The 144,179-nt window shown below is 44.9% G+C and overlaps 1 protein-coding gene across 1 annotated transcript; it reads left to right on the top strand.

The window, feature by feature from the left end:
* The first annotated feature begins 48,372 nt into the window (after nt 1-48,372).
* BACE2 (beta-secretase 2) lies at nt 48,373-142,021 on the top strand. The gene is made up of 9 exons (XM_073617224.1): nt 48,373-48,760; nt 84,485-84,573; nt 93,765-93,981; nt 100,647-100,775; nt 104,374-104,508; nt 110,237-110,338; nt 118,839-118,991; nt 126,895-127,063; nt 135,747-142,021. Exons 1-9 carry the CDS (start codon nt 48,500-48,502, stop codon nt 135,989-135,991), a joined length of 1,500 nt encoding a protein of 499 aa, XP_073473325.1. The 5' UTR covers nt 48,373-48,499; the 3' UTR covers nt 135,992-142,021.
* Nucleotides 142,022-144,179: the final 2,158 nt, after the last annotated feature.

Genomic DNA, 144,179 nt, shown 5'->3' with positions numbered 1-144,179 from the left:
TAAGCGCGCACTAAACGCCTGGCATGCACATTACTGTCCGGTTCCCAAGAGTTACTTTCTGGGCCGTAGCCTTTCCACTTGATTAAGAATTGGTTTTGCCCTTGCCTTCTTCTACAATCAAGGATAGCCTCGACCTCAAATTCCTCGCTGCCATTAACTACAACAGGTTCAGGGGGTCTTGTGCCCCTAGCAGGAAAGGGATCAGGTACAGCAGGTTTAAGCAGAGATACATGGAATACTGGGTGAATTTTAAATGAATCAGGTAACGTCAACTCATAAGAAACTTCATTGATTTTCCTTCTGACTGGAAAAGGTCCCATGAATCTAGGTGCCAACTTCTTGGAAGGACATGCTAATTTGATATTAACAGTAGAAAGCCATACCTGGTCGCCAATTTGCAAGTTCAGCTCCCCCCTTCTTTTCCGGTCGAAGATTCTCTTACCATCAGCCTGAGCCTTGGATACCGTTTCCTGTAACAACCGGCTGTTGTGACTGAGGAACTCCACCGTACTTTGTACTGCTGGAACCGAAGATTCTGAAAGGAAATCAGGTAGAAAGGTTAGGTGAAAGCCATAATTGGCGAAAAAAGGAGATTGACCGGTGGCAGAATGTTTGGCATTGTTATAGGCAAATTCTGCTAAGGGTAATAGAGATACCCAATCATCTTGTGTGAATGATGTGAAGCATCTGATGTATTGTTCCAGGGTCTGATTAGTCCTTTCTGTCTGACCGTTTGTCTGAGGATGGTATGCCGAGGACAAGGCCAATTCAATCTTTAGGGTTTCACACAGGGATCTCCAGAAATGTGAAGTGAATTGAACCCCTCTGTCAGAGACTATGTTTGCAGGTACTCCATGAAGTCTGATGATCTCCTTGATAAATATGCGAGCAGTTTCGGAGGCAGACGGGGTTCCCCTTAAAGGTAGAAAATGAGCCATTTTGGTTAGACGGTCCACAACTACAAAGATAGCTGAACATCCTTCAGAACATGGAAGTTCCACAATAAAGTCCATAGAAATCATTTTCCATGGTCTGTCGGGTACGGGCAATGGTTTCAATAGGCCCCAAGCTCGGTTCCTGGACGACTTATTCTGGATGCAGATGGGACAGGAACTAACATACTTTTCACAAAAGTCTTTCAGATTGGGCCACCAGAAAGTACGCTGTACTAGTTCCAGGGTCTTGCGGACTCCAAAGTGGCCTGCCAATGGGTGGTCGTGGAGAAGTGTTAAAACCTTGACTCGAATGTCTTCAGGAACAAAAATTTGGCTTCCTTTCCAGAACAGACCATCTCTACTTACTAAAGAAATTCCAGTAGGCCTGGCTGATTCAGAGGATGCTTCCTTAATCAGAGAAAGTAAATCTTTTTGCAGCAGTAAAAAACTGTTTGAGGGTAAGATGGTGTCCGGAGTGGATAAGTCCTTAGGGTTGTCATGCATACGTGATAATGCGTCTGGTTTGATATTTTTAGAGCCTGGACGGTACGTGATGTGGAAGGAGAAACGTGAGAAAAACAGAGCCCAGCGGGCTTGTCGAGGCTTCAGACGTTTGGCAGATCGTAAGTACTCTAGGTTTTTATGGTCAGTATAAATTAGTACTGGATGCATAGCCCCCTCCAACAGGTACCTCCATTCTTCTAGAGCAGCTTTAATAGCGAGAAGTTCTCGGTCACCAACGTCATAATTCTTCTCCGCAGGGGAGAGTTTACGGGAGAAGAACCCTACAGGATGCATTATCTCTTTGCTACCTTTGCGCTGTGAAAGAATCGCACCTACCGCAATCTCGGAGGCATCAACCTCTAAAATAAACGGTAGGGATGGTTCAGGGTGGCTGAGGATAGGTGCTGAAGTAAACAGTTTCTTGAGATTTTCGAAGGCATCTTGGGCAAGTTGGTTCCAGGAGAAACGGATATTTTGTTTGGTTAACTGCGTGATGGGTGCAATTATGGCTGAGAACCCCCTGATGAATTTTCTGTAGAAGTTTGCAAACCCCACAAACCGTTGAACTCCTTTCTTGTCCAAGGGTACCGGCCAGTCCAGCACAGCGGACACTTTTTGTGGGTCCATCTTGATGCCTGTTGCGGAGATGATTAACCCCAAAAATTGGATGCTCTGTTGTTCAAACTCACATTTCTCCGCTTTTGCGTACAGACTGTGTAAGCGGAGACGACCCAACACCCTGCGGACATGTTCCTGATGTAATTCACGGGATTCAGAAAAAATCAAGATATCGTCCAGGTATGCAATTACAAACACATCTAGAAAGTCCCTGAGGACGTCGTTAATCAGGTGTTGAAAAGTTGCAGGGGCGTTGCAGAGTCCAAAGGGCATGACCAGGTATTCATAATGCCCGAATCGGGTTCGGAATGCTGTTTTCCACTCATGTCCAGCCCGGATGCGGACTAGATTATATGCCCCTCTTAGGTCAAGCTTGGTGAAGATGACGGCAGTCCTTAATTTTTGAAAAAGTTCAGGTATCAAGGGTAGGGGATACCGATTTTTGACCGTGATCTTGTTTAGCTCACGATAATCGATACACGGCCGGAGCGACTTGTCCTTTTTGGTCACAAAAAATATTCCGGCACCAGCTGGAGAGGTAGAGTGACGTATAAAACCTTTGGCCAGATTCTCATCTATATATGTTTTTAGTACTTCCTGTTCCTTCTCGGATAAAGGAAAAATGCGTCCGAATGGTATCTCGGATCCAGGCAGCAAATCAATGGGGCAATCGTAAGGCCGATGAGGTGGAAGAGAGTCTGCCCCCTTTTTACTAAAAACATCGATGAATTCATGATATTGTTTAGGTATGACCTGGCAGAGTTTCTGGTCGGTGTCTAGACAAAGTAGAGTAGATGAGGAATCCGAATCTTCCTTTAAACAGTGTTTAAGACAGTAAGAAGATGAGAATTTCACTTCTCCAGATGTCCAATGAATGTAAGGGTTGTGGGCCTGCAGCCAAGGAATGCCCAGGATGATGGGAAACATAGGGGAGGAGATGACATCAAGAACCAGCAGTTCCTTGTGTTGGGAGGAAGTAGAAGCAGGCAGAGGCAGGGTTTCTTGGGTTACTTGTCCTGATCTGATGCGGGAACCATCAGCTAGAAACACAGCGAGTCCATGGGTCTTGGTTTGTAATGGAATGTTATGCTGGCTGGCAAAGTTTGAGTCAATAAAGCAACTGCATGCTCTGGAATCAATGATGGCGTTGATCGTTATTGTCCCTTCTTGCAGCTGTAAAGACAGAGGAATGGCAATGTGGGTAGAGTTCGCAGACAGAGCAGAAAGACTGGTATACACAGAGGATGGGCACTTACTTAATTTGACTGGACAGTTCAGGACATAGTGCCCAGTCCCACCGCAGTAGAGGCACAGATTGAGTTGCCGGCGCCGGGCCCGTTCTTCAGGCGATAATGCAGGTCGCATCAGTCCCAATTGCATAGGCTCCGCAGAGTCAGGCATAGCATTAGCTGGATTTGAACTGGATGGGGGTAAGTAGCGTGCTGCCGGGAGTGGTGCTCTGGCTGTCATCCACATCGGGCGGGATTGTAAAGTGGATCGTTCAGAACGACGTTCCCGGATTCGCCGGTCAATTTGGATAGTCAGATTAATTAATGCTTCAAGAGTGTCTGGTACACCCACTCGGGCAAGTTCGTCCTTTAAACCTTCAGACAGACCTAAGCGGAACTGATGACGCAGGGCCACGTCATTCCACTGAGTGTCCGCACTCCAACGTCTAAAGTTCATGACATAATCTTCCGCAGGTCTGCGACCTTGCTGGAGCGTGAGCAGTGCTGATTCAGCTGTTGCAGTCTGTTGAGGGTCCTCATAAATTTGTGCCATGGCTTCAAAGAAAGAGGATAAAGACTGGGTTAGAACTGAGTCCTCCTCAAGTAGCCGATGAGCCCAGATCTGAGGTTCCCCTTGTAGGAGGGAGATCACAAACCCCACTTTGGTGGCCTCCAGTGAAAAGGTTCGGGGCTGTAACGCAAAGAAAAGCTTGCAGGCGTTGCGAAAGGCCCGGAACTTGGACCGGTCTCCAGAGAATCTATCAGGAGTGGGAACCTTTGGTTCAGGTGGAAGCATTACAACAGAAGGTCCAGGAGCCGTCTGTGCTGAGGTTGTGGCTGAAGAGGAGGCCAAGGGGTTAGGCCCTGCTAGGTTCTGGACTTGTCCCTCCAATCTGTTGTAGTTATCCTGAAGGGATTGTACGGCTTGAGTGAGGGCCGCAAGGTGGGTGCATATTTCTCTCAAAGGGGAGGTATCTCCTGCAGGCTCAGTCATGGCTGCTTCGTACTGTAAGGTACCTGGTAGGAGAGCCTGACTGTAGGAGAAGACCTCTCATACAACGCTGGTTCAGGAGCCACTGGAGTGGGGACAGTGGTCTCCTGAGCGCAGTGGGGTAGGAGTGCCTGTATAGTCTCTGATGTGGAGGCAGAGATCCCTCCTGGGATGGCAGAGCTGCAGGTGAGTGGAGACTGGAACAGCAGTAACTTGACTCACTGGGTTGCAGGTGAGAGGAGACTGGAACGGCAGCAGGCTTGACACACTGGATGGCTGAGTTGCAGGTGAGAGCAGACTGGAACGGCAGCAGGCTTGACACGCTGGAGGGAGAGATCACTGAAGCTGAAGCTGAAGGTGCAACAGCAAGTGAACAGTAGGCACAAACAGAGTCAAACAGTCCGGGTCGGCAGGTAGCTGGCACAGGTAATAACGGCAGGCGAGACAGAGTCGGTGAACAGGCAGGGTTCGGCAACGGTAGCAAATACAGACAGAAGAGTAGTCAGACAAGCCGGATCGGGATTGGAGCAGGTCGGATGGTCAAACAAGCCGGGTCAAGATCAGGTAGCAGACAATCAGGATACGGGTCAACAGATTCACAGAGCTGAGACGAAGCAGCGATGTTCTCATGGAACAGGGGAACTTTTATGTGCTAAAATGGCGCCAAACCGGCGCTAACGCGAACGCGCGCGCGCCCGTGCGCGCGCGCACCCGCGCGCGCCCGAGCGCCGCGCTGATGCACAGTAGTTTGATGCCGCGTCCGAATGGAAGCGCGCCGGCGCATAGGCGAATGCAAGTGCCCTGGACTGGTGCTGGTAGATCCCTGACAGTAGTTGCCTGCCTGTGTTATTAATAGGATCAGAAGAACACCACTAATTTTCTTCAGGTAGCTTTAGGTGCACACTGTGCAGAGGACACAGTGCATTAACTGTAAATACTGTAGCTGCCTGCCTGTGGTATTAATAAGAGAAGAACAACAGCAACTGTCTCCAGGTAGCTTTAGGTTCACACTGTGCAGAGGAGGCACTACACTAACTGTGAATACTGTAGCTGTCTGCCTGTGGAATTAAAAGGATCAGAAAAACACCACCAATTTGATTCCAGTAGCTTCAGGTGCACACTGTGCAGAGGACACAGTACACTAACTGTAAATACTGTTGCTGCCTGCCTATGGTATTAATAGGAGCAGAACAACAGCAATTGTCTTCAGGTTAGCTTAAGGTGCACACTGTGCAGAGGACGCACTACACTAACTGTAAATACTGTAGCTGCCTGCCTGTGGTATTAATAGGATCAGAAGAACACCACTAATTTTCTTCAGGTATCTCTAGGTGCACACTGTGCAGAGGACACAGTACACTAACTGTAAATACTGTAGCTGCCTGCCTGTGATATTAATAGGATCAGAAAAACACCACCAATTTTATTCCAGTAGCTTCAGGTGCACACTGTGCAGAGGACACAGTACACTAACTGTAAATATTGTAGCTGCCTGCCTATGGTATTATTAGGAGCAGAACAACAGCAATTGTCTCCAGGTAGCTTTAGGTGCACACTGTGCAGAGGACGCACTACACTAACTGTAAATACTGTAGCTGCCTGCCTGTGGTATTAATAGGATCAGAAGAACACCACTAATTTTCTTCAGGTAGCTTTAGGTGCACACTGTGCAGAGGACACAGTACACTAACTGTAAATACTGTAGCTGCCTGCCTATGGTATTAATAGGAGCAGAACAACAGCAATTGTCTCCAGGTAGCTTTAGGTGCACACTGTGCAGAGGACGCACTACACTAACTGTAAATACTGTAGCTGCCTGCCTTTGGTATTAATAGGATCAGAAGAACACCACTAATTTTCTTCAGGTAGCTTTAGGTGCACACTGTGCAGAGGACACAGTGCATTAACTGTAAATACTGTAGCTGCCTGCCTGTGGTATTAATAGGAGAAGAGCAACAGCAACTGTCTCCAGGTAGCTTTAGGTTCACACTGTGCAGAGGAGGCACTACGCTAACTGTAAATACTGTAGCTGTCTGACTGTGGAATTAAAAGGATCAGAAAAACACCACCAATTTGATTCCAGTAGCTTCAGGTGCACAATGTGCAGAGGACACAGTACACTAACTGTAAATACTGTTGCTGCCTGCCTATGGTATTAATAGGAGCAGAACAACAGCAATTGTCTTCAGGTTAGCTTAAGGTGCACACTGTGCAGAGGACGCACTACACTAACTGTAAATACTGTAGCTGCCTGCCTGTGGTATTGATAGGATCAGAAGGACACCACTAATTTTCTTCAGGTAGCTTTAGGTGCACACTGTGCCGAGGATGCACTACACTAACTTTTAAATACTGCAGCTGCCTGCGTTTTTGTACTAATAGGATCAGAAGAACACTACTAATTTTCTTCAGGTAGCTTTAGGTGCACACTGTGCAGAGGACGCACTACACTAACTTGTAAATACTACAGCTGCCTGTGGTACTGTACAAATAGGATCAGAAGAACACCACTAATTTTCTTCAGGTAGCTTTAGGTGCCCTCTGTGCAGAGGACGCACTATACTAACTGTAAATACTGTAGCTGCTTGTCGGTGGTATTAATAGGAGCAGAAGAACACCACCAATTTTATTCAGGTAGCTTTCGGTGCACACTGTGCAGAGGACACAGTACACTAACTGTAAATACTGTAGCTGCCTGCCTGTGGTATTAAGAGGATCAGAAGAACACCACCAATTTTATTCAGGTAGCTTTAGGTGCACACTGTGCAGAGGACACAGTACACTAACTGTAAATACTGTAGCTGCCTGCCTGTGGTATTAATATAGGATCAGAAGAACACCACCGATTTTATTCAGGTAGCTATAGGTGCACACTGTGCAGAGGACACAGTACACTAACTGTAAATACTGTAGCTGCCTGCCTGTGGTATTAATAGGAGCAGAACAACAGCAATTGTCTCCAGGTAGCTTTAGGTGCACACTGTGCAGAGGACACAGTACACTAACTGTAAATATTGTAGCTGCCTGCCTATGGTATTATTAGGAGCAGAACAACAGCAATTGTCTCCAGGTAGCTTTAAGTGCACACTGTGCAGAGGACGCACTACACTAACTGTAAATACTGTAGCTGCCTGCCTGTGGTATTAATAGGATCAGAAGAACACCACTAATTTTCTTCAGGTAGCTTTAGGTGCACACTGTGCAGAGGACACAGTACACTAACTGTAAATACTGTAGCTGCCTGCCTATGGTATTAATAGGAGCAGAACAACAGCAATTGTCTCCAGGTAGCTTTGGGTGCACACTGTGCAGAGGACGCACTACACTAACTGTAAATACTGTAGCTGCCTGCCTTTGGTATTAATAGGATCAGAAGAACACCACTAATTTTCTTCAGGTAGCTTTAGGTGCACACTGTGCAGAGGACACAGTGCATTAACTGTAAATACTGTAGCTGCCTGCCTGTGGTATTAATAGGAGAAGAGCAACAGCAACTGTCTCCAGGTAGCTTTAGGTTCACACTGTGCAGAGGAGGCACTACGCTAACTGTAAATACTGTAGCTGTCTGACTGTGGAATTAAAAGGATCAGAAAAACACCACCAATTTGATTCCAGTAGCTTCAGGTGCACAATGTGCAGAGGACACAGTACACTAACTGTAAATACTGTTGCTGCCTGCCTATGGTATTAATAGGAGCAGAACAACAGCAATTGTCTTCAGGTTAGCTTAAGGTGCACACTGTGCAGAGGACGCACTACACTAACTGTAAATACTGTAGCTGCCTGCCTGTGGTATTGATAGGATCAGAAGGACACCACTAATTTTCTTCAGGTAGCTTTAGGTGCACACTGTGCCGAGGATGCACTACACTAACTTTTAAATACTGCAGCTGCCTGCGTTTTTGTACTAATAGGATCAGAAGAACACTACTAATTTTCTTCAGGTAGCTTTAGGTGCACACTGTGCAGAGGACGCACTACACTAACTTGTAAATACTACAGCTGCCTGTGGTACTGTACAAATAGGATCAGAAGAACACCACTAATTTTCTTCAGGTAGCTTTAGGTGCCCTCTGTGCAGAGGACGCACTATACTAACTGTAAATACTGTAGCTGCTTGTCGGTGGTATTAATAGGAGCAGAAGAACACCACCAATTTTATTCAGGTAGCTTTCGGTGCACACTGTGCAGAGGACACAGTACACTAACTGTAAATACTGTAGCTGCCTGCCTGTGGTATTAAGAGGATCAGAAGAACACCACCAATTTTATTCAGGTAGCTTTAGGTGCACACTGTGCAGAGGACACAGTACACTAACTGTAAATACTGTAGCTGCCTGCCTGTGGTATTAATATAGGATCAGAAGAACACCACCGATTTTATTCAGGTAGCTATAGGTGCACACTGTGCAGAGGACACAGTACACTAACTGTAAATACTGTAGCTGCCTGCCTGTGGTATTAATAGGAGCAGAACAACAGCAATTGTCTCCAGGTAGCTTTAGGTGCACACTGTGCAGAGGACACAGTACACTAACTGTAAATACTGTAGCTGCCTGCCTGTGGTATTAATAGGATCAGAAGAACACCATTAATTTTATTCAGGTAGCTTTAGGTGCACACTGTGCAGAGAACACAGTACACTATCTGTAAATACTGTAGCTGCCTACCTGTGGTATTAATATAGGATCAGAAGAACACCACCGTTTTTTATTCAGGTAGCTATAGGTGCACACTGTGCAGAGGACACAGTACACTAACTGTAAATACTGTAGCTGCCTGCCTGTGGTATTAATAGGAGCAGAACAACAGCAATTGTCTCCAGGTAGCTTTAGGTGCACACTGTGCAGAGGACGCACTACACTAACTGTAAATACTGTAGCTGCCTGCCTGTGGTATTAATAGGATCAGAAGAACACCACTAATTTTCTTCAGGTAGCTTTAGGTGCACACTGTGCAGAGGACACAGTACACTAACTGTAAATACTGTAGCTGCCTGCCTATGGTATTAATAGGAGCAGAACAACAGCAATTGTCTCCAGGTAGCTTTAGGTGCACACTGTGCAGAGGACGCACTACACTAACTGTAAATACTGTAGCTGCCTGCCTGTGGTATTAATAGGATCAGAAGAACACCACTAATTTTCTTCAGGTAGCTTTAGGTGCACACTGTGCAGAGGACACAGTACTCTAACTGTAAATACTGTAGCTGCCTGCCTGTGATATTAATAGGATCAGAAAAACACCACCAATTTTATTCCAGTAGCTTCAGGTGCACACTGTGCAGAGGACACAGTACACTAACTGTAAATACTGTAGCTGCCTGCCTATGGTATTAATAGGAGCAGAACAACAGCAATTGTCTCCAGGTAGCTTTAGGTGCACACTGTGCAGAGGACGCACTACACTAACTGTAAATACTGTAGCTGCCTGCCTGTGGTATTAATAGGATCAGAAGAACACCACTAATTTTCTTCAGGTAGCTTTAGGTGCACACTGTGCAGAGGACACAGTACACTAACTGTAAATACTGTAGCTGCCTGCCTATGGTATTAATAGGAGCAATTGTCTCCAGGTAGCTTTAGGTGCACACTGTGCAGAGGACGCACTACACTAACTGTAAATACTGTAGCTGCCTGCCTGTGGTATTAATAGGATCAGAAGAACACCACTAATTTTCTTCAGGTAGATTTAGGTGCACACTGTGCAGAGGACACAGTGCATTAACTGTAAATACTGTAGCTGCCTGCCTGTGGTATTAATAGGAGAAGAACAACAGCAACTGTCTCCAGGTAGCTTTAGGTTCACACTGTGCAGAGGAGGCACTACACTAACTGTGAATACTGTAGCTTTCTGCCTGTGGAATTAAAAGGATCAGAAAAACACCACCAATTTGATTCCAGTAGCTTCAGGTGCACACTGTGCAGAGGACACAGTACACTAACTGTAAATACTGTTGCTGCCTGCCTATGGTATTAATAGGAGCAGAACAACAGCAATTGTCTTCAGGTTAGCTTAAGGTGCACACTGTGCAGAGGACGCACTACACTAACTGTAAATACTGTAGCTGCCTGCCTGTGGTATTAATAGGATCAGAAGAACACCACTAATTTTCTTCAGGTAGCTCTAGGTGCACACTGTGCAGAGGACACAGTACACTAACTGTAAATACTGTAGCTGCCTGCCTGTGATATTAATAGGATCAGAAAAACACCACCAATTTTATTCCAGTAGCTTCAGGTGCACACTGTGCAGAGGACACAGTACACTAACTGTAAATATTGTAGCTGCCTGCCTATGGTATTATTAGGAGCAGAACAACAGCAATTGTCTCCAGGTAGCTTTAGGTGCACACTGTGCAGAGGACGCACTACACTAACTGTAAATACTGTAGCTGCCTGCCTGTGGTATTAATAGGATCAGAAGAACACCACTAATTTTCTTCAGGTAGCTTTAGGTGCACACTGTGCAGAGAACACAGTACACTAACTGTAAATACTGTAGCTGCCTGCCTATGGTATTAACAGGAGCAGAACAACAGCAATTGTCTCCAGGTAGCTTTAGGTGCACACTGTGCAGAGGACGCACTACACTAACTGTAAATACTGTAGCTGCCTGCCTGTGGTATTAATAGGATCAGAAGAACACCACTAATTTTCTTCAGGTAGCTTTAGGTGCACACTGTGCAGAGGACACGGTGCATTAACTGTAAATACTGTAGCTGCCTGCCTGTGGTATTAATAGGAGAAGAGCAACAGCAACTGTCTCCAGGTAGCTTTAGGTTCACACTGTGCAGAGGAGGCACTACGCTAACTGTAAATACTGTAGCTGTCTGACTGTGGAATTAAAAGGATCAGAAAAACAACACCAATTTGATTCCAGTAGCTTCAGGTGCACAATGTGCAGAGGACACAGTACACTAACTGTAAATACTGTTGCTGGCTGCCTATGGTATTAATAGGAGCAGAACAACAGCAATTGTCTTCAGGTTAGCTTAAGGTGCACACTGTGCAGAGGACGCACTACACTAACTGTAAATACTGTAGCTGCCTGCCTGTGGTATTGATAGGATCAGAAGGACACCACTAATTTTCTTCAGGTAGCTTTAGGTGCACACTGTGCAGAGGATGCACTACACTAACTTTTAAATACTGCAGCTGCCTGCGTTTTTGTACTAATAGGATCAGAAGAACACTACTAATTTTCTTCAGGTAGCTTTAGGTGCACACTGTGCAGAGGACGCACTACACTAACTTGTAAATACTACAGCTGCCTGTGGTACTGTACAAATAGGATCAGAAGAACACCACTAATTTTCTTCAGGTAGCTTTAGGTGCCCCCTGTGCAGAGGACGCACTATACTAACTGTAAATACTGTAGCTGCTTGTCGGTGGTATTAATAGGAGCAGAAGAACACCACCAATTTTATTCAGGTAGCTTTCGGTGCACACTGTGCAGAGGACACAGTACACTAACTGTAAATACTGTAGCTGCCTGCCTGTGGTATTAAGAGGATCAGAAGAACACCACCAATTTTATTCAGGTAGCTTTAGGTGCACACTGTGCAGAGGACACAGTACACTAACTGTAAATACTGTAGCTGCCTGCCTGTGGTATTAATATAGGATCAGAAGAACACCACCGATTTTATTCAGGTAGCTATAGGTGCACACTGTGCAGAGGACACAGTACACTAACTGTAAATACTGTAGCTGCCTGCCTGTGGTATTAATAGGAGCAGAACAACAGCAATTGTCTCCAGGTAGCTTTAGGTGCACACTGTGCAGAGGACGCACTACACTAACTGTAAATACTGTAGCTGCCTGCCTGTGATATTAATAGGATCAGAAAAACACCACCAATTTTATTTCAGTAGCTTCAGGTGCACACTGTGCAGAGGACACAGTACACTAACTGTAAATACTGTAGATGTCTGCCTATGGTATTAATAGGAGCAGAACAACAGCAATTGTCTCCAGGTAGCTTTAGGTGCTCACTGTGCAGAGGACGCACTACACTAACTGTACATACTGTAGCTGCCTGTCTGTGGTATTAATAGGATCAGAAGAACACCACTAATTTTCTTCAGGTAGCTTTAGGTGCACACTGTGCAGAGAACACAGTACACTAATGCCCCGTACACACTATCGGACATTGATCGGACATTCCGACAACAAAATCCATGGATTTTTTCCGACGGATGTTGGCACAAACTTGTCTTGCATACAAACGATCACACAAAGTTTTCAGAAAATCCGATCGTTCTGAACGCGGTGACGTAAAACACGTACGTCGGGACTATAAACGGGGCAATACCCAAAAGCTTTTGTCTCTCAATTTATTCTGAGCATGCGTGGCACTTTGTCCTTCGGATTTGTCTACACACGATCGGAATTTAAAGGATCGGATTTTGTTGTCGGAAAATTTGATAGCATGCTCTCAAACTTTGTGTGTCGGAAATTCCAATGGAAAAAGTCAGATGGAGCCCACACACGGTCGGAATTTCCGACAACAAGCTCCGATCGCACATATTCTGTCGGAAAGTCCGACCGTGTGTACAGGGCATTACTGTAAATACTGTAGCTGCCTGCCTGTGGTATTAATAGGAGCAGAACAACAGCAATTGTCTCCAGGTAGCTTTAGGTGCACACTGTGCAGAGGATGCACTACACTAACTGTAAATACTGTAGCTGCCTGCCTGTGGTATTAATAGGATCAGAAGAACACCACTAGTTTTCTTCAGGTAGCTTTAGGTGCACACTGTGCAGAGGACATAGTACACTAACTGTAAATACTGTAGCTGCCTGCCTATGGTATTAATAGGAGCAGAACAACAGCAATTGTCTCCAGGTAGCTTTAGGTGCAGACTGTGCAGAGGACGCACTACACTAACTGTAAATACTGTACCTGCCTGCCTGTGGTATTAATAGGATCATAAGAACACCACTAATTTTCTTCAGGTAGCTTTAGGTGCACACTGTGCAGAGGACACAGTGCATTAACTGTAAATACTGTAGCTGCCTGCCTGTGGTATTAATAGGAGAAGAACAACAGCAACTGTCTCCAGGTAGCTTTAGGTGCACACTGTGCAGAGGACACACTACACTAACTGTAAATTCTGTAGCTGCCTGCCTGTGGTATTAATAGGAGCAGAACAACAGCAATTGTCTCCAGGTAGCTTTAGGTGCACACTGTGCAGAGGACGCAGTACACTAACTGTAAATACTGTAGCTGCCTGCCTGTGGTATTAACCACTTGACGACCGCCTCACGCCGATTTACGTCGGCAAGGTGGCACGGACAGGCAAAATCACGTACATATACGTGATTTGCCTTCCGCGGGTGGGGGGTCCGATCGGTCCCCCCCCCCCCCGTGCCCGAGGCGGTCGCCATTTCTTCCCGGGTGATGAGAGGTGAGGGGGAGGCCATCCATTGTTGGCCACCCCCTCCCGATCGCTCCCGGCGAATGAGAATGCTTCCTTTCCCTCTGTAATGTAAACAGAGGGAAAGGAAGTGATGTCATCCCTCCTCGAGTTGGTCTTTTTGATCCGGCGCCGAGGAGAGAAGACATCAAGTAAGTCTGCACAACACTACACTAACAGTAGAACACGCCAGGCACACTTGTCACCCCCCATCACCCCCCGATCACCCCCCGATTACCCCCCTGTACCCCCTGTCACTCTGACACCAATAGCATTTTTTTTTTTTTTTGCTTTGGTGTCAGTTTGTGTCAGTTACAAGTGTTAGGGCAGTTAGGTTAGCCCCCTTTAGGTCTAGGGTACCCCCCTTAGGTCCAGGGTACCCCCCTAACCCCCCCTAATAAAAGTTAACCCCTTGATTACCCCCCGTCACCAGTGTCGCTTTCTGATCGCTGTATTAGTGACACAGGTGACGCTAGTTAGGGAGGTAAGTATATAGGTTCGCTGTCAGTGTTTTATAGCGACAGGGACCCCCATATACTACCTGCTAAAGGTTTTAACCCCCTGATTGCCCCCTAGTTAACCCTTTCACCAGCGATCACCGTATAAGTGTTACGGGTGACGCTGGTTATCTAGTTTGTTTTTTGTAGTTTATTACAGTTTATTACAGTTTATTATAGTTTTAGGGCACCCGCCGTTTATTACCCTATAAAGGTTTAACCCCCTAATTGCCCGCCGGTGATATAAATTACATTTTTAGGGTCAGATAAGGTCTGCGTCGCCCCAGGCAGCGTCAGGTTAGCGCCAGTACCGCTAAAACCCACGCACGCAGCATACACCTCCCTTAGTGCTATAGTATCTGAGCGGATCGATATCTGATCCGATCAGATCTATACTCCCCAGCAGTTTAGGGTTCCCTGAAATGCAGTGTTAGCGGGATCAGCCCAGATACCTGCTAGCACCTGCGTTTTGCTCCTCGGCCCAGCCCTGCCCAGCCCACCCAAGTGCAGTATCGATCGATAACTGACACTTACAAAACACTAAGCACACATAACTGCAGCGTTCGCAGAGTCAGGCCTGATCCCTGCGATCGCTAACAGTTTTTTGGTAGCGTTTTGATACAGTCGCTGACAGTCAGGAGCTTTTTTGCCTGTGTGTCTCACTAGTGTACCCCTAAATTTAGAGCCCAAAATGGCAAATCGAAGGTACACTAGTGAAGAGGCCTACACGTTTCTGAGTATGACAGATAGTGAAGAGGAAGTCACTCATCTGTCAAGTTCAGGCTCAGAATACGAACCTGTAGAGGACAGCGGCTCCATGACAGATAGCTCTGACGACAGAGTTGTGGTCCCTGCTAAGGTCAGACCCCAATCTTCTTCTGTCCTTGAAGTGCAAGAACCGCAGGGCTCTCGTATGGAGCAGAGAAGTACTAGCGCCGCTATTCCTTCTGGTGAACTGGCAAGCACCAGCAGCCTAGTACACCCTGGTCGTACATCCAGCACTGCAGTATCACGTGGTGACGTGGCGAGTCCCATAAGTGCAGTTCAAGCTGGCGAGGTGGCAAGCACTAGTAGTGTCCCGCTGCCACCAAGAAGACAAAGACAGGCCCGTCGTGCCCATAGTGCCCTTCCTGCTGCATTGGCCAATCCGAATTGGGAACCCTCCACTTCTGCAGCACCCGTACTTCCCCCTTTCACTGGCCAACCCGGAATTCAGATGGAAACAGTTGACTTTGCGCCACTGGATTTTTATTCACTGTTTTTCACCGAAGATCTCTATAGATCTATTGTGGACCAAAGCAATTTATACGCTGGTCAACACATCGCCGCTAATCCCCAGTCCTCCCTTGCCAGAGATTGGAGACCAATTACGGTCTCCGAATTTAAGACCTTTCTGGGCCTTTCCCTCCTCATGGAGTTGAATAAAAAGAGTAAGTTGCGGTCATATTGGTCCACTGACCCAATTTACCATTCACCCTTGTTCTCTGCTTCCATGGCCAGGGCATGATACAAGCAGATTTTGCGGTTCATGCACTTCAACGACAATGAACTCTGTCGTCCTCGTGGAGACCCTGCATACGATCGGCTCTACAGAATTCGGCCCCTCGTAAACCACTTCAACCAACGTTTTGCAGACTTGTTTACCCCCCATCAAGTTGTCTGCATTGATGAGTCCCTGATTAAATTTTCTGGCCGCTTGTCATTCAAACAGTACCTTCCCAGCAAGCGTGCCAGATACGGGGTCAAGATGTATAAGCTCTGTGACAGGGCCACAGGCTATACATATAGTTTTATGGTTTACGAGGGCAAAGATAGTCACGTAGAGCCGACAAACTGCCCTGACTACATAGGAAGCGCTGGCAAGATAGTGTGGGACTTGGTGTCACCCTTATTCGGAAAGGGGTACCACTTGTACGTGGACAATTATTATACGAGTGTGCCACTTTTTAGTCACTTGTTTGATCAGCAGATTGGAGCATGTGGCACCGTGCGACCTAATCACCGGGGCTTTCCCCAGCGGCTTGTAGATTCCCGTCTTAGGCTGGGGGAGAGAGCCTGCTTAACCACTTCCCGCCCGCCCTATAGCGGATTGACGTCCGGGAAGTGGTTGTGTTATCCTGACTGGACGTCATATGACGTCCAGCAGGATAACATGCCGCAGTGCGCCCCCGGGGGCGCGCATCGCGGCGATCGGTGGAGCGGTGTGTCAGTCTGACACACCGCTACACTGATCTTGGTAAAAAGCCTCCGGCGGAGGCTCTTTACCACGTGATCAGCCGTGTCCAATCACGGCTGATCACGCTGTCAATAGGAAGAGCCGTTGATCGGCTCTTCCTCACTCGCGTCTGACAGACGCGATTAGAGGAGAGCCGATCGGCGGCTCTCCTGGCAGGGGGGGTCTGTGCTGATTGTTTATCAGCGCAGCCCCCCCTCAGATCACCACACTGGACCACCAGGGATCGCCACTAGGACCACCAGGGAAGGGGCAACATGTGGATGGCCAGGTATGTACCCCATGGCCATCCACATGTGCCTAGTCAGTGCCAATCAGTGCCCACAAATGGGCACTGATTGGCACAATTATGTTGCAGTGATGCCCAACAATGCCACCCTTAGGGGCATCACTGCAAACAACCAGTGCCGTCAGTGCCACCCATCAGTGTCCATTCATGCCACCTGTCAGTGCCCATCCGTGCCCATCAGTGCCCATCTATCAGTGCCCATCCATGCCCATCTGTGCCAACTATCAGTGCCACCTATGAGTGCCCATCAATGCCACCTATGAGTGCCCATCAATGCCACCTATGAGTGCCCATCAGTGCCACCTATAAGTGCCCATCTGTGCCACCTATGAGTGCCCATCAGTGCCGCTTACCAGTGCCACCTATCAGTGCCCATCAGTGCCGCCTATCAGTGCCCATCAGTGCCGCCTATCAGTGCCCATCATCAGTGCCCGTCAGTGCCACCTCATCAGTGCCACCTCATTGGTGCCACCTCATCGGTGCCCATCAGTGCCGCCGTATCAGTGCCAGTCAGTGCCCGTCAGTGCAGCCATATCAGTGCCCGTCATTGAAGAAGAAAACGTACTTATTTACAAAAAAAATTTAACAGAAACAAAGAAAAACTTGTTTTTTTTCAAAATTTTCGGTCTTTTTTTATTTGTTGCGCAAAAAATAAATCCGCAGAGGTGATCAAATACCACCAAAAGAAAGCTCTATTTGTGGGAACAAAATGATAAAAAATTTGTTTGGGTACAGTGTAGCATGACCGCGCAATTGTCATTCAAATTGCGACAGCGCTGAAAGCTGAAAATTGGTCTGGGCGGGAAGGTGTCTAAGTGCCTGGTATTGAAGTGGTTAAAGTATAATAATTTGCTCGCTATGAAGTGGAGGGATAAGAAGAATGTTTTCGTTCTCACCTCCCTTCATGCAGACACGACGACCCAAATTCCTACGGCGACTGGTGTTGTGGAGAAACCCTTCTGTGTCCACGAATACAACCTTAATATGGGAGGGGTGGACCTCAACGACCAGTTGTTGGCGCCGTACCTAGTTGCCGTAAGGCCAGACGCTGGTACAAAAAAGTGTCTGTTTATTTATTTCAATTGGCTTTGCTGAACGCTCATGTGCTATACAGAGCTTCATGACAGACTGGATCCTTCCTTAAATTCCAGGAAGAGATCGTCAGAGCCCTTCTGTTTCCAGACGGTGCTCTACCTCACCTTCCCCAACCAAATGCAGTAAGCCGGCTGCATGATCAGCATTTTCTTTATGCCATCCCGAGTACCCCTACCCAACGAGCTCCCCAAAAAAGATGTCGTGTCTGCAGCAAGCGCGGATTTAGGCGTGACACCCGGTCTTATTGTCCCTCCTGTCCTGGCAATCCTGGTCTTTGCATGGGTGAATGCTTTGAACGCTACCATACATTAGTTGAGTATTAGCGTAGGGTTCAGCACTGCACAAACTAGGCACACTAACACAGGGTCTCCCAAGATGCCATTGCATTTTGAGAGACCCAAACCTGGAACGAGTTACAAAAGTTAAAAGTTACTAAAAAAAAGTGTAAAAAAAAAAAATAAAAAAAAATAAAAACACAAAAAAAATATAAAATAAAAAAACCAAAAATAGTTGTTGTTTTATTGTTCTCTCTCTCTCTATTCTCTCTCTATTGTTCTGCTCTTTTTTACTCTATTCTATTCTGCAATGTTTTATTGTTATTATGTTTTACCATGTTTGCTTTTCAGATTTTTTTATACTTTACCGTTTACTGTGTTTTGTTGGTAACCATTTTATTGTTTTCAGGTACGCCATTCAGTTGCAGCGCGGATTTATTTATCTTGACAGCAACAGCGTTTGCTCCCACGATATATAAAGCCGTGACTCCAGCGCTGTCGGAGGTGATTTCACCACCACAGTTACATACTTCAGCATATATGCCGAAGCGTGGGGGCAGCAGTGGGTGGAGGAGCAATTTGCTCCTGCCTTTTGCGGGAGGATGCCCCCATGCTTCGGCATATATATATTTTAGGCACAGGTTGCGTTAAATGTTTTATTTTTTACTATGTTTTTTTTTTTGTATTTGCTTTGCAGGTATGGTAAGTCTTACTGTTATACTGTAATGTTACTTTTTTTATTGTTAACCATCATTTGCTTAGCAGGTACGCCATTCAGTTGCAGCGCGGATTTATTTATCTTGACAGCAACAGCGTTTGCTCCCACGATATATAAAGCCGTGACTCCAGCGCTGTCGGAGGTGATTTCACCACCACAGTTACATACTTCAGCATATATGCCGAAGCGTGGGGGCAGCAGTGGGTGGAGGAGCAATTTGCTCCTGCCTTTTGCGGGAGGATGCCCCCATGCTTCGGCATATATATATTTTAGGCACAGGTTGCGTTAAATGTTTTATTTTTTACTATGTTTTTTTTTTTGTATTTGCTTTGCAGATATGGTAAGTCTTACTGTTATACTGTAATGTTACTTTGGTTTATTGTTAACCATCATTTGCTTAGCAGGTACGCCATTCAGTTGCAGCGCGGATTTATTTATCTTGACAGCAACAGCGTTTGCTCCCACGATATATAAAGCCGTGACTCCAGCGCTGTCGGAGGTGATTTCACCACCACAGTTACATACTTCAGCATATATGCCGAAGCGTGGGGGCAGCAGTGGGTGGAGGAGCAATTTTCTCCTGCCTTTTGCGGGAGGATGCCCCCATGCTTCGGCATATATAAATGGTGCATGTTTCATCATTAGAAGTGGGTGGATGAAGGGATGTATTCTAATGGTGGGCATACCCACCGATCAATATCTTTTTTTCGTTCAGCCCACAGGCTGCATGAAAAAAAAGTTTACAATATATGCCTAACAAGGACCAGCAACGTACTGGTATGTTGCTGGACTTTGAGTGGTTATACCAGAATGATGCCTGCAGGTTTAGGTATCATCTTGGTATCATTCTTTTCAGCCAGCGGTCGGCTTTCATGTAAAAGCAATCCTAGCGGCTAATTAGCCTCTAGACTGCTTTTGCAAGCAGTGGGAGGGAATGCCCCCCCCCCACCGTCTTCCATGTTTTTCTCTGGCTTTCCTGTCCCAACAGGGAACCTGAAAATGCAGCCGGTGATTCAGCCAGCTGACCATAGAGCTGATCAGAGACCAGAATGGCTCCAAACATCTCTATGGCCTAAGAAACCGGAAGCTACGAGCATTTCATGACTTAGATTTCGCCGAATGTAAACAGCGCCATTGGGAAATTGGGAAAGCATTTTATCACACCAATCTTGGTGTGGTCAGATGCTTTGAGGGCAGAGGAGAGATCTAGGGTCTAATAGAGCCCAATTTTAAAAAAAAAGAGTACCTGTCACTACCTATTGCTATCATAGGGGATATTTACATTCCCTGAGATAACAATAAAATTAATTAAAAAAAAATAAAAATGAAAGGAACAGTTTAAAAATAAGATAAAAAAGCAAAAAAATAATAAAGAAAAAAAAAAAAAAAAAGCACCCCTGTCCCCCCCTGCTCTCGCGCAAAGGCGAACGCAAGCGTCGGTCTGGCGTCAAATGTAAACAGCAATTGCACCATGCATGTGAGGTATCACCGCGAAGGACAGAACGAGGGCAGTAATTTTAGCAGTAGACCTCCTCTGTAAATCTAAAGTGGTAACCTGTAAAGGCTTTTAAAGGCTTTTAAAAATGTATTTATTTTGTCGCCGCTGCGCGTTTGTGTGCAATTTTAAAGCATGTCATGTTTGGTATCCATGTACTCGGCCTAAGATCATCTTTTTTATTTCATCAAACATTTGGGCAATATAGTGTGTTTTAGTGCATTAAAATTAAAAAAAGTGTGTTTTTTCCCCAAAAAATGCGTTTGAAAAATCGCTGCGCAAATACTGTGTGAAAAAAAAATATGAAACACCCACCATTTCAATCTGTAGGGCATTTGCTTTAAAAAAATATATAATGTTTGGGGGTTCAAAGTAATTTTCTTGCAAAAAAAAATTTTTTTTTCATGTAATCAAAAAGTGTCAGAAAGGGCTTTGTCTTCAAGTGGTTAGAAGAGTGGGTGATGTGTGACATAAGCTTCTAAATGTTGTGCATAAAATGCCAGGACAGTTCAACCCCCCCCCCAAATGACCCCATTTTGGAAAGTAGACACCCCAAGCTATTTGCTGAGAGGCATGTCGAGTCCATGGAATATTTTATATTGTGACACAAGTTGCGGGAAAGAGACAAATCTTTTTTTTTTTTTTTTGCACAAAGTTGTCACTAAATGATATATTGCTCAAACATGCCATGGGAATATGTGAAATTACACCCCAAAATACATTCTGTTGCTTCTCCTAAGTATGGGGATACCACATGTGTGGGACTTTTTGGGAGCCTAGCCGCACACGGGACCCCGAAAACCAAGCACCGCCTTCAGGCTTTCTAAGGGCGTAAATTTTTGATTTCACTCTTCACTGCCTAGCACAGTTTCGGAGGCCATGGAATGCCCAGATGGCACAACCCCCCCCCCCCCAAATGACCCCATTTTGGAAAATAGACACCCCAAGCTATTTGCTGAGAGGTATAGTGAGTATTTTGCAGACCTCACTTTTTGTCACAAACTTTCGAAAATTGAAAAAGAAAAAAAAAATACATTTTTCTTGTCTTTCTTCATTTTCAAAAACAAATGAGAGCTGCAAAATACTCACCATGCCTCTCAGCATATAGCTTGGGGTGTCTACTTTCCAAAATGGGGTCATTTGGGGGGGGTTTGTGCCATCTTGGCATTTTATGGCCTTCAAAACTGTGATAGGTAGTGAGGAGTGGAATCACAACTTAACGCCCTTAGAAATCCTGAAGCCGGTGCTTGGTTTTTGGGGCCCCGTATGCGGCTAGGCTCCCAAAAAGTCCCACACATGTGGTATCCCCGTACTCAGGAGAAGCAGCAGAATATATTTTGGGGTGTAATTCCACATATGCCCATGGCATGTTTGAGCAATATATCATTTAGTGACTACTTTGTGCAAAAAAAAAAAAAAAAAAAATTGTCACTTTCCCGCAACTTGTGTCAAAATATAAAATATTCCATGGACTCAACATGCCTCTCAGCAGATAGCTTGGGGTGTCTACTTTCCAAAATGGGGTCATTTGGGGGGGTTTTGTGCCATCTGGGCTTTTTATGGCCTTCAAAACTGTGATAGGCAGTGAGGAGTGAAATCACAACTTTACGCCCTTAGAAATCCTGAAGGCGGTGCTTGGTTTTCGGGGCCCCGTATGCGGCTAGGCTCCCAAAAAGTCCCACACATGTGGTATCCCCATACTCAGGAGAAGCAGCTAAATGTATTTTGGGGTGCAATTCCACATATGCCCATGGCCTGTGTGAGAAATATATCATAAAAAAAAAAAAAAAAAATTGTCACTTTCCCGCAACTTGTGTCAAAAAATAAAATATTCCATGGACTCAACATGCCTCTCAGCAGATAGCTTGGGGTGTCTACTTTCCAAAATGGGGTCATTTGGGGGGGTTTTGTGCCATCTGGGCTTTTTATGGCCTTCAAAACTGTGATAGGCAGTGAGGAGTGAAATCACAACTTTACGCCCTTAGAAATCCTGAAGGCGGTGCTTGGTTTTCGGGGCCCCGTATGCGGCTAGGCTCCCAAAAAGTCCCACACATGTGGTATCCCCATACTCAGGAGAAGCAGCTAAATGTATTTTGGGGTGCAATTCCACATATGCCCATGGCCTGTGTGAGAAATATATCATAAAAAAAAAAAAAAAAAATTGTCACTTTCCCGCAACTTGTGTCAAAAAATAAAATATTCCATGGACTCAACATGCCTCTCAGCAAATAGCTTGGGGTGTCTACTTTCCAAAATGGGGTCATTTGGGGGGGTTTTGTGCCATCTGGGCATTTTATGGGCTTCAAAACTGTGATAGGTAGTGAGGAGTGAAATCAAAAATTTATGCCCTTAGAAATCCTGAAGGCGGTGATTGGTTTTCGGGGCCCCGTACGCGGCTAGGCTCTCAAAAAGTCCCACACATGTGGTATCCCCATACTCAGGAGAAGCAGCTGAATGTATTTTGGGGTGCAATTCCACATAGGCCCATGGCCTGTGTGAGCAATATATCATTTAGTGACAACTTTTTGTAAATATTTTTTTTTTTTTTTTTGTCATTATTCAATCACTTGGGACAAAAAAAATAAATATTCAATGGGTTCAACATGCCTCTCAGCAATTTCCTTGGGGTGTCTACTTTCCAAAATGGGGTAATTTGGGGGGGTTTGTACTGCCCTGCCATTTTAGCACCTCAAGAAATGACATAGGCAGTCATAAACTAAAAGCTATGTAAATTCCAGAAAATGTACCCTAGTTTGTAGACGCAAACCAATAAATATACGCTTATTGACATTTTTTTTACCAAAGACATGTGGCCGAATAAATTTTGGCCTAAATGTATGACTAAAATTGAGTTTATTGGATTTTTTTTATAACAAAAAGTAGAAAATATCATTTTTTTTTCAAAATTTCGGTCTTTTTCCGTTCATAGCGCAAAAAATAAAAACCGCAGAGGTGATCAAATACCATCAAAAGAAAGCTCTATTTGTGGGAAGAAAAGGACGCAAATTTCATTTGGGTACAGCATTGCATGACCGCGCAATTAAAAGCTAAAGCGACGCAGTGCCAAATTGGAAAAAGACCTCTGGTCCTTAGGCAGCATAATGGTCCGGGGCTCAAGTGGTTAATAGGATCAGAAGAACACCACTAATTTTCTTCAGGTAGCTTTAGGTGCACACTGTGCAGAGGACACAGTGCATTAACTGTAAAAACTGTAGCTGCCTGCCTGTGGTATTAATAGGAGAAGAACAACAGCAACTGTCTCCAGGTAGCTTTAGGTTCACACTGTGCAGAGGACGCACTACACCAACTGTAAATACTGTAGCTGCCTCCCTGTGGTATTAATAAGATCAGAAAAACACCACCAATTTTATTCCAGTAGCTTCAAGTGAACACTGTGCAGAGGACACAGTACACTAACTGTAAATACTGTAGCTGCCTGCCTATGGTATTAATAGGAGCAGAACAACAGCAATTGTCTCCAGGTAGCTTTAGGTGCACACTGTGCAGAGGAGGCACTACACTAACTGTAAATACTACAGCTGCCTGTGGTACTGTACAAATAGGATCAGAAGAACACCACTAATTTTCTTCAGGTAGCTTTAGGTGCACACTGTGCAGAGGACGCACTACACTAACTTGTAAATACTACAGCTGCCTGTGGTACTGTACAAATAGGATCAGAAGAACACCACTAATTTTCTTCAGGTAGCTTTAGGTGCACCCTGTGCAGAGGACGCACTATACTACCTGTAAATACTGTAGCTGTCTGCCTGTGGTATTAATAGGATCAAAAGAACACCACCAATTTTATTCAGGTAGCTTTAGGTGCACACTGTGCAGAGGACACTGTACACTAACTGTAAATACTGTAGCTGCCTGCCTGTGGTATTAATATAGGATCAGAAGAACACCACCGATTTTTTTCAGGTAGCTTTAGGTGCACACTGTGCAGAGGACACAGTACACTAACTGTAAATACTGTAGCTGCCTGCCTGTGGTATTAATAGGAGCAGAACAACAGCAATTGTCTCCATATAGCTTTAGGTGCACACTGTGCAGAGGACGCACTACACTAACTGTAAATACTGTAGCTGCCTGCCTGTGGTATTAATAGGATCAGAAGAACACCACTAATTTTCTTCAGGTAGCTTTAGGTGCACACTGTGCAGAGGACACAGTGCACTAACTGTAAATACTGTAGCTGCCTGCCTGTGGTATTAATAGGAGCAGAACAGCAGCAATTGTCTCCAGGTAGCTTTAGGTGCACACTGTGCAGAGGACGCACTGCACTAACTGTAAATACTGTAGCTGCCTGCCTGTGGTATTGATAGGATCAGAAGAACACCACTAATTTTCTTTAGGTAGCTTTAGGTGCACACTGTGCAGAGGACGCACTACACTAACTTGTAAATACTGCAGCTGCCTGCGGTTTTGTACTAATAGGATCAGAAGAACACCACTAATTTTCTTCAGGTAGCTTTAGGTGCACACTGTGCAGAGGACGCACTACAGTAACTTGTAAATACTACAGCTGCCTGTAGTACTGTACAAATAGGATCAGAAGAACACCACTAATTTTCTTCAGGTAGCTTTAGGTGCACCATGTGCAGAGGACGCACTATACTAACTGTGAATGCTGTAGCTGCCTGCCTGTGGGATTAATAGGATCAGAGGAACACCACTAATTTTCTTCAGGTAGCCTTAGGTGCACACTGTGCAGAGGACACAGTACACTAACTGTAAATACTTGTAGCTGCCTGCCTGTGGTATTAATAGGAGCAGAACAACAGCAATTGTCTCCAGGTAGCTTTAGGTGCACACTGTGCAGAGGACACACTACACTAACTTGTAAATACTGCAGCTGCCTGCGGTACTGTACTAATATTATCAGAAGAACACCACTAATTTTCTTCAGGTAGCTTTAGGTGCACACTGTGCAGAGGACGCACTACACTAACTTGTAATTACTACAGCTGCCTGTGGTACTGTACTAATAGGATCAGAAGAACACCATTAATTTTCTTCAGGTAGCTTTAGGTGCACACTGTGCAGAGGATGCACTACACTAACTTGTAAATACTGCAGCTGCGTGTGGTACTGTACTAATAGGATCAGAAGAACACTAATTTTCTTCAGGTAGCTTTAGGTGCACACTGTGCAGAGGACACACTACACTAACTGTAAATACTGTAGCTAATAGGACTAATAGGATCAGAAGAACACCAGCAATTTTCTTCAGGTAGCTGTAAATACTGTAAAAACACCTGCCTGCCTGTCAGTAGTAGAAAGAGAATAACAGGAACGGATCTAGCTAAACTAAATACAGTATATATATATATATATATATATATATATATATATATATATATATATATATATATATATATAACACGTAGGATGTATATATATACACAATACACTGTAAGTGCAGCTAACTGACTCGCCTGCCTACTCTATCTAAGTTAAATAAAATGACACTGTCTCTCTGTCTATCTATCTCTCTCTCAATGCCGGAACACACTACACAGGGCCGCCGTGCAGGTGGCCTTATATAGTGTGGGGCGTGTACTAAACCCCCTGAGCCATAATTGGCCAAAGCCACGCTGGCTCTTTTGGCCAAAGCCACGCTGGCTCAATTACGGCTCTCTGTACAGACGGCGCTGTGATTGGCCAAGCATGCGGGTCATAGTGCATGCTTGGCCAATCATCAGCCAGCAATGCACTGAGATGCCGCAGTGAATTATGGGCCGTGACGCGCCCCCCCCCCCCCCGAATTTGGCGCGAACGGCCCATATCGTTCGGAATTTGGCGAACGACCGAACAGGCAATGTTTGAGTCGAACATGCGTTCGATTCGAACACGAAGCTCATCCCTATTCCTAATGGAACCCCCGTGCATGGTACCGCAGTACCATACGTTTTGGCAATTTTAAAAGTCGTGCTGGCACCTATTTTGGTTTGTTTTACACGCATAGGGCAGTCCATTGAAATTAATGGGCTTCCCCTAAACGTGACACTCGGAAACGCTAAAAAAGCGCACACACTTGAATGCGCCTCCTGGTGTGAATGAGCCCTTAAATTAGCCTTTGTAGAGCAGACAAGGCCACCCATGGATCGGATTTCGAGCCCTATAGGGCTTGCTTAAGTGGCCGTGTCAACCCCATTGATCACAAATAGGACGCAACTTTTTTTTCCCAGCTATACAAATATCGTGTTACATTCAAGTTGTAACAAAGTATAGAATAGACTCTTATCAGCTGGCAGGCCGCCGTCCTGATTGATGACTTTGTTACACATGAAGTTGCATTAGCTGAGTCTAGATTTCCTCCAGGGAGATGTTGTATTCAGGATAAAATCCAGTTTAAGTGCCGGTTCACACTACTGCGCTCTGCAAGATCGCATGTGATTCGCACCGCACATCACATGCGATGTCTGCGCAATGCGATTTCAGTTATACAGATAGTATGGCTGATATCGCATTGCATTCGGACCAAATTCACACAGGACCCTTTTTTTGGTCTGCACCAGAATCGGATCGCATTGGTGTTCCCAATTCATGTCCGAACTGACAGTTTGCAGTGCGATATGCGAGCTGAAATGGGGGTGTCATTAACATTGTATTGACACTCCCACAGGGGCGGATCCAGAGCCTAGTCTCGGGAGGGGCACTGCCAGAAATATACATTTTTTTTGCGGACAATTTATCGGGGAAATGGCTGTTGTTGGTGCTTTAATCATCCCAGCACCATGGTTGTTATGGTGTCAGGATGATTGAAGCGCATTATTTCTATTATTACATTGTAATATAAAATGAAATCAATCAACTCACCATAATGCAGAATCAGTGGGAACCCCCAGCGTGTCACCTGCCACCGTCGCCTGCCACATTTTGTGGATTGTCACTTGCCTGCCACCAGATGCAGATTGACACTTGCCACATGTTGCGGATTGTCACTTGCTACATCAGCTGCCACTAGATGCGGATTGTCACTTGCCACACCTTGTGAATTGTGACTTGCCACGTCACCTGCCACTGGATGCAGATTGTCACTTGCCACGTCATATGCCACACATTGCGGATTTTCACTTGCCACGTCAATTGCCACTAGATGCTGATTGTCACTTGCCACGTCATATGCCACACATTGCGGATTGTCACTTGCCACGTCATCTGCCACTAGATGCCGATTGTCACTTGCCACGTCATATGCCACACATTGCGGATTGTCACTTGCCACTTCAATTGCCACTAGATGCTGATTGTCACTTGCCACGTCATATGCCACACATTGTGGATTGTCACTTGCCACATCATATGCCACACATTGCGGATAGTCACTTGCCACATCATATGCCACTAGATGCGGATTGTCACTTGCCACGCCATATGCCACTAGATGGGGATTGTCACTTGCCACGTCATCTGTCACTAGATGCGGATTGTCACTTGCCACGTCATCTGCCACTAGATGCGGATTGTCACTTGCCACGTCATCTGTCACTAGATGTGGAGTGTCACGTGCCAGGTAAGGTGGTGTCTTGCTTGTTTCTTGTTTCCTTGTTCCAGAGACAGGCAGCAGAGAGATAATGTAATCTCCCTGCTGCCCAGGCTACCTGCACAGTGAGGGCAGAAGTTAATGCAGAGATGTGGGGGCGGTGAGAAATTATGTCATCTCTCTGCTCCCCTGCCCGTCGGCTCGCTGATTGGCCAGCCACCCCCACACACACCTAGCCTGCTCACCCGCCCATCCACACACGGAGCCGCCCGGCCAATCCGCTCTCTCTCCCGCCTGCTGCCTGCCCGCCCTCGGCTCGCTGATTGGCCAGCCACCCCCACACACACACCTAGCCTGCTCACCCGCCCATCCACACACGGAGCCGCCCGGCCAATCCGCTCTCTCTCCCGCCTGCTGCCTGCCCGCCCTCACACGGAGCTGCCCGACACTCCCGCGGCGGAGCCGGCCGCTCTCTTATCCGCCCATGGTGGAGGAGCCGCCCGATCTCGCTCTCGGAGCCACTCGCGGCGGAGCCGCCCGCGGAGCTCACCTGCCCGGCCAGGCTGCAACAGATTTCTCGGGGGTGGCAATTGCCCCGTTGCCCCCCCCTGGATCCGCCCCTGCACTCCCAGCAGTTCGCATATGGCAGTGTGAACTGCCGTGTGAATCGGGAACCCACAGTTCCCGCATCGCACAAGTGGGAACCCAGCCTAAGGCATGTACAGTGTGACGATCAGTGGTCCCTGGGACACAGTACATCACGATCTCTGTAAAGAGCCAATGAAAAGGTTCTATACCCATGTGATCAGCTGTGTCCAATCACAGCAGATAAACAAGGAAATACCGGTTATTGACATTCCTTTCCTCACATTGAAAGCGCATGAGCAGAGGAAAGCTGATCATCACTGCAACCCCAACAGTGCCCAGTAGTGCTGCTTTTCAGTGCCACCAATCAGTGCCCATCAGTGCTACATGTCAGTGCCCATGGGTGCCCTTCCTCCTCTACCCCCCTCTCACTCTCTCTCCTTCTCTCCCCAGAGGAAACCCAGGCAGGCACAGGGAGAACATGCAAACTCCAGGCAGATGGTGTTGTGGTTGGGATTCGAACTAGCGAACCTTTTTACTGCTAGGTGAAAGTGCTACCCACTACACCACTGTGCTGCCCTTTTTCTCCCCCCTCACTTTCTCCCTCCCCTCTCTCTCCCACTCTCTCTCCCTCCCCCCCTCTCTCTCTCTTGCTCTCTCTCTCCCCCCTCTCTCTCCTTGTCTCTCTCTCCTCCCCCTCTCTCTACCCCCCCCCTCTCTCTCCCCCCCTCTCTCTTTCTCCCCCCATATCTCTCTCATCCCTTTCTTTCACACCCTTTTTTTCCACTTTCTCTCTCTATCCCATATCTCTCTTCTTGTTATATACAGACCAGTGTATATAATGTACAGTATGGTGTCAAGGTACAGACTGGTCTGTATATAATGTACCGTATGATGTACATATAATGTACAATCTGTACCCTGGCACCATACTGTACATCATATACAGACCAGTGTATAAGATACAGCATGGTGTCAGGGGGGGTGACACCATGTTTTGCCGCACCAGATGACACCAAGCCTAGTGACGCCACTGGATGCCACATCTCAATGCTGCTTTTCAGTGCTCATCAGTGCTGCATATTAGTGCTTCCTCATCAGTGCCCACTGCCCATCAGTGCCGCCTCATCAGCGCACATCAGTAAAGGAGGAAAATTACTTATTTACAACATTTTATAACCAAAACTACAAACAAAAATCATGATGAGCACCCCTAAAGGAGCGCCCATTGAAACGAGCGAGCCGCACATAGAACCCTACAGACACGATGGGGCTCATCTAAGCCTCTTAGTAAACCTATACTGATGGGGAAACTTCTGCCAGCAACCAATGCCCCACCCACTCACAGTTTGATCCCAGTAGGGGTGTTTGGGTCCTGAGGTGGCATGTTTTGGTTTATCTGTAGTCACCATACAGAGCCCCCCAAGTACAGCACCCCAATTTCCAACAGTATAGACCCCTGTGAAACCATCTGTCTACACTCTATACTGAACGGTTTACTGCTTATTTTATCTATATATCATTGCAATGTTATATGTCTTAATACCATTCATGCAATGTTTATGGTTCCATGTAACCGATTCACTGGTCGTGTTTCTTTTTATCTTCTCTGTAAACTTGAAAACTTTAATAAAAACTTTTGGAAAAAAAATAAAATTTTTTAACATTTTTGTTTTTTTATCAAGCAATAAAAAACCCAGTGGTGATTAAATACCACCAAAAGAAAGCTCTATCTGTCTCAAAAAAATGATAAAAAACTTGTCTGGGTACAACGTTGCATGACTGCGCAATTGTCATTCAAAATGTGACAGCGATGAAAGATAAAAATTGGCCCGCGCAGGAAGGGGGTAAAAGTGCCCAGTAGGCAAGTAGTTAAACAGAATTTGCAATAAGTCCGGAGCAAGCTTGGCAGATGATTATTCCCACAAAGAGCAATTGGCCAGCAGTCATAGACGGGGCCCACAGATGTGAGATCATCTCAATTTGTCATCTCATATATCGTAACACCGTGAGGTTTCATGTTAGCAGTTGCTGATCAGGGAGGCTGAGTGACTGCAGTGAAACACAAATAACCACTAGAGGGAGCGTTCTCCACATATACAGTATCTCACAAAAGTGAGTACACCCCTCACATTTTTGTAAATATTTTATTATATCTTTTTATGTGACAACACTGAAGAAATGACACTTTGCTACAATGTAAAGTAGTGAGTGTACAGCTTGTATAACAGTGTACATTTGCTGTCCCCTCAAAATAACTCAACACACAGCCATTAATGTCTAAACGGCTGGCAACAAAAGTGAGTACACCCCTAAGTGAGAATGTCCAAATTGGGCCCAATTAGCCATTTTCCCTCCCCGGTGTCGTGTGACTCGTTAGTGTTACAAGGTCTCAGGTGTGAATGGGGAGCAGGTGTGTTAAATTTGGTGTTATCGCTCTCACTCTCTCATACTGGTCAGTGGAAGTTCAACATGGCACCTCATGGCAAAGAACTCTTTGAGGATCTGAAAAAAATAATTTTTGCTCTACATAAAGATGGCCTAGGCTAGAAGAAGATTGCCAAGACCCTGAAACTGAGCTGCAGCACGGTGGCCAAGACCATACAGTGGTTTAACAGGACAGGTTCCACTCAGAACAGGCCTCGCCATGGTCGACCAAAGAAGTTTGAGTGCACATGCTCAGTATTATACCCAGAGGTTGTCTTTGGGAAATAGACATATGAGTGCTGCCAGCATTGCTGCAAAGGTTGAAGGGGTGGGGGGTCAGCCTGTCAGTGCTCAGGCCATACGCCGCACACTGCATCAAATTGGTCTGCATGGCTGTCATCCCAGAAGGAATCCTCTTCTAAAGATGATACACAAGAAAGCCCACAAACAGTTTGCTGAAGACAAGCAGACTAAGGACATGGATTACTGGAACCATGTCCTGTGGTCTGATGAGACCAAGATAAACTTATTTGGTTCAGATGATGTCAAACATGTGTGGTGGTAACCAGGTGAGGAGTACAAAGACAAGTGTGTCTTGCCTACAGGCGAACATGGTGGTGGGAGTGTCATGGTCTGGGGCTGCATGAGTGCTGCCGGCACTGGGGAGCTACAGTTCATTGAGGGAACCATGAATGCCAACATGTACTGTGACATACCGAAGGAGAGCATGATCCTCTTCCTTTGGAGACTGGGCTGCAGGGCAGTATTCCAACATGATAACGACCCCAAACACACCTCCAAACACACCACCTGCCTTGCTAAAGAAGCTGAGGGTAAAGATGATGGACTGGCCAAGCATGTCTCCAGACCTAAACCCTATTGAGCATCTGTGGGGCATCCTCAAACAGAAGGTGGAGGAGCGCAAGGTCTCTAACATCCACCATCTCCGTGACGTCGTCATGGAGGAGTGGAAGAGGACTCCAGTGGCAGCCTGTGAAGCTCTGGTGAACTCCATGCCCAAGAGGATTAAGGCAGTGCTGGAAAATAATGGTGGCCACACAAAATATTGACACTTTGGGCCCAATTTGGACATTTTCACTTAGGGGTGTACTCGCTTTTGTTGCCAGCGGTTTAGACATTAATGGCTTTTTGTTGCATTATTTTGAGGGGACAGCAAATTTACAGTTATACAAGCTGTACACTCACTACTTTACATTGTAGCAAAGTGTAATTTCTTCAGTGTTGTCACATGAAAAGATATAATAAAATATTTACAAAAAATGTGAGGGGTGTACTCACTTTTGTGAGATACTGTATATTGGTCCCTGGAGCCCAACCTGCTGCCCTTTGACACTGTTTGTGTGGCCCTTGGGATCCCTGCAGACGTTAATCTGTGTTTGTTTCCCTATTGCCCTGCTATAGCAATGGTTACTAGCAGTCTCATGCCTCCAGTCTATGACTGTCTCCAGAAGCATGTCCCTTGTCTCCAACAACTCCTATAGCACGTCTGCAGTCTCTGTGCCAGAAAAGGCGAAATGTGCCCAGGTACATAGTTATGCGCAGCCGGAGAATACCTCTTGGCTGGACTCATCCCCGCTGTGTATGCGTGTGCTGGCGTGCACGCTCGCCATTCAGTGTTCCCAACCTACCAGATTGAAATTTATTGACACGACACCCAAAATTTACTGGCACAGCCAAGTTTTTACTGGCTTTTCCAAAGGTTACAAAATTGTTTTAAGTGCAAATTTCAGTATTTAGGCTACAAACAAGTTGCAATTTGCAATGTGATTTAAAGTACATATTAAGGCAAAAAAACATATTTCTTATTTTATTTTACTCAGGATGGCAAGAAATTAGAATAGGCAGGCACACACACATGAAATTGACTCTGACAGTGACACTAAACGCAGTGTGCAGCAACACAGATGATGATGACACCTCACCAACACGTTACATCCCCTCCTGAGTCAGTGACAGTCTCTCTCCCCGCCAGGTGGTGCCTTCAGTCCACTGCAGTCTAAACAGCACTAACAGTCCCGCTCCCAGCTTTCCTTGCTCCTGTCCCGTAGACCCACACACAAGGCTCCAGCCACTCCACTAAGCTCCCTTCCACCATGACTTCACACAATATGGCACCACCTCCGCCAGACCCACCCCCCACCGGCACCGCCCGAACACACTGTAGCAGGCACTCGGATGGTCTCGGCCAAACATCATAGCCATATTTTTTACTGGCAACCTTTTCCTATTACTGGCATTTACTGGCAGGAGAAAAGTGCCCATTTTTTACTGGCTGCCAGTAAAAATACTGACGGTGGGCAACACTGCCGCCATTAGACTGCTGCCAAGCAGGCTATTTAAACATCATTGATGCACTAGGACTTTGCCCTATGGTCTGCAGGGTTCCTGTATATCAGCTATCGGTTTCTGTGTTTGATTCTCTGTTCCTGGCCTGATCCATCTGACCACGCTTGAACTCTGCATGTACTGACCCCTGGCTTGCCCTTTGACCACGTCTCTGACTGTCTGCTTCACTGTTACCAACTCTGGCCTGAACCTGACTATTCTCCTGCCTGCCGTTTTGTTCCTGCTGTGTCTGCTAGTTACCGACCCAACTTGCCTGTCCCTGCTCTATGTCTTGCCAGTGGCTTCCATCCTTACTTCTGCAGCCTACCAAGTGCCTGCTGACTGTCTCCATTGACATATCAGCCTGCTGTCTCTGCTGCTCTGTATTACAGTCCAAGTGCACACGGACTACTCATCTGCAGCCGTCATCGCAAGAACTGCCAGGCACTCGTGCCTTCTGTTACTTTACCAGGGGTACCAAGCCAGAGGTGTAAAAGAACGCCTTCCCCTCCACATCAGGCTCCATCACTCTAATCACCTCCTATACCAGGTCTGCAGTCTCTGACCATCTCTTGTATCATGTGCTCAGTCTCTGACCATTTCTTGTAGCATGTCCTCAGTCTCTGGCCATCTCTTGTATCCTGTCTGCAGTCTCTGACCATATCTTGTAACATGTCCTCAGTCTCTGACCATTTCTTGTAGCATGTCCTTAGTCTCTGGCCATCTCTTGTATCGTGTCTGCAGTCTATGACCATCTCTTGTATCACGTCTGCAGTCTCTGACCATCTCTTATATTATCTCCGCAGTCTCTGACCATCTCTTATTTCATGTCTGCAGTCTCTGACCATCTCTTGTATCATGTCCTCAGTCTCTGACTATCTCTTATATCATGTCCTCAGTTTCTGGCCATCTCTTATATCATGTCTGCAGTCTCTGACCATCTCTTGTATCATGTCTGTAGTCTCTGACCATCTCTTGTATCATGTCTGTAGTCTCTGATCATCTCTTGTGTCATGCCCAATATCTCTGACCACCTCTTGTATCATGTCCTCAGTCTCTGGCCATCTCTTGTATCATGTCCACAGTCTCTGACCATCTCTTGTATCGTGTCATCAGTCTCTGGCTATCTCTTGTATCATGTCCCCAGTCTCTGACCATCTCTTGTATCATTTCCTCAGTCTCTGACCATCTCTTGTATCATGTCCTCAATGTCCTCAGTCTCTGACCATCTCTTGTATCATGTCTGCAGTCTCTTATATTCTCTTATATATTGTCTATAGTCTTTGACTATATCCTGTAGTGTGTCTTTGGTCTCTGATAATGAATATTCACTGAATTTTAAGTGTGACACTTTGGTAATGTTGAGGGCCACACTTGAGGCCCCCCGTGTCAAGAAAGTTGATCACCACTTAAATACAATGAGGGCAATACAATAATCCAAACAAGGAATCAGCACACATGTACATACATCATAATTTATGTAGCGCTCTTCCCAACCTCCAGAGGCCTGGTGGTGACTAGGGATGAGCCGGACCCCCCCCTCCCGGTTCTGTTTGCAGCAGAACATGTGAACAGGCAAAAAATGTGTGCGCACATCGTTAAAGTCTATGGGACACGATTACTAGTTAGCCCTGTTTGGCTACTGTTTATGGACTGTACTTTACTAATGAGTTGTACGCGTTTATGTGTGCCTGTAAAACAACTTTTTAAAGAAAATCAATAAACAAATATTTAAAAAAAAAAAGTCTATGGGACACGAATATGAAAAACCAAAAGTGCTCATTTTAAAGGCTTATATGCAAGTTATTGCCATAAAAAGTGTTTGGGGACCCGGGTCCTGCACCAGGGGACAGGTATTAATGCAAAAAAAAGTCTTAAAAGATGTCCATTTTTTTCAGCAGTGATTTTAATAATGCTTAAAGTGAAACAATAAAAATGAAATATTCCTTTAACCACTTAAGGACCGCCTCACGTCGATATACGTCGGCAAGGCGGCACGGGCAGGCAAAATCACGTAGATATACGTGATCTGCCTCCCGCGGGTGGGGGGTCCAATAGGACTCCCCCCCCCCGGTGCCCGAGGCGGTCCTCTTTTGTCCCCCGGCGATCGGAGGTGAGGGGGAGGCCATCCGTTTGTGGCCCCCCCCCTCGCGATCGCCGCCGGCCAATGGGAACATTCCTTTTCTGCTGTATGCTAAACAGCAGCAAAGGAAATGATGTCATCTCTCCTCGGCTCGGTATTTTCCGTTCCGGCGCCGAGGAGAGAAGACATCTATGTGAGTGCACAAACACTACACACACAGTAGAACATGCCAGGCACACAAGACACCCCGATTCCCCCCCCCCGATCGCCCCCCCGGTCACCCCCCAATCACCCCCCCCCCCCCCCCTGTCACAAACTGACACCAAGCGTTTTTTTTTTTTTTTTTTCCTGATTACTGCATGGTGTCAGTTTGTGACAGTTACAGTGTTAGGGCAGTTAGGGTTAGCCCCCTTTAGGTCTAGGGTACCCCCCTAACCCCCCCTAATAAAGTTTTAACCCCTTGATCACCTCCCGTCACCAGTGTCACTAAGCGATCATTTTTCTGATCGCTGTATTAGTGTCGCTGGTGACGCTAGTTAGGGAGGTAAATATTTAGGTTCGCCGGCAGCGTTTTATAGCGTCAGGGACCCCCATATACTATCTAATAAAGGTTTTAACCCCCTGATTGCCCCCTAGTTAACCCTTTCACCACTGATCACTGTATAAGTGTTACGGGTGACGCTGGTTAGTTCGTTTATTTTTTATAGTGTCAGGCGCCGTTTATTACCGAATAAAGGTTTAGCCCCCTGATCGCCCGGCGGTGATATGCGTCGCCCCAGGCAGCGTCAGATTAGCGCCAGTACCGCTAACACCCACGCACGCAGCATACGCCTCCCTTAGTGGTATAGTATCTGAACGGATCAATATCTGATCCGATCAGATCTATACTAGCGTCCCCAGCAGTTTAGGGTTCCCAAAAACGCAGTGTTAGCGGGATCAGCCCAGATACCTGCTAGCACCGGCGTTTTGCCCCTCCGCCCGGCCCAGCCCAGCCCACCCAAGTGCAGTATCGATCGATCACTGTCACTTACAAAACACTAAACGCATAACTGCAGCGTTCGCAGAGTCAGGCCTGATCCCTGCGATTGCTAACAGTTTTTTTGGTAGCTTTTTATTGAACTGGCAAGCACCAGTGGCCTAGTACACCCCGGTCGTAGTCAAACCCGCACTGCAGTTACACTTGGTGACGTGGCGAGTCCCATAAGTGCAGTTCAAGCTGGTGAGGTGGCAAGCACAAGTAGTGTCCCGCTGCCACCAAGAAGACAAACACAGGCCCGTCGTGCCCATAATGCCCTTCCTGCTGCATTCGCCAATCCTAATTGGGAACCCACCACTTCTGCAGCGCCCGTACTTCCCCCATTCACATCCCCAACCAAATGCAGTCGGCTGCATGAGAGGCATTTTCTTTATGTCCTCCCGAGTACCCCTACCCAACGAACCCCCCCAAAAAAGATGTTGTGTCTGCAGCAAGCGCGGATATAGGCGTGACACCCTCTATTATTGTCCCTCCTGTCCTGACAATCCTGGTCTTTGCATTGGTGAATGTTTTGAACGCTACCATTCACTAGTTGAGTATTAGCGTAGGGTACAGCATTGCACAGACTAGGCACACTTTCACAGGGTCTCCCAAGATGCCATCGCATTTTGAGAGACCCGAACCTGGAACCGGTTACAGTTATAAAAGTTAGTTACAAAAAAGTGTAAAAAAAAAATATATAAAAAATAAAAAAAAATAGTTGTCGTTTTATTGTTCTCTCTCTCTCTATTCTCTCTCTCTATTGTTCTGCTCTTTTTTACTGTATTCTATTCTGCAATGTTTTATTGTTATTATGTTTTATCATGTTTGCTTTTCAGGTATGCAATTTTTTATACTTTACTGTTTACTGTGTTTTATTGTTAACCATTTTTTTGTCTTCAGGTACGCCATTCACGACTTTGAGTGGTTATACCACAATGATGCCTGCAGGTTTAGGTATCATCTTGGTATCATTCTTTTCAGCCAGCGGTCGGCTTTCATGTAAAAGCAATCCTAGAGGCTAATTAGCCTCTAGACTGCTTTTACAAGCCGTGGGAGGGAATGCCCCCCCCCACCATCTTCCGTGTTTTTCTCTGGCTCTCCTGTCTCAACAGGGAACGAGAATGCAGCCGGTGATTCAGCCAGCTGACCATAGAGCTGATCAGAGACCAGAGTGGCTCCAAACATCTCTATGGCCTAAGAAACCGGAAGCTACGAGCATTTTATGACTTAGATTTCGCCTGATGTAAATAGCGCCATTGGGAAATTGGGGAAGCATTTTATCACACCGATCTTGGTGTGGTCCGATGCTTTGAGGGCAGAGGAGAGATCTAGGGTCTAATCGACCCCATTTTTTTCAAAAAAGAGTACCTGTCACTACCTATTGCTATCATAGGGGATATTTACATTCCCCGAGATAACAATAAAAATGATTAAAAAAAAAACCGAAAGGAACAGTTTAAAAATAAGATAAAAAAGCAAAAAAATAATAAAGAAAAAAAAAAAAAAGCACCCCTGTCGCCCCCTGCTCTCGCGCTAAGGCGAACGCAAGCGGCGGTCCATCGTCAAACGTAAACAGCAATTGCACCATGCATGTGAGGTATCACCGTGAAGGTCAGATCGGGGGCAGTAATTTTTGCAGTAGACCTCCTCTGTAAATCTAAAGTGGTAACCTGTAAAGGCTTTTAAAGGCTTTTAAAAATGTATTTATTTTGTTGCCACTGCACGTTTGTGCGCAATTGTAAAGCATGTCATGTTTGGTATCCATGTACTCAGCCTAAGATCATCTTTTTTATTTCGTCAAACATTTGGGCAATATAGTGTGTTTTAGTGCATTAAAATTTAAAAAAGTGTGTTTTTTCCCCAAAAAAATGCGTTTGAAAAATCGCTGCGCAAATACTGTGTGAAAAAAAAAATGAAACACACACCATTTTAATCTGCAGGGCACTTGCTTTAAAAAAATATATAATGTTTGGGGGTTCAAAGTAATTTTCTTGCAAAAAAAAATAACTTTTTCATGTAAACAAAAAGTGTCAGAAAGGGCTTTGTCTTCAAGTGGTTAGAAGAGTGGGTGATGTGTGACATAAGCTTCTAAATGTTGTGCATAAAATGCCAGGACAGTTCAAAACCCCCCAAATGACCCCATTTTGGAAAGTAGACACCCCAAGCTATTTGCTGAGAGTCATGTCGAGTCCATGGAATATTTTATATTGTGACACAAGTTGCGGGAAAGAGACAAATTTTTTTTTTTTTTTTGCACAAAGTTGTCACTAAATGATATATTGCTCAAACATGCCATGGGAATATGTGAAATTACACCCCAAAATACATTCTGTTGCTTCTCCTGAGTACGGAGATATAACATGTGTGAGACTTTTTGGGAGCCTAGCCACGTACGGGACCCCTAAAACCAATCACCGCCTTCAGGCTTTCTAAGGGTGTAAATTTTTGATTTCACTCTTCACTGTCTATCACAGTTTCGGAGGCCATGGAATGCCCAGTATTTTGCAGACCTCACTTTTTGTCACAAAGTTTTGAAAATTGAAAAAAGAAAAAAAAAATGTTTTTTCTTGTCTTTCTTCATTTTCAAAAACAAATGAGAGCTGCAAAATACTCACCATGCCTCTCAGCAAATATCTTGGGGTGTCTACTTTCCAAAATGGGGTCTTTTGGGGGGTTTTGTGCCACCTGGGCATTCCATGGCCTCCGAAACTGTGATAGGCAGTGAAGAGTGAAATCAAAAATTTACACCCTTAGAAATCCTGAAGGCAGTGATTGGTTTTCGGGGCCCCGTACGCGGCTAGGCTCCCAAAAAGTCCCACACATGTGGTATCCCCGTACTCAGGAGAAGCAGCTAAATGTATTTTGGGGTGCAATTCCACATATGCCCATGGCCTGTGTGAGCAATATATCATTTAGTGACAACTTTGTGTAAAAAAAAAAAAAAAAATGTGTCACTTTCCCGCAACTTGTGTCAAAATATAAAATATTCCATAGACTCAACATGCCTCTCAGAAAATAGCTTGGAGTGTCTACTTTCCAAAATGGGGTCATTTGGGGGGGTTTTGTGCCATCTGGGCATTCCATGGCCTCCGAAACTGTGACAGGCAGTGAGGAGTGAAATCAAAAATTTACACCCTTAGAAATCCTGAAGGCGGTGATTGGTTTTCGGGGCCCCGTACGTGGCTAGGCTCCCAAAAAGTCCCACACATGTGGTATCCCCATACTCAGGAGAGGCAGCTGAATGTATTTTGGGGTGCAATTCCACATAGGCCCATGGCCTGTGTGAGCAATATATCATTTAGTGACAACTTTTTGTAAATATTTTTTTTTTTTTGTCATTATTCAATCACTTGGGACAAAAAAAATAAATATTCAATGGGTTCAACATGCCTCTCAGCAATTTCCTTGGGGTGTCTACTTTCCAAAATGGGGTCATTTGGGGGGGGTTTGTACTGCCCTGCCATTTTAGCACCTCAAGAAATGACATAGGCAGTCATAAACTAAAAGCTGTGTAAATTCCAGAAAATGTACCCTAGTTTGTAGACGCTATAACTTTTGCGCAAACCAATAAATATACGCTTATTGACATTTTTTTTACCAAAGACATGTGGCCGAATACATTTTGGCCTAAATGTATGACTAAAATTGAGTTTATTGGATTTTTTTATAACAAAAATAGAAAATATCATTTTTTTTCAAAATTTTCGGTCTTTTTCCGTTTATAGCGCAAAAAAAAAAAACGCAGAGGTGATCAAATACCATCAAAAGAAAGCTCTATTTGTGGGAAGAAAAGGACACAAATTTCGTTTGGGTACAGCATTGCATGACCGCGCAATTAGCAGTTAAAGCGACGCAGTGCCAAATTGGAAAAAGACCTCTGGTCCTTAGGCAGCATAATGGTCTGGGGCTCAAGTGGTTAAATATCATGCCGGGGGGGGGGGTCTTCTTAGTCTGCCGGTAAAGTAGCGCATCTTTCCCATGTTTATAACAGTACCGCAGCAAAATTACATTTCTTAATGTCATTTAAAACTGCTCGCGGCTGTAATGCATTGTCGGATCCCGGAAATATAGATAAAAATCATTGATAAAAACAGCATGGATGAATATTAAGGGGAACCCCTTAAAAAAAAGTGTCCCGCGATGTAAATACATCTTCAATCACAGCGCAGAAGGACCGGAAAAACCCCCCCTGAAAAAACAGAAAAACCCTACCTCGATGGGAGTCGTCCCCCCGACTGCAGCCTTTTCGTGATGACAGTTATTATATAACCAGGGGGGGGGGCACCCAGTGATGTAACCGGGTGACCCCGCCCCTTCTGACATCATGTGAGGTCACGTAACGTCAGAGGGGGTGTGGTCACCTATATACATCACTGGGTGGCCCCGCCCTTGCCTATATAACGGCTGTCAAACAAAAACACGGCTGTCGCGGGGAGGCCTCCCATCGAGGTGGAGTTTTTTCGTTTTTTTTTTTCTCTCATTTTTTTTCTCATTTTCAATCATTTTTATGTATATTGCCAGGATCCGACAACACAATACAGCAGCAAGCAGTTTGAAATTACATTTTTTCCTTTAGAAATTTCATTTTTCTGCTCTCATTCATTACACTATGTAAGGCCACAATATAAGCAGCCTTACATAGCCCCCTGAGCCATGATTGGTCGAAGGCACCCTGCCTTTGGCCAATTATGGCTCTCACAGCAGAGCACGCTGTGATTGTCTAAAGCATGCAGGCCAGGTGCATGCTTTGGCCAAGCATAGGACGCCAATGCACTGCGATCTCGAATTAGCCACGAACACTCCATAATGCTCTAAATTTGGCGAACAGGCGAACACCCGATGTTCAAGTCGAACTCACGTTCGACTCGAACATCGGGCTCATCCCTAGTGGTGACCCCTAGAGACAGGGAGAGCTGACATTCCTCCTCAGGGTGCAGGTTCCTAGGCATGGTGGGTGTTGTGCAAGGTGAAAAGATGGACGCCAGTCACTTTTAAAAATGAAAAAAAGAGATTTTATTTCTCTTAACAGGAACAGTGGGAGAGAGGAGTAGGGCACAGGACACCCTTAGGCAAATGCAATAGCAAATTGGCAGACTCCTTAGACAAAAATGGAACCAGGCAGACAGCTATACAGAAAAAGGGACTTTAAGCTGAATTCAGCAATCTGTATTTCATAGCATCTGTTGTCTCCTATAGCAATAAACTCAGCTCACAGCTACCTGCTGGATTCCTCAAGCTTTATTCACAGCTACCTGCTGGATTCCTTGGATGAGTTCTCTCTTGAAGCTTTCCCAGCCACTTCACAGTCTCCTCTGGTACTCCTTTAAAACTCCATCCCTCTACACATTCCTCAGGCAACAAGAGTGGTTGAACCTCTGGCAACTTCCTCTCCAAAGCCTCCCGGAAATGACCAGGCTCTCTCTGACAGAGCCCCTGACACATGCTGCCAGGCCCCAGGCCTACACCTCTGCTGCTGCTGCTCCACACACGCCCATCCAGGCTGCAGCCGGGTGGAAAGAACCCCGATCACCTGACCTTCTCTGATAAATACCTTCTTCGAGCATCCTCGGCGGCCAAAGAAACTCCTGCTGATTGGTTGTGGCTGACAAAAGGGAGAAATCACAGTTAACACCAGGCTTATTTGATCAAAAGACTACAAATTAGCCAGGCTAGCTACCACCTAGCACAGCTAAATTTACTAGCAGCCCTGTTTAGGACAAGGGGCTACATTTACATTCAGCTTCTCCAATCTAAGTCAAAATGGATCCTTTAGTTAATAAAACCCCGTGTATCTTCTAGATTACTGAAAAGTATACCCTCCTTATGTGTGCCCCCCCCCCATAGAAGATACCCTCCAGTGGGGAACCTTTGCTTACCTTGCCTATACATGTCTGCTGCCATAATCCAGGTTGGTGAAAATGGAAGTACTTCTGGGTATGGGGCACATGAGTGCATGCTCTTTACCTTCCCACAAGGCAATGGGTTGATTAATGTGACATGGCTGGTGAATCTAGTAGAGGGCAAGTTATAATCCTATGGCATGGCATAGGATCTATGAGGGGTGGAGTTTGGGGATTTAGCTGTTAATTCAGGTTCACTTTATAGTAGGGTGACCACATTTCCAAACTGCCATTCAGGGACAATTTTGCCAAGGACCGGGGGGAGGAGGGGGTGTTTTGAACATAGTCTCGGAGTTGACGGGGATTTCAGGGGTGAGTGATTCGTCGGGTGAATGGCTGGTTTTAGCACTTATATCATCCCAACACCATGCTTGATATGGTATCAGGATGATCAAATCATATTATTTCTATTACTACATTACTACATTGTAATATATAATGAAATAGTTCAACTTACCATAATGCAGAATCATTGGGAACCCTGAGCTTGTCACTTGTCACGAGATGCAGCATGCCACCGTCGCCTGCTACCAGATGCAGTGTGTCACTTGCCACCGTCACCTGCCACTAGATGCAGCGTGTCACTTGCCACCCTGGCAGTGTGGTCTGGGGACCTGTTTTAGAGCATGCTGGAGTGGTCCCAGAGAAGATAAAGGAGGTGGGTGGCAGTGGCTTCGCTAGCGTTGGTGTCACTCCACCAGTGCGGTAAAACATGGTGTCACCCCCTGCCCAGTAAAGTCCCCCCTCAGTACAGACTCCCCTTCATTAAGTATAGACTCCCCCCCTCAGTACAGACCCCTCTCCCTCAGTATAGACCCCCTCCCTCAGTATAGATCCCCCCCCCTAAGTACAGACCCCCCTACCTCAGCATAGATCCCCCTCCCTCAGTACAGACCCCCCTCCCCAATAAGTACAGACCCCCCTCCCTCAGTATAGATCCCCCTCCCTCAGTACAGACCCCCCTCCCCAAAAAGTACAGAACCCTCCCCACTAAGTACAGACCCCCCTCCCTCAGTACAGACCCCCCTCCCCAATGAGTACAGACCCCCCCAACACTAAGTACAGACCCCCTCCCTCAGTATAGATCCCCCTCCCTCAGTACAGACTCACCCAATATGTATAGACCCCCCTCCCTCAGTATAGATCCCCCTCAATCAGTACAGACTCCCCCCCCCCCCGGCAGATTCGGCTGTGCTCGGGGGGCGGTCTCAGCTCCCCTCGGCTCGGGCTGGTTCGGCTGTGCTCGGGCGGGGGGGGGGGCTTGGGTGGTCTCAGCTCCCCTCGGCTCGGGTGGGCTCGGCTGTGCTCGGGCGGGGGGCTGGTCTCAGCTCCCCTCGGCTGGAAGCAGATGGAGCTGGAGGCAGAGCGAGCTCCAGCGCTATAGCGGGGTTTGCTTGCTCTGTCAATTTCATTCCGGGACACTGTATTGGCCCGGAATGAAGGTGCCCGGGACCCGGACAGACCTGCTAATTGCGGGAATGTCCCGGGCAATCCGGGACACGTGGGCACCCTACTTTATAGGTGACACAATAAGCCTTCTGTATATAAAGAGGTCCTGTCTGACCCCACATGACAGGACCTGCTGATTGGCTGCTCATGCACCAAGCACTATATTGTGGGAGGTGGGCGGTGACAAGCTTTTAAGTAAAAAAACGTACATTTACAGAGCTCCAGAGGTGCCGCAACCCACATCTATTCCCCTCTCTCCCCTGCGACTAATGGACCCCGACGTGATATGTATTATGTCCCTTCCAGGTTCCAGGAGCTGTCAGTCTACTACTGTTAGCTGGGGAAGTAGCTAATCAAGCATGATCTGTGCTTGATTGGTTGCAGTCAGGGCCATCTTTAATATTGATAGGACCCTGGGCAAAAAAATTTTTTGGGCCCCCCTCCTCCAGGAAATTTCGCTCTCCACCTGCTTTGAGACATACAATAAAAAGCAGCTAGACTCAAAATCAGTTTACTGAATCAGATCAGACAGCGATTGCGATTGGTTGCCAGAGGTTACAGTGTATCATTACCACTCACTGACTGGTTGCTAGAGGTTACAGCACATCATTTATGCTTGTTGATTGATTGCTAGAGATTACTGTACATCAATACTGCTCACTGATTGGTTGCTATAAGTTACTGCACATCATTACTGCTTACTGATTGGTTGCTAGAGGTTACAGCACATCATCTCCTCACTGCCTGCACACCATAGACTGGGGAGGTGAGGGGGCCCATTGATAGACAGAAAACTCCTAGGGATACTAAGACTCCTGGGCTCAGTGGCAGTGCTGGGGGCAGGGGAGGGGTGTGAACAATGGCAATGCTGATTTTTTTATACTGACTACCAATATAAAGAGGAGTTTCAACACTGACCACCAATGTAGGGGGACATTCACACTGGCCACTAGTGTGAATGAAAGGATTCTACATCAAGCACCAATGTAATGAGAAGATTCACACTGACAACCAATGTAACTAAGACATTTAGCCTGTGTTCACATTTGTGTGTGTTGGGAAAGCATGCAAAATCGCTTTCCTGAAACCACAGAAATGTGCTACCCTTTAGCAGATACACAGCAGTGCCATTAATTGAAATTAAATGACACCCTCACGCATCTGCTGATGTTCCTTGGCACCGTGTGATTTTGGAAAAGTGTTTGGGAGTTTCTTCTGCATTTGTAGCTCATAGAGCAGCCCATTGAAATGAATGGGCTGCCCTACACATGATCTACATCTTTATCCACCCTGTCAGTACACCTTTGCATCCTTAAACCCATGCCAACCTCTGCACCCCAGACCTCCCCCATCCTCTCCACTCCCCCTCCCCTTTCACTCTACCTGCCTCCTCTGCTCATCTTTGCACCCACCTTACTTAGCTCTTGCTCACCTGTGCACCCCAAACTATAATTCCTTCTCTGCCTATCTCTGCACATCCCACACTACCGACCCCCCCCCCCCCCCCCCCCACCACCACCACCACCACCACCAATTTGCTTACCTTTGCAGAACAGGCTGATGTTAGGATTAATGACCACAGTTGTAGGCAGGACTTTCAAGCATGCCCCTTTACCTCCCCAGTGGGCAGCATTCAGTATAGGTGATGGTGGATATGACCTCAGGGGAGCATGATATACATATGAATACCGCCTCTATTTACATGTGAATGCTGCTGGTCTGTCGCTATTTACATATGAATGCCGTTGCTATTTACATATCAATGTTGGTATTTACATATAAACACAGGGTCTGCAGTTGAGTCATCTGTACAAAACAATAGGGCAGAGCTGGGCAGCATTAGTAACAGAACTTTACACTGAGATATCAGGACACAGCACAGGAATAAAACCTCAAGGGACAAGGGAATTTAAACTGGGATAGTTGCCAAGTATGAGGCAGCTGCTTTGGGCCCCACAACAATGACAGGGCCCAGGGCAGCTGCCCCTTTTGCCCTGCCTTAAAGACGGCCCTGGTTGCAGTAGAGGGCAGGGGAGACATTGTGAGGCTTATAGACCCCTGGTGCCTCATTTAAGAGGACCTGTCACCTGCCCTTTTTAAGGGTAAGCCCTATTGCTTGTTAGCCTCCTTGGGATACCAATAAAGTTAAATGAAAAAAAAAAAAATTCAAATAAATTATAATAAATGAAGGGATAAAAAAAAATAATTAAACGTCCCACTGTACAAAAATGCAAATTCATGCGTAGGGCGCACATGAGTATGTAAATATAAATTGTGGCTCACATGTAGGGTATCAATGCAAATATTGGAATAAGAGCAATTAAACTAGGTCTGTTGGTTAACTTTATATTGATAATCTGTAAAATCAAAGCGCCACCTTTGAACTATTTACTATTGGGTAGTGAGTACAATAGTTTTTTTGCAATATCATGAGCAAATGCAATTTTAAGGTTTGACATGTTTGGTATCTACTTACTCGACACAACCCAATCTTTTATATCCACTTGCCAACTGTGCACTGTAGCTTTACTGTATATATATATATATATATATATATAGACGTGTTTCTGCTCTCCCAGGTAAGGCACGTGCCTCCTCTGCAGGGAATAAAATCCAGCACATCACTTAGTAAAAGCAGCACACACTGGCTGGGCACTAATTTAACCTTAGATCGTGCTAGATGTTTAACCCCTTCTCAGCCAGTGTTATATTTTTAGCACTGATCACTGTATTAGTGTCACTGGTTCCCACAAAGTGTCAAAAGTGTCAGTTAGTGTCCAAATGTTCGCTGCAATATTGCGGTCCCGCTATAAGTCGCTGATTACCGCCACTACTAGTAAAAAAAAAATTTAAAATATACCATAATTTGTAGACGCTATAACTTTTGCGCTTTTTTTTTTACCAAAAAAAGTTGCAGAATACATATTGGCCTAAAGTGATGAAGAAATTAGATTTTTGAAAAAAGATTATTTGATATGTTTTATAGCAGAAAGTAAAAAAATATTGTTTTTTTTTTTTTTCAAAATTGTCGGTCTATTTTTTTTTATAGTGCAAAAAATAACAACTCAGAGGTGATCAAATACCACCAAAAGAAAGCTTTATTTGTGGGAAGAAAATGACATAAATTTAATTTATGAACAGCGTTGCACGACCGTGCAATTGTCGGTTACAGTAACGCAGTGCTGTGTTCCTGGTCAGGAATGGGGGTAAATCTTCCGGAGCTCAAGTTGATATTTTACTAAAACAAATTAAAAAAAAAAAAGAGTATTATATTGTGTTTATTTGCACTCATTGTTTTTATTGCTTTTTTCCTGAAAATATGTGTTTGATAAACAGTTGCTCAAATATTGTACGACATAAAAAATTGTAACTCCCACCATTTTATTCTCCAGGGCTTCTGCTTTCAGTGAATATAGAATTGTTTCTGGGGATTAACTGTTTCCCGATCGCCCTATAGCAGATTTACTGCTCTGCGCAGAATCATGTATATAAAAGTGATTCTGCAGTTTTGAGTTTTGGGCGCACCGACGGCTCACCCCCGCTGTGATTTTACACAGCAGGTCCCGCGGACCCGAAGTCCGTTCAGTACTCTGGCAGAATGACAGTGTTCCTATGTAAACAAGGCAGATTGTCATTCTGTGAGTACAGAAGACATGGATCCTGTGTTCCTGTGAAGCAAGAACATCGATCCATGTCTTCAGTCAGTAAAAGCTCCCCCCCCCCACCACAGTTAGTAAACACTCCCTATGTACACATTTAACACTTTAATCGCCCCTGATGGTAACCCCTACCCTGCCAGTGTCATTAGTACAGTGACAGTGCATATTTTTAGCACTGATATTAGTGTCACTGGTTCCTGCAAAGTGTCAAAAATGTCAGTTAGTGTCCGATTTGTCCGCCACGATATTGCAGTCCTGCTATAAGTCGCTGATCACTGCCATCACTAGTAAAAAAAATTTTTTTTTTAATATACCATAATTTGTAGATGCTATAACTTATGCGCAAACCAATCAATATAGTCTTATTGGGGTTTTTTTTAACAAAAATATGTAGCAGAATACATATTGTCCTAAATGTATGAAGAAATTTAATTTTTGATTATTTTTTTTTTATTGGATACGTTTCATAGCAGAAAGTAAAAAATATATATTTTTTTTTCAAAATTGTTGGCCTTTTTGTTTATAGTGCAAAAAATAAAAAAAAACCCAGAGGTGATCAAACACCACCAAAAGAAAGCTCTATTTGTGGGAAGAAAATGGCGTAAATTTCATTTATGTGCAGCGTTGCACGACTGTGCAATTGTCAATTAAATGAATGCAGTGCTGTGTGGCAAAAAATGGCCTGGTGAGGAATGAGGGTAAATCTTCCAGAGCTTAAGTGGATATTTTACTAAAAACAAAACTTAAAAAAAAAATTAAAAAACAGTATTATATTGTGTCAACTTTATTGCATTTCTCATGAAAATATGCGTTTTATAAACAGTTGTTCAAATACTATACTGTACATCTTAAAAAAATGCAGCTACCACTATTTTATTCTCCAGGGCCTCCAGTTTCAATAAATAAAGAATTAAATAAATAAAGAATTGTTTTTTGGGTTTAAAGTCATTTTCAAATGCTGACTTTACGTGTAAAAAAATAAATAAAAGATTTCCCCGATAAACAAGACTTGTCCTACTCCGCCTGCTGTGCAGTACACATAATCCCCCATGAGGGGGCGCCCACGCACCTCTCTGAGTTGATCCCAGGATTTGGTAACTTTGTGACAAGTTGTAGAAGTTTGTTGCAGACTCCTCCCCGCCATATCCGTTGTTGTATCCCGGGGGGAGCAGAGAGAGGCGATCTCTGGGAGCTGTGTACCGGGCAGTCATGCAGAGTATATAGAGGACGGAGGACAATGAGGGGGGCTCTGCTGCTTCTATTACTGGCAGTGCTGGGAGGGGCCCGGACCAAGTTCTCCTTCCCTCTCCGGATCTCCCCTGCCCTGGTCAGCCAGCCCCAGCCTGTCTCCACCACCACTGCCAAGGACATCATGGGGCTGGCCCTGGCCTCCGACCCCAGCGGCAACATCAACTTCATGACCATGGTCAACAACCTGGAGGGAGACTCTGGCAGGGGGTACTACCTGGAGATGATGATCGGGACCCCCCCACAGACAGTAAGTCACCCAACAGGGCATGGGGGGGGGGGGGGGACATCTAGGGCTGCTCAATGTGCCTGGACAACTAAATCTACCCCCACTGGGGCAGTTGTGGGAGTTGTGCAATACCCTCCACACACACACACACTATGGGGCAGTGCAATCTCTCCTTGAGCTGGGGTAGTTGTAGGAGTTGTGCAATCCCCCCCCCCCCCATTGGGTTAGATATGGGGCAATTCAATCTCCTCTTCCACGGGGCAGTTGTAGTATTAGTGCAATTCCCCCACAACCACTGCGTTAGATATGGGGCAGTGCAATCTCTGCTTCTATTGGGAGAGTAGTGCAATACCCCCACCACCACTGCGTTAGATATGGGGCAGTGCAATGTCTGCTTCTATTGGGGGAGTTGTGCAGTTACCCCCACCACTACTGCGTTAGATATGGGGCTGTGCAATCTCTGCTTCCTCTGGGGTATTTGTAGGAGTAGTGCAATCTGCCCCCCAGCCCATTGATTTAGTTAGATTGCAGGGCCATATCCCCTTCTACTGGGGTAATTGTAAGAGTAGTGCAATCTGCCCCCACCCATCACCCCAGTCCTTTCATTTAGTTATGGGGAAATGCAATCTCCGCTTGCACTGGGGTATGTTTAGGGTCCCCCTTATCCCACTGGGGTAGTTGTGGGGGCAGTAAACACCCCCCCCCCCAAACTGAGGCAGTTGTATAATCTGCCTGCTCTCCCCACCTACTGGGATAGGTATGGGGCGGTGTGATTTCTATTTCCTCTGGGGTAGTTGTAGTAATGCAGTTTCTCTCTCTCTCTCTCTCTCCTGACCCATTGGGTTATTAATGGGGCAGTGCAATCTCTGCTTCCACTGGGGTAGTTGTGGGGGCAGTAAGTTCGACACCCCCACCCCACTGGGATAGTTGTAGTGGCTGTGGACTCCCCCCTGACCCCCACCCCGAGCTGGGATTCTTTTAGGGGCAGTAAAATCATCCCCCCCCCCCCCCCGAGGTTGTTGGAGAGGCAGGGCTTACCAGTGTGATTTAAAGCGGAGTTCCACCCAAAAATAGAACTTCCACTTTTCCGGTTCCTCCCCCCCTCCGGTGTCACATTTGGCACCTTTCAGGGGGGAGCAGATATCTGTCTAATACAGGTATTTTGCTCCCACTTCCAGGCATAGATACCCGAGCCACCCGCGGGTATCTACGCCACATTCCCCCCCCCCCCCCCCCGCTGTATTCTGGGAGACACACGGGTCCCAGAAAACAGCAGGGACCAGTGGGATAATGCAGCGCGAGTCGCGCATGCGCAGTAGGGAACCAGGAAGTGAGTGATTCCCCTACCGAGGATGGCGGCGGCAGCATCCGACAGCCGAGCGACAGATTGGCTTCGGGTGCCGACATCGCGGGCGCCCTGGACAGGTAAGTGTCCATATTTTAAAAGTCAGCGGCTGCAGTATTTGTAGCTGCTGACTTAAAAAAAAAAAAAAAAAAAAAAGGAAAAGAAAAAGCCGAACTCCACTTTAACATCCTCCCCTCCAGTTTACGTGTAAGGCAGGGGTCTCCAAAATTTTTTTTAAAAGGGCCGGTTTATTGTCCTTCAGACTTTAGGAGGGCCGGATTGTGACCAGCAGGAGTGTAAATTTTGTTGGCATCAGTGGGAATAAACATCGCCACATTTGTTTTTTTGGGTGGGGTGCCCCATCATTGGAATCATAGGGAGGAATAGTGCCCCATTATTGGTGCCAGTGGGAGAAATGGTGCTCCATTTTTTGGTGTCAGATGGTAGAATAGTGACTTGTATCAGTGGGAGGAATAGGGTTCCAAGGGCCAGATAAAGGCAAGCAAAGGGCCACATCCAGCCCCTGGGCCGCAGTTTGGAGACCACTGGTGTAGGGACAGTGACCCCCCCCCCCCCTTTCTATTGGAGTAGATGTAGGGGAAGTGTGATCTTTCCATGTACCCATGATGTGGATGTATTTGTTGTTGGTGATTCCTGATTTTCTGGCAATGTTTATAAACTGAACTTTGTTTTTACCTAAAAATGTAAAAATGAACAATAATAATAATAATAATAATAATAATACATTGTTTGTTTATACTCCCATTACTATAACAAGCAGAAGAGTGCCTGGAACCATCTGAGCTCCTCCCTGGGACCTCTAGTTGAGATCTGAGGGTGGGGGGGAGGTCACATGCCAGTCTTTATTTCCCTGGGGGGGGGGTCACTGTACTGGGGGAGATTGCCTCTTCCCCTCCATACTGGTATATACACTGTATTCATGGGGTCTGGGAGTACAATAGTACAATATAAGGAGGGTCTGAGCATCATTTTTGGGGTGTGTAGGGTCCATGCAGGGTCTGTGCATCCCTTAGATGAGATTTTTGGGGTGCTCTCTATAAAGTGTCAGGTGCTGTGTTGGTTTAATCATAACCATCAGATGGACATTTGGTTATTTTTATTTATTTTTTTATAATTGCATAAAACAATTCTGCTTTCTTCTTGCCTAAACCAGATATGTGGGTGCCCCTTGTACCCCCCTTGTACCCACAGAGTCTCTCCAGAGTTCATGTATGCTCCTGTTCAGAACTACAGTCTTATGTCACTTGGACAGAGTAGGAAATGGTTAAAAACCTTAAAGCGGAGTTCCACCCAAAAAATGGAACTTCCCCTTTAAGGGAAGGTGACCCTCTAACATGTCACATTTGGCATGTCATATTTTTTTTGGGGGGGGGGGGGGGTGGAAACCCTCTTTTTAGAGGGTTCCAGCTCCACTTCCTCCCAAGCCACCGCGGCACCAGAAGGAAGATCACCTCTCCCTCTCCCTTTCGGCAATCATTTGGGACACGTCACAGGTCCCAGATGATTGCCCGGCCAGTCACAGCGCGGCTCGTGCATGCGCAGTGCGTGCCCGGTTGTGAAGCCACAGCCGGGCGCCCACAGTGACAATGCCCGGCGCCGCAGAGAGGAGGGGGAGACAATCGGGGCTTCATTTCCCCACATCTCTGGACCCTGGACAGGTAAGTGTCCGATTATTAAAAGTCAGCAGCTGCAGTATTTGTAGCTGCTGACTTTTTCATTTAAATTTTTTTGTAATTGGAACTCCTCTTTAAATACATAGATGGATAGATTGCTGTATGTTTACTATTGAGGGGATCTCCCTTCAATTCTTCTACAGGCTTAAAGTGGTATTGGCCCCCCGTTCAAATTGGAGCGACGTGTCATGCAATTTGACAGGTCACATCCCATGACAAGTCGCAGTCTATTGCCGGCAGTTGCACTGTTCAAATCAGGGCAATGCCGACTTTGCGGGGCAGTACTGAATTGAAAAAGTAGCTCCTGCGATTTCAGATCAAGATGGACGATTTCAAAGCCGCAGTCAATGTGAACTGGGGGGATTAAACCCCAAGCCAAATGTAATATATTGCAGCTTACCAATCATTAATTGTGGTGGCTGTGTTTGTCTTTTTTTTTCTTTAACCTGGTGATCTGACCAGTATCGCAACTCCCATATTAGAGTGCCCCCCACTCTGGAGGAAAGAGCACAGGGGTCACCTTTGGACAGCAGCAGTGTCAGTCTGGGGGGGAGGGGAGTGTTAGATATACTAGCTGATTTAGATATACTAACAGATTGAAGCCAAGCTCCAGCTCACACTTCATAAGCAGTTACAGCAGTTCCCCTTTGGGATAAAGGTTTTACATAAATAATATTGTCATCACAATGATCATCAAAGCTGATCGTTGTGAGCACCACTGTTAGTGGTAAATGGTTTGTTTCATCCCTGTAACTGATGAATTCCTACTGAACAGATTGTTCTTTTGGGGAAAACAAAAAAACAAAAAAAGACTTACTGGCAGGATTGCTAGGTGAAAATGAAAGAAAAAGAATAAATTAATAGTTAAAAAAAAAGTAAAGTCCCCCCTCCCCCCACCGTGCTAGCGTGTGCATCGGTCCCACATGCACGTAAACGGTGATCATCCCACACATGAGGTATCGCCACGAACATTGGATCATGGGCTATCATTTTAGCACCAGACGTCCTCTGTAAATCTAAAATGGTAACCTGTAAAGGCTTTTAAAGCGTTGCCTATGGATAGTAAAATTGGCATAGTTTGTCCCTGTTGCATGGGTGTGCGCAATTTTGAAGCGTGACATGTTTGGTATCTATTTACCCGGCATGACATCATCTTCTTTTATATTTTGCAAAAAATTGGGTTATGTATTGTGGTTTTTATTTATTTTAGTTTTTTTGCATTGAAATTTTAGAAAGTGTTCTTTTTTCCCCGAAATATTGCATTTGAGAAGCCGCTGCACAAATACCGCCCACCAATTTATTCTCTAGGGTCTCTGCCTTAAAGTGTGTGTGTGTGTGTGTGTATGTATGTATGTATGTGTGTATATATATATATATATATATATATATATATATATATATATATATATATATATATATATACATACACACATACACACACACACACTGGGGATAGAAAGTATTCAGACCCCCTTACATTTTTCACTCTTTGTTATATTGCAGCCATTTGCTAAAATCACAGAATTGTTGACATTTTTGCAGATTTATTTAAAAATAAAAACTGAAATATCACATGGTCCTAAGTATTCAGACCCTTTGCTCAGTATTTAGTAGAAGCCCCTTTTGATCTAATACACAGCCATGAGTCTTTTTGGGAAAGATGCAACAAGTTTTTCACACCTGGATTTGGGGATCCTCTGCCATTCCTCCTTGCAGATCCCCTCCAGTTCTGTCAGGTTGGATGGTAAACGTTGGTGGACAGCCATTTTTAGGTCTCTCCAGAGATGCTCAATTGGGTTTAAGTCAGGGCTCTGGCTGGGCCATTCAAGAACAGTCACAGAGTTGTTGTGAAGCCACTCCTTCGTTATTTTAGCTGTGTGCTTAGGGTCATTATCTTGTTGGAAGGTAAACCTTCGGCCCAATCTGAGGTCCTGAGCACTCTGGAGAAGGTTTTCGTCCGGGATATCCCTGTACTTGGCCGCAGTCATCTTTCCCTCAATTGCAACCAGTCGTCCTGTCCCTGCAGTTGAAAAACACCCCCACAGCATGATGCTGCCACCACCATGCTTCACTGTTGGGACTGTATTGGACAGGTGATGAGCAGTGCCTGGTTTTCTCCACACATACCGCTTAGAATTAAGGCCAAAAAGTTCTATCTTGGTCTCATCAGTACTTTCAGTCCCCACTGTGTGTGTGTGTGTGTGTGTGTATATATGTATATATATATATATATATATATATATATATATATATATATATATATATATATATATATATATATATATATATATATATATATATATATATTATGTATGTGTTTGGGGATTCTAAGTAATTTTCTAACAACAAAAAAACAAAACTGGTCACGTATACACAAAAAGTGCCAGAAAATGCCTGGTCTTCAAGTGTATAATGATGGGGATGCCTCCACACTGTCAGAATACAATAACCCAGTGGGAGTGATTTCCCCGTCCACATCGAGTGTGTGGATGGGGAAATTGGGTCTTCTCTTTTTCCTTTTTTTTTTTTTTTATTCTTTTTTTCTTTCCAATAAGTGAGAAAAACAAAGATTTATGTATGGGCTGCTTTAGGCTGACCATATATGGTGTTTTTTTTTTTTTAAGCTGGCAGGATGCTCAAATAAAAAAAAAAAATATATATATATATATATATATATATATATATATATATATATATATATATATATATATATATATATATATATATATATATATATATATATATATATATATATATATATATATATATTATATCCCCTCATCTCCACACAAGTGAGGTGGATGGATTTGATTTTGACAGCTGGACTCTACTGTCAGAATACACGGATTAGCAGCACTGTAGCCGCTAATAAAATTTAAAGTTTTGCATTCAAGAGAAGTTGATCATTAGGATGACTTCTCCTAGAAGGAATGGCCATAGAGGGATCAAAATTTGGTCCATCCCTGCTGAACCAGCCAAATTTCCATCCTATGCCCAGCTTAAATCTTCATTTTGTCTGCCATGATGGTTCCTGGCACAAGTATTGGCACAGTAGGGGGATTTATGATCTTAGGAGAGGTGATAAGCCCGGTCACGCTGTGTTAAGGTGTCGCCGGCCTTTTGTGGCTTTTGTTTGATCTAAAAATAATGAGCCAGATTTAAAGGATTTTCACAGCTCTAATCAGATCTGGACTGACCTGCAGCCTATAGCCTGGGGCCTCCAAAAAGTCTGATTAAAGAACAAAGGTGACCCACTAGGGAGGGGACGGGGGAGGATTTATAATGAGTTTGCCATACACCAGTAGAATTTCAGTTGTAAATTTCCAATTTTGGAATGTTCGCTCTATTTTCTAATGGTTGGAGGGGTCACATTGATTATTTTTGTCCGCAGTGGCAAGAAAATTTAAAAGGAGCAGGATGGACATTTTTTTTTTCTCAAACAAATTACTAGCAGTGTATGTAGTTGTTTTTTTTTTTTTTTTTGTTTTTGTTTTTTTGTTTTTGTTTTTTTTTTGTGCCAAAGACCAAGGAATACTTTAAGGTTAAAAAAAAAGTTTAGGCTTTAGAACCATTTTAAGACCGTAATGCAGATCACCTTTTTGGACTGTTTCCTGAAAGGAGTCCTAGAGGAACTTCAAGGTTCCCAACGGGGACACTAGTTCTGGTGACAACCAGAGATTTCCTCACTTTGGAGGGATTTCCTCTCACTTCCTGTTCTGGTTATGGTACAGGAAGTTACGGGAAGTCTCCCCAATGGGACAAAGATGGTTATAACCCTCTCGGACTCTATCCAAAATGAAGAAAGGTTTTGGCCCAAGCAAACTATTTAAAAGGACATCCACCAATTCAGGACCATCTTATACTGTGGCAGAGCGGCCCTGCTGTGCCAGATCACGTACATGTATGTGATTTGGTATTTTTGGGTAGGGGGACATGCAAGTGTGTGCCTGCTGCCCCGGCTGTGCGGCCATTTGTTACATCACAAGCAGATCAGCAGGTCCCGGCCAATGATTTATGGCCTAAATCCACCGATCAGCTGAGCAAATGACAGAAGAGGGCCCTGTGTAGGTAAACCACACAGAGCTCCCTACAGACAGCAGTGATGTGCCATTTTCCATGCATAGCGGGGAGTAAAAAAAAACAGCACACACGGTAAACATTGTTAGGCACACATTTAACCCTTTGCCCGCCCCTGATGTTAACCCCTTCCCAGCCAGGGTTCATTAATACAGTGACAGTGCATATTATTAGCTCTGAGCACTGTATTAGTGTCACTGGTGATATCAGTGGCAGTTTGTCAGTCCCCCCTAGTGTCAGTTAGTGTCAGACTATAAGTTGCTGCTCACTGACATTACTAGTATTAAATAAAATCCTATATATATATATATATATATATACCATTATTTGTAGACGCTATAACTTTCAAGCAAACCAATCAATATACACTTATTGGGATTTTATTTTACCAAAGACATGTAGCAGAATACATTTTGGCTAAAATTTATGAAGAAATTAGATTTAAAAAAAAATTTAAAAATTTTTCTGAATGTTTTATAGCAGAAAGCTGGCTGGATTTGATTTAAATCACTAGTAAAAAGGCTTGATTTAAATCATAATTTTAAAAAGAGCAACTGTCATCTCTGTCCCGCAGCGGCTCCTCCTCTGACCCGCTGTTGACTCCCCGACAGTCCCATTCACTTTAATAGGACGGCTGGTGAGGGATGTGGCAGCAGCAGGTGAGTGGATGTCCCTCTAACAAGCGCTGCCATGATGGATCTGAAATAAGTTCTCTTTAAATGGAAGGACTTATTCTTGCTGGTAGAATCTTTAATTTTTACAAACAAAATGAAGGTCTCCTATTTAGAATAATAAGCCGTCAGGTTAGTAAAACCAGCGATATCAGAACCGATTCAATCATACAGTTTGTAGTGTACATAGATTTGCAAAACAATGGGATAAAGGGAGTATTCCTGAACTTTGGTTTATCTCATGACTGCTGTCAAATTATGTGAATGCATCAATGCAGTGCATGTTATCTCAGCTTGCAGAGCTTTGATTCATTGAATGGGTTTCCCCAAAATGTAAATATTGCAGAATATACAGCCCCCTGCTACATAACTAAGCTCCATTTCATGCTGAATAAACTAAATTATTAATGTATATTAAATAGAAAACTATCTTTAAATTCTTACTCCAAAAGCATTTTTAATAAAATAAATTTTATAAAAATCCAATAAATCTAATTTAAATAAAAAAAACGATTATTTTTATTATTATTTATTATTTATTTATTTTTAAATAATTGCTTTTTATCCACCCTGACAGAAAGTAAAAAAATATTGTTCAAAATTTTCAGTCTTTTTTTTTTTTTTTTTTTTTTTTTTTTCATTTTTATATCGCAAAAAAAACCCCAAAAAACTTAGAGATTTGTTTTGGTGGTATTTGATCATTATGTGTGTGAAAAAAAAAATGTATATATAAATTTTGAACAATATGCATTGCACGACCGTGCAACGTCAAAGTAGCGCAGTGCTAAATAGCAAAAAATTGCCTGGTCTATTATTATTATTATTATTATTATTATTATTATGGTACTTGTATAGCGCCGTCAATTTACACAGCGCTTTATATATACATTGTATGGTCATGAAGGAGGTTAAACTTTCCGAAGCTGACGTCATTAGATGTAGAGTTGGGCTTTACCATGTTGTTATTTACCTCTAAAAACCTTCCCTGTATAGACATCCAAAAGCCCAGAGACTGCTGCTGGGTGCCGTCCTCTTAGATGTGATGTCATTAGACTTAAAGTGCTTGTAAACCCAGGAAAAAAAAAAAAAAAAAAACCTGCAAGACAAAGGCATAATGAGCTAGTATGCATAGCATACTGTAGGCACTGTGGGCGGGGACATGTCTCCCGTTATTTACGGGTATCACAGGCTCTGGCGCTATGATTGGCCAGAGCCGCGATGACGTCACCGGTAACAGCTCAGCAGCTGAAGAAACGGCATGAGCGTGCCGTTGTTTCAGTGCGTCAGCACATGCTGATACAGTGAATATCTCCTAAACAGTGCAAGTTTAGGAGATATTCACGGTACCTACAGGTAAGCCTTATTATAGGCTTACCTGTAGGTAAAAATGGTGTAAAAATGGTGTATAAGGGGTTTACAGCCACTTTATAGCAGCCTTTCTCAACCTTTTTTCCCCAGAGGAACCCTTGAAATAATTTTCATGTCTCAGGGAACCCTCGCTAAGATTAGTCCATTGGGGGGGGGGGATTATTAGGAACTTGCTTCTTACATTTCCCCATTACAGTGGTGGCTAGAATGATAACTTTACAGACAGCTAGTGACACTGGTCACTAGTGTGAATGAAAGGATTCTACACCAAGCCCCAATGTAATGAGAAGATTTACACTGACCACCAATGTAAGGAGGGATTTACACTGACCACTAATGTAAGGTGAACATTCACATTGGACACTAGTGTGAATGAAAGGATTCTACACCAAGCCCCAATGTAATGAAAAGATTTACACTGACCACCAATGTAAGGAGGGATTTACACTGACCACTAATGTAAGGTGAACATTCACATTGGACACTAGTGTGAATGAAAGGATTCTACACCAAGCCCCAATGTAATGAGAAGATTTACACTGACCACCAATGTAACTGAGACCTTTAGCCTGCGTTCACATTTGTGTGTGTCGGGACCTCCTCATGCAAAATCGCTTTCCAGACACCACAGAAACGTACTGCCCTTTAGCGGATACACATCAGTGCCATTCATTGTTAATGACACCCTCACGCATCCTTTAGCTTATAAGTTGACAACCACTGCTCTAGAAGAACCCTAGTTGAGAATGGTGGCTCTGTAGTATTCCCCTTCACTTATTTCCCAGCTGCAACTTAAAGGGGTTGTAAACCCTTGAGGTTTTTCACCTTATGCATTAAGGTGAAAAACCTCCTGTGATGCAGGAGAACTTGCCTAAACCCAGTCTTTCCAGTGACGGGGATGAGCACACCAGCTCCATCCGGTGTCTCGGGTCCTGATTGGATAGATTGATAGCAGCGCAGCTATTGGCTCCCGCTGCTGTCAATCAAATCCAATGACGGGGGGGCGGGGCAGAGTCCTGCTGTCTGTGTCAACAGACGCAGCAGCAGGACACGGGAGCACGCCCGCAAGAATGCCCCGAGGGAGAGCGGCCCTCCAATGGGGCACTCGAGAAGAGGAGGAGCCAGGAGTGCCGCTGAGGGACCCCAGAAGAGGAGGATCGGGGGCCACTGCACAGAGGAGGTAAGAATGATATTTATTTTTTTTTTTTTTGAAACCTTTACATCCTTATATCCTTTAAAAGGTTATGTAGGGAGGTGAAGGAAGGGGTAGAGGAGCTGGGTCAGCATAGATAATAGACTCTCCCAGAAGAGGAGAGGGCTGTGACATGCAAGGAGGGAGGGGATGTGCTGGGGAACTGTGCTGGGAACATTTATAGAAAGGGAAAAAAGCTTTGCCTATAGTTCTTTAAATTATTAGCTTTTTTTTTTTTTTTTTTTTTTTTTACAGCATTTTGTGAGTTGGTGACAGGTTCTCTTTAAAGTTCCTATTCCATTCTATACATTGGATTCCAGTGTGGAAGAGATTTGAGCTGGGTTGGAGCCGGATTCCAGCGATCGGAGGCTGAGCAGATCTCTCTACTTGTGTAAACATGTTCTCTTGTACGGGAAGGTACAGGCTGCACATATGAAAGGCAGGGAGCTGTACCGAAAACACAGCCAGGGGCCAAATCATTGCTTTCCCAATCTGCCTAGTGGCAGCAAGTATGCAATGAGCGGAGGATGTGGGGCGGCGGGCCGGGGTGGCCCTTTTCTCATTGGCTTTTCCTTTATTGTAATATCTTTTGGCGTGTTTTTAGATCTTTTGGTGATACATTTTATATCAGAGCTCCCTTTCTCTTGGGAGAGCGTGACAAAAGGGTTCCGATTTCTTCTGGGAATCAGCTAAAGTAAAGCAAACAAGGTCACTCTACTTATTTAAAGGGTAACTCCACTTTTGCAGCAAAAAAAAAAAAAAAAAATAAAAAATATATATATATATATATATATATATATATATATATATATATATATATATATATATATATATATATATATATATATATATATATATATATATATATATATATATATATATATGTGTATGTGTGTGTGTGTATATGTAATATAATATAAAATATAGTGGAACCTTGAATTACGAGCATAATCTGTTCCAGGAGAATGCTTGTAATCCATAGCACTCGCATATCAAAGCGAGTTTCCCCATAGGAGTCAATGGAAATGATAATTCGTTCCACGTTGACTTCTATTGTATGCAGTACCGCATGTGGCCAGAGGTGGGGGGCGCCAGAGAGACTTGGAAATGCTTGGATGCACTCGGGAACTGAGTGTTTCCGAATGCTTCCGAACGGCTCAGAGTGTCAACGGCGCTCCCGCACCTCTGGCCGAATGCGGTACTGCACACTACAGAGGCTTGAATCCTGCTCGTTTTGTGAGACAACACTCGCAAACCGAGTCAGGATTTAAAAAAAAATAATAACTCGTATAGCGAAACGCCTGTTAACCGCGTTACTCGCAATCCGAGGTATTACTGTACTATTGCTGTACAAGTCATATTGTAATTGAATGTTATTAAAAATTACTTCTATTTCAATCTCCGGCCGCTGTAATTTTCTGTAAAATGCAATATGGCAACCTGGAAGTGTTATGTATACACATGGTGTACAGAACGCCCCCCCAACCACACACACACACACACACACACACACACACACACACACACACACACACACACACACACTGTGTGATTGGCTTACTAATTTTCCCAAAGGTCTGCACTGAGATACAAATCAGATTTTTCGCATCCCCTGCAACAAAAATGTAATTTCTGGAGAGATACTCCCAATAGGACATCATGTCTAAAGGGATGCAGTACCTGCCACTTTCCTCATTAGAACCCTGCAGGTGCAGCAGCTGATTTTTTAAATTATAAAACCACTCCCATACAGATTCACTCAGACACAGACAAACAGCTATTTCTTCAGAATAACAAAAGGTAGGAATCTGCAACAAAGTTTGCTAAAATCCCTGCAATGTACATACACTATAGTGCCTTTACACACACATGAACTTTAATGGCATCCCAGTCATAGTCCGTAGGGTTCAATATTGAGTTGGCCCACCCTTTGCAGCTTCAACTCTTCTGGGAAGGCTGTCCACAAGGTTTAGGAGTGTGTCTATTGGAATGTTTAACCATTTTTCCAGAAGCGCATTTGTGAGGTCAGGCACTGATGTTGGATGAGAAGGCCTGGCTCGCAGTTTCCCCTCTAATTCATCCCAAAGGTGTTCTATCGGGTTGAGGTCAGGACTCTGTGCAGGCCACTCAAGTTCCTCCACCCCAAACTCACTCTGCCTTGTCTTTATGGACCTTACTTTGTGCACTGGTCCAAATCCTTTGGTGGAGGGGGGATTATGATGTGGGGTTGTTTTTCAGGGGTTGGGCTTGGCCCCCTAGTTCCAGTGAAGGGAACTCTTAAGGTGTCAGCATACCAAGACATTTTGGACAATTTCATGCTCCCAACTTTGTGGGAACAGTTTGGGGACGGCCCCTTCTTGTTCCAACATGACTGCGCACTCTCCTCATGCTGTTAGGAAAAATATCACATTTCCTTGTTTTAATCCCCCATCACATCCCATAATTTTTTTTTTTCATGGGGGGGGGGACTTTTCTATTGTGTTGTGTGTTTGTTTTGGGGTTTTTTTTTTTTTTTTCTTTGTTTTTTTTTACCCTTGAGCTCCATCGCAGCCTGATTTGGCATTTTGCTCTTTTCCGAGCTTCTGAGAATTAAAGACATTTCTGGTCAGTGAGATGTAAAGCTCAGAGTCATGAGATTCCATGTGATCTTCAGAGACTCTCAGGAATCTCTCAGCTGATGGAGCCGCACACAGAGGTCAGTGTTCAAATCTCAAAACCCGACAAGACCTGAAGGATTCTCAAATGAGTTTTATCACCTGACGTTCCCCATGTGCCTGACATGACATGTGACTTCTGCCGCCCGTTGTGATGTCATTGTACAATGTAGTGTGAGAGTCGCACCATGGGAACAGAAAGGTCACATGTCTGCTTGCACCGATCAGCCATAACTTTATGACCACTGACAGGTTAAGTGAATAACGTTGAGTATCTCGTTACAAAGGCATCTGAAAGTGGGTGGGATATATTAGGCAGCAAGTGAACATGTTGTCCCTGAAGTTGATGTGTTGAAATGAGAAAAAATGGGACATCCCAGTTTGTTGTGTATGGGGCAGCACAGTCACAGACTGGTCAGGGTGTCCACAGCTATTTTTTCTTTTTTTTATCTTAATGCATTCTATGCATTAAAATAAAAAACGTCTGTGTGCAGCAGCCCCCCTAACACTTACCTGAGCCCATCTCGATCCAGTGATGTTGCAGGAGAGTGTCGGCTGCCTGGGGCTCTCCCTCCTCGTTGGCTGAGACAGCAGTGGGGCGCCATTGGCTCCCGCTGCTGTCAATCAAAGTCAGTGAGCCAATGAGGAGAGAGAGGGGGCAGGGCCAAGCCACGGCTCAGTGTCTGACTGGAAACACAGATCCTCGGCTCGTGTGTCCCCATAGCAAGCTGCTTGCTGTGGGGGCACATAGCTGGAGGGAGGGGCCAGGAGCACTAGCGAGGGACCCGAGAAGAGGAGGATCTGGGCTGCTCTGTGCAAAACCAGTACACAGAGCAGGTGAGTATAACATGTTTGTTATTTTTTAAAGAAAAAAAACCTGAGACTTTAGTATCACTTTAAGCAGGCCATTGACGGTTCAAATCTCGACCGGTTCAGCAGGAACTGGCCAAGATTCGAACCACGTATGGGCATGCTGAATGTGCCCAAGTTGATCGAACAGCTTGGGTACAACCACCCTGCCGGATTTTACATGTGATTATTGCAAGAAGCTGTTAACCTGGCAATAATCACTGTCTTCTCCCTGTGGGGGGCCTGACCACGGAGCAGTGGAAGAAGGTGGCCTGGTATGATGAATCATGTTTTCTTTTACATCATGTGGATGGCCGGGTGCGTGTGCGTCCTTTTACCTGGGGAAGAGATGGCACCAGGATACCGTATGGGAATTGGGCAAGCCAGCAGAGGCTTTGGGCAATGTTCTCCTGGGAAACCTTGGGTCCAGTCATTCATGTGCATGTTACTTGACACATATGACCTACCTAAACATAGTTGGTGACCAATTATAACCCATTCATGGAAACGGTATTCCCTGATGGCAGTGACCTCTTTCAGCAAGATGATGCCCCCTGTCACACTGCAAAAACGGTCAAGAATGGTTTGAAGAATGAATCAGGGCTGTTTTGGTGGCAAAAGGGGGACCTACTCCATATTAGGTGGGTGGTGATGTTATGGCTGGTCAGTGTATATGGTTATATAATTGTATTATTGTCTTATCCAGTGGTTGGTCATGTTGGTGGTGTAGTGTTCTATGTATAGAGCAGTGGCGGCTGGTGCTCAAAAATTTTTTTTTTGGGGGGGGGGGCGCAAATTTAAACTGTTAGTAATGCAGGACTGTAAATAGCCATTTAACAGGTGGTTATGTACGATTACTGCTAGATAAAACTGTGCCCATCAATTGCAGCCTCACTGTGCCCATCAATTGCAGCCTCATTGTGCCCATCACAGTAGGCCAATCGCATCCACATTTCAATTAAAGGAAAATGGAACCGCTTAACATAATGTGTCCTCATCAGCACTTCCCTTTACATCAGGTGTCCCCATCAGAGTCCCCCTATGCATCAGGTGTCCTCATCAGAGTCCCACTTTACAGTTGGTGTCCCCCTTCACATCTGGCATCCCCATCATCCGAGTCCCCCTTCACATCTGGCATCCCCATCATCCGAGTCCCCCTTCACATCTGGCATCCCCATCATCCGAGTCCCCCTTCGCGCCAGCTATCCCCATCATCCGAGTCCCCCCTTCACGCCGGGCATTCCCATTATCCAAGTCCCCCCTTCACGCCGGGCATCCCCATTATCCGAGACCCCCCTTCATGCCGGGCATCCCCATTATCCGAGACCCCCCTTCATGCCGGGCATCCCCATTATCCGAGACCCCCCTTCATGCCGGGCATCCCCATCATCCGAGACCTCCCTTCACGCCGGGCATCCCCATCACCTGAGACCCCCCTTCACGCCGGGCATCCCCATCATCCGAGACCCCCCTTCACGCCGGGCATCCCCATCATCCGAGTCCCCCTTCACGCCGGGCATCCCCATCATCCGAGTCCCCCTTCACGCCGGGCATTTCCATCATCCGAGTTCCCCCTTCGCGCCGGGCATTTCCATCATCCGAGTCCCCCTTCACACCAGGCGTCCCCTTCACATCAGGTGTCACCCCTGATTCACACACACACACCCCCCCCCCCCCCCGTACTCACGACGCTCTCAGCTTCCACCTTCGGACCGGCCAGAAACCAGAAGTGACGGCGCGGGATCCACCAATCACTCACAGCAGGGAACAATGCTATAGAGGGAGTGTTCAGGGCGCAAAGCTCTGCGCCCCTAGGACACTCTAAGGAAGCGCCAATAGAGCTTCTTGTTTGCAATCACGTGATTGCAAACACGGCATGCTTCCCAAAGGCTCTGTGTGTTCGGTACCCCGCACACACTTAAAGGGCCAGTATTTATTCATTTATTTTCAGTGATTGCAGCATGTCATGGTTCCCATACACCTGTGTGCCCGGCGTCCCGCACACACTTAAAGGGCCAGTATATTTTTTATGAGGAGTAGATTGGGGGGGGGGGGGGCAGCGCACCTGCACCCCCTATGGGAGGGCCACCACTTGTATGGAGTGTAATAGAATTGTATTATGATCATGTCCAGTGGTGGGTCATGTTGGAGGTGTGGATAGTTAGCACTAGTAAGGATTGTAGGTTATAATTAGAAGTTCTAAGATGGGTAGCATTGTAAGTTGTCAGGGTATGTTACAAGGTAGAGCTGTAACGTGTCGCATAGCTGAACTTATCATGGTAATGAAATGCCGCTGCACAAGTCTGACAGGTTCCCCGGTCTGTTGTCACAAACCAATAACCACCGTGAGATTGGTTCACTGACAATGGAATTATTTTTTCTTTTCGCTGGAAACCCTTTACAGTTAACAGCACAGAGACAGACTGCTGTGACAGAATCCTTACCAATAAAATATTCCCCGACTTCTGCTGGACAACCCACAGGAGAAGTCCATGGGGTCCTCTAAACTGCATAAAGATCACAGTGGGATATATATAGTATGTGTGGGTTGTTGTAGTCAGATTCCATATGTTATCTTCTCACATACTGGTTGGTATGATCCAGTTTTTTCCTGTTTTTGGACCCTTTTTTTTTTTTTTACACTTATGCGTACACAATAATGTGTGTTTTTGATGCATGTTACAGCATGCATTATGTACGGACAACCTCCTAGCTGCAAAAGGTATGGCTTTTAACAGTCAATGTTCTAACTTTGACATTTAGAAACTGAAGAAGGTTTTGTTTAGAATGGAGAACCTTTATTAGGTAAACCTGTCAGAGCCCACTGATATAATTCCCAACATATAGACAACGCAAGGTTCTCGAAAGTGCCATTTGACAGCTGAAAGACAGGAACTGAAACGTGTCATCAGGACTTCAACTTTTAGCTTATGTAAGAGAGGTGAGCCATTATCCAAACTGTTGCATTTAAGAAGGGTAGCGACTCTGTAGTCTTGTTGGCTAATAGGGCTTGTCAAGAAATTCTAAATGATCTCAAAGGCATCTCAGACTAATTTCCAACTAACGCCAGTGACATAAGCCAAAAGTCCATCAATCTAGGCCCTTTTTTTGGGGGGGGGCGGCAAAATGTCCTCCCCCGGTCTGGTCGGTCGGTGCACTTACCCCATCCATGGCAGGCAATCACAGGTGGCTTCCCCTCCACAGGCATCAGGCCGACCAGCATCACAAGCAACTTCTTCACCTGCTCGGCGGTTTCCGTCTCCTCCCTGACAGCTTCTCCTTTCGGCCAATTGGGAAACAGGTCTCAGACCCGCTTCCGGATTGGTGGAAAGGAGATTCTCTGCGCCCCGAGCCCACCCTATTTTGAAGCCTATTCGAGCCTCTAGCTCAAATTGGTGCTTCAACCCTCCCCCCATTACCCCCCCCCCCCCCCCGCATTGGAATTCATGCATCCGGCGTCCTGAAAGGGGCCGGACGCATGGATGGGGGGGGCAGCGTTGTGCGCTCTTAATGGACAGGCCGCCTCTGCATAAGGCGCTATATTTGGATAGTTTTTAGATTAGAAACTTAGCATCAGGACTTAAAGTGAAGTTCCAGCACTTCAGTGTGATGTGAAGCCCACTGGTATCTCCTTCCTGGATATGGTGCTGCTAGCTACCCAGCATGTACCTCCCGATCTCACGCATGCTCATCAACTACAAAGCGCAGCGCACTCATTGTTGCCTTGCATCATGATGCTACCAGCAGAGGATGCCCATTGACCCCTGGGATTGATTAAACTCATATCTCAGAAGCCAGTGCGTGGCTGGAAATGACGAACCTCGTTGCGGCGAGATACACCAAAAGTGGAGCATTCCCCTGTGCAAATAAGGTAAATGGACTACAATCAAGAAAAAAGACCAATGTGGAATTGTAAAGCGATAATGAACAGGGGCGACGCAAATTTAAAAATATGGGTGGAACTCCGCTTTAATCTCAACTTGACAGCAGTTGAGGCCCCATATACAGACCTTGCCTACCAAGACACAAGTACAATTTGAAGAGGTAAGAGTTGGAAGTAAACAGGCTTTCATTTGTTTCAAGTGACATTTCCATATTAATCTATAAGAAGGCAAAACTTAATTGAAGCAGGACAGAAGGAGGTCTCCCGTAGGTCAGAAGGACTTGTGAAGAAATTCTGGGTGATCTCAAAAGCATCTCAAACTAATGTCTAACCAACGCCAATGTCACAAGCCAAAAGCCCATCAACCCAAGCCCTTACCAGGGTGTTTGAAGGTATAAGGCACTTGGGTACTTGAGATTAAGTCCTGATGCCAAGTTTCTAATCTAAACATGACAGCAGTTGAGGCTCCATTTACAGATCTTGCCTACCAAGGCACAAGTTCAATTTGAAGAGTAAGGGTCATATGGTGACAAGCTTTCGTTTTCTTCAAGCAACATTTCCGTTCTAATCTATGGGAAGGCCAAACCCATTCGAAGCAATTCAAAAGCAGGTCAAAAGGACTTGTCAAGAAATTTTGAAGGGTCTCCAAAGCATCTCAATCTGACGCCAATGACACAAGCCAAAAACCCATTAACACAGGCCCTTACCAGGGTGATTGAAGGTATCATAAGGCACTTGGACACTTAGGTACTTTACATTAGAAACATTTTAAAGTGAACTTTACTGGAGTTTACATTTTCAAAAGTAAAAGTTCTGCCTAAGAGCAGACATCACAAGGTGCTCTCTAGTACCTTTTTTAGATCAAAAAGCTGCTTCTGTGCCAATTTAGGTCTTATGCCGCGTACACACGAGCGGAACGTCCAACAGAAAAAGTCAGACGTAAGCTTTTCATCGTATATACTGATGGTGTGTAGGCCTCATCTGACTTTTTCTGTCGAAATATCTGACAGACCTAGAAATGGAACCTGTTCTAAATCTTTCCGACTGACCCAAAAAGACGCATGCTCTGAAGCAAGTACGAGACGGAAGCTATTGGCTACTGGCTATTGAACTTCCTTTTTCTAGTTCCGTCGTAAGTGTTGTACGTCACCGCGTTCTGGACGGTCGGATTTTGGTTGGACTTTGGGTTGACTGTGTGTAGGCAAGACCGATTGAATGGAATTCCTTCGGAGTTACGTCGGAGAAACCGTCAGAGTTTATTACGACGGCTAAACCGGTCGTGTGTACGTGACATAATTCCTATCCTATGTTTTGGACTGAAGCAGCCTTGTCCAATGGAGTCCCAACACAGAGATGAGGCAATTTCCCTTGAGTTGTAGGAGTTCAGTTCACACCAGTGCACTATACAGCAGCAGCCACTATATAAAAGAGCCACTAGTGTGAACAACCCCCTTCTTACAGGGCCTAGCTTTCCATAACTTGAATACTAATCTCAGCCAGCTGCCACATCCCTGACCATAAAAGTGCCTTTATTGCCTATGGCTGTGGAATGGCAGTTGATGGAGTTTAGCCATGAAGTTTGGCCCCAGCAACAGAGGAACTGAGTCAGAGGAGGACACAGAAGAAGCTCTTCTGGGTAATGAAGGTAACTGAAGGCGTCTTGTGTTGTGCTCACAGTTCTCCAAAGCTTTAAGATTGAGTGAAGGTCTCACAATACAAATGAGGCGATCTCAACCTTCTGGCTGTTATCATCATGCAGAGGGTGTTGATCTGCCAGCTGAGCCCCTGCCAACCTCACCCATTTGATACTCAAAAAAGTAATTACTTGAGTTCATACATATTCCACAGTTTACCAAAAAGCAAGTGGCCGAGCATACAGCCAAAAGTTAACTTACAAAGTCTGAAGCCTAGTACACACGAAAAAAAAACCTAACAGCTTAGGTCACAGCCTGTGTACTAACAATCCGATGTTAGTACAGTGATCTCCCCCACTGAGCTATTGTGTCCTGACAGGGGAGCGCTCACCTTAGCCAGAACACTCCAGTCAGCGCTCTCCACCATTGGCTGAAAGTGCTGATCGGGAGCCCGGCATACAGCCTGTTTGTACTAGGCTTAACTGGTAGCTTGAGTAAAATTTTTAAAGCTGAAACCCGATAGATTTCTACTGTATACTGGACCCCTTGATTTTATTTAAAGACTAATGCCAGGCATTGCTAATATACTACATAAGTACATTGGTCCAGCTTGGACCAATGTAACTATGCATATTAGGAATGCACCGATACTATTTTTTTAACACCAAGTGCGAGTACCAATACTTTTTTTTTCTTAAAAGTACTCGCTGATACTAATTACTGATACCTATCGCCTAGGAAGAGGAGGTGGGGGGGGGGGGTGTTATGGAGATGGGTGAGGCTGGGGGGAGGGCAGGGTGGGAGGAGGGGAGTAATGGGGTAATTGGGGGTGGGGGTGGAAAAGGCTGTGATCGCTGGTGGGGAAGAGGATGGGCATGGTAAGGCCATTGGGAGACATTGGGGCAGAGGTGACAGCTGGTGGAGGGGAGGCGGGGAAGGCACCTGCCAGAGATGACAGCTGGCCGAAGGTGGGGATGGCACCCGCCAGAGAAGACAGCCGGCTGGAGGGGAGGAGGAGGTGGGAGATGGAAGCCGGCCTGAGGGGAGGAGGCGGGGATGGGACCCGCCAGGGATACCAGCTGTCCAGGGGATAAGAAACGGTGAGGATGGCACCCGCCAGAAGAGATAGCTGGCCGGAGGCAGTCATGGGATCCACCAGGGATACCAGCCGGCCAGAGGATAGGAAGAGGTGGGGATGGCACCCGCCAGAGAAGACAGCCGGCTGGAGGGGAGGAGGAGGAGGTGGGGGATGGCAGCCGGCCTGAGGGGAGGAGGAGGGGGGAATGGGACCCGCCAGGGATACCAGCTGTCCAGAGGATGATAAGAGGTAGCTTGGCGGAGGCGGTGATGGGATCCACCAGGGATACCAGCCGGCCAGAGGATAGGAAGAGGTGGGGATGGCACCTGCCATAGATGACAGATTGATGACAGATCACAGATTGCCGGAAGGAGGCAGCGGGAATGACACCCACCATAGAAGACAGCTGGCCAGAGGAGAGGAGGAGGCGTTCTGCTGATGCCCCTTCCAGTTTCAGGTATCGGAGCATTTGCGCGAGTATCGATACTCGTGCAAATGCTTAGTATCGGTACCAGTGCAATCCTAATTTATATACCATACCTGGCCGATGCTTCTGGAAGCTGGAAATTACTGAAGTTGACACCGCTATTCCAGTGATCTCAACTTGCTTCTGGGTACCTCCCGAGCAGCTGCACTCCTGCTTACTGAACACAGGAGATCAGCATGGGCACCGTTCAGAGAATGCTTTAAATCCTCTGAATGAATGCAAAGCGTTCTCTGATTGGATGAGGTGGGGTGGTGACTTAACACTCTCCAGCCTATCCAAGCAGAGAACATTTTGCATTCATTCAGAAAATTCAAAGCATTCTCTGAACGGTGCCCGTGCTGATCTCCTGTGTTCACAATACAGCACACCAACCACTCAGTGAAGATCACTGGAGTAGCGGTGTTTTACTTCCGTGATTTCCAGCTTCCAGGGGCATCGGCCAGGTATGGTATATACATAGTTATATAGTATTGGTCAAAGCTGGACCAATGTAACTATGTATAATATAGCCATGCCTGGAATTATTCTAAACTCTGCATGCCATGTAAGTGCTCCAACGTGGGGCTTTCTCAAGTATAAAAATACAGTTGCAAGTTCCCTTTCTAAGTCAGGTTCACTTTAACAACTTATTACCAGCCGCCGCCGTTATATGTCGCTACTTCGACGTTAAGTACCGTTGTTCTGGCAGCAAATGGCTGAACCTCTGTATTTTTAAAAACGGCTGGCGGTCCTCTTTCGGATAAGTGGTCTCGGCTGATTCGCCGCAAGATCGCTTTTATCGAGGGTGGGAGAGGGCCCCCCATCGCTGTGCTCCGGTCGTCTCAGCCGCTTACCGGAGCCGGCCATAGCGGCGGAGACAATTGCATCCACCCCCTCACTGCCTGGATGCCGAGTGAGGGAGAGACGGCCCTGCTTGGCTCCATAGCATTGGAGGGTGGAAGAGACCTCAAACGTCACTTCCGCCCAATGCTCTTAAAGGGGAATTTATTTTATTTTTTGTAAAAAAATAAAAAATGACATTTAATTTTTATTATATATTTTATTTTTTTTATTTTATTTTTATTGCATTTTAGTGTAAATATGAGATCTGAGGTCTTTTTTTGACTCCAGATCTCATATTTAAGAGGTCCTGTCATGCTTTTTTTCTGTTACAAGGGATGATTACATTCCTTGCAATAGGAATAAAAGTGACCCAAACTGTTTTTAAAAAAAAAAAAAAAAGACTGTAAAAAAAAAAAAGGTAAAATAAATAAGAAAAAAATGTAAAGCGTCCCGTCGAGCTCGCACGCAGAAGCGAACGCATACGTAGGTCGCGCCCACAAGCGGTGTTCAAACCACACATGTGAGTTATCGCCGCGATCGTTAGAGCAGTAATTCTAGACCTCCTCTGTAACTCTAAACTGGTAACCTGTAGAAATTTTTAAACGTTGCTTATGGAGATTTTTAGAGGAAAAGTTTGACGCCATTCCATGAGCGGGCGCAATTTTGAAGCGTGACATGTTGGGTATCAATTTACTCTGCGTAACATTATCTTTCACAATATTTAAAAAAAAAAAAGTGGTCTAACTTTACTGTTTTTTTCCCCAAAAAAAAGTGTGCTTGTAAGACCGCTGCGCAAATACGGTGTGACATAAAGTATTGCAACGACCGCCATTTTATTCTTTAAGGTGTTAGAAAAAAATATATATAATGTTTGGGGGTTCTAAGTAATTTTCTAGCAAAAAAAAAAAAAAAATGATTTTAACTTGTAAACACTGAGTGTGAAAAATAGGCCCGGTGCCGATGTACGTCCCTTTTTTGGAGGCGGATATCGTTGTTATGGCAGCAGCTAGCTGCCATAACCCCAGTATCCCCGTTTTCGTGCGGCGGTCGGCTACAAGATAAAAGTGGTCTCTGTGGCGGATTTGCCGCGAGATCACTTTTATCAGTGGCGGGAGAGGGCCCCCCCCCCCTCCCGCCACAATCCGGTGCCCTCCGCCGCTTACCGGAGCCGTCAGTAGCGGCGGAGGCCATCGCGTCTATCCTCTAGCTGTGCATGGAGACGAGTGAGGGGAAGATGGCGCGCCCACTCGTCTCCATGACACTGCAGGGCGGAAGCGACAACAAAACGTCACTTCTGCCCATACGTCTTAAAGGCATATTTTTTTCAATGTCATTTTTTTAAATTACTTTTTTTTTTTTTATTGCATTTTAGCGTAAATATGAGATCTGAGGTCTTTTTGACTCCAGATCTCATATTTAAGAGGTCCTGTCATGTTTTTTTCTATTACAAGGGATGTTTACATTCCTTGTAATAGGAATAAAAGTGACACAATTTTTTTTTTTTTAAACAGTGTAAAAATAAATAAAATCATATAAAATAAATAAGAAAAAAATTTTTTTTTTAAACGCCCTGTCCCGACGAGCTCTCGTGCAGAAGCCAACGCATACGTGATTAGCGCCCGCAAATGAAAACGGTGGTCAAACCACACATGTGAGGTATTGCCGCGATCGTTAGAGCGAGAGCAATAATTCCAGCCCTAGACCTCCTCTGTAACTCAAAACATGCAACCTGTAGAATTTTTTTAAACGTCGCCTATGGAGATTTTTGAGGGTTAAAAGTTTGACGCCATTCCACGAGCGGGCGCAATTTTGAAGCGTGACATGTTGGGTATCAATTTACTCGGCATAACATTATCTTTCACAATATAAAAAAAAAATTGGGATAACTTTACTGTTGTCTTTTATTTTTTTTATTCAAAAAAGTGATTTTTTTCCAAAAAAAGCACGCTTGTAAGACCACTGCGCAAATACGGTGTGAAAAAAAGTATTGCAGTGACCGCCATTTTATTCTTTAGGGTGTTAGAAAAAAAAAAAACAATATATAATGTTTGGGGGTTCTAAGTAATTTTCTAGCAAAAAAAAACAGTTTTAAACATGTAAACACCTAAATTCCAAAACGAGGCTGGTCCTTAAGTGGTTAATATAAAGCCCAAATTCGTCATCTAATGGTAGTTGATGAAAACTTATCCACTTATCTGGTCCACCTTGTTTGTGTTCTAGAACTGCAGGCCAAAAGTTGGCCATATTGGAGCGCATGTCCCCCCCCCATGACCAACATTCAAACCTACTCGATCTGTGTTTTAAAATCTGTAAATCTTGAATTAAAAAAAAAAAAAAATTGTCCAATTATACAATATACCGCTGTTTGTGCGCTAAGATGTTTACAGAACATAACCGCTAAATCCAGCGACATTGATAATTGCTTACATCTCGGCACAGATTCCCGCTTTGTAAATTCTTGCTGTTTTTTATTTTCTTAATTTCCCTTCCTGCGGATTGGGGGGATCCTCCGACAGATGGCGGTATGGCTGGAAGAGACGTGATGTATGACACGGCGCCAGGCAGCTCCTTTGACGAAACATATGTTTAAACAGATGAGATGCTTTCTCCGTTATGAAGTGCCAAAAGAACATGATTAACAAAATGAGCGCCAATAATAACATGTAATAATGGCGCGCAAAAAACCCAGCCGAGCCGGGCCAGAAAGCGATTGAGTGTGTGGCGCTCGCAAGCCGTTCGCGAAGCAGATGGGCTTGTAATGTAATTAGGAATCTTTGTGTTCAATGAGGCATTATTTAAATTGGCTGCTAATTTTCACATCTATTAACCCGCTGAAAAATATAGAGAGCCGCGAGATCTTTTAAAGTGATTTCTGGTCGTTGAGCAGTAAAGAAATGTTTAATTTTCTATCCAGCCAGCTGGAAAGAGATGCTGATGGACGATGATGTATAGGGAAGGAAAGAAACCCTTCTGCGTTGCCCAATCAACCAATCAGAATCCAGCTGTCAATTTTACTACGATAAGTCAAATTAGGACCCATTCAGACCTTGTATTCCTGGTGCATTGCGTTAACGCATGTGCGCATTGCGTTTTGGGCCTCTGATTCAAATGAATGAGCCTGAAAGTCTCCCAAAAATTGACCTGCAGCATTTTCGGCAACGCAAACGAAAAGGTGGAGCGCTGCAGCTTGTGTGCATTGAATCTTTGTTGCCTTGATGAAGCCGCAGTATGTGGACGCATGTCACCATGACGCACCACACTGGAAAGGTGTGAATGGGCCTGCTGATTAGTATGCAGTGGCATAAAATAGAAGCTGCAGTCCATTACAACTGGGAGTGGATTTATAATGATCAATCAGCTGCTGCACCTGCAGGGTTCTAATGAGGAAAGTGGCAGGGTCTGCATCCCTTTTTAGATGTGATTTCCCTTTGGGAGTATCTCACCAAAAATGAAATTTTTGCTGCCGGGGATGCCTGAAATCTAACTTGTATCTTAGTGTAGACTTCTGGGAAAATCGGTGAGCCAATCACACAAGCAGGAAATGACAACATTTCGGGGGGACGTCCTGTACACCACCTGTGTACAGAACACCTTCAGGCTGCCATATTGCATTTTATAGAAAATTACAGTGCTACAGATTAAAAAGGAAAGGCCATTTGTTAATGGAATTCAATTGCAATATGACTTGTGTCCCAATTGTATTCGCTATATTATTATTTTTTTTTTAATTTCCTATCTATTTTTCTCCCCTTGAAAGTGGAGTTACCCTTTAAGCCTCCAAAAAATCTTAAAGTGGAGCTTTGAGGATAGAACAATGGGAGCTTCCATTGCTTTCTTAGTCTTTAAAGCGGAGTGCTACCCAAAAATGGAACTTCTGCTTTTCGGAATCCTCCCCCCCTCCGGTGTCACATTTGGCACCTTTCAGGGGGGAGGGGGGAGCAGATGCCTGTCTAATACAGGTATTTTGTTCCCACTTCCGGGCATAGATACCCAAGCCACCCGCGAGTATCTACGCCACTTCCCGTCTCCCCCCCAGCTGTCTTCTGGGAGACACACAGGTCCCAGGAGACAGCAGGGACCAGTGGAAACGTGCAGCAGGGAACCAGGAAGTGAAGCTGTAAGGCTTCACTTCCCGATTCCCTTACTGAAGATGGCGGCGGCAGCACCCAACAGCCCAGGGACAGATCGGCTTCGGGCACCAACATCGCGGGCGCCCTGGACAGGTAAGTGTCCATATTTTAAAGCTGTATTTGTAGCTGCTGACTTTAAAAAAAAAAAAAAAAAAAAAAAACGGCGGAACTCCACTTTTAAGAAATATATAAATCCAAGAACAAATGTATTGCAGCTTACCAGTTCTTAGTGGTGGCTGCATTAGTTTTCTTTTTTGAGGCTAAGAACATTTTCAGCAAGTGCAGAAAATGCCTAATAATCCTGCCATGAATGCAGTGTTCACCTGCAATAACTGAAACAATGTTATCTTCCTTCTGTAAACCACTATTAATGAATTGCACATGTCTAGTAACTGTACTGTCTGCCCTTGTGCTGTAAAGCGTTGCGCAAATTGTTGATGCTATATAAATTCTGAGTAATAATATATTTGTGTGTGTTGAATATAATAGATTATATTTTATTTAATATATGTGTGTGTGTGTGTGTGTGTGTGTATGTGTGTATATATATATATATATATATATATATATATAGTGCTGTAAAGTATTTGCCTTCTTCCTGATTTTTTTTTTTTTTGCATATTTCTTACACTTACATGATTCAGATCATCAAACAAATTTTAATATTACACAAAGATAACCCGAGTAAAGCCAAGATACAGTTTTTAAGTTATTTATTTTATTAAGGGGAAAAAAAGCTGTTTAAACCTGCCTGGCCCTATGTGAAAAAAGTAATTGCCCCCTCCCATGCTGAATCATGAATGAACTGTGAGTAACCACAATTTTTTGAGTTAAATTTCACTTGCTAGACCCGTTGAATCAAGAAATCACATAAAGAGAAGCTGTCTGACAAAGTGAAGCACGCTAACAGATCACAAAAAAAACACACATCATGCCACACAGAACAGATTAGAAACAAAGTAACATACATGTATCAGTCTAGGAAGGGTTTCAAAGCCATTTCTAAGACTTTGGAACTCCAATGAACCACGGGGAGAGCCATTATCCACAATTGGAACAGCGGTGAGCCTTCCCAGCAGTGGCCGGACTACAAAAATTACTCCCAAGAGCATGACGACGACTCATCCAGGAGGTCATAAAAGAACCCAGAACAACATCTAAAGACCTGCAGGCCTCACTTGCCTCAGGTAAGATCAGTGTTCATAATTCAACAATAAGAAAGAGAATGGGAAAAAATGGCCTCCATGGGAGAGTTCCAAGGCCAAAGACACTGCTGACCAAAAACAACAAAAAGGCTCGACTTACATTTGCCAAAAAACATCTTGATTATCCCCAAGACTTTTTAGGCAAATATTCTGTGGACTGAGGAGACAGAAATTTTACTTTTTGGAAGGTGTGCATCCCGTTACATCTGGCATAAAACGAACACAGCATTTCATAACAAGAACATCATACCAACAGTCAGACATGGTGGTGGTAGTGTGATGGTCTGGGGTTGCTTTTCAGCTTCAGGTCCTGGACGACTTGCCATAATTGATGGAACCATGAATTCTGAGCTCTACCAGAAAATCCTAAAGGAGAATGTCAGTTTGTGACCTCCAAGCTCAAGTGCACTTGGGTTATGCAGCAGGGCAATGATCCGAAACACAACAGCGAGACCATCTCCAAATAGTTCAAACAAAGCAAAATTTAGGTTTTGGAGTGACCTAGTCAAAGCCCGGACTTCAATCCATTTGAGATCCTGTATCATGACCTTGCACAGGCCGTTCATGCTGGAAAACCCTCCAATGTGGCTGAATTAAAACAATTCTGCAAAGAAGAGCGGGCCAAAATTGCTCCACAGCGATGTTAGAGACTCATTGCCAGTTATCGCAAATGCTTGATTGCAATTGTTGCTGCCAAGGGTGGCCCAACCAGTTATTAGGTTTAGGGGCAATTACTTTTTCACGTAAAGCCAGGCAGTTTTGGAGAGCTTTTTTGAGTTTTACGTCAATTAAGTCAGCAGCTACAAATACTGCAGCTGCTGACTTTTAATATTAGGACACTTACCTGCCCAGGGTGCCCGCGATGTCCGTGAAGCCGATCTGTCCCTCGGCCCCCGGGTGGAGGCGCTGGCATCTTCGGTAAGGGAGTCAGGAAGTGAAGTCTTGCGGCTTCACAGCCTGGTTCCCTACCGCGCATGCGCAATCTCACTGGTCCTTGCTGTCTTCTGGGACCCGTGTGTCTCCCAGAGGACAGCGGGGGGACGGGGAGGGGTCGGACATGGTGTACATCTATGCCCGGAAGCAGGAGCAAATAGCTGGATTATACAAGTATCTGCTCCCCCCTGAAAGGTGCCAAATGTGGCACCGGAGAGGGGGGGGGGGGGGGATCCAAAAAGCGGAAGTTCCATTTTTGGGTGGAACGCCGCTTTAACCACTTCAATACCAGGCACTTAGACACCTTCCCGCCCAGGCCAATTTTCAGCTTTCAGCGCTGTCACAATTTGAATGACAATTGCACGGTCATGCAACACTGTACCCAAACAAATTTTTTTATCATTTTGTTCCCGCAAATAGAGCTTTATTTTGGTGGTATTTGATCACCTCTGCGGTTTTTATTTTTTGCGCAACAAATAAAAAAAGACCGAAAATTTTGAAAAAAAAACAAGTTTTTCTTTGTTTCTGTAAACATTTTTTGTAAATAAGTATGTTTTCTTCAATGACGGGCACTGATATGGCTGCACTGACGGGCACTGATACGGCGGCACTGATACGGCGGCACCGATGAGGTGGCACTGATGATGGGCATTGATAGGTGGCACTGGTATGCGGCACTGATGGGCACTCGTAGGTGGCATTGATGGGGACTCGTAGGTGGCATTGATGGGTAGTTATCTGTGCCAACTATCAGTGCCACCCATAGGCATGGATGGGCACTGATAGGTGGGCACTGATGGGCACTGACAGGTGGCACCGATGGACACTGATGGGTGGCACTGATGACACTGATTGTTTGCAGTGATGCCCCTAAGGGTGGCATTGCTGGGCATCACTGCAACATAATGGTGACAATCAGTGCCCATTTGTGGGCACTGATTGGCACAGATTGGGCACTGACTGGGCACATGTGGATGGCCATGGGGTACATACCTGGCCATCCACATGTTGCCCCTTCCCTGGTGGTCCTATTGGCGATCCTGGTGGTCCAGTGTGGTGATCTGAGGGGGGGCTGCGCTGATTGTTTACTGTCTACTCGCGTCTGTCAGACGCGAGTGAGGAAGAGCCGATCAACGGCTCTTCCTATTGACATCGTGATCAGCCGTGATTGGACACGGCTGATCACGTGGTAAAGAGGCTCCGCCGGAGGCTCTTTACCAAGATCGGCGTAGCGATGTGTCAGACTGACACACCGATCCACCGATCGCCGCGGGCGCGCAGTGGCATGTTATCCTACTGGACGTCATATGACCCTCAGTCAGGATAACTGAACCACCGCCCGGCCGTCATCTGCTATGGGCCGGGTGGGAAGTGGTTAATAAATGAAACCATCATTTAAAAACTGCATTTTGTATTTACTCAGGTAACAGGTACAGCGGAACACTGATCGGTCTCCTCCCCTTGTACATCCCTGCCCCCTACAGTTAGAATCACTCCCTTAAGAAACATAGTTAACCCCTTGTGTCCCCCTAGTGGTTAACCCCTTCCCTGCCTGTCACATTTACACAGTAATCAATGCAATTTTATAGCATTGATCGATGTATAAATGTGAATGGTCCCAAAAAAGTGTCCGATGTGTCCGCCATAATGTCGCAGTCACGAAAAAAAATCGCCGCTATTACTAGTAAAAAAAAAAATATATATTTTTTTTTTTAAAAAAATGCCATAAATCTATCCCGTATTTTGTAGACGCTATAACTTTTGTGCAAACCAATCAATATACTCTTATTGCGATTTGATTTTTTTTTTTTTACCAAAAATATGTAGAAGAATACGTATCGGCCGAAACTGAGGAAAAATTATTATTTTTTTTTTAAATTGGGATATTTATTATAGCAAAAAGTAAAAAATATTGTGTTTTTTTTTTTCAAAATTGTCGCTCTTCTTTTGTTCATAGCTCAAAAAATAAAAACCACAGAGGTGATCAAATGCCACCAAAAGAAAGCTCTATTTGTGGGGAAAAAAAGGACATCAATTTTTTTTTGGGTACAATGTCGAACGACCGTGCAATTGTCGTTTAAAGTGCGACAGCGCTGAAAACTAAAAATTGGCCTGGGAAGGAAGGGGGTGAAAATGCCCGGTATTGAACCGGTTAAGTGCGACAAAAATAAGAAATCTGAAAGGGACAAATACTTTTTCGCAGCATTGTGTGTGTGTATGTGTGTATGTATATGTATGTATGTGTGTGTGTGTGTATATATATATATATATATATATATATATATATATATATATATATATATATATATATATATATATATATATATATATGTATATGTGTGTGTGTATCTCTATCATCTATATTATACACTGTAACTGCCACACTATTCTACATATTCCTCCAGGAAGTCAGTGCACTTGCGACATCTGTTCTGATGCTTCTTAAGTCCATGCAAATAAAATAATAACTTTGTAACTCTTCCTTCTTAGATCAAAGGGATAAAACTTCTGTGTGAATATGCAGGAAGTTTAACCACTTGAGGTCTAAACCTTTTTCTGACACTTGTTTCTTACAGTTAAAATGAGATTTTTTTTATTTTTATATATATATTTTTAGCAGAGGCCCTAGGGAATAAAATGGCAATTATTGCAATATTTTATGTCACACTGTATTTGCACAGTGGTCTTTCAAACACAATTTTTTGGGAAAAATACACTTCAATGAATAAAAAAAAAACAAAAACAAAACAGTAAAGTTAGTCCAGTTATTTTGTTTAATGTGAAAGATGATGTTAAGAATCTTGAGAATTCTGATCTATCCTCTAAGCAAAAAAATTGCGATTCTCATTTCAGCCAGAATCGTGCAGCTCTAACTGTCACCCAAAGTTTGTGACATTTCTTTATGGATCTGCTACGCACCTTTCCCCTGGAGAAACAGGAACTTGATTATGGTCCTATGCTCTTCCACATTGAATTTTTCTGGAGGTGCTGCCATGTTCACTTTGGAACTGAAAAAGAAAGAAGTTAAAATCACAAATCATAAGCAGTTGATTTTTGCACCCTTGAATATAGACAGATTGGCCAGTACACCCTGCAATTTACATCTTCCTATCTAAAATTTTATATTTTTGTTTATTTTTTAACCTATATTTATATAATAAAAAATAAATACAATAAAACCTTAATTTATTAATAATGAACTGTATTATATTCTTATTTTACCACTTCAGTACAATACAGGGCACTTATACACTTTCCTGCCCACACCAATTGTCCGCTTTCAGCGCTCTCACATTTTGAATGACAATTGTGCGGTCATGCGACGCTGTACCCCACCAAAATTTTTAGAACTTTTTTTTTTCCCCACAAATATAGCTTTATTTTGGTGGCATTTGATCACCTCTGGGGGTTTTTATTTTTTGTGTTACAAATAAAAAATATGAAAATTTTGGGGGACAAAAATGTTTTTTTTTCTTCTTTGTTTCTGTTACAAAACTTGTAAATAAGTGTTTTTTTTGTTTTTTTTGTTTTTTTTTCCTCCTTCGCTGATGGCAACTGATTAGCACTGATGAGGTGGCACTTATATACAGCACTGATAGGCACTGATAAGAAGCACTGATATAAAGCACTGATGGGCACTCATAGGTGGCACTGATGGCCGTACTGATCAGAGGTGCTGACAGGCATCACTGATGGGCAGTGATTACGATCCTTAATGGGCAATGATTACCATCCCCGGTGCACATCCCTGTTGGCCATGGGTGGGCGTCCCTGCTGGTCCTGAGTGGGCATCCTTGGAGGGGCTGCACTGATAATCAGTGCAGACCCCCCCCCCTGTCAGGAGAGTAGCCGATCAGCTCTCCTTCACGCGTCTGTCAGCACGGATATAGGTAAAGCCGATACGCGGCTTTTCCTGTTTATACTGTGATCAGCTGTGATTGGACACAGCTGATCACATTGTAAAGAGCCTCCATCCGAGGCTCTTTACCTAGATCGGAGATGCGGTGTGTCAGACTGACACACCACCAATCGCCGTGCTGTGCGCCCCCACAGTTTATCCTGCTGGACATCATATGACGCCCAGTCAGGATAACTGAACTACTTCCCAGCCATCATTCTGCCATAGGCTGGGCGGGAAGTGGTTAAATTTAAAAAAAAAAAAAAAAAAAAAAGTGTGTGTACAGGGAGGAAAATTTTATTATTTGATCCCCTGCAGATTTTGTAAGTTTTGCACACATCTCAGGAGGGATTTTGGTCCACTTTTCTTTACAGCTCTTCTCCAATTTCTTAAGGTCTTTTTGGCTGTCGCTTGGCAACTAGAAGTTTCAGCCACCTCCATAAATGTTCTATAGGATTATGGTCTGGAGACTGGCTAGGCCACTCCATGACCTTAATGTGCTTCTTCTTGAGCCACTCCTTTGTTGCCTTGGCGATATGTTCCACGACCCATCTTCATTGTTGGCTGAGGGAAGAAGGTTCTCATCCAAGATTTTACAAATACATGGCCCCGTCCATTGGCCCCTCAATGCTGCAAAGTCGGCCTGTACCTTTAGCAGAGAAACAGCCCAAAGCATCATGTTTCCACCTCCATGCTTGACTGTAGGGATGGTGTTCTTAGGTTCATAGTCTGCCTTTTTCTTCCTCCAAACACAGCAAGTCGAGTTAATGCCAAAGAGCTCAATTTTGGTCTCCTCTGACCACTTTCTCCCAATTCTTCTCTGAGTCTGGGTTCACACCACTGCCTATTGGATGAGGATTTCCTTGCATTCCAATTCGCATAGCAGGAGATTGTGACTGGCTCTCTATGGAGCTGGTGGGAATTGCACAGGAGCCCTGTGCGTCTTTTGGTCCATTTTCAGGTCCAAATTCAGCCAAAAATTTGGGCTGAAATCAGACCTGAAACAGTGAATGGAGACTCGTTGGACTCCTGCCGCGAGCCGCTGCGTGTTGTAGTGTAAACCGAGCCTAAATCATTTAGATGTTCATTGGCAAACTTCAGCCGGGCCTGTACATGTGCCTCCTTGACAGGGGGACCTTCTGGGTGCTGCAGAATTTCAATCCATGGTGGCGTATTACCAATGGTTTGTTTGGTGACTGTGGTCCCAACTGCCTTGAGATCCTTCACAAGCTCCTCCCGTGTAGTTCTGGGCTGATCCCTCACTTTTTTCATGATCATCCTTACCCCATGAGGTGAAATCTGGCATGGAGCTCCAAACCGAGGGCGATTGATGGTTATTTTGTATTTCTTCCATTTGCAAATAATCGCTCCAACAGTTGTCTCCTTCTCACCAAGCTTCTTGCTGATGATCTTGTAGCCCATTCCAGCCTTGTGCAGGTCTACAATCTTGTCCCTGGCGTCCTTTGACAGCTCTTTAGTCTTACCCATGACGGTGAGGTTTGAATGGAAGAGATTCTGTGGACAGGTGTCTTTTATACACATAACAGGTTGTCGTTAGGAGCACCTTCTTAAATCGACAGGACTAATCTGTGTACCACATGAGTTCATACTGTAGCCAGTCTGTGGGAGCCAGAATTATTGTTGGTTGGTACAGGATAAAATACTTATTTTACTCACTGAACGGCAACTCCATTTATAACATTTGTATCATGTTTTTTTTTTCCTGGATTTTTGGTTGATATTCTGTCTCTATCATTTAAAATACACCTATGATAAAAATTATAGACCCTTCATTTCATTTCTTCATAAGTGGCCAAACTTACAAACTCTGCAGGGGATCAAATTATTTTTCCCTATTTTTCTGTACTATTTTTTGCTATTTTTCTATACTATTTTTCACATATGTATTTATATTAATATAATATAAATATATATATATAATAAAATATGCAAATATACTATAATTATTAATACTAATAATAACTTTTTTTTTTTTTATATATTCTGCCTTTTAGAAGGTTGATATTTTTGCCAGAACACAGAACAGGCCAGTCTTATGAACTGTATTATATTTTTTTTTTTTTTTAGGACTGTCCCCACCCGCTCCCCCATGGCTGTTGTATAGCATACAATGCTCCTGTGTGGCCTTTGCCAGGCCCGTATGTGGGTGACACCGGGTCGTGGGAGGAGCCATGAATGCGTCTTTTCTATACTGCAGAGGAGGAAGCCGTGTAACATTCCTGATCAGCACGGAGGAACTCCGCATATTTCTCCCTAACATGAGATCTGACCTTTTCTGTGAGATTAATAGGCCCATCGTACGTTTTATTCGGATTTTCCATATATTGCTCTATTAACATATTTCCAAAACTGCTCGCTCAGCGCTGTATTAATCTCCGCACTGTCAGAGCCGTGGCTGTTTAAACGTTGGCTCGCTGTCAACCTCCCCATTATCACATTCTTGTTGAAACCTCCATGTGCTTCTGTCTCCAGGCCCGGGTAGCGGTGGTAAATCCACTTAATACATTTTATACATTCCTTTTGTCTTTGCTTCAATTATTCATTTACATGGGAAAATCTGCTGTTTTGGTCATCTCGACCATGAGCTTTTACTGCCCCCCCCCTCCCCCTCCAATAGCTAGTGCAGTGTTTCTCAACTCCGGTCCTCAAGGCGCCCCCAACAGGTCATGTTTTCAGGATTTCCCAATTTAATTGGACACAAAACTGTTACTTTTTTAAAACTGCCCTCATCTGGTGGTTTTTCTACTTTCAAATTTTCTGTTTGCAAGACTGTTTAGCGTGTCACTAATCTGCCCGTGCTCAGGTCGGTGTACAGTCCTGCCATCTGCTGGATGGTAGAATAAATGACAATTCGTGCACATACGCACCAGAGTTATGTCCGCCAACCAGGGGCGGGCCCGTCCATTACGGGTGCCGCCCCCTCTATCCACGCCTCCCCCCTATATGATTAATTGATAAATTCATGCATAGGTTTTTTTTGAAGCACCTGATTAGAGCCATAGGCTCTAATAGGCTTCAAAACAGGGTGGACTTGGAGAGCGCAGAGCATTGCGTCCGGAGCCCACCCAGGTGTGTTAGAAAAGCAATTGAATATTTGCTTTTCTAACGCTGAATCGCCTCTCCGCCATTCAGGAAGCGCGGGTCTGTTACCCGGTTCCCCATTGGCTGAAAGGTCAGGCGATCCTATTGGACGTCTAGGAGGAGGGGAGGAGACGCACGGCGGAAGCCGCTGTGACCTCAGAAGAGAAGGGGACACAGGAGATCCCGTGCCTGCCGATCCCCCGCCGCCGATGGGGTAAGTGCCAGGAGACCAGCAGACAGGGCTGGGGGGGGGGGGGGTTGTTTGCCCCCCCCCCCCCAAACAAAAAATATGGCCAAGGATTTCAAACCCGGGGGAAAAGCAGGCCAAGATGTCGGCACTGGTGAGGGAGCTTGTGAACTTCTCAGCACTGGAGCAAGGTGCGTATTTGCAAACATTAAATTTTTGATTGATAAGCAACTGCTTAAATCATGGGTGCTGAACCTGTGGCCCTCCCAGCTGTTGCAGAACTACAAGTGCCATAAGGCATTGCTGACCGTTGTAAGCATGACTCCCAAAGGCAGAGGCATGATGTGACTTGTAGTCCTGAAACAGCTGGATGAACACCCATGGTTTAAATAAACGTCGGCATTGTATAGCCACAGTCCTTTTAGGTTTGCCACCCACTTTTGAATTTGGGGTAAAAGCTGACCATGTTTGGAGCCCCCTGCTGTACGTATGTGGTATTACATGTTGAGGCTCAATACATTTTGTTTCTTTTTCAGGTAAATATTTTGGTGGACACGGGAAGCAGTAACTTTGCAGTTGCCGGAGCTTCGGATCCGGATATTTCCAAGTATTATGATTCTACAGCGTGAGTGACATACTAATTACTTTCCCTTCAATGCATATTGTATTATTACATTTCTGATTGTATTTTACCTTCCTGAAACACCCCCATATACATACATACATATGCACACACCCATACACACCCCCCTATCTATCTATATATATATATATATACACAGACACACACCTATATGCATACATACATACACACACACCCACCCCCATATATATATATATATATATATATATATATATATATATATATATATATATATATATATATATATACACACACCCATATACATACATACATACACCCCCATATATATACACCCACACCCATATGCACACCTTCCCCATCAATGTGCTGATCTTTAAAAATAAAACCTTTCCATTTTAATGAAATACTTTTTGTTTTTAGGCCCAGTTACATCACTGGGCCTCTGTTCTTCTCTATGCAAAGCAGGCAGATCATGGCTGGTGGGCGTCTGGCAGGTTACTTTGCATAGCTTCCTGAAAACATCCCAGCACCCTGCCTCATTACTCCTCTCCCAGAGCCCTTGGCCCTGATGCAAGCAGTGGGCTGGCTCTTGGGAGGCGTTATCCAGATGATGTACCCATCAAGGTATTGTTATTTGCATAATTGGGTGTTCCTAGACAGTTTGCATTTGCATGTAGACCCCCCCCCCCCCCCAGGTATCATCCCCTATCTGCTGCTCAGCCTCCATGATTGAAAAGACTGAAATCCAATAAATGCAAGGGAACGGGCCAGGGGCAAGCAGGCTGGGGAGGAAAAAGAACTAGATGATGCTGGATGTCCTCCAGCCAGGAAATGAGGTGGGCTCTATCTGACTGTCTGTAGCTTCTAATGCACACTGTAAGAAGCTCACAGTGTGCAGTGAAATCAGAGGAGGCTATTTCAGTACAGGACAGGAGCCTGGACAACTGTGCAACACTGAAGGAAATGCTGGGGTTCAGATTTAACCACTTGCCGACCATCAAACTTACATATACGGCAGCAAAGGTGGCACTGCTGCGCCGGATCACGTACTTTAGTACATGATCCAACGCTTCAGGGTAGAGGCCACGCATGCACACAGTCGGCCCGCTCCCGCTGTCATTAGTCTGCAGACTCCTGTTGATCCTTCGGTACAGAAGAAGAATGTAAACAAGGCAGATCACCGTTCTGTCATTTGGGAAGGCATATGGATCCTGTGTTCCTGCAAAGCAGAGACCTGAATCCATGCCTTCCCCTAGTAAAAGCACCTCCCAAACTGTACACAAAAAAACACTGGCTAGGCACACATTTAACCCTTTGATCTCCCTAGATGTTTAACCCCTTCCCAGACAGTGTCATTAGTACAGTGACAGTGCATTTTTTTTTTAATAGCACTGATCACTTTTTTGGTGTCACTGGTTCCCAAAAATTGTCAGTCACTAACTGTCCGTCGCATTATCGCAGTACCACTATAAGTTGCTGATAGCCACCATTACTAGTAAACAAAAAAAAAAATAAAAATGTCCCAAAGTTTGTAGACGTTATAACTTTTGTGCAAACCAATCACTATACTCTTAACCACTTAAGGACCAGCCTCGTTTTGGAATTTAGGTGTTTACATGTTTAAAATAGTTTTTTTTTGCTAGAAAATTACTTAGAAACACCAAACATTATATATTGTTTTTTTTTTTCTAACACCCTACAGAATAAAATGGCGGTCATTGCAATACTTTTTTTCACACCGTATTTGCGCAGCGGTCTTACAAGCATGCTTTTTTTGGAAAAAATTCACTTTTTTTAATAAAAAAATAAGACAACAGTAAAGTTAGCCCAATTTTTTTTTATATTGTGAAAGATAATGTTACGCCAAGTAAATTGATACCCAACATGTCACGCTTCAAAATTGCGCCCGCTTGTGAAATGGCGTCAAACTTTTACCCTCAAAAATCTCCATAGGTGACGTTTAAAAAAATTCTATAGGTTGCATGTTTTGCGTTACAGAGGAAGTCTAGGGCTTGAATAATTGCTCTTGCTCTAACGATTGCGGCGATACCTCACATGTGTGGTTTGACCACCGGTTTCATATGCGGGCGCTACTCACGTATGCGTTCGCTTCTGCGCGCGAGCTCGTCGGGACGGGGTTTTTAAAAAAAAAATGTATTTTTATTATTTATTTTACATTATTTTATTTCTTTTTACACTGTTTTAAAACAAAAAATGGTGCCATTTTTATTCCTATTACAAGGAATGTAAACATCCCTTGTAATAGAAAAAAGCAGGACAGGACCTCTTAAATATGAGATCTGGGGTCAAAAAGACCTCAGATCTCATATTTACACTAAAATGCAATAAAAAAAAAAAAAAAGTCATTGAAAAAAATGTGCCTTTAAGACGTATGGGCGAAAGTGACGTTTTGACGTTGCTTCCGCCCAGCATTGTCATGGAGACGAGTGGGCGCCATCTTAGCCTCACTCGTCTCCAGGCACAGCACAGAGAAGGACGCGATCGCCTCCGCCGCTACCGACGGGTCCGGTAAGCGGCGGAGGGCACCGCATCGCGGCGGGAGGGGGGGCCCTCTCCCGCTACCGATAAAAGTGATCTTGCGGCGAATCCGCCGCAGAGACCACTTTTATCTGAAAGCCGACCACTGCACGAAAACGGAGATACCGGGGTTATGGCAGCTAGCTTCTGCCATAACAACGATATCCGCCACCAAAGTTTGGACGTACATCGGCGTGCGGTGGTCGGCAAGTGATTGATTGATTTTTTTTTTTTTTTTTTACCAAAAATATGTAGGAGAATACATATTGGTCTAAACTGATGAAGAAATTCAATTTAAAAAAAAAACTATTGGATATGTTTTATAGCAGAAAGTAAAATATAAATATATATATTACAGAACTTGGTTCATAAAACAATTTTTCTGGCAGCCATCACGTCGGCAAGAAGAGTCGGCGAGCTTCAGGCCCTGGCGGTCGCAGAACCTTTTCTGAGGGTTTTTTCAGACAGTGTTCCTACCCAAGGTTTCTTCGACCTTTCACCGCTCACAGGAAATAGTCTTGCCCACTTTCTCTTCAGCTCCTGCCAATCCAGGAGAAGAAGATTTTCACACACTGGAAGTGAGGAGATGTTTGTTACACTTTCTAACAGTCACTAAAGAATTCAGAAGGTCAAACGCTCTCTTTGTGACATTCTCAGGCTCACGTAAAGGGGAGAAAGCTTCCAAAAGCACGCTGGGCAGATGGCTTAGATTGGCAATCACGGAGGCCTACAAGGCCAAGGGAGAATACCCTCCTCGGATATTGCTGCTCATTCTACGGGATTAATGGCAGTTTCCTAGGTCAAAAGGGCCGGTGCTACGCCTGAACAAATTTGCAAGGCTGCCACTTGGTTCAACTACTCAACATTTCTCCGACGTTATAGGTTGGACCTACTGACCGCCGCAGATCAAGCCTTCGTAAGGAAGGTACTGCAGGCAGTAGTCCCACCTTAGGGTAAGTTTCTCGGTTATCCTCTCCAAGGTTGTCCTGAAAGGCGATTTTGAGAAAAACTGTTAGACTTATCGATGATGGTATTTCTAAGAGCCTTTCAGGACAACCGCTACTGCCCTCCTTTGTTTATCTTGGAAGTGGTTTTAGGTGTCTAACATGGTTGTTTGGTTTTTTGTGTTTTGTTTTCCAGTATGTCGGAGACCACACAATAACTGAAGCCATGGTGGAAGAGGGGGGGGTTAAAAGGCTGCATGTGTTTCCTGGGAAAATGGGCGGAGCTGCGCTCTCTCCAAGGTTGTCCTGAAAGCCTCTTAAGCCGCGTACACACGAGCGGAATGTCCAACAGAAAAGGTCAGACGGAAGCTTTTCATCGTCTATTCCGATCGTGTGTATGCCTCATCGGACTTTATTTTTCGAAAATTGTGACGGACCTAGAAATAGAACATGTTCTAAATATTTCGGACGGAACTAATTCCTATCAGGAAAACCGCTCGTCTGTATGCTGTTCCGACGGACCAAAAACGACGCATGCTCTGAAGCAAGTACGAGACGGAAGCTATTGGCTACTGGCTATTGAACTTGCTTTTTCTAGTCCCGTCGTAAGTGTTGTACGTCACTGCGTTCATGACGGTCGGACTTTGGTTTAACCGTGTGTAGGCAAGACCGCATGAATGGAATTCCGTCGGAGAAACCTTCGGCGTTTATTCCGACTTCAAAACTGGTCGTGTGTACAGGGCATTAGAAATACCGTCACCGGTAAGTCTAAGTCTTTTCTGCTATGGCCAATCGAATTTGATCGAAATTGAGTTTACGTCGTTTGAAAGAGAAGGTATGGCTATTCAATTTTTTGCAGACCTGATCGCTTTGATCAAATCGCAGGTCCATTGGTTAGAAAAAAAAAAAATCACTCTTCTCTGTTAGGGCTTGCCCAGCTGTGACCACTTTCTATAGCCTGGTATCTGGTAGTGAGCCAGACTCTTCCTATAGGGAATCGCAGGCAATGTGCAGAGCAGGCGGAAGGGAAGTGAGATTGCTGAGTGGAGTTTCGGGTTACTAATCTGTCTGTGAAGCTGACAATGTGATAAGATGGGAGGATTTTGTCTAAAGCCCAGAGAACTGTTTACTCTCAGTTTGTTTGTCCTCCACACACCTCCCATTCTTGTGCAACAGCGGCAACACACGTAATGGGAACCTAGGAAGGCAGTGACACCGCTGCTGATCCACATCTATGTGCAATGCTGACGTGCCGAGGATATTGTCATTGTCTGTCCAGAGACAGCTGCCCTAATAAGCTACACTCTTTTCTTGGGGAGAAAAAAAACTAAAAACAGAATGTATCATGATTTTGTATGTCTCTTTTCTCATTATATTTTATTTATTTTAGGTACTTGTATATTGCTGTCCATTTACGCAGCGATTTACATATACATTGTACGTTCACATGGGTCCCTACCCTCAAGGAGCTTACAATCTAAGGTCCCTAACTCGCATTCATACATACACATACTACGGCCAATTTTAGACAGGATCTAATTAACCCACGAACATGTCTTTGGAGTGTGGGAGGAAACCTGAGTACACGGAGGAAACCCGTGCAAACTCCAGGCAGGTAGTGTCGTGGTTGAGATTCGAACCAGCGACCCTTTTTGCTGCAAGGCAAAAGTGCTATCCATTACATTTATTATGAAAAAAAAAAAATATTGCATATTAATAAATCTATTTGGCTAGCAGGTACTCCTCTTAACATGTTTCCAGTTTCCTCACGTCCTGAAAAGGGAAAAAAAAAATGTTTACTGGGTTCAATAGCTTAAGCTAAAATTTACACTCTCAAATGATTCATCTCAGTGTAAAGTATAAGGCAGCATTTCTCAACCTTTAACAAGGAGAAACCCTTAATTTTGTGATACCTTTTAGAACCACTTTAAAGGTGAAGCATTCTTGCTTGCTGAAAAAAAACAAACTGTAAAAGACTGGCGGCCGCATTGCTGTAGTCGCGTTTTGGTTTCCTGTAGATGCACTAATAAAATGTAGCACAGTAGGTTTAACCAGAAAAACTTCTATTTCCTTTCCAATGGTGAAAGCAAACATTTCTTTAGTAAGACAAAAGATGTGATATCTTCTCTTCCTGCACCTTTATTGTCAGAAAAAAATTTGCATGATACTACAGAGCAGTGTTTCTCAACTCCAGTCCTCAAGGCGCCCCAACAGATCATGGCCGTTTCATCTGAGGGAAATCCTGAAAACATGACCCTGTTGGGCGCCTTGAGGACTGGAGTTGAGAAACACTGCTATAGAGTGTTAATAGAATGGTTATGCACTTTGAGGCTGGGTTCACACTGATGCGAATTGGATTCAGGTTTCCCACATCCAATTTGCGATAGCAGGAGATTGTGATCGGCTCTCTATGGAGCCGGTTCACATATCTCCGCATCGGGTCCGGAGAGATTTGCACAGGAACACTGTGTGTCTTTTGGTCCGTTTCAGGCCCGAATTCAGCCAAAAATTCAGGCTGAAATCGGACCTGTAACGGTGAACAAGGACGCACCAGACTCCTGCTGTGAGCCGCTGCGTGCTCGTATGTGTACCCAGCCTAAAGCTGCACTCGCAGATAAAGATGCATTTGACCTGGTATCTGCCTCTTGTAGTCGCTGTACAGCAGAGCAGTACAATCAGGTTTTGTTGTGGTGCAGGGAACATACTGATAGGAGGGGAGAACAGAGTAACTAAAAGAGGAGCTCGTCAGTTTACTGCTTTTTCTGTCACTGTCCAATCGCAATCTGGGGAAGGGGCGAGACCAATAGGTGTTGTTAAACCGCAGCAAAGAAAAATCATTACTCTTCCTCCTCCCCCCTCCCCCTTGACTTCCACCCCTCCCTAACAGCATATGAGGTGTGTTATTAAAGAGGAGTTCCACCCAGGGGGGCCGTCAAAAAAAAAAAATTAAAAGTCAGCAGCTACAAATACTGCAGCTGCTGACTTTTAATTGGACACTCGCCTGTCCCTGGGTCCAGCGATGCGGGGGATCGAAGCCCCGCTCGTCCCCCCCTTCCACTCGTCGGCGCCGGCATTTCAACTGTGGGCGCTGGGCTGTGGCTTCACAGCCTGGCACCCACTGCGCATGCGCGAGCGGCGCCGTGATTGGCCGCTCAATCACCTGGGACCTGTAATGGGTCCCAGGTGATTGACAGGAGGGAGGGAGCAGAGCGGAGCCCTTCCTGTGCCTGGGGGGAAGTGATGTCACCAGCCCAGGCAAAGGAACAGGCAGACTACGAGGGACCACCTAGCAACAGGCATTTAGAGGTAAGTGAAAAAAAAAAAATATCCAAATGTTTTTTTGTTTTTTTTTTTTTTAGAATTTTTACAGGTATTTTTGTTTTTTGGGTGGAACCCCACTTTAAATAACCCCCCCTTTTTTATTTATATGCAATGCTTGTCCCCTTCAATATATTCCCCATTTGCACTAATATATTGCTGCAGTCTTGTTTTTCACTGGTCGAAGGCATGGAGAAAATCAATTTCTGTTAGCTGTTTCAACACATCCGCCGTTTTATTCTTTACAGCATCAACTGACTCAAAACGTGTCCCTTTAAGCACAATGATTTAACTTTTGGGAATTCATTTTCGCGTCTCTCGCTTCTTCTTTTGTGCCACTCAAACACGCGCACGAGACAGGCCGTCATTCCCATAGGCTGTAATAAGCGTTTGAAAAGGATCTGTTGGTGTTTTGTGCACTTTTACTACAAATTTTAAATTGACACGTTGTTCAACTCTTAAAACTTAGCATTTTTTTTTTCGGCACACTACAGAAAACACAACCAAAGTAAATGGCGACTCGCAATCAACTGAACGTCATAGAGTGTTGCTGCTTGTCATGCAGGTTCAAACATGTTTAAGGTCACCACACATGCATTTCTAACCGGTTCTGACGGCTTTGTTTGCTAGGTGGGATCACAGTCTCGTTATTTTATAGACATACCTTGTATACACACCCTCTTGCCACTCCAATAATCTGCCAGGACAGGGTAAGAAAGGACTCCAAACAGGCTTTTCAGTGCTTACACAAGGCGATGGACCATTTCACCACCCCATGTGACAGCGCTGAGCCAGTCACGCTAGCCCATGCCTTGAAATGTAATCTCTGGTGGAGCCTGTGTCAGGCGTTCAAAAGGTGATCCTACTGAATGCCTGTAAATGCCAATTTACAATTGGACTAATGTGCTGCATTACAGTGGGAGTAATGTGCCAAAACCGTGAGCCAAGAGTTGGGCTGTGGCATGGCCCCATTGACTTCAATGGCTAAGTTTGGGGGTGCTACCTGTCAGCTTGTCTGGCCTCAATGCTTTGTGCATGAACAGCCCCCTCTAACTGTATTTTAGACTTTGGGTGGTTGGGTTTTTGTTTTTTTTTTAACATCCCTCAGCCACCCATGTGGAGGTGGCCTAACATACAGTAGGAGGAATGAGTCGCATGCTCACCCATAACTGTAGGTGGTGGGTATTTTAGTGTACTCCCAGGGGGCTAAGCGGAGCAGCGGTGAAGCAAATGACAGGTGAGTATGCACTGCTTGGAAGGGGTGTGGAGTTGGACAATGACTCCCTTTTCTTTGCCCTGCTTGGGTAAAGGAAAGTATCACTTTATACTAGACCTGAACTAAAAAAGTGAAGTCCTATGTAATATGGAACTTTTAGAAAAAGTAACTGTGCCTAAGCCAGACCCTAAAAAAAAAAATACTCTGCTTGAATTCCTCCTTAAAAATAGTAGACTGCTTCCTAGTATGTGAGGGTGTCTAGTTAATCCTGTGCCTATGGGCCTCATAGCTTTCTATCTGCAGTGTGAGATCTAAGGCACTGATACTTTTGACTGCTTGTCTCAGAGCGGACTTTTCGACCGGACTGGTCCAACGGACCGAGTCCGGCGGACAATTCGACCGTGTGTGGGCTTCATCGGACCTGCAGCGGACTTTTTTGGTAGAAAATCTGACGGACTTTAGATTTGGAACATTCAAATCTTTACGTCGGAACTCCGCCGGACCCAGTTTCTATCGAAAAGTCCGCTCGTCTGTATGCTAGTCCGACGGACGAAAACCGATGCTAGGGCAGCTATTGGCTACTGGCTATCAACTTCCTTATTTTAGTCCAGTCGTACGCGTACGAATCCGTCGGACTTTGTTGTGATCGTGTGTAGGCAAGTCCGTTCATTCGGAAAGTCTGTCGGATAGTCCATCGGACCAGTCTGGTCGAAAAGTCCGCTCGTGTGTACGCGGCATTCGAGTGAGATTTGGTGAGGTCACCACCGTGCTGATCACTGTTCTCCTTGCTGGAGGCTCTGACAGGAGGAAGCAAAGCCCTTCATCTTCCAAGATGGCCTCTACCATACAGAGAAACCGTGCAGAGCAAGGCATGGTAAGTCGGTAATGGGGAAAAGACCAGCTGCAGGAGACCACAGGCAAAACTTGTTGTGACTAGACCTTTGCCCCTTCCTACTGAATTTTGAGCACTGCTTGTAAAGTGTTTTAGCCACAAGCAGTTTAAGCTTTTTACTTCTCTAAAGGGCTTGATGTAGTTCCTTCATTACCTGTATCACCTGATAATTCAGAAAACTTGCATGAATATTTATCATTTTTATGAAATGTCTTTTTTTTGCGATTTTGTAAGTAAGTGCCAATTGTTTCGACATCCGTGCATATCGTGGCTGCAAGGATTACATTATGAGTTGATTTTGCAGGTCCTCTACATACCAGTCTCTTGGAACGGCGGTAACGGTCAGGTACACTCAGGGAAGTTGGACTGGAGTTCTTGGAAAAGATGTTATCGGCGTCCCGAAAGGAGTGAATGGGACATATTTGGTCAACGTCGCTTCTATCTTGGAGTCTGAAAGTTTCTTCATGCCACAGATCAAATGGCAAGGGATTCTGGGACTGGCTTACAGCACCTTGGCCAAGGTGAGACTGATTTTGGTTTAAATATGATAATGTTTTGTATTCAAACTCCAGTTTTTTGTACGTGCATACAAAGACAGCTATAGGCTTCAACTTGGCATGGTCCTTTGCTCTCCCGTGGAAGTTAAAGTTTAAAAAAAAAAAAAAAAATACTCTTGGAGTGCCAAACTACCACCCCACCCCTTGAAACTCCAAGGGTTAAATGCTTGGTAAGTAGAGGAATAAGCTTTAATATTTACCATATTCCTTTTTCTGGCAGGCTTCCTCCTTGCTGTGTGACGGGTCCCTTGAAGACTCTTCTCAATGGCTGGTGGTCACACACCAATATCGTCACATACAAAGCAGGACCAATAGTCCTGCATTGTGCGATGGGCAGTGCAATGTCAACTCCCTTCCCCCACACTGCAAGGGGTAAATGCTTGGAAAAGTATAGGAAGAGGAATAAGCTGTAATACCTTATTCCTTGCCCTGGGCAGGCTTCCAGAGCTTACCCGTTTTTCCTCCAACACTCCAGGCTGTGGGCAGGCCCACGCTATTCTCAGATACAGTACAGAGCTATTGGTTCTGCTTTGTATGTGATGATATCACAGCACCTTAGATAAGAGTCTTCAAGGAACCAGTCACACAGCATAGAGGAAGCATGCCAGTGTGAGGAATAAGGTAAATATTATAGTTATTTCCTCCACCCTTACCTGTCCTGGATGGACACAAGTATAAAATGTGGTGGACCTGGAGCTTGGCTTGTTCTCCAATAAGGTAATGCTTGCCAATGAGAGCAGGGACTGGGCATTGCACATTCCTTTATAGTGATGCAATGCAGAGCTTGTGTTGGAGAAAGCTGGACAACCCAGAGCAAGGCCAGTTGTTAAAACAGCAGATTGCGTATATAGCCAAACCTGATTTCTGTGTTTTCCTGTGCTGGGTTTATAGGTGATAAGTCAATACTTATGTTTGTTCTATGTGAGGATAATTCGCTACACCCAAAGTCAACACAACATCCACACATGAAGTCATTTACCTGAACTGCTTATCTTTGTCCCTCAGACTCCCTCCCTCTACACATGCAGTAAACTCCCTACAGCAAAGGAGTGTAAGGTGCGACAGACAGACAGGCTATATGGTGACCATATCCCAGATATAAAAGGAAAGCACAATTTTTAACCAGAATTGTAATAATTTCTCTCCACTTTTCTTGTAATTCCTTTATTAGTATAAAAGAGTCATAGAAAGACATATACAATATAAATATGCAGCTTAGTACATTGACAATAGAAACTTCAATATATGGACAACTGACAAAAAAAGACAACGATCCCAGAGGAAGTATTCAAAATGCTAATCCAATACCATGACTCTAGCATATATAATACTGCTCACCCATAAGTTAGGAGAGCAAACATAAAAACATTGACGATGAAACAAGAAAAATGGCACACATGGTGAGGTCATGCGTGTGGGCAAGTGGAAGACCATGAGTGGTTAAAAAGGTCATCTCGTATCATGTAATTGGGAGGAACAGGGAAGAAAGAGACAGCAGAGTTAAGGGAGAGCGAACAGGACCAGAGGAGGGATGCAGAGGAAAAAGAAATGGGGAAGAGGACCGACAGGGAGGGCAAAAAAAGGGGGGGGTTGGGGGAATAGGGGGGAAGAGAAGGCGCAAGGGTCACCCCGTCATCCCTCTCCCTGGGTAAGGCAAGGCATGTGGAAGTCCACTGTGCGGGGGAGAGCTACATAGTTACATAGTTACATAGTAGGCGAGGTTTAAAAAAGGCACAAGTTCATCAAGTCCAACCTATGTGTGATTTATGTGTCAGTATTACATTGTATATCCCTGTATGTTGCGTTCATTTAGGTGCTTATCTAATAGTTTCTTGAATCCCCGCTGAGACCACCGCCTGTGGAAGGGAATTCCACATCCTTGCCGCTCTTACAGTAAAGAACGCTCTACGTAGTTTAAGGTTAAACCTCTTTTCTTCTAATTTTAATGAGTGGCCACGAGTCTTGTTAAACTCTCTTCTGCGAAAAAGTTTTATTTCTATTGTAGGGTCACCAGTACGGTATTTGTTTATTGAAATCATATCCCCTCTCAAGTGTCTTTTTTCCAGAGAGAATAAGTTCAGTGCTCGCAACCTTTTCTCGTAACTAATATCCTCCGGACCCTTTATTAGCTTTGTTGCCCTTCTTTGTACTCGCTCCATTTCCAGTACATCCTTCCTGAGGACTGGTGCCCAGAACTGGACAGCATACTCTAGGTGCGGCCGGACCAGAGTCTTGTAGAGTGGGAGAATTATCGTTTTATCTCTGGAGTTGATCCCTTTTTAATGCATGCCAATATTCTGTTTGCTTTGTTAGCAGATTGGCATTGCATGCCATTGCTGAGCCTATCATCTACTAGGACGCCCAGGTCCTTTTCCATCCTAGATTCCCCCAGAGGTTCTCCCCCCAGTGTATAGATTGCATTCATATTTTTGCCACCCAAATGCATTATTTTACATTTTTCTACATTGAACCTCATCTGCCATGTAGTTGCCCGCCCCATTAATTTGTTAAGATCTTTTTGCAAGGTTTCCACATCCTGCGGAGTAGTTATTGCCCTGCTTAGCTTAGTATTGTCCACAAATACAGAGATTGAACTGTTTACCCCATCCTCCAGGTCGTTTATGAACAAATTAAATAGAATTGGTCCCAGCACAGAACCCTGGGGAACCCCACTACCCACCCCTGACCATTCCGAGTACTCCCCATTTATCATTGAGGTAGGCATCAGTATACACAATAATTCCACGGCCTCCATGTTTCCATACACAACTCTTCCGTGTTATGCAGTGTGGCTGAGTTCTTCCATGTCTCGTATGTTGTTGACTTTAGCGAACCACAGAGTCTTCGTAGGGGGGTCAGTATCTCTCCAGCGAAGCTGAATGCAGGCCTTCGCTGCATTTAGGAGTTACATTGTGAGAAATAATTTGTATTTTTTAATAGGTCGTGTCATCAAATGCAATAGACAGGCCTCCGGGTTAGCATGCAGATTGAAAGCTGTAAGCTGTTTAATGATAGCGGTGACATCTTGCCAAAACTGTTGAATTTTGGGACATTCCCAAAAAATGTGGAGCATAGTCCCACCCACCGTGCCACAATGCCAACAGAAGTCTGGGACCTGGGGGAACATACGGTGCAGTTTGGGTGGGGGGGGACCCTGTACCATCGAGTAAGGATCTTATAACATGACTCCTGTACCCGCATGGCAATGAACAACTTTTGAGCAAAATGGAGAATCTTTAGTCTTTGGGCAGGAGTAAAACTCAGAGCCAGATCGATTTCCCATTTAGTGAGAAATAGAGAGACATGTTCTTCTCCATGGTGAATCAGGGAGGAATATAGCAAAGAGAGGGAATGACATATCGGTTCCCCTCTGTGACATAGTGATTCAAAACAAGTGAGTGGGCGTAAGATACCTGGGGTACGGGAGCAACGTCAGAGAAAATTGCGCAGTTGAAGGCCACCCCAAAAGTGCAGAGGAGGGTCAATAAGATAGGCTAGGAGACTAATGTCCCTGTGAATGTGAGGAAGTCCGTCAAGTGAGCATAGCCCTGAGCTTTAAGACGACAAAACTGCCCACCCTGAAGACCGGGAATGAATTTGGGACTACCTGAGATGGGAATCATGGGAGAGGGACGTGGAGAAATTGAAGAGTTTTTCAAAAAGTTTCCCAAGCAATCTGTAAAGTACTGCCCAAGGTAGGATGTACGCACCGCTCTCTAGGTATGGGGGATGATATCCAAGGCCAAATCAGAGCCGTACCTTGAGAGTCTTCCAATTCCATGGAGACCCAGAGCTTGACATCCCCATGGCAATGCCAATTAACAATCCTGTTGAGATGTGCGGCCCTATAATATGTCCAAATATCCAGAAGAGCGAGGCCCCCTGAGACCTTCAGTAGCGATAGTCTCTGCAGCGTCTGATGTGGTTTCTGATGTGACCAAATTTCCGGAACTGAGAGCCAATAGTCCGAAAGAAACGTGGCGGAAGCTGTATAGGAAGGGCTTGCAGTAGAAAGAGGATCCAAGGTAGCACTGTCATTTTGAGGGCATTGCAACGGCCAAACCATGTCAGGGTTAAAGAATGCCAGTGCACCAGGTCTTCCTTCAATTTTGGCTCAAAGTTGGATTCATATAGTTTGGATGGGTCAGAAGTGATGTTGATGCCTAAGTATTTAATCGCTGTTGATGCCCGCTGGAAGGGAAAAGAAGGCCGGAGGCTCCAGATCACGCCAGAGTCCACAGAGATGTTAAGGGCAGAGGATTTCCCAAAGTTAGTTTTGAAATGGGACAAAATCCCATACACCTGTAAAGCCATTAGGAGGTTCGGTAGAGAGGTGAGTGGGTCTGTAAGAAAAAAGATCAGGTCATCAGCGAACGCTGCCAACTTATGGTCCCCTGAAGATTTACGGTAATTCTTCTCCACTTAACAAAATCTCCTAGTTAAATCCAAAAACAAAAAATGTAATGTATTGCAATTTACCAGTCCTTCAATGTTGTGATTGCATCATCTTTGTATTTCTTTTCAGTTCATTAAAGGGCACAGCAGAGATTATGATCTCTGATCATTGGTTTATGATGTCATCTTCAATTCAGAATCTCTACTGTGGCCTTCAATGTGCCCCATAACCCAAGCATTGACCTACAGTGCCTTGCAAAAGTATTCACCCCCCTTGGATTTTTACCTATTTTGTTACATTACAGCCTTTAGTTCAATGTTTTTTTAATCTGAATTATATGTGATGGATCAGAACACGATTTCAAACATTCACGTTGTCATTATGGGGGATTGTTTGTAGAAGTTTGAGGAAAATAATTAATTTAATCCATTTTGGAATAAAGCTGTAACATAACAAAATGTGAAGCGCTGTGAATACTTTCCCTAGGTGATCTATGTACATTGAATTTTACCAAACTTTGTTGCAGAGTCCTACCTTTTGTTGTTCTGAAGAAATCTGTGTGTGTGTGTGTGTGTGTGTGTCCATGTGGTAAGTGAATCTGTATGGGGTGGTTTTATAATCCTCAATCAGCTGCTGCACCTGCAGGGCTCTCAGGAAAGGGGCAGGGTCTGCATCCCTTTAGACGTCATTTCCCTTTTGGGAGTATCTTGCCAAAAATGAAATTTGTGTTGCAAGGGATGCCTTGTATCTTAGACTTCTGGGAAAATCAGTGAGCCAATCGCACAAGCAGCAAATGATATTTCTGGGGTTGTGCCATACACCATCTGTGTACAGAACTCCTCCAGGTTGCCATATTGCATTTTACAGAGAATTACAGAGCTGCAGATTGAAAAGGAAAGATGCATTTTAATAACATTCAGTTTCATAATGACTTGTATAGTAATTGTATACGCTATATTATTATTATTTTTATTTGCTAATTTTGTTTCCCACGAAAGTGGAGTTTCTTAAAAAAAAAAAAAAAAAAAAAAGGAAGGTTTGCTTTAGTGAAAGTTTTGGATAGAGTGGAGAAGGCATAGAACCCCTGCCAGTTTTCATTGCTGTCTGTGCCCCCCCCCCCCCCCCACCCTTGTTAGGGAGATTGCCCCTCTCTATTTGTCCTGTTTACCATTATAATTAAAAGTAAAAGAAAATCACAATACTACATTGTGCAACCTCCTTATTTCCCTTTTTGTTCCCTTCAATAAAATAAGATTGAACTAAAAGTAAAAGAAAATCCCAAATTTTGGGTTGTCCCCAGAAAAGGAATGAAGGGGAATTCCACCAATGGGGACACCAGTTCCGGTGACCTTGCGCCCCCCCCCCCCCCCCCCCCCCACGAATTCCCTTAATTTGGAAGGATTTCTTCCCACTTTCTGTTTGGCTATGGGATAGGAAGTGAAGGGAAATCTTGGCAATGGGACACAGATGGCGAAAAAAAAAAAAAATCTGACAGGGGTTATAACCCTCCATTACTCAAAATTATTATTATTATTATTATTATTATTATTATTATTCAAAATGGGAAAAAAAAATTTGCCTATCGTTCTACTTTTAACTCTACAAATTTAGTTTGGAATTTAAAAAAAATAAATAAATAAATATTTGATTGGTTCGATTCCTTATTTTTATTGTTTTCTATCTCTTGATCAAATAAACAAAAGAATAATGCAAAGCAAAGTTTGTTTCATTTTAGAGGCATATTTCATATTCAAAATTAGACTTCTATGTACATTGTAAGTCAGTGTTTCTCAACCGGGCCCCATTCACGTTTGGCGATTTGGAATCTCTGCCATTTTGCCCCGAAACGCGTTTGGGTGGCATTCATTCTAAATGGTGCCCCAACCATGATGTGATTTTGCCACAATTTTCATGCAACAGAATCGCACAGCAAACACCTTTTAAAGTTACGTGAAGCTTGTTGCCCAAACAGGAGCTTCTTTTGGGCGACAAACACGCATAGGGCAGCCCGTTAAAGTGAATGAGCTGTCCTATGCGCGACACTCAGAATCGCGTAAAAATTGCCCACACAAAAATGCAAGTGTGAAGCACGAAAGGCGCCTTGGTTCTAATGGGGAACTTAACGTGAAGAATGTTGGTAGCCAAAATGTATTGTGTAAAGCAATTGTAAAAAACTTCTTCTTTCTTTTTTTTTTTTTTTTTTTTTTTTCTTTTTTTAAATATAACTTTGCAGCCATCAAGCTCCGTGGAACCGTTCTTTGATTCCTTGGTAAAGCAGGCAGATATTCCGAACATTTTCTCCATGCAGATGTGTGGGGCTGGCCTGCCCACAACTGGGTCTGGAAACAATGGCGGCAGTCTTGTAAGTACATCCAGCAGTGCTTTAGACTATAATTTTATTATTCTTTTAGTTTTTTAAATGTCCACAAGGCGTGTTTGAACAAAGAAAAAAAAAAAAAAAATAATGAGCTCCTGCTGTGATATTTGCCTTTTAATCTGGAGCTGTCTTATGCAGTACCTCTTCACAACCACAAGATGTCCTGGTGGCCAGAGTCTCTCCGTTTGAAAACTGGGGACTCTTGTGAATATATGGCGTCATGGCCTTGCATGTACTCACAGTACAACAGTAGAGACTGGCACTGATGTCATTATGTCATTACAAATTTCTGCATCAGCAAGGACCGACCATCCTAGAGAATAAGGAAAGGGATGGTCAGCACTCAGGCTGACATTAAAAAGTATTCTTTTACAATGATGTTAAAACTGCCTACACGTTTCGGCGTTAGTCAGCCACGACCACTACAATGTTGTACATGTCTTTTCTATAAAGGAATACTATTTTTTGGATGTCGTCCTGAATGCCGACCATCCCTTTTCTCATTCTGGTATGTTGGAGGTGTCGACAGCCTAGAGGTCTGAGCACCGGACAGAGCTGTTATTTGGGAAGGTTGTAGCGCCTAAATATCTGTTTATCCTAGAGCAAGGGTCTCAAAACTTTCTATACAAGGGGCCAGTTTACTGACCATCAGACTTTAGGGGGCCAGCCGGAGTAGACAATGTCCTATCTTTGGTGTGAGTGGCAGGACTAGTACCTCATTGTTGGTGTTAGTGGAAGGAATTGTGCCCCATCATTGTCAGTGGGAGGAATTGTGCCCCATCATTGTCAGTGGGAGGAATTGTGCCCCATCATTGTCAGTGGGAGGAATTGTGCCCCATCCTTGGTATCAATTAAAGGAATTGTGCCCCATCCTTGGTATCAATGGAAGGAATTGTGCCCCATCCTTGGTATCAATGGAAGGCATTGTGCCCCATCCTTGGTATCATTGGGAGGAATTGTGCCCCATCATTGGTGTCAGTGGGAGGAATTGTGCCCCATCATTGGTGTCAGTGGGAGGAATTGTGCCCCATCATTGGTGTCAGTGGGAGGAATTGTGCCCCATCATTGGTGTCAGTGGGAGGAATTGTGCCCCATCATTGGTGTCAGTGGGAGGAATTGTGCCCCATCATTGGTGTCAGTGGGAGGAATTGTGCCCCATCATTGGTGTCAGTGGGAAGAATAGTGCCCCATCATTGGTGTCAGTGGGAAGAATTGTGCCCCATCATTGTCAGTGGGAGGAATAGTGCCCCATCATTGTCAGTGGGAGGAATTGTGCCCCATCATTGTCAGTGGGAGGAATTGTGCCCCATCCTTGGTATCAATTAAAGGAATTGTGCCCCATCCTTGGTATCAATGGAAGGAATTGTGCCCCATCCTTGGTATCAATGGAAGGAATTGTGCCCCATCCTTGGTATCATTGGGAGGAATTGTGCCCCATCATTGGTGTCAGTGGGAGGAATTGTGCCCCATCATTGGTGTCAGTGGGAGGAATTGTGCCCCATCATTGGTGTCAGTGGGAGGAATTGTGCCCCATCATTGGTGTCAGTGGGAGGAATTGTGCCCCATCATTGGTGTCAGTGGGAGGAATTGTGCCCCATCATTTGTGTCAGTGGGAGGAATTGTGCCCCATCATTGGTGTCAGTGGGAAGAATAGTGCCCCATCATTGGTGTCAGTGGGAAGAATAGTGCCCCATCATTGTCAGTGGGAGGAATAGTGCCCCATCATTGTCAGTGGGAGGAATAGTGCCCCATCATTGTCAGTGGGAGGAATAGTGCCCCATCATTGTCAGTGGGAGGAATAGTGCCCCATCATTGTCAGTGGGAGGAATAGTGCCCCATCATTGTCAGTGGGAGGAATAGTGCCCCATCATTGTCAGTGGGAGGAATAGTGCCCCATCATTGTCAGTGGGAGGAATAGTGCCCCATCATTGTCAGTGGGAGGAATAGTGCCCCATCATTGTCAGTGGGAGGAATAGTGCCCCATCATTGTCAGTGGGAGGAATAGTGCCCCATCATTGTCAGTGGGAGGAATAGTGCCCCATCATTGTCAGTGGGAAGAATAGTGCCCCATCATTGTCAGTGGGAAGAATAGTGCCCCATCATTGTCAGTGGGAAGAATAGTGCCCCATCTTTGTCAGTGGGAAGAATAGTGCCCCATCTTTGTCAGTGGGAGGAATTGTGCCCCATCATTGTCAGTGGGAGGAATAGTGCCCCATCATTGTCAGTGGGAGGAATAGTGCCCCATCATTGTCAGTGGGAGGAATAGTGCCCCATCATTGTCAGTGGGAGGAATAGTGCCCCATCATTGTCAGTGGGAGGAATTGTGCCCCATCATTGTCAGTGGGAGGAATTGTGCCCCATCCTTGGTATCAATGGAAGGAATTATGCCCCATCCTTGGTATCAATGGAAGGAATTATGCCCCATTGTTTGTGTCAGCAGCATGAATTACGCCCCATAGTTTGTGTCAGTGGGTGGAATAGTACCCCAAGGGCCAGATAAAGGCAAGCAAAGGGCCACAGTTTGAAAACCGCTGCCCTAGAGAATAGCCAGACAGGACCAGTCGGTGAGATGTGACTGGCCTGAAGTCTTCAGAAAATGTGCGTATAAAAAGCATGATATACAGTCAGCCTTAAAGAATGGGCTTTCTTGTAGTTAATCTAAAATTTCAATTTTCAGTTTTAGATGGTTTACACCCCCATTTGAGAGATTTTTCCATCACTTCCTGCTGTACCACTGGAGCAGGAAATGAGGGGGATTTCCAAATGGATACACGGATGGCTTTAAACATTTTGTAGCCTTTTTTGAAATTTGAATGTTTTAACACTATTTAAAGTGTATGCCCATTAACCAGATTTACCCCCAAACCTCCCACCATCATTCTCCCCCGCAACCCCCCACCCCCTTTTAGATCATGTCCCAGAATTATTTTTACTCTTCTAACAAGAAACTGCTTTACTGCCTCTATAGAGCTTCTACAGCTCTATTACTTCCTGTGACTTCATCACCTAAAGAAATACCCAAAAATTCAGGCATTGGGCAAAGCACTAGTCACCAGTATTGCCTATGGTCTCGCTGCAGCAGATTGCTTCCCATTACTGACTTCTGTCTTGTTCTGTGTCTCTGCATGGAGGTGGCCAGCAGGCTTTGGTTCTTAATGCCAGAGCTACTCCCCCCACCCTACGGTGATCTGATATCCTGTGGGGTCATATTCAAGACCGGACGGAATTCTTGGAATATAGGAGCACAGATCCACAGAATGAATGGAGCAGGCAGATTCTTGCACTGCACGTCCTCCAGTACAGCTTCCTCTCCAGCAAAGAGAACAGTGAGCAGCATAGTAATGAGACTACCAAATCTTACCCTAAACCTGGAGCAACAAGCAGTTGGAGGCAGAAGTAACCTCCCACACTGCAGATATACAACTATGAGGCTAAAGGCAAAGGGAGTGCACTGTTATTGCTCAATAAAAATGTAAGACCATGTATTTTTTCAGGGACACAATTAGCATTTCTAGGTGTTAACTAGAAGATGGCAAATATTTACTCTTTGAGGCCAGATCTACTCTAATAGTCCTATTTGCAGGTCATGGGTGGGATGGAACCAACGCTGTACACGGGGGACATCTGGTACACCCCCATCACTGAGGAGTGGTATTATCAAGTGGAAGTTCTCAAGTTTGAAGTCGGAGGGATGAACTTGAACCTGGACTGTAAAGAGGTACGATGTCTAATAGAGTTGTGTAAAATCATTTATCTTATTTATGTATTTGTAATTTTTGTACCATTGTTAGCCATTGAGTAATGCAGAAAGTCCTGAGTTTAAGACCTTCCCGGCTGGCCTATAGCAGAATGACGGCCGGGCGGTGGCTTTTCCATTCCATTCTATATTGCACCCCCGGGGGCACGCAGCACGGTGATCGGAGGTGAGCTGTGTCTCTCGGACATTAGTGCAGCCTTGTTGGCGCCCATTAGTGCAGCCTCATCTGTGAAGGAGAGAACACTACTTATTTGCACATTTGTGTAACAGAAACCAAGAGGGGTTTTTTTTCCAAAATTTTTGGTCTTTGACAAACAATAAAAAACCCAGTGATGATTAAATGCCACCGAAAGAAAGTTCTATCTGTCTAAAAAAAAAAAAAAAAAAAAAAAAAAAAAAGAAAAATGTCATATGGGTGCAGTGTTGCATGACCGTGCAATTGTCATTTAAAGTGCGAAGGCACCGAAAGCTGAAAATTGGCCTGGGCGGGAAGGGGGTGAAAGTGCCTGGTATTGAAGTGGTTAAAGGGGGACTCCACTCTTGCTATCAAAAATAAAAATTTTTAATCCATAAACTTGTCCCTGTATACAAGTGAGAAAAAAACCCATACTAGTCCAATGGAGTCCAGTGTTGTCTTGCTTGTAGGGAACGTTCTCCCTACACTGCTCATATCTGGGACCGCCATCTTGAATAATTTTTCGGCGCATGCACAGATGTACCACAGGGATCTTCGCCAGTTTCTGGCAGCTCTCTATGGCATCCCTGTGCATGCACTGGACCCCTTACGCATGCGCAAACGCACTACAATCTTCTGGCAGACTTCTACAATGTCTGGCAGACATCCCCCAACATTCCATCCAATGATCTACACCCTGAGATGAGTGATGTAGAAATCCCAGGAGGCAGTTTGTAGGACCAGACGCATGTGCAGAAATGAAACAACAAATCCCAGATTGACTCTCCGCTTTTCTGCACATGTGTGGGGGTCTGGAAACCTCATCCTCAGCTAGGCAAGAATGACAAACCTGAACTGTAAGGGGAAAAAGAAAAAATGATAAAAGGGCTAAAGGTTCACTTTAAGTCAGTGGTTCTCAACCTGGGGGTCGGTACCCCCTCGGGGGTCAAATGATGATTTGCCAGGGGTCACCAAATCCTGGGCTATTCCTGAAGCCCGCACCTCTCTCCCAGCCTTTTTGCGGCCACCCAGCAGGGCTGTCCCTGGAGCCCGCGGCCACCCACTACAGTTCTAAGATCAGCAGATGACCTTGATCAAGAGCACCCAAGTTGGCTGATCAGAACTCCCCCCAGCATTACCACTCATCCCATTCTCCCCCCACCCCCCACCAAGGAGTAAGAGAAGGAATGAAAATAGAGAATACGTGGAAGGGAGAGGAAAAGAGGGGGAAGAACAAATAAAAATGGAGTGAAAGAATAAGAGAAAGAATAAGAAAGACGGATAGAGAGGGATGGGGAAAAAAACCCAAGAAATTAGGATAGAGAGGGGTAAAAGAGAATGAAAGGAGAACAAAGAGAAAGCGTGGTAAATCCTAAAATGTACCATAAGGGGTTTAATAATGTACGAGTGGAAGGGACTCAGGGAGCGCTAAATGTCCATAGGTTAGGGGCGCAAATTACCTACTTGTCATGCCTTGGGTGCTGACAACCCATGCTACGAAAATAATTTTACTGTTAGGGGTCCTCACAACTTGTGAAATTTTATCAAGGGGTCACAGCACTAGAAAGGTTGAGAACCACTGCTTTAAGTGATGCTCTTTATTGGCTAAATTGATGCAAGCTGTCGGGCCCCTTATCTCCCTTTATACAGTGGTTCAGGTTTGTTCCTCCTTGTTACCATTTTCAGAACTATTTAAAAGCCCAAACATAGGTCCTTGAAAGACTGCGTGTGTAATTTTATACATTTTATATGTATTTATATACATAATCAGAACATTATTACCATTTGTGTGGCAGTTTGTTTTGTGAGACTGTATAACTGTGTACAGATGAATCTGCTTGTATTTCCTGTAGTGCTTGATAAACAAGGTGTCCATATGTTTAACCGTAAAATGTCGGATCAGGTTTTTCTGGCTTCGCGAGTCCATAGAGGCTCCTTGGGCAGGAGCAGGCGAAGTATGCAGAAGAGTAAGCCTTGGTGTCCAGGCTTACTTTAGGGGTTTGCTTAATGTTGGGCATACTTTGGGGGGGGGGGGGGGGGTTAGGTTAGTGTTGGCCTCTCTTTAGGGGTTAGTTTACTGCTGGGCTTGCTTTGGGATTTGGGTTAGTGGTGGGCTCACTTTGGCGTTAGGTTGGTGGTGGACCCACTTTAGGGGTTTGGTTACTGTTGGGTCTACTTTGGGGAGTTAGTGCTGCGCTTAATTTGGGAGTTAGGTTCGTGTTGGTCTAATTTTAGGGGTTAGGTTAATGTTGGGCTTACTTTGGGGGTTAGTTTAGTGCTGGGCTTACTTTCGGGGGTTAGGTTAGTATTGGGCTTACTTTAATGGTTAGTGTAGTGTTGGCCTTACTTTTGAGGGTTAAGGTAGTAGGGGTTAGGTTAGTATTGAGTTCACTTTAGGAGTTAGGTTGTTGTTGGGCTCACTTTGGGGGTTAGGTTAGTGTTGGGCTTACTTTGGGGGTTAGGTTAGTATCTGGCTTACTTTTGGGAGTTAGATTAGTATTGGGCTTACTTTGAGGGTTAAGTTAGTATTTGGCTCACTTTGGGGGTTAGTTTAGTGTTGGGCTCACTTTTGGGGTTAGTATAGCGTTGGACTTGCTTTAGGGGTTAAGTTAGTATTGGTCTCACTTTGGGGGTCAAGTTAGTGGTGGGCTCACTTTGGGGTTTAGGTTCGTGTTGGGTTTACTTATAAGGTTAGTTTAGTGCTGGCTTTGGTGGTTAGATGAGTGGTGGATTCACTTTAGGGGTTAGATTAGTAGCATACTTTGAGGGTTCATATAGTATTTGGCTCACTTTGGAGGTTAGTTTACTGCTAGGCTCACTTTATGGGTTAGATTAGTATTGGGCTTACTTTTGAGGGTTAAGTTAGTATTTGGCTCACTTTGGGAGTTAGGTTAGTGTTGGGCTCACTTTTGGAGGTTAGGTTAGCATTTAGGGTTGCAGAAGGATTAGGAGTTGAGCTGCTCCTTTAGTAGAGAAGTATTACAACAGCCGATCCGCCCTATACGCTCACTATGCAAGCTGCGTAGGGCCCCGCCGCTGTGGGGGGGTCCTCTAAGGGTGGATCGGCTCTGCTCCCGGTGTCTTGCAGAAAAAGGTCCCCCGGCGGATAATGACCCCTCTGTACTGCGCAGGTGCAGCACTTGCGCAGTACGAAGCACTACTGAGCCGTCTAAAATAGTCGAACATACACACACACCTGTGAGTCAGCTGTACACCGCGCCTGCACAATGAAGACCACATTGAACACCACATTCTAACAGACAAAGCCGCACGCTCCCGATGCTACCAGACAATGCCGCACGGGCCCGATGCTCGTGCTACTCTGCAAGGGGCGGGTAAACCCACCCATCAACATTGCAAAACCCGCCCTTCATTTCTTTAAACACACCCCGCAAAACAGCCCTGCCCATTAATTGAATATTCGGCCTCTTCTGTAGCATCCGGCCCTTACACGATATCTCAGTTATACACCCGCCCCTTGTAGAGTAGCACGAGCATCGGGAGCGTGCGGCAGCGTCAGGCATAATGTCCTGTTCATTGCGCAGGCGCCGTGTACAGCCGACTCACAGCTGTTCAGCTTTGGATATTTTCAGTGGCTCCCTTGTTTTTCGTCCTGCGCAAGCGCTGTACCTGCGCAGTACAGGGAGGTCATTATCCGCCGGGGGGGACCTTTCTCGGCAGAACACCGGAGCTCCAATCTGCTCGGACAATCCCCATTCCCCAGCAGCCCCTATTTCCGGATGGCCTCTCCGTCCCCCTCCTCCTCCTCCTCCTCCCCTCCCCCGGGCGGGCCCCTGATGGAGGAGGGCTGGCTTGGAGTGGTAACAAGTTTCTGGTCGGAACACACAGGGAATCACAGATAATACAGGTATGCTGGAGTGCTCAGAGGATAATACAGGTGCCAGGATTTGGGTTGCAGGCAGGAACACACACTAGGGATAGCTGAGAGCTGAACAGTGGAGATCACAGGAGCAGGATGAAGAATGAAGGTAATGGCGGGACAGAGGAAGACAGGGAATCACTGAGAATGCTAAGAGGTGCTGGGGGTCTGACTGCTAATATAAGGGGGGACCTCTGTGCGGACTCTGATGCAAGGAGGGGCTTTCTGGGGACCCTGATGTTCTCCCCAGCCTGACTGTCCCTGGCCGCCCCTTTTTCATTCTATGGATTTCAGTTCTGTCGATTATGGAGGCTTAACATCATATGTGGGTGTTACCAAGGGTGGTCTGCATGCAAATGTGGCCTGCCTAGGAATGCCCATCTCCCATCAAGGCAATCTGATATCTGTAGAACTCTTCCCAAGAGCCAGCCCACTGCTTGTATCAATGCTGAGGGCCCTTGGGAGGAATACGGAGTCAGGGCCCTGGGATGTTTTCGGGTATCAATGTATGGCACTCTGCCAGCCCTTATTACCATCCATGATCTGCTGCATAGAGAAGCGCAGTAACCAAGTGATGATGTCACTTGTTCTAAAATAAGGTATGTAATCAAAAAACAGGTTTTATTTGAAATGTATTTTATTATTATTGTTATTTCATTATTTGAAATTTTCATTATAGCATGTTAATGGGGCGGGGACCAGGATAAGCAAAATATAAGCACATTAACCCCTTCCCGCCCAGCCCCTGCATTCTTTTAATAGGATCTGTATGCCGGGGGGGGGTTGTGGTGAAGGATCAGCGATCATGTGACCACTGTGATTGACATCACAGTGGTCACATTGTTTGGAGCCGGTCCTGTGGGCTACCAATCGTAGGTGCAATCGGTAAGTTATTATATTGCAGCTTACCAATACTTAGATGTGATGGCTGCATTAGTTTTATTTTTTAGGCTTCCTTTCTTTGCTTCACCTGGTGATCTTTCAACCAAACAAGCTGTCCTGCAGATGTTGCAGGGATGAGACAGACCATTTACCACTGACCGAGGAGTTTACAATGATCAGCTTTTATTTCTTCATGTGAAACCTTCATCTCAAAAGGAACACAACTATTTGCTGTAACTGATTATAAAGTGTGAGCTGGAATTTGGCTTCATTTTGATAGGGTATCTAAATCCGCTAGTACCCCCAACACCCCCCTCAGCCCCCTATCCGATTAGCAGTGCAGCTGTCCAAAGGTGTCTCTGTTGCTCCTTCATCCAGAGTGGGGGCACTCTAATACAGGAGGTGTGTTGCTGGGCAGATTATCAGGTGAAAACAGAAGGGGGAAAAAAAGCCTTAAGAAAGAAAACAAATGCAGCCGCCACATTTAATGATTGCAATATATTATATTCTTGGTTTAGGATTTAATACCGCTTCTAGTATAACTTACTTTCCATGCTTTTAGCACTGCACTGCATGTGGTGTTAAGTGACCATAAAATCTAAAAATCTAAAATATTTTAATTTATTGTTTTAAAATTTTAATACAATAATATAATATGATTTAGATGTCTCCTGGACAGGCTTGCATGCCAGTTCTTATCATCTATTCTGAATGACACGATCACTACTTATGGCTTATTACTTTTCTTCCAGTACAACACCGACAAAGCCATTGTGGACAGCGGCACCACACTCCTGCGTCTCCCAGACAAGGTCTTCAATGCCATGGTGGAAGCCATTGTTCAAACATCTTTGGTAAGATCCTCAGATGTAAGATGTACAGAATAACTGCCGTCCCCTATATGGGGGGACCTTAAAAAATGGTTCTGTACACAGACGCTGGGTATACCACAAGGTTTACTACAAGAAACTGAAGGAATAATAGAGACATTCCCCCATAGGTCTAGTTCACACCATAATATTCAAATAGTCGCGCTAATAAATGCAATGATTAAGTGAACAAAAGGTAAGTATCGTAACAAATTATAAACAATTACATAAACATGATGTAGGTGATATCAAAAAAATGATTGAAAAAATGGTGGAAAAAGAAAAAAAAATAATTACAAATAAAGTCCACATGAGTACAAACACTGGAGGATTCCTTAAATGACAGTTCAGACAGTGTTTCCCGCCACCAGACACTTGAGTGAAGAATCCCTCTGTGGCACCCACCACCTTATGTTTCCTCACATATGACGTCTTCCTGGGCACTGGAAGACGTCATATGTGACGAAACGTGTCAGGCGGCGCTACGTGTTGACCTCATCGCATCCTCCCTGATCCTGGAAGTTCGGGAGGTTTGAGGAAGAAGCTCCTGGGTCCTGTGTCATTGTCTTGGTGACTGTCATTGACCTTTTTTTTTTTTAATAAATCACATTGGATCGTTCTTGTTGGTGTTCAGCCTTCTTTTCTTTCTCATTGATCATCAGTGGCGAGCCGTGGCTTGCACCTAGCACATTCCGTAATGCAGTGATTGCTCATCTGGAGCGGCGTTCCTTTGTTTGAACTCGGATGTTTTACTTGTTTGTCGGCAAACAACCAGTTTTAAACCAAGGCTGTTATTTTACTTGTGGAATGTAAGTGCATTTTCATACTATTTTCATAAAGTAGCTCATACGTTATCACACTATTGGAGTTTTTTCTCCTTTATACCAATCTCCACGGCTGTTGTCATGGTTGTTCTGGAGATGACTAGCGGGAGTTTGGAAATATAGGAAGACCCCCCACCACCACCACCATTAGTGGGAACCTGGAACTGCAGGAGGACCCCTCCATCCATACTATCCCTTACAGGGTTACTATTAAGCTCCTTTGACCCTTCTGGTGATAGAATGTCCACATCATCTGGTAAGCGCCCCTATTAATAAGGTGGTGGGTGCCACAGAGGGATTCTTTACTCAAGTGTCTGGTGGCGGAACACTGTATGAACTGTCATTTAAGGAATCCTTTAGTGTTTATACTGACATGGACTTTATTTTTAATTTTATTTTGCCACCATTTTTTTTCAATCATTTTTTTTATATCACCTACTTTATGTTTATGTGATTGTTTTATAATTTGTCACAATACTTAAGCTTTTTGTTCACTTATTTATCGCATTTATTAGCGCGACTGTTGGAATATTTTGATTTGCACTATGTTTTATATCACTTGGTTAGTCTCTGCTGTCATTCACGCATTATAGAATTTAGTGCGGTTTCTGAATAGACTAGTACACACCATGACAGTGCGGCCCAGCAAAAGTAAATCTGATCTACTCCAAGCCAAATTCGAAATATGGTTTTGCATAGTAATGCAAATCTCGCTGGACTTGCTGATGCAAGAATTGAAATTTTAGCTGTCATGTTTTCCCAACCTTTGCATTATTTTTATTTATTTTTTTAAAGGTAAATATGTTAGCAATGTATCTTAACCATTTAAAGTGAGATTACAGAGGAAGTAATCTTCCATTACTAAATTGTACCTATAATACTGTAAGGCTTACCTATAGGCAGGCCCGAACTGGGGGCGAAAAATAGGCCCGGGCATTTTGGATTGAGCAGCCCATGACATGTTTACCGGCCCCTTTCCTGCTCTGCACCCTGAAGGATCCCCTGGGAGAGGGGAGGGGGGAACCCGGCAGAGGTGTGAGGGGGGACCAGGAAAGCGCATGGGGGGGGGTGGAGAGCACAGGGAGGAACTTTGAGAACATGGGGTGGGGCGACAGCACAGGGGGGGAAGCAGAGTATGGGGCGCAGTGGAGAGCACAGGGGATAGGCAGAGAACACAGGGAGGAAGAGGAGAGCACAGGGCGGAAGCAGAGTATGGGGGGCAGTGGAGAGCACAGGGGATAGGCAGAGAACACAGGGAGGAAGAGGAGAGCACAGGGCGGAAGCAGAGAGTATGAGGGGATGTGGAGAGCACAGGGGGGCACTGGAGAGCACAGGGGGCAAAGAGTATGGGTGGGGTGGAGAGCACAGGGGGGGAAGCAGAAAGAAGCATTATGGGAGGAGCAGTGGGGGTGGCTGCATTTAGAAGAATCATTCTCTCCATCTTCCTCCTGCAGTCTTGGAATGCCTGCTTCTCCTCTTCCTCCCGCAGGCATTCAGAGACTGCAGGAGGAAGATGGAGAGAATGACTCTCCTAAATGCAGCCGTCCCCACTGCTCCTCCTATCCAGGTTACTGTTACTCACGTTCTCTCTCATCCAGTGTTCTGTCGAGAAATGCCCCCCATCGAAAAGTGCTTAAGGGCGCATGCGCCGTACGTAACATCACAACTGCTTATTTTACCATCAGCTATTGTGACGGCGCAGGCACACAGCTCCAAGGTGTCTGCTCTAGCTCCTCCCCTCTTTGTAGTCATGCCCCCGGCACAGACGGCTGACCTATACGTGCGGCCATGCAGCCGCGGCGAGGCCGAAGGTGTCTCCTCTAGCTCCACCCCCCTCATGTTTCCGTCCCCCTGGCGCCGATGGCTGAGCTTAACTGCCAGCTAGGCGGCCACGGAGAGGCCTAGTGACTGGCGCGGGCTCAAAGAGCAGCCCAGCTGCCTTGGGCCCTGCAAGGACTTGCGGCCCCGGCCCACTGGGCAAGTGCCCGGTTTGCCCTATGGCCAATCCGGGCCTGCCTATAGGTAGTGTAAATATCTCCTAAAAGTGCGCCGATTAGGAGATACTTGCTGTACGTGCAGCCAGTGACATCACTGGCACATGCGTTCTGAAGGAACGGCCACCAGTGCCATTCCTTCAGAGCCCTGTGCCGTGAATGGCGGCTCCCGTGAGCATGCGCAGGAGTGATGTCATCACGGCTCCGGCCAGTTACAGAGCCAAAGTCCACTAACCCGGAAGCAAGACGGGTGAAGATGGAAGCAACCTCCAGCAATGACATCACATCGCTGGAATGCTTCCTTTGTAAGCAAGTTTCACATAATGTGCTAGTATGCAATGCATAAAATTATAATATATAATATTTTTTTTTTAAATAACAAGCATGTTATACTTGCCTGCTCTGTGTAGTGGTTTTGCAGAGAGCAGCTCCAATCCTTTTTTCTTTTCGGGTCCCCTGCCAGCACTCCTGTCTCCTCCCCCCTCAAGCAGTGCCACCAGAGAAAGCAACTTGCCCTGGGGGGCACCGCTACGTTCTTGCTCCCGAGCCGCTGCTCTATGCGTCCATAAGACACATAGAGCCATGGCTCAGCCACGCCCCCCTCACTCTCTCCTCATTGGCTCACTGGCTGTGATTGACAGCAGTGTTAGCCAATAGGCTCCTGCTACTGTCTCCGCCAATGAGGGAGAGTCCCGGGACAGCCAAGGTTATTGTGAACATCGCTGGTTCAGAGGGACCTCAGGTAAGGGTTGTGGGGGGGGGGGGGGTCGGTGGGTGCTGCACACAGAATGTTTTTTTACCGTCAAACTGAGTCTTTGCATCGGGGGGGGAGAATGTCTAGCTTTGCCACTGATTGATGGTCAGTGGCACTTTGCACCCTCCATTCCCTCCTTAAATATACACGATTCCATCTTCATTAGTGGACAGTGCCCCTTTAAGATCCCCCCCCCCCCTTCCTTATCTCTCACTCTGCTGCAATCCTCCTTTCTCCTTCCTGCTGTGTTTACAAACATTCAGCCCATTCACAATGGAGGAAAAGGAGCTGAAAGTCTGTAAACACCTCTAGTGTTTGTGCTTGTGATGGATGTAGTGTTCACAAAGTACAGAGCTACTCTAATTGGCTCTGTACATTGTCACTGTGATCTGAGCTCTCCAGTGACAGCTCAGATCTCAGCCATTCACAAGTGTGTGTTTTCTGAAGTGCCATTTATAAACGTCACTTCAAAACTACATGTCCCAAACCCCTTTTAACCCCTTTCCCTCCGGCCACATGCATATATGTGGCCCATTGGTGGGTGGACAATAGAGCAGAGCAGCTGCATATATGTCTATATGTAAACAGTTTACTGTGCTGAGAGCGTTCTCCCAGCACAATAACTAAACTGTCATGGAAAGCTCCCAGTGCAATTGCAATCAGGAGTTTTCGATCATGTGATCCCCGTGACAGCCAATCGCAACAGTAACGTGATCGGAATGCTTCTGCTTCTCGACATTTTGATCCACTTAAAGGGCCAGGAGGTGGCGGCAGGAAGGGGTTAATCTAAACCCAGGCTATACCCTTTATTTTCACCTGATGATCCTGCCAGGAACACACTTCCTGTCCTAGGGTGACAACACTCGCCTTACCTGTCTTATGGAAGAGCAGCATTGTCGCCTTTTGGCTGCTCTCCTGATTTGGACTACACATACCTCCCACTCTCATCTGCATAACATAGGGGGATGAGTTCTGTAGTTCGCTGAAAAAATGAATGAGAGCTGCTAACCTTGTTTGAGATAGTTTAGTACACAGGAAGTTACATTTTTCTTTACTTTCAGACCTGCAAAGTAAAAAAAAAAAAAATCACTGTTGGCAGAGAGATTTGGTCCCCTTTACACCTTGACGTTATGGTGCATTGCATCAATGTGGGCGCATTACCATGCATTGTGTTATGGCACCCCATTCGTTTGAATATGCCGCTTACACACTAGAACAAACATAGAAACTCATCTGCACTTTTTGTGGCGCAGCGTAACACAACGCACAGTAGTGCTCTTGCAGTACAATGCAGAGCTGCCTTGGTGTGTTGCTGCAACACATACATATGAAGGGGCCCCTGGTGATCCAATCCTGTGTTGGCAAAATCCTTTCTGAGGTTCCCCCCTGTTTAATAACACTCACTGTGCATAGTGAGCCTCTAGTCTTTTAATAAATGAGCCCCATCGCCCCATGTCTCCTCTTCACACTCGTGAAATATATTGCATATTTGGCAGCTTTGCCCGTTTGCTGACTCCAAGTCCTGGAGGATTCATGTAAGTCAGTGGTGGTCAACATTCTGGATATGTAAGTCCTCAACATCATCAGAGGGATGCACATAAAATAGCACACACATAACAAGATAAAGGCAAAGACCATGGCCATGATACAAGAGATGGTCAGACTGCAGACATGATACAAATGTTTAGAGCCTGCGAGCATGACGGGGGAACCGGTCAGAGACTGCGGGCATGACGGGGGAGCCGGTCAGAGACTGCGGGCATGACGGGGGAGTCGGTCAGAGACTGCGGGCATGACGGGGGAGCCGGTCAGAGACTGCAGGCATGACGGGGGAGCCGGTCAGAGACTGCAGGCATGACGGGGGGAGCCGGTCAGAGACTGCGGGCATGACGGGGGGAGCCGGTCAGACTGCGGGCATGGCGGGGGAGCCGGTCAGAGACTGCGGGCATGGCGGGGGAGCCGGTCAGAGACTGCGGGCATGACGGGGGAGCCGGTCAGAGACTGCGGGCATGACGGGGGAGCCGGTCAGAGACTGCGGGCATGACGGGGGAGCCGGTCAGAGACTGCGGGCATGACGGGGGAGCCGGTCAGAGACTGCGGGCATGACGGGGGAGCCGGTCAGAGGCTGCGGGCATGACGGGGGAGCCGGTCAGAGGCTGCGGGCATGACGGGGGAGCCGGTCAGAGGCTGCGGGCATGACGGGGGAGCCGGTCAGAGGCTGCGGGCATGACGGGGGAGCCGGTCAGAGGCTGCGGGCATGACGGGGGAGCCGGTCAGAGGCTGCGGGCATGACGGGGGAGCCGGTCAGAGGCTGCGGGCATGACGGGGGAGCCGGTCAGAGGCTGCGGGCATGACGGGGGAGCCGGTCAGAGGCTGCGGGCATGACGGGGGAGCCGGTGAGAGGCTGCGGGCATGACGCGGGAGCCGGTGAGAGGCTGCGGGCATGACGCGAGAGCCGGTGAGAGGCTGCGGGCATGACGCGAGAGCCGGTGAGAGACTGCGGGCATGACGCGAGAGCCGGTCAGAGGCTGCTGGCATGACGCGAGAGCCGGTGAGAGGCTGCGGGCATGACGCGAGAGCCGGTGAGAGGCTGCGGGCATGACGCGAGAGCCGGTGAGAGGCTGCGGGCATGACGCGAGAGCCGGTGAGAGGCTGCGGGCATGACGCGAGAGCCGGTGAGAGGCTGCGGGCATGACGCGAGAGCTGGTGAGAGGCTGCGGGCATGACGCCGGAGACTGTCAGAGACTAGGGGCAAGCTGCTGGAGAAAGTCATAGCCTGAGACCTATTGCAGGAGACTGATGGAGATCACTGCTATAACAGGGTGAATGAGGAAATGCAAATAAGTGACTGTAGGGGCCCCCGAGGGCCACACTAAAAGTGCCAGAGGGCCGCAGATTGGGCACCAGGGACATAAGGAAACAATTAGATAGTAAATTCTATTTTCATAGTTTACCATCTGCTGACGGTGGAGTTCAGCATGAAATTCCAGTGACAAGGAAATTTCAGAGCCGTCTGTCCAGATCATTGGCGGCATTTTCCACTGACGTGTTTTTTGTTTGTTAAAGAGGGGCAAGTTATGATGAAATGGTGCAACCTCATCTTTAAAGAACTGCAGAGACCATGAGATTCTACAGAAATTGTTTCCATTTTGCCATTTTCAGGGCTTGGAAGAAGCCAAAGTCCTATGTTCTGTTACTTGTATAGATAATAATAAAAGTTCAATATTTTAAAGCAGCTTGAAGTGATTGTTAAACGATCACCTTGTGAAACAACCAATTCAATTAAACACTTTTGTATAGATATTAAAAAAAAAAAAAAAAAGAAAACTTTTTTTTCCCTTTCTTATAAGTTATCACATTTCTTCTGTTCTCGTCTGCAGAGCTGGGGGAGGAGAAGCAGCAGCACACGGAGTTTCCCAGTGAACGACTGTGCAGAGGGGAGGGGGGGTGTCAGGACAGGTCTGATCATTGGAGAAGAGCATACTGAGTTCCCAGCATAGAGAACTGACTACGATGTGCTCTCCTGCTTAGCGTGGTCAGTTTTGAATACGAAAGCAGAGGGACTGGCAGTGACACCAGGGATTTCACACAAAAGAAGCAATACAAAGAGAACAGGAGACTTTCTCATACATGGTACAGCAGGCACATATCAAGAATATGAAGTGTTGGGGTAACAAATCTATGTCAGTGTAAAACAATACAAGCAGTACATCTGTAGAATACATGCATAGTTCCCCATACTTTATCCTGCAAGTACAGAAAAGTACCTATGGATCTGCCAGCACTCCACTCCTAATGTCCTGTTGTAGGTTGACAACGCAATACCACCTTCTATACTGAAGTGGCAAGAAATGGAACAGAACACTTTCAGTGGTATATTTAAAACTGAATTCCAGAATAAGTAACATTTGTCTAAATAAATTCATCATGTGTATTCTTCCTTGAATCGTATATTTCTTCCAGATCTGTGCAGTCATCCAGTGTGAGACTTTCCCTCTGTGTAGGAGATTCCTGTAATAAAGACCACTCACTTCTGCTCTCTCTCCTTGTGCAGGGTGGCTGGTCTGGTCTCCGCCCCCTCCTGTAGTTTTCTCCAGGCAGCCTGTAGTGGGTGGAGCTTCGTGGGGCCCTTCCCACAGCTCTGCTCTATGCACAGGCTTTGTACAGCACAATTATGATGTCACAGCTACTTTTTCAGAGTAATATCTGGGTTTGCAAAGATATTTGATTTACACAACGTGGATGTCTTACCTACTGTACCTGGTGAGTCACTGGCCTGAAAAAAGCATTCATCCTGTTTTTATTTGGGAATCTCAGGCTGCTTGCTTGTTCCAGATCAGTGAGGCCAATCCTAGGATGACAGCCCTGGAACTTGCACCTTGAAAAACAAGTTGGTAGTTGCAGCTGCCGTATGCATCTATTGATTAGCCGGTGGATAGGGCAGCATCTTCCAGCAACACAAAGCAATTATTTTGATGTTCCCCACAGCACTTTTTTTCTGCCACTAGATGTCCTCGCTATGATGACATCACTCAACCCACTTCCTCTGAGCGCAGATCATCCTGTACCCGCCCCCAGCCTGTGACTGGACAGTGAAAGAAAAAGCAGCACAGTGATGAGCTCATCTGTCACTCTGCTCTCTCCTCCCATCAGCATGTTCCTTGTCAGTTCATTGTACTGCTTGTATAGAGAATGTGAAGGGCTGGTACCAGGTTTAATTTAGGCACCGCTTGCAATTAATAAAAACAAATATAATAATGTATTGATTACATTGTTACATTGCTGTATACATTTGTGCCTGGAGTTCAGCATTAATGTTGACCATTGATATAAAGAGTCTGTCTGTATTTAATGTCTTCTCATCCAGCAAGTGTCCTTTATCCAGACTTAACTCGAGTCCCTCTGTCCTGCAGATTCAGAACTTCAATAATGAATTCTGGACGGGTTTGCAGCTGGCGTGTTGGGAGAAAGACGAGGAGCCATGGACGTACTTCCCGGATCTCTCCATTTACTTGCGTGACAGCGACAATGCCACTCGCTCCTTCCGCCTCACCATGAAGCCTCAGGTTGTCTTTCTATTCATTGCTTCTGTCATCTCAATGTTTACTGCTTAATGTATTTCCAGACAGGAGGTGGGCATAAGCTGGCCTGACTTGTGGCAAAGGGACATGGACGTTGACCTTGGGTGGCTGACTGACCCTTGTTTACTTTTTTATTTTTAATGGTTGGCTATGCATGATCTTGTACAGAGGTCTCTAAACTTTTCAGCGCAAAGGTCACATTGTATGTTTTACATTCACCCGCAAAAAAAACCTTAAATCAGTTTTATCATCAGCTGTCTCTCCATACATCGGGGTCCCCTACAGAGTCTCTCCATACATCGGGGTCCCCATCAGAGTCTCTCCATACATCGGGGTCCCCATCAGAGTCTCTCCATACATCGGGGTCCCCTACAGAGTCTCTCCATACATCGGGGTCCCCATCAGAGTCTCTCCATACGTCGGGGTCCCCATCAGAGTCTCTCCATACGTCGGGGTCCCCATCAGAGTCTCTCCATACGTCGGGGTCCCCATCAGAGTCTCTCCATACGTCGGGGTCCCCATCAGAGTCTCTCCATACATCGGGGTCCCCATCAGAGTCTCTCCATACATCGGGGTCCCCATCAGAGTCTCTCCATACATCGGGGTCCCCATCAGAGTCTCTCCATACATCGGGGTCCCCATCAGAGTCTCTCCATACATCGTGGTCCCCATCAGAGTCTCTCCATACATCGTGGTCCCCATCAGAGTCTCTCCATACATCGTGGTCCCCATCAGAGTCTCTCCATACATCGTGGTCCCCATCAGAGTCTCTCCATACATCGTGGTCCCCATCAGAGTCTCTCCATACATCGTGGTCCCCATCAGAGTCTCTCCATACATCGTGGTCCCCATCAGAGTCTCTCCATACAACAGGGTCCCCATCAGAGTCTCTCCATACAACAGGGTCCCCAACAGAGTCTCTCCATACAACAGGGTCCCCAACAGAGTCTTTCCTTACATCAGGGTCCCCATCAGTCTCTCCATACATCAGGGTCCCCATCAGAGACTCTCTCCATACAACAGGGTCCCCATCAGAGCACCCCCTTACATTGGGGTCCCCATCAGAGCACCCCCTTACATTGGGGTCCCCATCAGAGCACCCCCTTACATTGGGCATCAGACTCTTCTTATATCAAGGTCTACCCCTTAGGTCGGGGGTCCCCACCAGAGTCTGCCCTTTACGCCAGAATGGAGACCATAGGCAGCTTCTGCTTACCTTCATACTCAGTGCACATTGAGGATATGTTACTGACCCTAGTTGCAGGCCGTAAAAAATCTTGTAGTGGGTCAGATGTGGCCTGTGGGTCGTAGTTTGAGACCCCTGATCTTGTACATGGGAGCAAATAGTGATTTGCTGTGACAAGAATTACCTAAAATGTATTGGGGTGTATGACTCTGTACAGATGAGCACTTGGAGAAGATCAACAGTGTTTTACTCAGTATAGACTTCTCTTGCTCCCGAGATGGACTGTGGACTATGGGATTTGTAGTGTGCATAGAGCAGTACAGATCAGTGCTATGGAGAGGAAACGATTTGCCTTGAATTAGTTAAGTGCCAGGTTCACTTCAAAGTGGATATAGGGTGACAGCCTAAAATTTATCCCACCCCCATTGAAGTCCTTTTGGCCGATATGATATGTAACGCACTCAAATGCTCATCTATCAGCAGCCCCAGGCTGTCATTCGTTGTTTAGTCTACAGTACAGACATGGTGGGGGTGGGTCACATAGGTGCTCTCACTTGGTTCAGCCATGATGGTGGATCACATAGGTTCTCTCACTTGGTTCAGCCATGATGGTGGATCGCATAGGTGCTCTCACTTGGTTCAGCCATGATGGTGGATCGCATAGGTGCTCTCACTTGGTTCAGCCATGATGGTGGATCGCATAGGTGCTCTCACTTGGTTCAGCCATGATGGTGGATCGCATAGGTGCTCTCACTTGGTTCAGCCATGATGGTGGATCACATAGGTGCTCTCACTTGGTTCAGCCATGATGGTGGATCACATAGGTGCTCTCACTTGGTTCAGCCATGATGGTGGATCACATAGGTTCTCTCACTTGGTTCAGCCTAACCGTGGCTCTGTCTAAACACCCATCCCACCTCTGACAATCCCTCTGTCCCAGCTAAATGGAGCCTGGAGCTTGCTGGTAGGTAAGGGTTTTCTCTGCTTTATATGTTGGATTACAGGAAATTTTGGAGAGTCGACTTAGATTAAATTAAAACCACCAATGGCCAGGGGGCTTTGTGTAGCCGTTTTTCATAATCTTTCTAGGGCAGAACGTCTTTTAACAAATATAAATGCATGTAAATTATATTTGTAAAGATCTGTGGTCATGGGGAGTTTTATAATAGATATTATCTAGAGCAGTGGTTCTCATGCAATCAATTGTTCCAAGAACTTCCATGCACCAAAAAAAAAGAAAGTCATGTATTCATACAGAAAAGCATGGAAATACAAAATATGCATTGAAATACTGGTAGGTTCTAAATGGGGATGGGTGTCACTTTGCGGGAATGGGGGTTCTAGAAGGGGTGAGGAGACTCTGCAACAGGCTTGGTGGCCCTGTAGGGAATTAGGTTTCAGGAGTGAGAGTGGAACTGGGGAAACTGTGGGGTATGGGGTCTCTGGAGGGGGCTGTGGGTCTCTCAAGAGGCTGGGGACTTTACTGGGGCACTGTGGAGGGCTAGGGGGTGATCTGTAGGGGGCTGCGTGGCACTGTGGGAGGTTCGAGACAACTGGGAAGAGGGGGGCACTGAGGAAGTTTGAGGGCCACTATGGAGGGTTGGGGGCACTATGGGAGCTGAAAAGCCCTGTGGAAGGTTAGGAGATCTGCAGGTGGTTTGTTAGGAGGGAGGCCGCAGGCCACAGCCTGGTGGTTGAGAACTACTGGCCTGAGGCAGCCAGGACATGTTCCACATCCAGCCAAGTTCTGGGTGAGCTGGATTTATGTCTATAGCGCACCAATGTTTGCAATCTGAGACGTAAACTGTTGTTTCAGTTTGTGATTTGCTAACCGCTCCATACAAAACAAGAAGAGTTTATTTTCCATGTTGCGAAATAGGCTTCAGCCTGTCCAAACCTGCAGACAGTCGGACACAGGCACTTCTCAGAACATCGTATCTAAAGCTGCAGGGAAAACAGATTCGGTCCATTTTCATTTGAAGTATATCCAAACCCCAAAAAATTTAATGTCGGCATATCAGTTCTTGGCTGTGGTGAGTGCATTCATTTTTATTTTTTTCAGGCTTTTTGTCCTTCATTTTCATACACCAAAAAGAAAACAAATGCAATCACCACCATCTAAGGATTGATGAGCTGCAATATATGAAGTTTTTTCTTGGGTTTATATACTTTAATTTTAGTTCATCCTAAAAAGGAACCTGTTATATTAGAAATATGGAGTTGCCATTGATAGTTTGTTTTACCGCAACTCGTGTTCAGTGCATTAGACATTGTATGTAGGTCAGGCAGGTCAGTGGTCAGTATTTGTAGGTCAGGCAGGTCAGTGTATGTAGGTCAGGCAGGTCAGTGGACAGTGTATGTAGGTCAGGCAGGTCAGTGGACAGTGTATGTAGGTCAGGCAGGTCAGTGTATGTAGGTCAGGCAGGTCAGTGTATGTAGGTCAGGCAGGTCAGTGTATGTAGGTCAGGCAGGTCAGTGTATGTAGGTCAGGCAGGTCAGTGTATGTAGGTCAGGCAGGTCAGTGTATGTAGGTCAGGCAGGTCAGTGGTCAGTGTATGTAGGTCAGGCAGGTCAGTGGTCAGTATTTGTAGGTCAGGCAGGTCAGTGGACAGTGTATGTAGGTCAGGCAGGTCAGTGGTCAGTGTATGTAGGTCAGGCAGGTCAGTGGTCAGGTTGGTCAGTGGTCAGTGTATGTAGGTCAGGCAGGTCAGTGTATGTAGGTCAGGCAGGTCAGTGGTCAGTATTTGTAGGTCAGGCAGGTCAGTGGTCAGTGTATGTAGGTCAGGCAGGTCAGTGGTCAGTGTATGTAGGTCAGGCAGGTCAGTGGACAGTGTATGTAGGTCAGGCAGGTCAGTGTATGTAGGTCAGGCAGGTCAGTGTATGTAGGTCAGGCAGGTCAGTGTATGTAGGTCAGGCAGGTCAGTGTATGTAGGTCAGGCAGGTCAGTGGTCAGTGTATGTAGGTCAGGCAGGTCAGTGTATGTAGGTCAGGCAGGTCAGTGGTCAGTGTATGTAGGTCAGGCAGGTCAGTGGTCAGTGTATGTAGGTCAGGCAGGTCAGTGGTCAGTGTATGTAGGTCAGGCAGGTCAGTGGACACTGTATGTAGGTCAGGCAGGTCAGTGGTCAGTATTTGTAGGTCAGTGGTCAGTGTATGTAGGTCAGGCAGGTCAGTGGACAGTGTATATAGGTCAGGCAGGTCAGTGGTCAGTATTTGTAGGTCAGGCAGGTCAGTGGACAGTGTATGTAGGTCAGGCAGGTCAGTGGACAGTGTATGTAGGTCAGGCAGGTCAGTGTATGTAGGTCAGGCAGGTCAGTGGTCAGTGTATGTAGGTCAGGCAGGTCAGTGTGTAACGGTCAGTGTCAGGCAGGTGTGTTTACTGGTCAGCATTGATGGGCACTGGTAAGTCACACAACCCCGCTGCCCAGCCCCCCCACCCCACCCCTCCTGGTTTTTGGACTTCGGGCTGAAGCCCCTGGTCTTTTTGCCACCTAGCAATGCCCCTGCTGGTCAGCCCAGACTGTATTTTTTAAGGGCGCGGCAGCCCAGTTTAATTTTAACGAATTAAAACTTCACAGAAAGTCTTCCCTCGCAGGGGGTTCCACCATCATTGTATAACAAACACTTCGGCCTCCCGGCTCACTCACTCTTACTTAGTCAAACTCCCTCCTGGAGCTTACTTGCTCAGCGGCGTGCTGTTTGGTCGCAGGCCACATCTGCCTCCTGCAGACATACATGATCAGACTCCTAGAGATCGCCTGTCTCTCCTTCGTGGAGCCGTCTCCACCTGAAAGCTCTCCCGACTCCTACACCAGGACACCTGCCTGTAGGGTGGAGCTGTTCCCAAGTGTGAGCCCTGAGCTCTCCTCCTGAGGGGAATATAAACCCAGCCCACAGGTGTGCAATCATCATCCCTGTCTGCAAAAACCAGGCTGAAGGTGCTAATATGCAACGTGACCTGGGGTCTACAATATATACATTATCTCACAAAAGTGAGTACACCCCCGCGTATTTTAGTATATCTTTTCATGTGACAACACTGAAGAAATGCCACTTTGCTACAATGTCAAGTAGTGAGTGTACAGCTTGTATAACAGTGTAAATTTTCTAGGGACAACAAATTTACATTGTTATACAAGCTGTACACTCACTACTTGACATTGTAGCAAAGTGTCATTTCCCCAGTGTTATCACATGAAAAGATATTATAACATTTTTACAAAAATGTGAGGGGTGTATGAAAAGTATTGGGACGCCTGCCTTTACACGCGCATGAACTTTAATGGCTTCCCAGTCTTAGTCCGTAGGGTTCAATATTGAGTTGGCCCACCCTTTGCAGCTATAACAGCTTCAACTCTTCTGGGAAGGCCGTCCACAAGGTTTAGGAGTGTGTCTATATGGGAATGTTTGACCATTCTTACGGAAACGCATTTGTAAAGTCAGGCACTGATGTTGAACGAGAAGGTCTGGCGTGTGTGTGTGTGTGTGTGTGTGTGTGTGTGTGTGTGTGTGTGTGTGTATGTACAGTGTCTCACAAAAGTGAGTACACCCCTCACATTTTTGTAAATATTTTATTATATCTTTTTATGTGACAACACTGAAGAAATGACACTTTGCTACAATGTAAAGTAGTGGGTGTACAGCTTGTATAACAGTGTAAATTTGCTGTCCCCTCAAAATAACTCAACACACAGCCATTAATGTCTAAACCACTGGCAACAAAAGTGGGTACACCCCTAAGTAAAAATGTCCAAACTGGGCCCAATTAGCCATTTTCCCTCCCCGGTGTCATGTGACTTATTAGTGTTACAAGTTCTCAGGTGTGAATGGGGAGCAGGTGTGTTAAATTTGGTGTTATCGCTCTCACTCTCTCATACTGGTCACTGGAAGTTCAACATGGCACCTCATGGCAAAAAACTCTCTGAGGATCTGAAAAAAAGAATTGTTGCTCTACATAAAGATGGCCTAGGCTATAAGAAGATTGCCAAGACCCTGAAACCGAGCTGCAGCACAGTGGCCAAGACCATAAAGCGGTTTAACAGGACAGGTTCCACTCAGAACAGGACTCGCCATGCTCGACCAAAGAAGTTGAGTACTCAGACCATACGCTGCACACTGCATCAAATTGGTCTGCATGACTGTCGTCCCAGAAGGAAGCCTCTTCTAAAGATTATGCACAACAAAGCCCGCAAACAGTTGGCTGAAGACAAGCAGACTAAGGACATGGATTACTGGAACCATGTCCTGTGGTCTGATGAGACCAAGATAAACTTATTTGGCTCAGATAGTGTCAAGCGTGTGTGGCGGCAACCAGGTGAGGAGTACAAAGACAAGTGTGTCTTGCCTACAGTCTTGCCTACAGTCAAGAATGGTGGTGGGAGTGTCATGGTCTGGAGCTGCATGAGTGCTGCCGGCACTGGGGAGCTACAGTTCATTGAGGGAACCATGAATGCCAACATGTACTGTGACATACTGAAGCAGAGCATGATCCCCTCCCTTAGGAGACTGGGCCACAGGGCAGTATTCCAACATGATAACGACCCCAAACACTGTTCCAAGATAACCACTGCCTTGCTAAAGAAGCTGAGGGTAAAGGTGATTTACTGGCCAAGCATGTCTCCAGACCTAAACCCTATTGAGCATCTGTGGGGCATCCTCAAATGGAAGGTGGAGGAGCGCAAGGTCTCTAACATCCACCAGCTCTGTGATGTCGTCATGGAGGAGTGGAAGAGGACTCCACTGGCAACCTGCGAAGGTCTGGGGAACTCCATGTCCAAGAGTGTTAAGGCAGTGCTGGAAAATAATGGTGCATTGACCATTGACCCTTTGGGCCCAATTTGGACATTTTCACTTAGGGGTGTACTCACTTTTATTGCCAGCAGTTTATACATTAATGGCTGTGTGTTGAGTTATTTTGAGGGGACAGCAAATTTACACTGTTATACAAGCTGTACACTCACTACTTTACATTGTAGCAAAAGTGTCATTTCTTCAGTGTTGTCACATGAAAAGATATAATAAAATATTTACAAAAATGTGAGGGGTGTACTCACTTTTGTGAGATACTGTATGTGTGTGTATGTATGTATATATGTGTGTATATATGTGTGTGTATATGTGTGTGTGTGTATGTGTGTGTATATGTATATATATATATATATATATATATATATGTGTGTGTGTGTGTGTGTGTGTGTGTGTATGTATATATATAATATATTCGATTAGATTTCCCTTTTTTTTTTTGTATTCATAAAAGATATCTACTTCATAAAAATAGGTGGTTGGACTATAACCAGGGGATAATTCAGATAGATCTCCCAATCCCTAGTAAGCATATCATATTTTCTTAAATAAACATGTTGGCTGACAATCGCGTATGAATTCTGAAATGCACTACTGGATGGTCATATTTTCTTAAATGTCATTCTTTGTCATATATTTTAATTATGTCTAAATAAAAATTAGTATATTTTTATCAACTTATCTTTACCTACTACTGATGGACATAGTATCCCCTGGCAAAATCCCAATTGATTTGGAGAAAGAGGTTCTCCTCTTCTCTCTTTTTTTTTTGTTGTATTCATAAAAGATAGTAAACAAAAAGGCGAGTGCGCTCTTTCTATTCTGTAAGATCGTATTTTTCTCTCTGTATATATCTGTACACATGCACTGTTGTAATGACGACATATTTACTTTCCATAGCTGTACATCCAATCTGTGATGACCTTCCGTACGGACATGAATTGTTACCGCTTCGGCATCTCACCCTCCTCGAACGCGCTGGTTATTGGGGCCACCGTCATGGAAGGCTTCTACGTCCTATTTGACAGAGCAGAGAAGAGGGTCGGTTTTGCAGTCAGCAGCTGTGCAGGTAGGTGAAGCTGAGCAAAGCGATTGCCTCCTATTGGGAAGTCAGAGAAAATCTTGGCGATGGGTCGCAGACGGAACTAAAAAGCGAACAGAAATGTCAATCCCCGCTCCCCAAAAACTGAACTGATATCACGGGGACTTTTTCATTTTAGAAAGCTTTTAATTACTGTCCGTGCATAAAAAAACAAGAAAACATGCGTCTCTGCAGTACATTCACATTTCTCTTTTAAAGATCCTACATGTACAGAAAACTACATTTTAATCTACCAGAAATGCACTCCTGTTGTGGGCTGACAACACAGCTCCTTCTTCTGGACTGAGATTATTAAAAGACAACTGGGCAGGGCTGACACCATTTCTTGTAAACTACTGAATCTCTCCCCCTCTCCTCTCCTCATCTCCACCACACATGGATTAATTGTTCTATAGTCCAATATAAGAACAGGGAGGGCTGATCAGACTCCTTAAAGTACAATTCTAGCCTTAATCTAACTAGCTTTTAAAAATGTCCCCTCCCCCCTCCTAATACTTTTATGCTGGGTAACCTGTGTAAACAAGATGTATACCCTTATCTATATTCATGTAATAGGAAAAGTGCAGCGCTAGAAACATGAATGTATAAACCTAGGGAAAAAACACAATTGAATTTGTGGTGAAAATAAGCAAAACAAGTAGTGTGATAAAAACACCAATGTAATGTGCACTGCAAGTGAGAAAAGTGCAATATATCAAACGGGTAACACCATAGGCACCATATGACCAGGGGACACCTTAAAGGTAAAAACGCATATAACAAAATATCAAGTGCATTTGTTGTAACAGTAAAAATTAACCTTTAACGCAGTATGGCACAGTGTGAAAGTCCATCAATAATAAATGGCATGATGTATTCCTCCTGAGAAAACTCATGATGGTGTAGATATCAGATGTTTAATAGGTCTCTAATGAACATCGGTAGTGATAATCCAATTTTTACACGACACCCAGGACTGTGCTTCCTATTCAGCCCACTTCGATCCAGTCATGTGAGCGCTTCCCTGTGTCTGCCAGCAGCGGCTGCAGGGGAGAGGAGGAAGCGCAGACAACATTTTCAAGTGCTCTCTCCTCTCCCCATAGCTGCCACTGGCAGACACAGGGGGACTGTGACCGGACTGTAATGTGCTGAAAATAGGTAAGCCATAGCTCCCAACTGTCCCTGATTTCGAGGGACTGTCCCTGATTTGGAAAAAAGTCTGTCCCTTTTTCCATCCAATTTCTAAATTGCTGCATTTGTAAATTTCAAAACCAGTATAAAAGGAATAGTAGTGGTAAAAAAATAAGCAATCATGGAGTGCGACTTGTCGGGGACCTTGCAGCCCCAAGTCGCAGGATGGGTCGCACAGATGTGTAAGAGCCCTTAGGCTGTTGAAAAAGCATAGAGGCTGCATTGGATGTCTTTGTAATTGGCTAATCCTGACTATAACTAGTATGGGCCCAGGTGCAGCATATAGTATACATGCCTACTTGCATAGAACACAAGCCTGCATAGGCACATGTTTGACGAGGACCCCGCAACGCCTGACAAGCGGGCAGCACTCAGCATGCAGCCTCCCAAGGCTGGCCGTGACAGTGTGTTTGCATGGACGCATGTTGCGTAAACGCAGGTTTTACAAGCACATGTTGGTATAGACCTGTGGGCATAAGTGTGTATGTATGTTGCATAGATATACATGTTTGCATAAACACATGGTGCATAGACACATGTTTGCTTAGATGCGTGTTGCGTAATATATGTTGCATAAACACATCACATAAACGCATGCTTATTCCATAAATGCATGTCTCCATGGGCACGTATTATGTAAGTGCATGCTTGCATGGACATGCGCTTCGTGTTTTGCTTAAACGCATATTTGCTTAAGCACATACCTACATGCTTCCATAAACGCAAGCCTCCATAAATGCATATTGCTTAACCACCTCAATACAGGGCACTTATACCCCCTTCCTGCCCAAGCCATTTTTCAGTTTTCAGCGCTGTCGCACTTTGAATGACAATTGCGCGGTCATGTTACACTGCACCTTGATTAAATTTTTATCATTTTTTTCCCCACAAATAGAGCTTTCTTTTGGTGGTATTTGATCACCTCTGCGGTTTTTATTTATTGCGCTATAAACAAAAGAAGAGGGACAATTTTGAAAAAACACAATATTTTTTACTTTTTGCTATAATAAATATCCAATTTTTTTTTAACAAATTTTTTCCTCAGTTTAGGCCGATACGTATTCTTCTACATATTTTTGGTAAAAAAAAATTGCGATAAGCGTATATTAATTGGTTTGCGCAAAAGTTATAGCGTCTACAAAATAGGGGATAGATTTATAGCATTTTTATTATTTATTTATTTTTTACTAGTAATGGCGGCGATCTGCAATTTTTATTGTGACTGCGATATTGCGGCGGACACATCGGACACTTTTGACACATTTTTGGGACCATTCACATTTATACAGCGATCAATGCTATAAAATTGCATTGATTACTGTGTAAATGTGACTGGCAGGGAAGGGGTTAACACTAGGGGGCGCTCGAGGGGTTAATGTATGACCTAAGGAGGTGATTCTAACTGTGGGGGGAGGGGACTGACTGGGGGAGGTGACCGATCGCTGTCCCTATGTACAAGGGACACGCCATCGGTCTCCTCTCCTCTCTGACAGGACGTGGATCTGTGTTTACATGCACAGATCCACGCTCCTGCTCTGTTACCCGGCAATCGCGGGTGCCCGGCGGACATCGCGGCCGCCGGGCACGCGCACCGGGTCCCGAGTGACGCAGCGGGCATGCGCCGCCTAGTGGCTCGGGAGGGCGAGGACGTCATATGACGTCCTCCCAGAACAACAGAAGCCTTGTCCAGCCGTCATATGACGGTGGGCGGTGGCTTAGTGGTTAAATGCATGCTGGCATGTTTTCATTTATACTGCATACGTATATGCTTAGTTTGAACTGTATACATATGTGCTTATTTACATTAAACTGTATATATGTGTGTGTATATGTATGTATGAAGTTGTGTGTGTGTGTGTGTGTGTGTGTATATATATATATATATATATATATATATATATATATATATATATATATATATATATAAAACAGTAATTTGTGTGTGTGTGTATGTGTGATAGATATATGCTTATTTGCCTAGGACTACATACATATCTGTTTTTTTGCCTAGGACTATATACATACATATGTGCTAATTTCCTTGAGCTGCATACTTAGATGCATGAACGGCAAGAATACTTGTATGCTTGCATACCTACGGGGTTGTATGGCGGTAGACCAACATTGTCTGTCTGGGCCTGCATCCTTGTTGAACCACGTATTAGTTTGTCTAATACAGTCACTTTATTATGTATCTGTTAGACTAGCTAAATGACTTAGAAGGATGAGGCAGGTACACTGCCCTCAGGTTCAGCGGTCTGGCAATGTTCACGTCTCCTGTTGGACCAATAGCATCAAGGTGATCTGAGCCACTGTGGTGCCCGACCTCGGGTAAGCCTGGTTAGTACTTGAATGGGAGACTGTCCAGGTTTTCCTCTTAAGTGAGGGAGGCATCTGAGGTTGCTCTGTTGAGAGTATCTCAGACCATAAGATTTTAGAGCAGTCTCTGAGGAGGTTCGCTCCTTCCTTAGTCGGGTCAGTCATGGCCTTGTGTTGGATTATGGAGCAAAAGTTATGGGCTCATTATTGTATAACAATTAAATGGTAGCTTCAAAACTGAACAGGGACATGAGGTCTATCTTAAGATCTCAATCCGCTGGGAATCCTTCTGTTTCAGATAGGCTTGGTCTGTTCAGTGATGACTTCACTGCAAGAGGTAGATTGTGGGGACCATAATCATCAGAAAACACACAGCTTCTTGTGCCGGGATGTTTCCAGCCTCAAAGATTTCTGTAATTGTAGGGGAAAGTCGTCTGTTTGCTTTTTTGTGACCATCCTTCGGAGTGGCCACAGCTTCTGAGGTTCACAGAGCTCCTAGCTTCCGTGCTAGACTTGCTAAAGATGCAGGGGGTGTCAATCTCAGTATACCTCAATAACCTTTGCTCAGGAAGCAGTTGGTCTAGATTTTTCCTTCGATGCACTTTGCAGTAGGAAGCTGTATCTAGGTTGAAGCACATTCCTTATGTACAGTCCTACTCCAAGTTCCAGACAGAGAAAATGATCCTCTACCAAGACCTGAAGATCCAGGCATTGGATTGCTGAAGGGCTCTATTCCCGGGGTGTTGCACAGTTATAGATTGGTGATTGATGTTCGGAATCTAGAAAGTTTGAATTCTTCCTTTCAGGTTTTGGAAAATAATAACCACTGATTTTCTGTTTGGTTTGAGGGTGGCTACAATTCAGTGGACTTCCTAGGAGAGTATACTGCCCATAAATATCTTGGAGCTTTTGGCCAGTACGCCTTGCTCTGGATTATGGTACAAACCAGTTGTAGGTTCTATCTGGAAAAGCCTCTGCAGGGGCATATATATACATCAACTACCAGGGCGGCACCAGGAGTCATGTGGCTCAGGAAGGTGAACCATGTTCTGTCTGGGACAGCATAAGTGATGTCTCTATCATCAGTGCATATTCCAGGTATAGAATAATGGCAGGGGGAACGCTGCAGGTGAATCTACTAGATTCCAAGTTCTACAACAAGTTGGGACAGTTTGTGTCCGGGACGAAGGTGCCACTGGCAGTAGGGGTAGATGCACTGGTAACGCCTTAGGGACCAGATCTCCCTTATTGACGCTTTCCCTTTTTGTTTTGGCTTCTGCCACATCTTTTGTGACAAATCCGGAAGGGGGTAACACTGATAATCTTAGCCGAATTAGCCCAGGAGGACTTGGTACACTGACCTAGCGAGTCTTGAGGGGGTCGCTCCTGGGACACTGCCAGTCCAGCGGGACCAAATGGTGTTGAGTCCTGTATCTGAGCACTGTTAAGCCCCTGAAAGCCAGCTTTGGGGAACTTCAATACAGGATTTGAAAATATTTTTTTGCCTGGGGTGAAGCTAGGAAGTGGCACCCACAGAAATATGTGAGTGGGAGATTTTCTCTTTCTTTCTCCAATCGGTAGGGGAGAGGAGATTGGTTTTAAGTGCTGCAAGAATCAGGGTTTGTCCCTATACGTTTTTTTTTTCCAGGGGCTGTTGTTTCTCACTTCTTGATTCATACTTCATAAAGCGTGTAACGTAGACAGTCTCGTCTGTTAGGACATTCTTGTGTCCTTGGGACTTGAATTTGATCTCGACTGTCCTTGCAGAGGCCACTTTTTGAACCAATCGAGAGATTCTGTTGGTCCTTTTCTCTCAGAAGGTGGCTTCTTTGGTTGCTATCACTTCACTAAGTGGAGTGTCAGAATTGCCGGCTCTTTCGTGCAAGGAAACGAAGATGGAGGGGAAAACTCTGGACAGCCGCACTCCACAAAAAATAACTTTTGCCTTTATTGAAAAATGGGGATCACACTGTACAAGCCACAGCAAAGCGTTACAGACAGGAGCTGACACGTTTCACACTACGGAGAGCGCTTACTCATAGCTGAGTAATTTATTTTTTGTGGAGTGCGGCTGTCCAGAGTTTTCCCGTTCATCTTCGTTTGCTATGCGCATTTAGCCAGCACCTGGGGCTCTTCAATTCCAGAAGGGAAGTCTGCATTTCAGCTGACCGGCCTGAAGCGGTGGTTTCCCTTCCTCCATTTGGATTTCTGGACTCTTTCATGCAAGGAGCCGTTTTTGGTCTTGCATCATATTAAGGTGATGTTGCGTCCTCATCCATTTTTTTTTTTTTTTGTTGCCTAGAATGGTGTCTGGCTTTTACTTGAATCAAGACAATGTCTTGCCTTTTCTAATCCTCAGTTGGCAGGAGTTGGATCATTGCATACTCTGGAGGTAGTTCTGGTGGTTACTTCCTTTGAAGTATTACTTGCTTTGTCGGTACAGGTCAGGTATCCTGGTTTGTGCTGCCAGTAGAACCCAAGGTGGGCAGGAGGCATCCAAGTTAACTATCTTAATTGGATTTGCCAGTTAATTATTCAAGCCTATGGCTTGAAAGGGCAAGATCCCCCATCCTTTTTTTGGTAAAATCACTCGCTACCAGGTGTATGGGGGCATCTTGAGCCATCCGCCATCAGGTGTTGGTGGCTCAGGTTTTAAGGCCATCACATGGTGTTTTTGTTCATACGTTCACAGAATTTTACCAGATGGTTATCAAAGCCACGGAGGATACTGCTTGGCAACAGTATGTCTTGGGCGGCAGAAAGAGTCCTTCTCAGGTGGCAGTTAATGTGATTGTGTCTCCCTCCCCTCAAGTGCATTGCTTTAGGACATCTCATATAGTCATTATTATGGTTGCTCTGTGTCCTGTGATGGATGATAAAGAAAATAGGATTTTTCCATCATACTTGCCTTTAAAATGCCTTTCTTGGAGTACATCACGGGACACAGAGGTCCCTCCCATCTTTTTTGGTATATTCATTGCTTTGCTACAAAACTGAGGTCCTTCCTGTGTAGGAGGGGTTATATAGGGGTGGACTTCCTGTTTGACTATCTGCCAGTGTCTGTCTACTAGTAGGTGGCGTATAACCCATATAGTCATTATTATGGTTGCTCTGTGTCCCATGATGTACTCCAAGAAAAGAATTTTGCAGGTAAGTATGACGGAAAAATCCTATTTTTTCTTTGCTTTTATCTATCTGCAATTTTTTATAATTGATGACAAGGTCTCTTTAAAAATGAATTGGCTGTTTTGTATTAGGATATTTTAGCTGCATGTATCACAGGTATTCCCAGCAGAGCAGAAATGGAAATCTTTCATTGTTCTGTTTACCTGCTGGCTAGGTGTGTGTTTATATTGGCGTTCTCCTCTGTTCTGTCTTTTTTAAAAGCTCTATAATGTGTCTTTGTAGCAGCCAAATCCTGTATTATAAAACCTACTTCATTACTTCGGATTTTTACTCCAACAGCTTAAATAAGACTTATTAGATTTCATTTGAAGTATTGATGACTTAGAGGATACCTGCACCCATACTTTGGTTTGGGGCAATTAAATAGGCAAACAGAATGTTCAACCAATTTGAGATTATGCCTGGAGCCGCATATATTCCGGATCATTAAATGCCATCCGGTGACGTCCTCGGCCTTTAGGGACTGGGCGGTGACTCCATTCCCCTGGACCCTGCCTGCGCCCACTATTGTATATTTTGGGACATGAGGAAGTCTGTAAGGTACTTCATGATTAATTCAGGTTTTAAAGTGAATCTGTGCTTTGCCTAATTTAGTTTACATGGTTGTTCTGCATTGTCAGATTCCACCAGCAGGGGGCAGAGGTAAAATCTGTTATCAGCTCTCAGTTCTGTTAAAGCTGAACTAAACTCTCTGTTAACACTATTTGTAATCTTTATGCTGCCAGCATTAAAAATGGATAGGAAGAAATGTTATATTTACATGTTTCAATTTGTTTTTCGTTTCTTGAGTTGCTTCCTGGTTTTTTGCCTAGCTCAAAATGATGTCATACATCCCAGGCATCTTCATGGGCATTTTTTTTTTTCATCCAGAGGAGGGGCTTCTCCGCTAAGCACACCCCCCTGCCTGCATGGCTGAGCTAAGGGCAGATGGATTACAGGAAGTAAATGCTATATTTGCCCCCAGGCAAGATGGCCGTGGCTAGAAATGCTAGGAGGTGTTTTTCTAAGTCGTTTGTTAAAATAAAGCATGGAGACGTGGTTGGACGGATGACTTTGCTTTGAATTATAATGTATATAATAAATTATTTAAATAACGTTTTCAGTTTGTGGTGCTCAGATACAGATGAGTTCCACTTTCTTTTGAACATTGAAGGGATCTTAAAGTGTCACTAAACCCACATCGTAAAAACCTTTTGATAAATGGTGTATTCCATGCTGTTCATACTCAGTCCCTATGAGATTCTTTTTCTGTATTCTCCAAAAGTCCTGGTTGAACCTGCTCTCTATCTCCACCTTCTGTCAATGTCCCCAATTCAGCTAGGGATTTAGCAAAGCAGTGTCGGCAGCTCTGCACATGCTCAGTTTTCAGTGAGTTTCTATGCTGAGCATTTCCCCCCGATCATATCTGAGCAGCCCATGTGACTATAGAATCACATATGTGGGCCTGCACACAGTTGTAAATGACAGCCCACTCCCCCCCCCCCCCCCCTCCTCCATGCCCACTAACCAGCTAAACACAATAGGGTGGGATATTACATGTAGATTGATGGAGGCTTCACCTCCCTCTTATTTTAGGACACAGGCTGGAGGGGCGTGACACAGTCTGTGACTGGCAGGAATCATAAATCCACCCACATGTTATTGTCACAAAATAATAACGATTTGATTTCAAATACATATTTGTATGATGATTTAAAATGGTTTGATATGAATTATATTTTATATATATATATATATATATATATATATATATATATATATATATATATATATATATATAAAACATGTGACCAGCAGCAGAGGACTAGAAGCTCCTCCTGCTTGTGTTTCCTTGCAGACAGGCTGGTCTGAGTGTGACAGCTGTATATTGATTAGGGGAAAAAGTACTTGTACAATGTAAATTAAACAGTGTGTGTTGGAGATTACGTAAGATTATTCTCATCTTTCATTTGTGTTTTTTTTTTTTTTTTTGTAGAAGTGAATGGCATTCGGGTCTCAGAGATCACCGGTCCGTTCAGCACCGCGGACATATCCAGTAACTGCATCGCCAGCTACCCGTTCCGAGAGCCAGTCATGTGGATTATATCGTACGCTCTCATGACTTTTTGCGGCATTGTTCTGCTGGTGCTGGTGGTCTTGCTGCTTATTCCCCAAAGACGGAACAACGACCCAGAGGTTGTCAACGATGAGTCTTCTCTAGTACGCCATCGTTGGAAATAGCTAAGAGGACTCTCTACACCAAAAGGGAGCTTTTGGCCAGCGGACTTGGTGTTCTCTTTCCCAGTTACTTTTTTTTTTTTGCTGGGAATGTCGCAATCACAACCAAAGCTGTCCACATCAAGTGGCATTTGTAACTTATTACCTTTCACGTTCCATGCAAATTTCAAAGTACGCCACCAGGGCGATGTCTTACTACTGTACTGATCATTTTCTAACTGGATGCACTGTGGACTTTGATGTTTGAAAAAAAAAAAAAAATTATGCCTTTTTTGATATTTTTTTGGAAGCCATAGCCATGACCCTTTTAGCCATTATGGTGGTATCCTTGCTACTCTTAAATTGTACCTCTGCTTAGGAGGCATAGTAAACTTTACAAGGATTATGAACAGTTGGAATCTTAAGGCACGCACGCACATTTCTGACATTCATGGAACCCCTTCTAAGTAGTACTCAACCCCCAAAACACACCAGCCTTCGGTCATAGGATAAGCCAGAATGTCCCAACTACAATGACCTGAGCAGCCTATAGCCAAGACCAGGTGTTGGCACATATGGGGCAGGAGGCGAGCCTTGCATAAAGTAGAAGTCTAACCACACCATATTTTTTTTTTAACCCCCTGAAAGACTTTCATTTTTGTCTCTGTCTTCTTTTGTGTAGACTTGCCCTCACCTAGGTTTCTACGTATAAAGCATATATTGGGTTCAAGTCAAAAGCATTCGCCTAGCTCTCAGGAATTCTGGACAAATTTTGCTTAATACGTTGATTTTCTATAATCGTTCCCTCCATCCGGTGGCCATAATGTACATATTTTCCTGAAACAACTCAGTCAGGAAAATACCACGTTATGTCCACTAAATTGAGCTGACAATCATAGGAAATGAATGTATTAAGCAAGATATGGCCAAAATTTGTGAGGACTCGTGCTTGTGACATTTGTCCAATAAATGTTTTAAAGATAGACCCCTTAGTGTTTTGCTTAATGGTTCCACCAGTAACAGACGGCACTGTAGCTACCATTTAGTACCGGGGTCTCCAGACTTTCTAAGCAAAGGGTCAGTTTACTGTCCTTCAGGCTTTAGGGGGCCTGACTCTGGCCAGTGGAAGTTGAAAATGCCTCGGCATCAGTGCCCCATCACTGTTTTTAATGGTAGCAATAGTGCCCCATTGTTGATCTCAGTGAGAAGAATGGCGCCCCATTGATGATGCCCATAGGGGAAATGGTGTGCCATTATTGGTGTCAGTTGATGGAGGGCAAGCAAAGGGCCACATCTGGCCCCTTGGCCGCAATTTGGAGACCACTGATTTAGTAGAATGTGAAAGGGTTAAAACTTGTGGGTTGACTTTGTCTTAATTACCATTTCCACGTAAAACGTGATGTTAAATCTCCTCAATGGCAAATATTCCTGAAAGGGGTCCTATTGCTTCTGTTTCTATATGTTTCTGGTAGACTTCTACCTGATCAATGCCAACTTATGGTAAATCTGTGTTTTCATGGGATATTTGGTAGGACTGGAACAGTGGTTAGAAGGGGTTTCCAGATTTGTTGGAATAGTTCTTGGATACCTTTTACAATGCAGTTTGTTCAGTTAGTTACTCCTTTTCACCTTGGTGTCACCTCAGGTATACTTTAAAGTTTTGTAGATTATTGATCTCTTTGCAGTTACTTTTTGGATTTCAGTTGATGTATTTTCTTCTTCTTCTCATTACAGAAGTTATTTTTAAAACCATTGACACTGACACAGAGGGACTGTAGAAGGCTTTAAAGACCTCAGCTCATTAGCCCACAATGCAGAACAAGGGCTGTTAAAAGCCTAAACATTATTTGAAATCCATTGCGCTAAGACTGGTTGTTGAAGGTGATGCCATAGATGCTTACAGAGCTAAATTGGGATCTATGGCAGCCCCTATCCTAGCACTGATAAATTAAGGCAGGGTTTCTCAAGCCCGGTTCCTCCTGAGGTTGTTAGGGTTCCTTGGGCAATGAGCAGTTTCTGTGCCTCAGATAGGTTACCACTGACACCATTGATCTTTTTACATAACTGTTCCCAATGCGCACAAGTATAAGGAGCATTCTTCCCACTGACCATCACACTAATGTAACATGAGTTGTAGATATAGTCATTCTTACAAGGGGTTCCCTGAGCAGAAAGTTATTTCAATGTTTCCTCTGTGTTGAAAAGGTTGAAAGGGGCTGAATTAGGTTGGTCGGGGTTCAGACCTCACACAGCCTCCCATGGAATATTAAGGAGCTGAGAGCTGCAAATCCTTGAATAGGGCTGCCTGTGTATAGGTGGCAGGGGTGTGACTTTCCAGAAGACCCTCATTTCAAGTTGTTCTGTATACTCTGAAAAATTCCTTTCCAGCTAGAAAATATCGGAAACCTGATGCAAGTTCTTCCTTGACAAACAAGTGGTTTTCAGAACCCCTCTTTGTTTTGTGGGTAACAGTACTGAAAAGTCATTGAGACGGCCACTCACAACACTTTAAGCAAAAGAGAGGGACTTTGTGAAAGTTGTCTCATAAAAACTCCCATAAAGGGACAACTTGCAGCTTATTTTAACTTGCATACCTGCAACGTTTTGTAGGACTTTTCCCCAATTTGGAAGATCAATTATTAATTGTTTTAATTATAGGAATTGTGTGATGTCTGCAAAAATCATTTGTTAATCTTCACCTATATGGACAATGCAGGAAACGCAATACCAAAATTCTTATTTGATAATCTTTATTTTCAATGGATAATTCTCAATACGGGATCTCAACATAAGCAACAGTCAATGGCATAGTCTTTAAGATTAGATTCCAATTATGGTGGAGCAATGTAATAAGTGCAACGACCCCAAAGACTTATTTTAATTTTTTTTTAAATTGCGGCTGCTCTGAACAGGTGAAAAATGATTGGTGGTTGTTTGTTTAATTGAACATCATTGTTTGATTGCTTTATTCTGTAAAATTGACACAGACAGGCTGTAAAATGAGATCAGTACTTACCTGTGTGGTAGGTGGCGACTCAAGGTAGGCCTCATGCCTGCCTCCGCAAGACTGGATGAACAGAACCATAAATATTTTGGCAGGTTACCGTTACTATATAATATTTCAACTGTGTAAGCCATTTTCAACCAGCGTTCTGTAGAACTCTAAGGTTCCTCAAGAGATTGATGGGGTTCCTTGAGCTGTTGGTTGATCTCCCATCTGATGGTGCCTGCATTGTTCCAGGACCAACGCTACTTGGCAAACCAAGTAGCATTTTATCTTTTTAGCTGTCTCTAAGGATGGCATTCTGATCACCACAGTATGGGTTGCATTCTTCCTACTGGCCACCAATGTCGTAGTGACCCTCTAGTAAGGGTCCCCCAAGACCTGAAAGTTATCTTAGGGGTTCCTCTGGGGTAAAACGGTTGAGAAAGGCTGGTATAAATGGCTCTTTACTTGGAGATTTCAACTTTTGGGACTCTACCGTTACAATATGGCTGCTAAAATGTCAACAGGTAAATCAGGGAGAACATTTCATAACACTAGGACTGTACAATCTACCATTAGCAGAGCTCTGAGAGCAGGACACACATAATTTAAGCTAGATTCTATCCTGATTTCTAGTAGGGATCAAAGGCTCTACCAAACTAGTGGTGATCCTGATTATCTCCTTGTACAAGCTGGTCTTTGCATTTTGTATGCTGGCTATTGAATTCTTTATCCCCCCCCCCCCATTGTAGCGCTTACAGAAAAAATGTAATTTAGTATTGAATATAATGCCGCAAAGGAGGAGCAAACCAGCATACTTGGGTCCTCCAGTTATGCATGGTTAATATATTTCGGCAATGTCACGTTTGACACCGGTTCTCGGTTTTCCCCTGTACTGTTTATAAGTTTCAGTGTCAGCAGTAGGAGGTTAGGTCTTGGGGGTGTTAGGGCTTGTCCTGTTAGATGATACAGTCGTGCGTACGCATTTGGTCACGAGGTACAAATACTCTCAATATTGCATGTGTGGCTGAATTATGATTCCCGGTTGTAAACGTACCTGTACGGGTGGCAGTGTACTCTAGGATACATTCTACTGCCTTTTTATTGACAGTTTGAGAGTCTAAAAGCGTTTCTAATTCATATTGGTTTGCAAACAAAAACTTAGGACATCCAACACCTTTAAGAAACTCAAAGACCTCCTCCTTCAGGCCCTAAATGTAAAGAGTTCGAAGGGCATAAGGGCTCGAAAGTGGCACAAATCACCAAGATGTAATTATTTGCTTTATACAGTAAAACCAGTCATTGATCCATCATATACATGCATCAAATAACTCTGATTTGTGCCATTTTTGAGTCCTTGTGACTTCCCATTATGTTTAGACCCTGAAGAAGGAAGGAAGTCATTGAGCACATGAAACGCATTGGCTGCCACAGGTTGCCATTTGTAAACCCATAATTGCAAAACTGTATGAACCGAGCATAAATATTTATTTTGGCAGGTTACCAGTTCATATATAATATTTCAACTATGTAAATCTGCCATTTTCAACCAGGGTTCATTAGAAACCTAGTGTTGCACCAGAGGTTGGGGTTCCTTACATTTAAACCCTGAAGAATGAAGGAGGTCTTTAAACCCAAGAAACGCTTTGGCTGTCTCATCATTTGTGAACCCATAATAACATTAAATGTTTTTGGACTCTTGGGCTGATTTGTGCTCCCATTACATATTTTACATGTAAATCTTCAAATTAAGGCCTGGCTTGCCGTTTGATGGATACCCCATTTTTGTCAAGAGCAGCCTCACAAGAGACATTGTGCCTTATCACGATCTAACCGATCTTTTGATAATGCCAATCCAGCGCCTCCTTTCTATTGTACTTGATGAAGAGGGCCTGTCACACTTGTGGAAAGATACCTACAAGTGTCTGGTGAGGTGGTGTATGAGCACACGGGACAATACCTACGTTTATGCCATGCTCTAGCCAAAATGTTTTACTGTATACATTATGGAAGGTATAGAACTTGTCTGCTTTTTATTTTTGTCCATCTCTCCATTGGGGAGTTTTATCTTTACGTCCTTTCCAGGGTGTCAACAGAATAGGAAGCAATTGGCTATCTGATGTGTGCAGACACGGCATCAAAAACCACCTAAAAGTGATCATTTTAGTTTGGTGGTGTCCAAACTGTGGTCGGTGGGTCAAATGCAGCCCTTATCTGGCCCTTGGGTCATGTTAATACGAGGCGCTATTTGTCCCTCTGACACCAATAATGGAATGCTATTCCTTTCACTGACCCCAATGAGGTGGTGCTATTCCTTCCACTGGCACCAATGATAGGGCCTCATTCTTCCCATTGACACCAATGATGGGGAACCATTTCCCCCACTGATGACATTTATGGGGCAATATTCCTCCTTCTACTGATGGCAGGCATATAATTTTTTTTTTCTTCCACTGACTGCCCAGCCTGAGGCATTGTTTAATGACCACAGTCTAGCCCCCCCCCCCCCCCTAAAGTCTAAAGGACAATAATCTGGCCCTTTGTTTAGAAAGTTTGGAGACCCCTGATTTTAGATTGTAATACTTTGAATCGCCCACTGGCTACAGGTATTACCCAACGTTCAAGTCCAGAGATTGTACTACCAATGTATTTGCTTTGTCTTACAATATCCTCTCACTCCTCATACTGTGGCATGTAAAGTCTCACTTCTCCTCCTGCATTCTCTATAATAAAAACAAATAAAGTTCAAACAGAGATCATGGGGTTTCCTAATACAGACGGCCAATGGGTGAAGCTGAAGCACAGGGGTTTCCCCACTAGAGGCCCAGGAAGGTAGAAGATTGAGAGTCAAGCTGCCACGATCTACCAAAACTGAAATATAATTTTGAAGTGGATTAACCATTGTACAAAGAGGCTTTATCATGTATACGTTGGGTACGAGTCTTGATTGAGGAGAGATGGCTAATCTTTTTCTTGCTGCTGTAATTATATGTTAATATTTTCTGTAATACTTCATCCTTAAATGTCATTGTGGCCAAATAAGAACCCATAAAAAGTGATTTCCCAAATCTGGGTCTGATTCTGTTATTCTGACATGTAATATTTTCATTTATGTTTCTATATTATGAAACATTTCCATCAAACTGCCTATTTTCCCTGTGTTTTAAAGTGGAGTTCCACCCACTTTTACAACTATTCAGCATCCCTCACTAAACTGTGCACTGTAAACGAATTGGATATTTAAAAAAAAAATTCTCAGCACCTACTGTACATCTCCTGTATTCATTTTTCACTTCCTCCTCCCTGGCCGCGGCCCATCACATCATTTCCTGTTTGCAATGCCTTCTGGGAAGGGGCAACAACTTCCTCTGACACTGTCGTTGCTATGGAAACCTGACCTGAAACCTATTACACTGCTTGTGCTGCACTGTGCATGTGCGAGATCTGCAAGGATGAGATCCAGGAAGAAATACAGTCTGGCTTCAGATGCCCACACTTAAGATGGCCACGGCCTGCTGTAAGTTTATAAAATAACAAACTACTGATAAAAACTAACAAAACAGACCTTAGTTTACAGACTAACTTTACTAGAATACATTAGGCTTGTGTATTATAGGCGTATTTTTATTTAAAAAGTTTAATTTTGGCCGGAACACCACTTTAAAGAATACAAGCATATTAGAAGCGGAACTATACCCCCCTATTCTTTTAGCCAAGGAAGCTGCAATCTTAGCTTCTGTTTGATCTGCAACTGCCATGGTGCTGCAGATGTGATCAGGTAAGACACCAGTCATTTGATAGTTTGACGGTTTGGTTGGGAGCACAAGCAAATGTGACCGCAACGTCGGGAATTAAATTGTTTTTTTCAACCATTAAATTGATGGGATTAGTTGTGCTTGAATGTGTTTTTAGGTGCCTTTTTGATGCTTTGCACTTCATAACCTTTGGAATAGCATCTGTGTGTGCTTCAGCTTACATGGAAGAGAAGTGAGCTGTGCTTTTTGTGTACACTGAATTACATGAGAAACGCTCTGTGTGGTGCTTATTTAATAAAACTGGGCAAGGAAAACAGTGATGTATTCAAAGCCAGGGCCATCTTTAATATTGTTTGGACCCTGGGCAAACATTTTTTTTGTGCCCCCCCCCTCAAAGCCCCCACTCCGAGACATACAATAAATAGCAGCTAAACCCAAAATCAGTTCACTGCAGCAGATCAGGCAGCAATTGGTTGCCAGGGGTTACAGCACACATTACGGCTCAGTGATTAGTTGCTTGAGCTTACAGCTGCTCAAGCTGCTTGCTGATTGGTTGTTAGAGGTTACTGCACATTATTACTGCTCACTGATTGGTTGCTAGAGGTTACTGCACATCATTGCCCCTCACTAATTGGTTGCTAGAGGTTACTGCACATCATTACCCCTCACTAATTGGTTGCTAGAGGTTATTGCACACCATTATTGTTGCTCATCACTTGGTTGCTAGGTATTACAGGAGATCATTACTGTTCACTGATTTTTTTTTTTTTTTTTGCTGAAGGTTACTGCACATCATTACCACTCACTGGTGCTAGAGGTTACAGCACATTATTACAGCTCACTGGTTGGTTGCTAGAGCTTACAGCACATCATTACAGTGCAGTGGTGAGGGGTGCGCTATGTACTGAGTGCAGGGTTGAGGGGTGCGCTGTGTGCGGAGTGCAGGGTTGAGGGGTGCGCTGTGCAGGGTTGAGGGGTGCACTGTGGAGGTGTGGAGTGCAGGGCAGAGGGGGGCACGGTGCGCAGAGTGCAGGGCTGAGTGGGTGTGCAGGGATGAGGGGTGTGCTGTGTGCGGATTGCAGCACTGAGGGGTGCGCTGAGTGCGAATTGCAGGGCTGAGGGGTGCGGTGTGCTCCCCCCAGTTCCTCTTCCACCACCTAAAAAATTTCAGAGAGTGGAGCTGCAGAGTACTCAGTGTGTCTGTGCAGGCTGCCAGTCTGGAGGAGCTTCTCTCTGTGTAGATTCCTCGCCCTCCCTCCTCTGCTCTCCTATAGGAGATTGATGTATAGAGGAGGGGTTTAATCGGCCATGGGGAGAGGAGCGCTGTCACTTGTAAATACAGAGGCGGTGCTTCTGTATTTACAAGTGATGGAACTGAGCTGGTGGCTGAACTCCGGCTGAAACAAAACCCTGGCAGGCACTGCAGGATTGAATTACAGCTGTTTTGGGCCCCACCAACAATGACTGGGCC

Source organism: Aquarana catesbeiana, linkage group LG02, assembly GCF_042186555.1.
Source record: "Aquarana catesbeiana isolate 2022-GZ linkage group LG02, ASM4218655v1, whole genome shotgun sequence".
Classification (NCBI taxonomy): domain Eukaryota; kingdom Metazoa; phylum Chordata; class Amphibia; order Anura; family Ranidae; genus Aquarana; species Aquarana catesbeiana.
Note: the sequence above shows the minus strand (reverse complement) of the source record. Positions and strands in the feature narration are given on the sequence as shown.

Bases quoted from the DNA above. Each gene is read 5' to 3' on its own strand.
- BACE2 (XM_073617224.1), top strand. From the start codon at position 48,500: ATGAGGGGGGCTCTGCTGCTTCTATTACTGGCAGTGCTGGGAGGGGCC. The intron at 84,574-93,764 runs GTGAGTGACATA...TTGATTTTGCAG, and splicing joins AAGTATTATGATTCTACAGC to GTCCTCTACATACCAGTCTC. The intron at 100,776-104,373 runs GTAAGTACATCC...TCCTATTTGCAG, and splicing joins GAAACAATGGCGGCAGTCTT to GTCATGGGTGGGATGGAACC.